Below are 144,179 nucleotides of genomic sequence, written 5' to 3'. Positions count from 1 at the left end.
ACAAGCTTTGCCGGTTTACCAGCAACACAAAGAACAACTTCTAGAACCACATTTTAGAGGATAAGTGCCATTACAGTTTTGAACCAGGAATGAATACCTACTCAGATGAAAATTTCAACAATTTTAGAATGTAGATTAGCCAGAAAACAAAGAAAACTAGAAAAGGTGCCTTTTCTGTTATCAATATATAGAGTGCTCCCAAACCCAAATTCTGTGTGCGCATCCTAACTGCAGGTGGTCACAGTGACAGTGTTCATGTGCCTCTCACACATGAAGCAAGTACACTGTTAGAAACTGGACGATTCCTTCTAAAAGGCCTTTTCCTCTTGTAGCTCATGTCCTCTTAGCTAAATTCAGGTAGGAAAGATAAATCCAGTAGATCTAGTCTGGGCACTTTTAGCTCTTGTTAAATTTTTAGTGTACAACCTCAGAACCTTGGTAGAATTAGGTGTCCAAAGTAGTTTCAAAATAGACAACTGATAAAAGGCAGAAAAACAGGAAGAAATGATAACAGAGCTCACTTCTAAGATGTGATGAAAGAGGCCTTTTATGTAGCCTGATATTTTAGACCAAGCTGTACTTAAATACATTGTAAATGTCAAAAGATATTTTGTATTTATAAATTTCTGTTGTAATCCAGATGTGACTGTATAGAACTTAAAGAATAAGCACCTAACATTTCCCATGCTAGTAAAGGTAATCATCACTGTTTGATATGGAAGATTTTTTGACACAAAATGATTGGGGACAGGGAACAGGATCAGTCATTAAGGAATCAGTTATCATAGTGTTTTACTAGTGTCTAAAATGTTTGGCTTTCTGTGAAGTTCAACATGTAAGAAATCTCAGGAGACTTCTAATTATGTTAGATTAACCTATTTAAGTCTCTACACAGTAAGACTTAGAGCATCCTGGTAAGTTTAGAGCATTTCTTTTTTTGTTGTTAACTCTGTCTATTCACACATATGAAATGAAGTTCACCAAATTATATTTCAGGTGGTTTTTTTTTAACTTTGGGTGTTTTTGTTTGTTTGTTTTTTGGGTTTTTTTGGTACACTGGTTATGACCAGCGTCTTAGAGCTTGCATAATTTCAGGCAGTTTGCCTAGCTCGATCAAATCGACAAAATAGCGATTACATTTACCATTATTGTTAAGCAGAATACCATGCACCAGTTAACAGTACTGGGGAGGACCTTAACTACATAGAGGATAGCAAAGCTCATCACTATGCCAGCCAGCAGGGGTAGAAGTACAAACACTTCTATCCACTGCATCATGGTATTGAAGTCACCAAGGAGAACACAACACAGTCAAGCACTGGATGGAACAACTCTTTTACTCAGAGAAGAGACACACCAAGATCAGCCCCAATAGTGCAGGATGGTCCCCTGCGGCCAACGGGGCCACCAACACCCCCATTCTCAGGCTCAATGGGCAACTGATGCAAAACAAATGGCCTGTGCACACCCATCTTGTGCTGCAGCAGAAGGACCCCGTATAGAGTCAGAAATACTGAATGCTGGGGATGTGTCTGAGGGCCATTGAGCCACCAACTTGGGCAGAACAAAGGAGTATGTATTGAGCCTAAAACAGAGAAATACTTTCCCACACACAAGGATAAGTTCCACATGGTACATGTGGGCTCTTTATCTTGGTAAGGGGGTATTCCAGGCCCAAGACCCATTCTTATGTGGCTGAGTGGGATGGAAGGACTATGGGCATGAGGTTTCCTTTCCTGACAATTATGTATGACATACTACCACTACAGCCTTACCTACTGCTTCTCTTTAGCTAACCCAGTTTAGGTGCTTTACTTTCATTTCTGTTCAATTATTTTGCCCTAATGTATACTATTTTCCTGTTGAAAATTATTGTAAAATTTAATTGTATAGATGTTTGCCTTTAAAAATGAATAGGAGAGGGAGTAAAAGATAATTAAAACATTATAACCTAATAACAATGAATCCAAAGTAGTAAATAAATGCTGGATAGCTATATATTACAAATGTCCTCAAGACCAAAGAAAGGATAAAATCAAAACTTGCAGAACATATGCCATGTTTATGCATTGGAGAATATGTTGTTAGTTTTGGTCATTGTTTCCTCAAGTTATTTTGTGCCTTTTTAGAGCCTCTGTCATGTCCATGAACTATTTGGAATAATGCTGAATAATGCCTGCTTTGGTGCTTACTAAACTAATGACTGACTTCTTACGGATATTATCAAAAAAGAATGTAAGAGGCAAAGAGATCTGCTACAGGAGTAGATTACTTATCATTTCTACATTGGAAGTATTCTTGGTTTGTTTGTTTTTTGTTTTCATTTTTATCTCTTGAAAGAGATAATGGCTACCTGACCCTTTTCATTTGAAAGGAGGGATGCCCTCCTCTCTTGATAGCAACTTTGGTATACTTTGCTATAAGGAAGTCACTTACATATTTCCTTTGTTTTCTGTAAAACTGCTCCAAGTTTTAAGTTCTAGGCAGTATTTTTTAGGAAAATCGGTATTGCTTTGGATTAAATGTCCCAAAAGATAAGAATGGCTGTGGATTCTGAAATGGTATACACTGGAGAGGTGCCTCCTAATTTTTAAGTATATACAAATTCATTCATTTTGCCAGGAATAAAACTTGTAGGTGTTAGGGTACAGATATTGCTACAAGGTAACATCTATAGACCACCTGAAACACGTTAGACAGTATTGTTGCAGTACTATTCTTATTTGGATAATGTGAGTCTTTAATTATACAATCACACATGAAAAATACTTTGTAATTTATAGGGATATGTACAAATATTACTGGAGGTTAGTAAAGTAAAAGAGGAAGAGATGAGAGCAAGGGTAAAAAAAAAAAAACACTTGTAAAAGAGAGGAGGCTACCTAAAACAGAAATATGAGGTCATATGAATATGCAAGGGTGATTTTTTTACATGAGACAATATTTCCATCTTTCAGTGTTGCCCCCTTTTATAAACTGGAACTTTGTTCTTGTACTTTTTTCATCCATATAGGATAGTATGATACACTAACATAATGTCAAAGTATATTAGTCTGTAAATACAGATTTGAATTATATCTGTAATAATTCATAGAATTAAAATAGAATATTTTTAATAGCCTTTATAATCATTTTGAAGATTATAAACCATGTAAATATGTATCTTCTTGTCAGGTTTTTCTTAGTTAAAAATTTGCCTGAGAGTCCTAAGCATCTCATTGTCATGCTCACAATCTCTGTTCACATTTGTTCACTGTGAAAAAAAACAAAACAAAATAGCAAGAGCAGCAAAACTACATCAATATAGAAGTGACTTTATTAGCAGATAATACAGGAAACATGGAAAACTATAAAATGAAAATTAAGTTATCTATAATCCTGCCACCAGGAAAGAGTCCCTATTAACTTTTTGAGATACAGGGTCCAGCAGAAGTAATGTCTGCTTGAGTGTGATTGATAGGGTAATAATATAGGTGTAATAATTTATAGTTTTAATTTGAACATTTCACCTAAAATTTCTTATTGTGTGCTTGAGTGTGATATTGTTGTTACAGAATTACATGCTTGTGATTTTGTAGTAAAAGATTTTGTGATAAAGGGTGTTATTTGTGCTAGACCCCGTATTTCCAGTCCCTTTTTCATGGATTTTACCTAAAAAAATTTTTAATTAAATATGATACTTATGTAGGTTATTTTTAATCATTTAAAATTTAGGTAAAGCAGTAAAGGAGTTCAAACCTTGGATGAAATTTAAAAGCTGTTTAAAATTTTTTTAGTTTTATTCCATATTACTATTTTATTATTTTTTCTTCTTTTAAAATATTTTTTACACAATAGGTGAGCATGGTTTTTGTTTTTTAAAGATTCTTACCTGAGGATATGTTTATTTATTTTAGATAGCGAGGGATGGAGGGAGAAAGGAAGAGGGGAGAGACAGAGAGAGGGACGGGGAGAGAGAAACATTGATGTGTGAGAGAAACATGGATCGGTTGCCTCTCATATTCTCCCTTACTAGGGATCAAACCCACAACCTAGGTATGTGCCCTGACCAGGAATTGAACCCACAACTTCTTAGTGCATAGGATGACACTCCAACCAACTGAGGTAGCTGGTCAGGACTAAAGTAATTTTTAATTTTTCAATTATAGTTTATATACAGTATTATGTTAGCTTCATGTATAGATCATAGTGATTAGACATTTGTATAACTTACAAAGTAGTCCCCCAATAAATCTAGTACCAATTTGATACCATATGTAGTTATTACAATATTACTGACTATATTCCATTCCCATCCTGTACTTTACATCACTATGATGGTTTTCATAGTTGGCAATTTGCACATCTTAATTCCTTCCAGTTTTTTACCTATTCTCCCATGCCCCTCCTGTCTGTCAGCCATCCAAATCTTCTCTCTAGCTATGAGTTTCTGTTTTGTTTGGTTGTCTATTTTTTAGATTCCACACAAAATTGAATTATATAGCTCTCTCTCTGACTTATTTTACTTAGCCCAGTACCCTCTAGGTCCATTTATGTTCTTGCAAATAGCCAGATTTCTTTTTTTTTTTTTTATGGCTGAGTAATAGTGCATTGTATATATGTACGACATCTTATCTATTCATTTGCCTATAAATGCATACTTAGGTTGCTTCTACATCTTGCCTTTTGTAATTAATGCTGCAGTGAGTGTAGGGGTGAATATGTCTTTTCAAACTGGTGTTTTGGATCTCTATGGATAAATACCTGGAAGTGGAATTGCTGGGCCCTTTTTTTGTCTCTTAATATATATAGTCTTTGTTTTAATGTCTGTTTTGTCTAATATAAGTATAGCTACTCCAGCTTCTTTCTTTTTTGTTTCTATTTGCATGAACTCTCATTTTCCATCCCTTTACTTTCAGTCTGCTTGTGTCTTTTGATCTAAAATGTGTCTCTTGTCAACACGGTATGTATGAATCTTGTTTTTTTTTCTTTTTTTCACTTTATCCTTTTAAAAAATATATTTTATTAATTATGCTATTACATTTGTCCCATTCCCCCTTCATTCCCCTCCACCCTGCACACTGTCTCCCACCCACATTCTCTCCCTTTAGTTCATGTCCATGTGTCATAAGTTCTTTCTTTAGCTTCTACATTTCCCATACTATTCTTATTCTCCCCTTGTCTATTTCCTACCTACCATCTATGCTACTTATTCTCTGTACCTTTTTCCTCTCTTTCCCCCTCCCTCTCCCCTATTGATAACCCTCCATGTGATCTCGATGTCTGTGGTTCTGTTCCTGCTCTAGTTGTTTGCTTAGTTTGTTTTGTTTTAGTTCTGGTTGTTAATGATTGTGAGTTTGCTCTCATTTTACTATACATGTTTATTTTTCTTCTTTTTCTTAGATAAGCCCCTTTAACATTTCATATAATCAGGGCTTGGTGATGATGAACTCCTTTAAGTTGACCTTATCTGGGAAGCACTTTATCTGCCCTTCCATTCTAAATGAAAGCTTTGCTGGATAGAGCAATCTTGGATGTAGGTCCTTGCCTTTCATGACTTGGAATAATTCTTTCCAGCCCCTTCTTGCCTATAAGGTCTCTTTTGAGAAATCAGCTGACAGTCTGATGGGAACTCCTTTGTAGGTAACTGTCTCCTTATCTCTTGCTGCTTCTAGGATTCTCTCTTTCATTTTTATCTTGGGCAGTGTAATTATGATGTGCCTTGGTGTGTTCCTCCTTGGGTCCAACTTCTTTGGGATTCTCTGAACTTCCTGGACTGGAAGTCTATTTCCTTTGCCAGATTGGGAAAGTTCTCCTTTATTATTTGTTCAAATAACTTTTCCACTTGTTGCTCTTCCTCTGCCCCTTCTGGTACCCCTATAATTTGTATGTTCCGGAACATTTAACGATGTCCTGGAGGTTCCTAAGCCTCTCCTCATTTTTTTTGAATTCTTGTTTCTTCATTCTTTTCTGTTCTGGTTTTTTCTTTCTTCCTTCTGGTCCACTCCATTGATTTGAGTCCCGGTTTCCTTCCCATCACTATTGGTTCCCTGTACATTTTCCTTTATTTCACTTAGTGTAGCCTTCATTTTTTCATCTAATTTGTGACCAAATTCAACCAATTCTGTGAGCATCCTAATTACCAGTGCTTTGAACTGTGCATCTGATAGGTTGGCTATCTCTTGGTCGCTTAGTTGTATTTTTTCTGGAGCTTTCATCTGTTCTTTGGGCCATTTTGTTTTTTTTGTTTTTTTGTTTTTTGGTCTTGATAGGTCTGTTATGTAGTAAGGGGTGGAGCCTTAGGTGTTCACCATGGTGAGGCAACCCAATCCCTGGGTTGTGACATTGTATGTGGGGACGGGGTCCAAGAGGAAACAATGGTGCTTGCTGTGCTATCTGCCAGATTTCAGTCACTTTTGCCGCTTCCCCCAAACAAACTGGGCCTTTCTGGTGCTAATTCCCGTGTGGGTGGGCTTGTGCACATTCTAGTACCCTGTGGGTCTGTCCAACGAATTCTCCTGTGAAGCTAGGAGTCTCTCCAGCACCTCAACCCCCACAGGTATTTTCAATCAGTGCCCTCAGACTCTATTTCCTGGCCTGGAATCTTGGGATGCATGGTCTGTCTCCTCCCCAATTTTGCCTGGTTTATCTGTGCACAAATGTGGGACCACCCGGTTGGCCAGCCACCTTGTGCGCAGTGCCTCGCTTCACAATTGCCACCTCGCTGTGTCTGCCCATTGCCACCCCGCACCCAGGGTCCATCCACTACAGTCTTATGGGCCCAGTGCCACCGCTTTTTGTGCTGCGACCCCTGTCCGCCCAGCTGCCCGACTCCGCCCAGCTGCCCGACTCCGCCCTTCCTACTGGTCTGGATGAATGTGTCTATTTTAACTCTTTGGTTGTCCGATTTCCATACAGTTCAATTTTCTGTCAGTTCTGGTTGTTATTTTGTTTCTAAATTGTCCTTATTTTAGTTGTAGGAGGAGGCACAGTGTGTCTACCTGTGCCTTCATTTTGGCGAGAAGTCTGAGTCTTGTTTTCTTATCCATTCAGACACACTCTGTCTTTTGATTGGATCATTTATTCCACTTCCATTTAATGTAATATGGATAGGTGATTATTGCCATTTTACTACTTATGTACTTAGATCTTTTTTTCCTTATTAAAGAAATCCCTTTAACATTTCTTGTAATACTAGTTTAGTGGTGATTCACTTTTTTAGCTTTTTCTAGTCTGGGAAGCTCTTTATCTGTCCTTTAATTCTAAATGATAGCCTTGCTGGGTAAAGTAACCTTGGTTGTAGGTCCTTGCTTGTCATCACTTTGAATATTTTGTGCTAATCCCTTCTGGCCTGCTGTATTACTATTTTAAAAATAGAACTTGGATTTAGAAATAGTAGTACAGAATCCCCCAACCCCAACCATATATTTTCTTACCTTTTAACCAGTATATCTTATGAATAGTTCGATTACATCCTGAGATCTATGGAAATGCAGAAAGTCAGACCCTGCTAATTATTTTCCACTTTATTTCTTTTTCAGGCACTCAAACACATTTAATACCATATAATATAAGTCTCTTACAGTCTTTCAGTTGACTTCTTGGCTTTCTTATTACATTCTTCAATGCTTTTTATAAAATGAACTTTTTGTTTGCATTAGTTCCCCTCTCTTTGGAAATTTTTGCATAGAAGGTAGATGGACTCCACCCAGAATTCCATTCCATGTTGAGACAGCTCACATCACAAATACACCAAGTGGATATGGAAATGTTCACTCACATAAAGAGGCTTTCTGAGAAGAGCAGGACTGGCTCCTAACCTGGCCTGCAAACGGCTTAAGAAAGCAGGCAAAGGAGACTGACTTGGGTTTTTCTGGTGGTTAAGAGGTGGGGTTCCCATATCCTGGCTGTGTTTGTGTGGTTTGAACTTGCACCAAAGCTAGAGAGCACTTGGACTTGCCTGTTAGAGTGATCATATGTAAGGCAAGGGGTAATGAGAAAATGGCAGGGGCTGGGGGGACAGGGGGAAGGGTCATGAAAGTTGCCAGTAGTCAAACATCAAAATTGGAATCAAACTCTGATATCCTTCTTAACCCACCTTGTGTACATTTTTTTAAAATCTGTTTTCCCCTAGAACTTTCTAATAGAATAATAATAATGTAATGATGAGGATAGCTACCAACTGAATTTATTCTGCATGAGACACTGTAATGTGTGCTTTATGAATATTACCTTCATTCAATCTTCATAATAAGTCTGTGCAGAAGGCAATATTGTCTTCATTCTACAGATGAAAAATCTGCAGAACAAAGAGGTTAGGCAATTTTTCAAGTTTGCATAGCTATTAAGTGGCATATAGAATTTGAAGACAGATAGTTTCAGACATACTGCCTTTAATGCTCCTTCCTTTTTGGTCCTTTGCAGTGGACTCCAAAATTCCATGTTAACTAAAAGGGTTTTAAGAATAATGAAGAATTTTGAAGAACTTCTAGTTTTTCTGTGCAAGTTAGAGCAACTTTTGGGCCCTAGGAGATGCTTTTCTAAGGAAACCTTTATTTCTACTTATTTAATTTAAAAACTTGGTAGCATACTAAGCACAGGTATAATTTTGTTCATTTTTCACTGTGTTAGGCTATTATACATATCTCTCAATTTTAAAAATATACTTTCAGAATACATGAAAGAGGGAATACAACTGCCTACAACTTTAATTAATTAGTACTGTCATCGAGGTGGTAATTTATGGAAGAGAAAACTGGTATGATCTTTTTATCTTTTTAGTGATGTAATTTTAATACTAATCCTCTTGCTGATCTTCTTTCTGTTCTTTTAAATATTTAGCTAATTGCTGTCTAAATTCTTGGGAGTTTAGACAGCAATTAAAATTTTCCATTCTTAGGAAGTTTGCTACTTTTAGCTCTGTGATTTAAAATAATATTTGGTAAAAAGGTAATTGATAATGGTTTTTAGGTAAATACATATCTAATAGAGATTTTTATATTTAATATATATTTTAATATGTTTATTGATTTGAGAGAGAGATAGACATTGATTGGTTGCCTCCTGTATACACCTTGACTGGGGAGTGAACCTGCAACCTAGGTATATTCCCAGACTGGGAATCTAACCTCTAACTTTTTGGAGTACAGGACAATACTCCAACCACTGATCTACACCATCCAGGGCTATCTAATAGAGATTTTTAAAATAATAATTTACCTTCTCTAAACTTGTTTTAAAGTAAACCTAATTGTGACATTCTTTGAGAATTTAAAAAAGCATTAATGAATACAGTTGACTGCTTTTAGGGGAGCGTCTTATTTAAACTGCTTGAGCTGCCCTGAAGTATGTTTGGTTTCACTGCCCTTCTACAGTTATATTAACTATATGTGACTAATTTTATTTTTATAGAAATCTGTTATAAGACATAGTTTCTTAAACAAAAAATATACAGGATATGGCACAAATAATGTCCCTTCTTTATTACAAAATCTTTTACTACAAAATCATAAGCATGTAATTCTGTAACAATATCACACTCAAGCACACCATATGACATTTTAGGTGAAATGTTCAAATTAAAACTATAAAATATTACACCCATATTATTACCCTACCAGCAACACTAAAGTAGGTGTTACTTCTGCTGGACCCTGTATTTTCAGTAAAGGATACAGTTTTTTCTTTGATGTCTTATTTTATTTATTTTTTAAATGTGTGTATAGCTCACATTTATTTCAGTGTTATTTTTTGTTGTTCTATTACAGTTGTCCCAATTTCCCCCCACTGCTCTCCCCTGCCCCACCCATTCCCCCTCTCCCACAGTCAGTCTGTACACTGTTGTCCATGGCATGGGTCCTTTATACATGTTTCTTGACTAGACCCTTACTTACTAGACGTTACTTATTCTGACCCATGAACACGGTATATGATTCCATTTATTTGTGTCTTCTGTGTTCTGTACTTTTCTTCAGTGTTCTGTACTTTTCTGAGTACAGGTCTTTTACCTCCTTGGTTAAGTTTATTCCTAGGTACTTTATTTCTCTTGTTGCTATAGTAAATGGGATTTTTTCCCTAGTTTCTCTTTCTGATGTTTTGTTGTTGGTGTACAAAAATGCCTTCAATTTCTGAATATTGACTTTGCATCCCATTATTTTGCTGAATTCACTTATTAGGTTCAATAGTTTTTGGGTGGACACTATAAAGTTCTCTGTGTACACTATCATGTCATCTGCAAATACTGACAGTTTTACTTCCTTCTTTCCAAGTTGAATGCCTTTTTTGTCTTTCTGTTTTCTGATCACTGTGACTAGAACTTCCAATACTATGTTGAATAGAAGTGGTGAAAGTGTTGTTCCCTTGTCTTGTTCCTGATCTTAGTGGGAAAGCTTTCAGTTTTTGCCCATTGAGTATAAATGTTGCTGTAGGTTTCTTGTATATGACCTTTATTATGTTGAGGTATGCTATCTGTGTTCCCACTTTGCTGTGTGTTTTTTAATCATAAACAGGTGCTGTACTTTATCAAATGCTTTTTCAGTGTCTGTTGATATGATCATGTAATTTTTGTCTTTCATTTTGTTTAAGTGATATATTACATTTATTGATTTGTGGATATTATATCATCATTGCAACACTGAGATGGATCTTAGTTGATCAGGGCATATGATCTTTTTAATGTGTTGCTGGATCTGGTTTGTCAATATTTTGTTGAGGATTTTAGCATCTTTGCCCATCAGCAATATTGGTGTACAGTATCTTTTCTTTGTTGTGTCTTTACCTGGTTTTGGAATTAGGATAATACTGGCCTCATAAAAAGAGTTTGGGAGTCTTTCCTCTTTTTGAATTTTTTGAAATAGTTTGAGGAAGATAGGAGGTAGCTCTTCCCTAAATGTTTTGTAAAATTCTTCTCTGAAGCCGCCTGGTCCAGAGCTTTTGTGTGTCAGGAGTTTTTTGATTACTGCTTCAATTTCACTCATTGTTATTGGTCAACCTAGGCTTTCTGCATCTTCTTGATTCAGTTTGGGAATATTATGTTTCTAGAAGCTTGTCCATTTCACCCAGGTTGTCAAATTTCTTGTCATATACTTATTCATAGTAATTTCTGATGATCATTTGCATTTTGTGTTATTGGTTATAATTTCTCTTTTTTTCATTTCTGATTTTGTTTATTTGCGTCCTCTTTCTTTTTTTTTCTTGATGAGTCTCATTAAAGACTTGTCAGTTTTGTTTATCTTTTCAAAGAACCAGCTCCTGGATTTATTGATCCCTTGAACTATTCTTTTAGTCACTATTCCATTTAATTCTGCTCTGCCTTTGATTATTTCCTTCCTTTCACTCACTCTGGGCTTTATTGTTGTTCCTCTAGTTCTTGTAGATAAAGGGTTTGGTTATTTATTTGAAATGTTTCTGTCTTTTTTAGGTAGGCCTGTATTGCTATGAACTTCCCTCTCAGGACTGCCTTCATTGAGTCCCATAAGTTTTGGACTGTTGTGAGTTCATTTTCATTTGATTTCTTCCTTGATTTTATTGCTAACTCATTCATTATTTAATAGCATGTTATTTAGATTTCATGAATTTGAATGTTTTTGAGTTTTTTCCTTGAGGTAAGTTTCTAGTTTCAAGCTATTGTGTTCTGAGAAAATGCTTGACATGATTTCAATTTTCTTGAATTTGTTGAGGCTTGTTTTATGTCCTACCATGTGGTCTATCTTTGAAAATGTTCTATGTGCATTTGAAACAAATGTATATTTTGCTTCCTTGGGATGAAAAGTTCTATATATATCAATTAAGTCCACATCATCTAGGGTGTCGTTCAGTGCCACAATAGCCTGGTTGAGTCTTTCCTTGTAAGATCTATCCATGGTTGACAATGTGGTGTTAAAATCCCACATTGTAGGTATTTTTTCCTGAAGTTCTCAAAGGTTTTCTTTACAGTGTCTCACACAAATAATTAATGCCCCTTTTTATTAAAAAATTATTTATTACAAAATCATAAGCATGTAGTTCTGTGGCATAACAATATCATACTCAAAGACACCATATAACATTTTATGTGGCATGTTCGAATTACAGCTATAAATTATCACACCAATATTATTACCCTACCAGCCACACTCAAGCTGGCATTACTTCTGCTGGACCCTGTATATTTGGGTGCTCTTATATTGGGTGCATATATGTTTACCAGGGCTGTATCTTCTTGATGGATTATTCCCTTAATTATTATAAAGTGTCCTTTGTCTCTTTTTATGGTCTTTGTTTTGAAATTTATTTTGTCTGATATAGGTATCACTACCCCAGCTTTTTTTTTTTATGTCTGTTTGGTTGGGTTATTTTTTTCCATCCCTAAACTTTCAGTCTGTTTAGATCTTTTGTTCTGAAATGGGTCTCTTGTAGGCAGCATATATGTGGTTCATGTTTTCTTATCCATTCAACTACCCCATGCCTTTTGATTGGAGCATTTAATCCATTTAAATTTAAGGTCATTATTGATAGGTACTTATTGATTGCCATTTTTGCCCTTTGTACCTGTGTTCCTCTCTCTTTCTCTTTGTTCATCTTTTTAAAGCATTCCCTTTAGTATCTCTTGCAGTGCTCATTTGGTGGAGATGTAGACTTTTATCCTTTTTTGTTTTGGTCCAGGAAACTCCCTATTTTCCCTTCCATTGTATATGAGAGCCTTGCTAGGTGGAGTAGTTTTGGTTGCAGGTATTTGCTTCTCATTACTTGGAATATTTCTTGCCATTTCTTTCTGGCTTGTAGTGTTTCTGTTGAGGAATCAGCTGATAGCCTTACTGGAGCTCCCTTGTGTGTTACTAGCTGTTTCTCTCTTGCTGCCTTTAAGATTCTCTCTTTGTCTCTGAATTTTGCCATTTTATTTATGATGTGTCTTGGAGTACACATCTGTGTACTATTTGGGTTCATCTTTTTAGGAACTTCTGTCCTCCCTGGACTTGCATGTCTTTTTCTCTCGGTAAGTTAGGCAGTTTTCTGTCATTGCTTTTGCAAAAAAGTTTCTATTCCTTGCTCCTCTTCTTCTCCTTCTGCATTCCTATAATAAGGGGAATAAACTGGCTCCTTCTTCTTCATTATCTCAGTATATAAGAGACCTCCAAACATCAGTTCTCAAACTAGTCTACATCTAATCCATCATCAATTTCTGTTCATTTTAACTTCAAACTATATACATTCATCTGTTTTCTTTCTAATTCCCACGTCACCACCTTAATCCAAGCCTCTATCTTGTTGGAACTCCTGCAGTTGCCTCCTTTATGATTTCATTATGATTTCTCTAATTTTGCCTTTGCTGTGCTCCAAAGCTTTCTTTACCCAAAAAGTGTAGTAAGCTTTTAAATACATGAATTACATCATATCACTTTCCTGCTTAACACCATTTAATGTTACCATAGTACTTCCAATGAATGAAATCAGACTTATTAACATGGCCTGTAAAGCCCTGATAATTTAGGTTCTTTTTTCCAGTCTCATTTTTCAGCCACACTGGCCTTATGTTAGTCCTTAAATATGCCATGCCTTCCCTTATCTTAATGCTTAGGGGTTTTTTTGCTATTTCTTCTGCCTTGATTAGTGTAACATTCTTCAGGTTTTGGCTTAATTATCAGTTCCAAAGAGAACTCTTCAAATAACAGCCTTCCCTCTGGTCCAAATATAAATTAGGACCAATCTTTCCTATCACTCTGTCTTAAAAAATTCTGTTATTTTCCCTCAAATCTTATCTGTCAGTATTTTTATTTGTATGTTTCTTTGGTATCTGTTTTCTCTTTTCAGACTGTAAGTTCTGTGAGATCAGGTCATGTCTTTTTTGTTTATCATTCTGTACATAGCTCCTATGACAATACTTGCATATAGTGTTCAAGAAATACTTTATTTGATGAATGAATGTAAGAATATAAGCCTGAACTAGTATGATACCATTGAGAATGGGAAGGCAAATATGAATAACAAAGGTCTTTAAGAACTTGCAGTGGGTTGTTGTGATAGAATTACTAGAGAAATCTGAAAGTATTTTCGGTGAGTACACTAGCAACTGTTTTGTTGGGGGGGGGGGGTGTTTTTGTTTTTGTTTTTGTTTTTTAGTTTGTGGTAGCTACCCAACATGCAGAAATGACTTACACCACACAGTTTAGTGATGTGCATAGCCTTTTCCCAGTACTGGTGAAGAGGACCAGGTGAGGTCTAATTTGAAGGATTGAAACACTTCATTTTGGTAGAAATCCTGGAGAATTTCCCTCATGTAAGATCATCCATGACTTTGGAAGACCATTCATCCATGAATTAGTGAAACAATTACTACTCTTACCACTGAGCTATGGAACTTCCTCACTGTTTTGAAGTCATAAGATTATAGGCTTAAATGTTTAGTATAGTCATTAACTGTCTTAGAAGTTTTAGAAAATGGCTAGGAAGGTAACTATGTATCTACATTAAAACTTCAAGCAATGCTCTTGTTTATACATTTTGTGTTGAGTATTGATCAATCCTGTCTATTGCAGAGTTCTCTTGAGATAGTTTCTCAAGAGATAGATAGATAGATACTTTCTCTTGAGATAGATTCTGGTCACAACCAATAAAGACTAAACAAAGAGCAGAAACTGAGAAGAAACTTGAACCATTCACTTCAACTGTTTTTTAGATTTGGGCTTTTAAAAGAAGTGAAATTGCTTGAAATAAGTGATTCAACTAAAAGTTTTAGTTTATGACTTTTATGACTTAAGATTTTGTATTTTTTATGATTTTATTTACTTATCATGAATAAATTTGCTACATGATGCAGTTTTATAACTTTAAATGAGCATGATATATACCAATCTGTATACCACAAAGATTAAATTAGAAGGTGTTTAGTTATTTAACTAAAAAAATCATTTATCATATTATTCTTATGAAATGAAGCTCCTAGTACATATCAGAGATTCAGTGGTCAAAACTTTCCATTTAATTCTGTGAGGATTCATCAAGTACCTTTTGTGTACTGGCTGCATTGTTCTAGAAACTCATCTGCCACTTAAAACTAGAAACACTGTAGTGGTTAAGTTGCGACAGAGACTGCAGTTATTGGTTTGGGATTTTTGTGTATTTATGTACATTTTCCATAAGAGGGCAGCAAAGGACAAGCATGATTTTGTTCTTATGCCTGTAGTCTTAACCTGAGTTTGGCTCACATTCCAAATTTAATAGAAATCTTGCAAGATTAAGGGAAAATAGAGGGCATGGTTATAGTTTTACATAGTTTCCAGGTTATCTTTTATATTGTTTAGTATGGTTTTTGTACTGCATAGCAGATTATCTCACATGGATTCTGCTCTCAGTGATAGCCTAGTGATTGAATGTTATGCTGGAAGCTCCTTTCTGACCCTCAGTTTCTCCACTTATTAAAAATAGGGGGAGGAGAGACTATCAATACCTGTCTTTGTGGTTTTAATAAATTTCTATATCCTTGGGAGGCTAAGAGTAATTAAAAGATGGAGCTTAGAAAAAAAACTACCCTGATAGCCTATCAGTGTTGAATGTACTGTTTTCTTAAAGAAAATCCTGTTAGGGTCTGATAAAAGGAAAGTAAAGGTCATTACAGAGGTAGTTACTTACTAATTTTTAAATTAATTAAAATACATATTTATATACTGAATAATTATTATTTATATCATTTATTTTTTTAAGATTTTAATTTTTTTTAAGATTTTATTTATTTCTTTTTAGAGAGGGAAGAGAGGGGGATAGAGAGAGAGAGAGAGAAACATCAATGTGCAGTTGCTGGGGGTCATGGCCTGCAACCCAGGCATGTACCCTGACTGGGAATCGAACCTGCGACACTTTGGTTCGCAGCCCGAGCTCAATCCACTGAGCTACGCCAGCCAGGGCTGTTTTTAAAAAGATTTTATTTATTTGTTTTTAGAAAGAGAGGAAGGGAAAGAAAGAGAGAGAGAAACATCAATGCATGGCGGCTTCTCACACACCCCGTACTGGGGACCCAGCTTACAACCCAGACATGTGCCCTGACTTGGAATTGAACCAGAGCCCTTTTGGTTCACAGGCCCACACTCAATCCACTGAGCTATACCAGTCAGGGCTATTTTTATAATTTCTAAAGCCAACTGAATGCATGTGAACTCTGTATTGAAATACTTTATTATCTCAAAACATCTTCATTTGGTCACTTTAGTCTTCTTTTGTTTTTTTGTTTTTTGGAGGGGGAAATGAATCAGTAAAATAATATTTGAGGCATTAGGTTTGTGATAATTATGTTTCTTATTTCTGATGTTTTTTCATGTTTTTCACTTTTTAAGCTTTCTTTTTTTTACAGATTTTATGTATGTATATATGTATGTATGTATGTATGTATGTATTTTTACAGAGAGGGGAAGGGAGGGAAAAAGGGAGGGAGGATAACACTGATCTGCAAGAGAAACATCAATTGGTTGCCTTTCTCATGCCCCTAACTGGGACCTGGCCCTCAGCCCAGACATGTACCCTAACCAGAAATCAAAACTGAGACTTTTTGATTTGTAGGACAGTACGCAACCCATTGAGCCATACCAATCAGGGCAAAGCTTTCATGATTAGTTTTTTTTCCCTTTCCCTTAACCTTCACTGATTATGTCTTTGTTTTTTTATTTTTTGCACTTACATTTTTATTAGACTTACATGAAATATATCTTTCTATTGATGTTTAAAAATTAACCAGTGTTGGGTGAAAAAGGTGAAGAGATTAAGCAAAAAAAAACTCATAAAAAATGAATAAAAATCAATTCGTATCTAACTCCAACTGTCAATATAGTTAGATATTTAGCCAGATTCCTTTTTCCATTCCTCCCTTATGACATGACTGTATTTGGAGAAATAATCTAAAATTTTAGTTTGAAACTATTATTTTCCTTTTGAATTAAATTTTACATTCAATATTATTTTATGTTAGTTTCAGGTATACAGCATAGTGGTTAGATGATTATATACTTTACAAAGTGTTTCTGCTAATATTTACAGTACCCACCTTGTACCATACATAGTTATTACAATATTATTAACTCTATGTCCTACACTGTACTTTACATCCCTGTGACTATTTTGTAGGTACCGATCTGTACTTCTGAATTCCTTCACTTCTCTCACCCAGTCCCCCAATACCCTTCCCTTCTGGCAATCATCAGTCTGTTCTCTGCATCTATGAGTCTGTTTCTGTTTTATTTGTCTATATTGTTCTTTAGATTCCACATATAAGTGAAATCTTATGGTATTTGTCTTTGTCTGACTGACTTATTTTGCTTAGCATAGTACCCTCTAGCTCCATCCATGTGGTTACAAATGGTAAGATTTTATTCTGTTTTATGGCTGAGCAATATTTAATTGTATAGCTGTATCACAGTTTTTTCCATCTACTTGTCCATTGATGGGCATTTAGGTTACTGCCATATCTGGACCATTATAAATAACATTGCAATGAACAAAGGGGTGCATATATTCTTTTGGACTAGCATTTTGGATTTCTTCAAATATATACTCAGAAATGGAATCACTGGGTCATAAGGAAGTTCCATTTTTAACTTTTTGAGTTATCTCCATACTGTTAACCATGGTGGCTGCACCAGTCTGCATTGTCACCAACAGTGCCCAAGGGTTCCCTTTTCTCCACATCCTCGCCAACACTTGTTTGTTCACTTTTTCATGGTAGCCAATCTGACAGGTGTGAGGTAATATCTCATTGTGGTTTTAATTTGCATCTCTCTGATGGCTAGTGATGTTGAGAATTTTTTCTTATGTCTATGGGCCATCTGTATATCCTCTTTGGAGAGTGTCTGTTCAGGTCCTTTGCCCATTTTTAAATTGAGTTGTTTTTCTGGTGTTGAATTCTATTAGTTCTTTGTATATTTTGGAGATTAAACACTTATCAGATATATCATTGGTGATTTGGTTCTCCCACAGACTGGGTTCTATTTTTGTTTTGCTGATGGTTTCTTTAGCTGTGCAGAAGCTTTTTAAATTTGGTGTAGTTCCATTTTTTGTTTTTTCCTTTGTCTCCCTTACCCTATGAGATATATTGGCAAAAATATTGCTATATTAGATATGTGAGATTTTACTTCTAGGATTTTTATGGTTTCACAACTTACATTTAAATCTTACATCCATTTTTTAAAAATATATTTTATTGATTATGCTATTACAGTTGTCTCATTTTCACCCCTTTATTCCCCTTTGCTCTGTGTATCCTCACCCACCGACATTCCCCCCACCCCTTAGTTTATGTCCATGGGTCGTACATATAAGTTCTTTGGCTTCTACATTACCTATACTATTCTTAACCTCCCCCTGTCTATTTTCTACCTACTGTTTATGCTACTTATTCCCTGTACCTTTTCCCCCATACTCCCCCTCCCTACTGATAACCCTCCATGTGATCTCTGCGGATCTGCTCCTGTTGTAGTTGTTTGCTTACCATATTTTTAGGACTATAAGACTCACCTAGGTTTTAGAGGAGGAAAATAGGAGAAAAATTGAAGCAAAAATGTGGTAAAATATTTAATAATCTGTGACCTCACTCCACCACCACCTCCCTACCCCCACACAGCAAGCCAGGTAAGCTACATTTGGACTATAAGATGCACACCCATTTTCCTCCCAAATTTGGGGAAAAGTGCGTCTTACAATCTGAAAAATACAGTAGTTTGTTTTTGGTTTTTAGGTTTCATTGTTGATAGTTGTGAGTTTGTTGTAGTTTTACTGTTCAAATTTTTGATCTTCTTTTTCTTAGATAAGTTCCTTTAACATTTCATATAATGGCTTAGTGATGATGAACTCCTTTAAGTTGACCTTATCTGAGAAGCACTTTACCTGCCCTTCCATTTTAAATCATAGCTTTGCTGGAGAGAGTAATCTTGGATGTAGGTCCTTGCCTTTCATGATTTGAATACTGCTTTCCAGCCCCTTCTTGCCTTCAAGATTTCTTTTAAGAAATCAGCTGATAGTCTTATGGGAACTCCCTTGTAGGTAATTGTCTCCTTTTTTTTTTTTTTGCTGCTGCTTTTAAGATTCTATCTTTATTCTTGGGTAATGTAATGATGATGTGCCTTGGTGTATGCTTCCTTGGGTCCAACTTCTTTGGGACTCTCTGAGCTTCCTGGACTTGCATATACCTCCTTTGCCAGATTGGGGAAGTTCTCCTTTATTATTTGTTCAGATAACTTTTCCACTTGTTGCTCTTCCTCTTCTCCTTCTGGCACTCCTATCATTTGGATGTTGGAACTTTTAAAGTTGTCTTGGAGGTACCCAAGCCTCTCCACATTTTTTGGAATTCTTGTTTCTTCACTCTGTTCTAGTTGAATGTTTATTTCTTCCTTCTGGTCCAAACTGTTGATTTGAGTCCCTGTTTCCTTCCCTTCACTGTTGGTTCCCTGTACTTTTTCCTTTATTTCACTTTGCTTAGCCTTCACTTTTTCCTCTGTTTTATGACCATACTTAACCATTTCTGTGAGCATCCTGATTTGCCAATGTTTTGAACTCTGCACCTGATAGGTTGGCTATCTCTTGGTCATTTAGTTCTATTTTTGGAGCTTTGATTTGTTCTTTCAGTTGGACCATACTTTTTTTGTCTCAGTGAGCCTGTTATGTAGTATGGGGTGGAGACTTAGGTACTGGCCAGGGTGGGGCAACCCATGTTGCTGCATTGTGGTGCTGTTATGTGGGGGGTGGGGGGTGTTCCAAGAGGGAACAGTACCACTTGCTGAGCTCTTGACCCACTTTCAGTCATTTCCCCTGCTACCCACCAGCAAATTGGGCCCTTCTGGTGCTGATTCCCAGGTGGATGGGCTTGTATACATTCTAGGACCCTGTGGGCCTTTCCAACAAACTCTCCTGTGAGGCTGAGAATTTCTCCTGCCACCTCAACCCCCGCCAGAATTTTTCAGTCAGAGGTTCTGAAGCTTTATTTCCCTACACTGGAACCCTGGGTTGCATGGTCTGTCTCACTTCCCAATTGTTCCTCCTGTTTTATCTGTGTGCAGATGTGGGACTGCCGGGTTCACCAGCTACTACCTTGTCACGAGTTCTCTCTGCCCCAGCTGCTCAACTCCACTCCTCCTACCAGTCTGGATGAATGTTTCTTCTTTAACTTCTTGGTTGTCAAATTTCCACACAGTTTGATTTTCTGGCAGTGCTTATTATTTTTTTGTTTTTAAATTTGTTGTCCTCTTGGTTGTGGAAGGAGGCAAAGTGTATCTAGCTATGCTTCTATCTTGGCTGGAAGTCTGATATTGTCTATTTTTGTTGGAAGCTATTTGCCTCATTCTCGACAGTGTTTATTATATGATAGGTGTACAATAAATATTTGTTGAATTAACACATTAATCAATAAACTAATTAATTCATTTGTGTTATTAGTCTATATTCCAGCCTCTTTGGCAAAAGAGTATTTATTGTCTTTATATACTTTGTCCAATTTTTAATTGTTTCCTATTAAGTTTAGACTGAGAAAGATCCATGTCCCCCAAAGGACTACCCCATTTTAACCAGTAGATAAGGTATATCCAGCTTTACTTTAAGATTAAAATTCCACACCACAATTATCTTTAAAAAGTGGCTGAATAATAGTCCTTAGGAAAATTTTAGACAAGTATTTTATTTCTGTAGCTGCTGACAGTGTTTTATTTTAGAGTAAAAGCCGTCTTGCTTGAGGTAAAGGCAAAGGGCCACATTTTTGTAGTGCTTTTCTTTCTGTTTTGGAAAGGATTTCTTTGTAGCCACTCTGTGTAATGGGAATGTTGAATTCTCTGTTGGAAGACTAGCGCTCTTGGTTTCCTTGATGTTCCTAGGTTTGGGGGTTTTGTTTAAAATTTGTGTTTTTGGAAGGAACATTTCCATGGTTACACCCATTCCTTCTGCCCATCTTTGACAAGTAGAGTAATCCAATTCCTGGATTACTACACAGATGTCTTTTGTATCTACCTACATATGAAACTCTTGAGCAAGTTCCATTTCCATGTACTTATTTCCTTGAATGTTTTTCTTAAATTAAACATATTTTAACTATAAGAATAAATGACTTGGATTGGCAAATTAAACATGGGAATGACCTATGTTATGTTAATGGTCTGAACTCCATATAAGATGATTTTAAAAGTACAGTATATAAAAGGAGAGATTGTTTCAGGGCAAAACTAAATAGCAGCTTTGGGCAATAATCACTGTATGTGAAGAATCAATGTATTCAGAAAGACTTGTGCTTAAAAATAGTGTTTAGGTTTTTTAAATATAAAATGTCATGTCAGCCCTGGCTGGTGTAGCTCAGTGGATTGAATGCTGTCCTGGAAACCAGGGGGTCACCAGTTTGATTCCTAGTCAGGGCATATGCCTGTGTTGTGGGCCAGGTCCTAAGTACATGAGAGGCAACCACACATGGATGTTTCTCTCCCTCTCTTCCTCCCTCCATTACCCTCTCTCTAAAAATAAATAAATAAAATCTTTTTGAAAAATGTCATGTCAGTATATTGTAATAAGTATATGCACTTTTACTGACATGGAGCAGCAAAACTCACTTTTCCTTGGAACAATTGTATGCCTATTTCTATACCATTTGCAAAACATTTGCACAGATATATTTGAACTTACACTTATGAGAGAATTTCAAGTAAAACAAGGGAGCCAGAAAAGAAGCTCCATCACAGAATTAACGTAAAGTCTAAGTAATGAAAAAGTAGTGCAGGTTTTATTTTTGAGATAAAGTAATGGTTAATTTGTGGTACGTTTGTCAGTGAGTGTATGAAGATTTTAATTTGAATATTAACTATTGGTATGCAGACACCTTGTCTGAAGGTTTACTTTCAAGTATTTAAAATGACTTTTACAACCTGGTGTCTGCTTCCATTTTGCTTGAGTTTTAGATATTATCTCTGTTCCCTATGAAAGACCACCTCTTATATTTTGGTTATCTCTTCTCTCCCTTGTTTCAGAGATAAATCTTCACTAATAAATAACTACTAAGTTTATAAATGTTTGTGGTTTAAACATAAAAATGACATGAAAAGGTAAAAAAGCTCTATAATCTTAACCTCTAGAGATAGATGTTTTAATAAGTGTATTTGCATATATGCCATCAGGGATCACACTATATAAATTATTATACAGCCTGTTGTGCATATCTTGAATTTTTATGATAGTATCTATAGATATTCTTCATTATTTGTAATTGGTTATCTGTAGCCATCCTTATAGATACTACATGTTTTGTTTTCTTGATTAAGTATTTCAGTAGCTAGGAATCTAGAAATGAGACTGAGGGCAAGCAGGTGTGAACATTTAAATTTTATAAGCACCAATGAATTACCTCAGAAGTATACCAATTTAACTCCAATAAAATGCAAAAGGGTGACTTTTTTTACTACATTCTTACTAGCTCAAGGCATTATCAATTTTTTAAAATGTTAGTGTTTGCCAGACTGATAGGTATTGAAGGGGTTCAGAATACACTACCCCAAGATATAGCACCTTAGTGTATTGAATATTTTAAGCTGAAGGAATTTGAGAAAATGACAGGAGCATGAAAGTCACTCTGAATTCCTCCCTCCCTTTCTCCCCTGAAGCAGTCATACAACTCTCCTGTGAGAGCTGCCCTCCCTCCACCTACATGAAAGGATCATCCTTATCTCTGAAGACAAGGCAACTCCAAGAAGAATCTGAAACAACAGACCTTGCTGAGTTTCCCCCAGTTTACTATACTTGCAGTCTTTGCTTATAATATCTTTCCAAAACTTTCTACTCTTCATCAAATATGGCATAAAAACACACAGGTTTATTATTTCTTTGGGGCTTACTTTCCTTGTGAGGCTTGTATGTCACATTATGTTATATTAAGTAAATTTGTGTGCTTTTCTCCTGTTGATCTGTCTTTTTAAGTTTAATTTTCAGACCCAGCCAGGGATCCTAAGAAGTCAAGGAAAACTTGTTCCTCTCCTACATACAACAAAGTCATGTATCTTACTATTCTTTTATTTTGTATTCCTATTAGTAGGTTATACATTTTTTCATATAATTAACCAGTGTTATTTTGACTTATTCAGGCTTACTGTTCACATACTGTGTCCTTTGGAATACATGCATTGCCTTCTCATAATACTTTATTGTAATTACTTTTGTCAGATATTGCAGATCTTTTCCCCTGCGTTAGTGAATGCCTGCTTCATGCTAGGCCCTGAGCTTTGAACTTTATACACATTATTTCATTTAATCCTCACATCTATTTTGTGTAATATAGGTATTCTCATTTTTCACACAAGGAAGACCGGAGTTCAGAGCGATTAAGGGATTTATCCAAATTAGCTGGTGTTAGAGCTGGCATTCAAACAGGTTTCACTGATGACTAAAAGCACATCACAAACTATGGTAAGACATCACCTCCCAGGCTCTTTTATCTTTAACTTAGTGGAGGATTTTTGGTTTTTGTGCCTTAATTTTAAATTATTAAGTAGTCAAATTCCCTTGTGGCTTCTGGGTTTCCTGCATGCTTATAAAAACTTTCCCTACTCCAACATTTAAAAATATTTTAATAGTTTAATTCTTGTACTACTTTAATATTTCAGGTTTCTAAAAGTCTTCCTATGGTCATCTAATAGACAACAATGAATAACAAATGCTATTGTAGCTGGACCATCATCGCTAGTGCCCAGTGCAGAAAAAAAGCCAGAAAACAGAGTGTAGTGCTGTGGTGTATAGCACATTCTGATTTTAGGGTCTCTTATCTCTACCAGACTTTATATTTTAAGCTAGCATTCTATACATAGGGTGCTTAGAAAATGTCTTATGTACCAGGAGGGAAAAGGACAAATCTCACAAAGGGAGCCACTTGGGTTCCTGAGTTGATTAAAGCATTTAAGATTGTGGAAGGAAGGCAAAGCTAAGCATCCAAGCATAAAGTTCATTACACACATTCTCAAGAGTAAAAACTGGGTAGGATAGACTGACAAATGGGGAGGAGGTGAGATGTGGTAGTCACAGAAGAGAATGATGACTAGCATCAACCTTAGTCAAAGTCAAATTCAAGGACAAGCCAGTTACAAAATAAGTTATTGGGACAACAAGGCTACTTCACCTTCCTCCCAGCCAGACACCAGAACCCAGGACCTAGATTCTGTGTAGATTTACAGGAACCAGAAGACAGCCTGTCCATTTCTAGGCAGGAATACCTTTTTTGAGGATACTCTCCATAGAACAAACTTGCTATCACTTCAGTTTTGTGCCTCACACTTTCAATCAACTTAAATAGCACTAATTCTTTAAATATACAGAAATTATTATTGTTATAGAAATTTGATTCAAAGGAAAAGAGGCCACAGCAGGCTAGCATTATTTCATTTTTTACCCATGGCCCTTTTATGAAAAATAATAATATTTCAAATGGATTACAATGTGGTTAATGATACATTTCCAATGCAGATTATCAGAAGTAGAGAGGCCTAGAATTTACACTAGTTGACTGTCAAGATTAACTTGATGCACTCCGACCCACCTTTTAAGGATAAAAGACCTCTCTAAGTTTCAAAGAAAAAGGTATCATTTATTTGCATATTGAGGGTACCTTTCCATTCAGAACACTGAAATCAGCCATACACACAACGCAGGCCACCATTGGGTAGAGAGTGAAATGGGCCAGATTTTTACAGCCGTATGCCCCATAACGATGCTTTGGTCAATGATGGGCTGGGTATCAGTGGTGGTGCTGGTGTAAACAAACCTGTATTAACAGTTATAGGAAGTATAGCATGTGCAGTTAGATATAGTACATAATATTTGATAATGGTAGTAAATGACCATGTTACTGGTTTATGCATTTATTGTACTTTTATCATTACTTTAGAATGTACTCTATACTTAAAAGTTTGCTGAAAAGTATGCCATGTTACTCCAGCAGCAGGCTCATACATCTTGTGTGTCTTGTATCTCCTGATCACATCATTTTATCTTGTGCTTGATTTAATCTTGTATTGTTTACAAATTTAGCGTAGCCTAAGTGAACAGTGTTTATAAAGCCTGCCGTAGTGCGCAGTGATGTCCTAGGCCTTCACATTCACTCACCACTCCCTCACTGACTCACCCAGAGGAACCTCCAGTCCTGTAAGCTCCATTCATGGAAAGCACCTTGAACATGTGTACACTTTTTAATGTTTCATACCATATTTTTACTGTACTTTTACTATGTTTAGATATGTTTAGAAACAGAAATACTGTTGCGTTACAATTGCCCACAGTAGTACAGTAACATGCTGTACAGTCTTATAGCCTAGGGGCAACAGACTACAATGTAGCCTAGGTGTGTAGCAGGTTGTGTCATCTAGGTCTTCGTAAGTGTATGCTATCATGTTTGCATAATTAAATCACCCATCAAAGCATTTCTCACAATGTATCCCATATATAAATGCACATGGTGTCAGTAAATGGACAAAGATCCACATCGGTGTAGAAGGAGATCTAAACATGCTAAATTTGTAAAATTTTCATTTGAATAAGGAATAAAATTACATCTTCATAATACTGAGTCAACTATCCTTAGAACTCAAGTACTAAGTCTTGCTTCCCTGGTCCAATCAACAGGAGTAGAGGTAAGACATGATTAATTTCATTCAGCAAAATAAGAGAGAAAATGTATCAGAGTGACAGAGATCTGATCAGATCACTGGGGAGAACTAGGGAGGGGCCATAGAAGGAGGCAGTGGTGATCAGTTTAGGATGGGATTTGCTGAGAAAGCTGAATGCCTCCAGAGCGCATGGAATTATGGACAAGCAGATTTGAAATAAAAAAAGCGCTCTTGGGCGGCTGACTTGGACTCTCAGGCTCTTCCTCAGGGATGCCTGGGTGATTGTGCTACAGCTGCCTGCATTTCCCAACGGACAGTATCTTGGATGGGACTCCAGGCACAGCCTAAGATTGGGCCGGCCTGGCAGAGGGTGGCAGGTTTATTCTTTGGGTATTCTAAAGGGAACAGACTCTGAGGCAGAAGCCTGCCATTCTTTGAAGATTGTGTAGCCTTTGTATCTTATGTTGTTTTAGTTTGTAAACTAACCCTAATAAAAATAAAAATTAAAACTAACAGAGAATGATAGAACTCAGGTGTTAAAAAGTTTAGCCTTAATTGATAGGCATAAGTGACTAATGCTTGTGGAAAGCTGCTATTCCAAAATTGTGAGGATTTTGAATAAAGACTCCTTTCCTTTATCACCAAATCTTCGCCTCTGGAATTTTGCCTGGAGGGTGGCAGCGGGCAGCTGGACCCCACTTACTGTTCACTAACAATAGAAATTGTTTTGTTAAAATGCAGTGACAACTGATGGATTGTCTTATACCTTTCAGACAATATTTTGTAAGTTTCAGGACATGAGACATAAAAAGTAAGATTCTGTAGAGTTGTAGAAGAGAATAAGGATGCCGGAAGGGTGGATCTGCGTAACAGAGCTCACACAATGCACTCCTAAACCTTCCCCAATGGCCAATCTTCAAGTTTGTATTACAGTAATCAAGATATGAACCTCTTCTCTCTGTTAACAGTCCTACTGTCTTCTTTCCAGCTTTCCAGTGTGTGTACTGATGATGCCCAAAACAAAGGGTTTATGATGATTGGTGCTCATTTAATTGACTGAAATTGAATGATATGTACTTTCTGAATCCCATTAATTCTTAGGACTAATCTACATATTGGCAACTTGTCATAAAAGACAGGTTACAAATACTGAATCAAACTTTTCTGGGCTTGGCAACAGTAAAATGCCAATATGTTCAATGCTCTCTTAGAAGAAGTAGTGAGGAACTTTTGTATGTGTAATGTAATCACGGTAAAATATTGGATTAAATGACCTTCTTTAAGAAAATGGTTCAGTGTATCTGAAAACAATTTATGTAAAATTCAGATTTTATATGTTTTATTCAGAAATGGCTAACCATTTTCCCTAACACCTTTAAATTGAATAATCTTTTCCTCACAATTTGAGATTCAACCATATACTATAGACTCCATATCTGAGTCAATATATGAACTCTCCTGGTATAAAAAACTGCAGTTGATTTTTATATAACAATCTTGTACCTTCTTAAACTCTTAATATTTTAAACTTCATGTCTGTAGAGCCTTTGTCATTTTCTGTTAAAATGATCATATAATTCTCTAATTAGATCATCTTTAATCCTTGTCAGTCCTTCTAATTCTTTTGATTCAACTTATTTTTCTTATGTGCTGTTAGGTCCTTCAATGAAATATTGTTTATTTTTTGATTTCTAAAAACAAAGAAACAAAAAATAAAATAAAATTCTCTTATATATTGCAACCCTGATACTGAAGTAAATGGAAACTACATGGATGGATCTTTTTATTTTGTTTTGTTTTAATTTTTTATTGTTGTTCAATTACAGTTGTCCCCATTTTCCCCCCATCACTCCCCTGCCCTTCCCACCCCCCACCTCCCACATTCAATTCTTCCCTCTATCCTCTTTCCTGTCTTTGTCCATGGGTCCTTTGTACATGTCCCTTGACTTGATCCTTCCCCTTCTTTTTGCCATTATCCCCTACCCTCTCCCCTCTGGTCACTGTCGGTTTGTTCTTTATTTCCATGTCTCTGGTTCTATTTTGCTCATTTTGTTTGTTTTTTTTATTAGGTTCCACTTATACATGGATGAATCTTAAGAGTACCATGCTAAATGAAATATGTCAGATGGAAGAGAACAAAAACCATATGTTTTCACTTATATGTGGAATATAAAACAAAAAGTAACAGGTGAACTAATAAATCAAACAAAACCAAATCCATAGATAGAACAGAATGGTAGTTACCTTAAGGGAAAGGGAGTGGGGAGAGGGTAAAGTGGGTCGAGTGCATGGTAACAAAAGGAAATCAGATTTCAAGTGGTGAGCATGCAATAGAATACACACATTTCAAATTATAATGTGCACTTGAAAATTATGTTATTAACCAATATTGTCCCAATAAATTTAATAAAAAAAAAGAAAGGTGAAGGACATGCACAGATATAAGCCAGAAATTAAATCTGTAATTCAGAAAGCAAATAAAATAAATTTACAATTTGAAATTTAGGGCTGCTGAATATCTCTAGCAGTTAAAGTCAGCAGGTTATGTAAGTGAAAGTTAGGACACAGAATTAGGAAAAATCATAGCCACAAGCAATGGTATGGTGATTACTGGAGGGAAAGTGGGGTGGGAGAGGTAGTAAATGGAAAGGGAAGTAAAGGGTAAGGGGGCCAAATATAAGGTGACAGAAGGAGATTTAACTTTTGGTGTTGAACACACAATGCAATAGGCAGATGATTTATTATATAATTATACACTTGAAACATACCATTTTATTAACTGATGTCATCCCAATAAATTCAATAAAATTTAAAACATTTAAAAAGACAATTAGAATGGAATATTTAAGTGGATACTGAAGACTGCATGGAGAACTCTGAAATCTAACACAATGAGCCTCCTCTGTCAAAGGAGTCCTTCCTTCTAAACCTGCTGAGGGTTGCCCCCCACCCCCACCCCTGTCCTGACAACAAATACACGGTATCTTTTCAATACTAACCAATTCTCCAGACACCAGTTGGGTATCCAACAATTCCATTTAATTCTGACATGATCTACCTGTAGTTAGCATCAGATTCTACACATTAAAGGCTCACCCCCACAAGACTGCTCCCAGTTCAGATGCCAACTGTGTAACAGGGGAGTCTAGGCTATGCAGAATGCTGCCCAGCTGACAACAAATCCAGGGGTCACTCAATCCCATCCCCTCAGGTTCAATAATTCACAAGCATGACTCGGAATCCAAGGATGTGCTTTACACCCAAATCACCAGTTCATTATAAAGGACAGAACTCAGGAACAGCCAATTAATTGGAAGAGATGCATAAGGCCAGATTAGGAGGAGGGGTATAGACCTTCCATGTCCTTTCTGGACAACACTGCTCTCCCAATATATAGATGCACGTTGAATCTTGTCATTTAGGGGATTTTGCAAAGGTTTCATTGTATCTGATAAAATTGATTACATCATTGACCACTGGTGATTGAACTCAATTTCCAGCCCCTCTCTCCTTCCTGGAGATGTGGGGATAGGGCTAAAAATTCCTACCCTTTGATATGCCTTGGTCTTTCTGGTGACTACCCTCCTGAAACTATCTAGGGACCTCCAGCTACCAGTCATCTTGTTAGCATACCATAGATGTTTGTATTTACTCAGGAGATTCCAAAGATTTTAGGAGCTCTGTGCCAGAAACCAGGGACAAAGACCAAACCATTGTTTTGTTTTTACCATTTTACCTTTGTTTTTAAAAGATGTTGTAACTTCTTGTCTATGAGTTGAACTGTATCCCTCCTATCCCCTAAATTCATATGTTGAAGTCTTACCCCAAGTAGCTTAGTGTGATTTTATTTTCAGATAGGATCTTAAAAGATATTAGGTTAAAATGAGGTTATTTAGGGTGGGCAGTATTCCAATATGACTGGTGTCCTTCTAAAAAGGGAAAATTTGGACACAGAGGTATGCACACAGACATAGGGAGGAAATGACCATTGCCAAGCCAAGGAGAGTTGCCTGGAACAGATCCTTTCCTCATAGTTTCAGAAGAAACTATGCTGGCACCTTACGCCAACACTGCTGGCACCTTAATTTTTTATTTTTAGCCTTTAGAACTATGAGATGATACATTTCTGTTGTTTAATCCACCCATTTTGTTTGGGTAGCCATAGGAAACTAATACACTTCTTTTTTTTTTTATTAAAGTTTAAAATAAGCTTCATTTTTTAATTTATTTTATTTTATTGTTGTTCAAGTACAGTTGTCTGCCTTTTCTCCCCACCACTCCCCACACACCCCAGCCACCCCCACCTTCCTCCCTTGATTCCACCCCCACCTTGGTTTTGTCCATGTATCCTTTATAGTTCCTCAAAACCCTTACCCCTTTCCCCCCATTATCCCCTTCCACCTCCCCTCTGGTTACTGTCAGTTTGTTGTCAATTTCAATGCCTCTGGTTATATTTTGCTTGCTCATTTGTTTTGTTGATCAGGTTCCACTTATAGGTGAGATCATATGGTATTTGTCTTTCATCACCTAGCTTATGTCACTTAGCATAATGCTCTCCATTTCCATTCCTGCTATCGCAAAGGGTAGGAGCTCCTTCTTTCTTTCTGCTGCATGGTATTCCATTGTGTAAATGCACCATAGTTTTTTATCTACCCATTTACTGATGGGCACCTAGGTTGCTTCCAGCACTTAGCTATTGTAAATTGTGCTATATGAACATTGGGGTGCATAGGTTATTTTGGACTGGTGTTTCAGGATTCTTAGGATATAATCCCAGCAGTGGAATTGCTGGGTCAAAAGGCAATTCCATTTTTAGCTTTTTGGGGAAATTCCATACTGTTTTTCACAGTGGCTGCACCAGTCTGCATCCCCATCAACAGTGCACTAGGGTTCCCTTTTCTCCACATCCTCTCCAACACTTGTTCTTAATCTGAGGAAAATACTCCCAACCACTTCCATTGTATATAGACCAATAACTAGCATTAGATCCCAGAATGTCCCAGAGACAAATAAAAATGTAACACAAGAGAAGGCTTGCACACCAAAAGACTTATAACTCTGATAATTTTTATCTTCTCTTTCTTGCAGTACTTCTTCTGAAGCCCAGCACTTATTGGCTTTTTAAAAATACTTTCTTTCATCCCCCTTTTCAATCTACTTAGTTCATGGATCCTTTATTGGGTCTTCTGTGCTCATTATTCATTTGAAACCTCCTTGATTGTGTTAAGGCCATCTATAGATGTTCCTATAGCATCCAGCACTTTTATTTAATATTCTCGTCTAACTTCAATATTCATTTTTTCCAGTAGGACCTGACTTGTGTGAGGATTCCTAGTGCTTAGCACAGTGCCTGGTAATAACTAGGTGTTTAAGAGATAGTTCTTAAAGGAAGAAAGGGAGAAGAAGGGGAAGAATGTTCCATTCAGAACTGCTATCCAGGAAAAATGTGTTTTTTTCTTTCTCCCCATTTGCTTAGGAACTATATTAATGGGAGTCTTAGCACTTGAGTTGGAGAGATAACTACTGTCATTTCTTCACCCTTCAAATACTGTGTGTGCTATCAGGGACTGTGAACAGCCTCATATGTTGTCTCCAAATACTTTCTCACTAAATCTGGGCGTATTCCTTTAAACATTGTCTTTCCCCTTCCCCAGCCCTCAGAATCAGGGCCAGTAATTCTGATGTGTGTTACTGCTTAGAACTCTGGATTAGAAAGTTTAAAGATGATGTGGTCCTGCTTTCTTCTCTCTCTTAATACTTTTACTGTGTAGAAACTTGTGGTTCCTATGATGGGTGCCTTCAACATTTTCCCCAATGTGGTGTGTTGTTGCCCAGCCCTCTCACTTAGTCTTTGAAATTAACATTATACTGGATGTTAGAATACATGGGAACCAATTTACAATTCTTTTGCTTGGCCCAAATCCCCATATATCTCGCCAGTATTTTCAGAATCTTCAAAAGGACATTATGCTCATTCCCTAGCTTCAATTTAAATAGTTATCTTCTTCTTTTAGTTAATTTCCATGCATTTTGTGAAAAGGAGATAGACAAATGTATACTTATTCAACCACTTTTCTGAACAATATTAGTACTTTTACCTCTACTTCTTAATATCCTTTGGACTCTCCTATATTGGAAAAAAGAGGAAGGCTATATAATAATGATATGATTGTTTAATGGAAAACCAAAATGAATCTATAGACAAATTGTTAGAAATAATAAGAGTTTAACAAAATGAATATTGTAACATCTATCTCTTTAACCATATTTCCCCTCTAGATTCTAGCCAGGGGTGTCCAACCCACAGTCCACAGGCTACATGCAGCCCAGGATGGCTATGAATGCAGCCCAACACAAAATTGTAAATTTACTTAAAACCTTTTTTTTTTGCTCATCAGTTTTATTAGTGTTTGTGTATTTAATGTGTGGCCCAAGACAACTCTTCTTCTTCCAGTGTGGTCCAGAGATTCCAAAAGTTTGGACAGCCCTGTACAACATTTCTCTTGTTTTTCTCAATGAATGAGTTTTTATGTCAATCTCTACCATTTCTTTACAATTTTGCTTTTGACTCCCATACTCTGACATATAACCCCACCTCATTGCAGGAGGTGATCTCTTCTCCGAAAAAATCTAGTAATTTGCTTGATAATTACAGCAACCTTGTTTTGTTTTTATTTTTCATGTACCTGGGACCATATTTGATGCTGTTGATTAGCCTTTCCTCAAAACATCATCCTTCCTTTGCTTTCATGACTCTGTACTGTGCTATTTTCTCTAAACTGATGGTTTCTCTCTCAAAAATCCTTTTGTTTTTTTGCCCCTTGTTTTCCTTAAGGAGCATAACTACCTGTCTCAGCTGTTCTTTTTTTTGTGCTGAAGGCTTGAAGATTTGTATCTACAAGTCTCTTAATCCAACCTCTACTTCTCTATTTAAAAGAAAAATTTAATGTTTATTGATTTTAGAGAAAGAGGAAGGGGGAGAAAGAAAAAGAGGGAGAGAGGAACTTTGATGTGAGAGAGAAACATCAACTGGTTGCCTCCCATACATGTTCCTACAGGGATCGAACACACAGCTTAGGTGTGTGGCTTGAGCTGGAATGGAACTGCCCAACCTTTTGGTGTATCAAGTGACGCTCAAACCAACTGAGCCACCCTGGCAAGGGCTACTTTTCTGTTTTTAGAAGCATACCAGATGCAACTGTGGAAGATTAAAAGGCAGAAGGGCTTGGTGATACATGTGAGAAAAAATTCAGACTAATGCCGAGCTTGAATATTGGCAAGGACAGTCATGCTGTTTCATGTATACAAGGACCATAAGGAAGAGAACTCAAGAAGATCATTTCATTTTCAAGAAACAGGAACAATTCAAACCATCTGACACTAATCTGAAACCATTGGTGACATTTGTTCAACAACTTCAATGGATTTTGAATAAAATAGAAAAACAAACTGACAAAGAATTTAGATAAGCAAATTTCATTATCTTTTTATCTGACTCCTGGTATACTCCTGAACATAAGGTTGTGTTGTTGTTGTCTTTAATAAATAACAGTGTTCCTTCTTAAATTGGTAAGAATGATATTTGCTATAAATGCTACCATTGAAGAAGAAAAGTTTTAGTATATTTGGGCCATCATAAAATAATTGCAAAGAAAATAGTGATGGAGAAAACCATTGCTATTTTAAAAATGGAGATTTCTGTGGGAAGGAAAAGTATATAGTTCTCAAAGCAAAGGTAAATATTCTTTAAAATGCCATCTTCTGTTAGAAACTGTATTTTTAAAATGGTTGGATTATAAATATTGTCAAAATCTTTAATACTCTTTTGTTTTGACTTAAGGGTCTCAATAAAACTTAAAATTGTAACTTTATGATGGAAAGATGTCCTGTATTTGCATGGTGGTTAAAACTTGCTTATTATCACAGTACTAGAAACTTGACCATAAATAACAATCCATGTGTTGTACTCTGTACATGGATGGAAACTACACCATAAGCACATAGTTATTTTAAAACCCTAAAGAAGAGAGGGTATAAAAAAATGTGTTCTTATCATTCTTTCTTAGAAAATCTCATATTTTGCCCTTGAACTAGTAATTAGGATGAATATTTAGCTGGAAAGTGATGAGACATTTGGGTTTCAAAATATTTATCTTAATTTATAAATGGAGTTGGGTATGTTTATAAGTCTATGATGTCAATAATGTTAACTTTGTAGTTTTGGGAGTCACATGTGCTTTCGTGAATATAAAACTTTTAACTAGGTTTCTTTGAAAAACACAACAGCACCATTATGGTTAAGCCAAGTAAATTTTACTTCAGCTAAATCAATCAGAAGAAAAATATGGCTTCCTTTTATAAAGGCACCAGTGATAAATTATTGGCTAATAAAATACATCATTCAGCTTCTTACCTGCAAATAGTTTCAAGGTTAGATCATTGGTACATTAGGAAAAACTACTGGTATATAACATGTCCTAATAATACCTTGATGAAGGCATTAAATAATGTAGGTTTCTAAGCTGTGTGCAACTAAATCATATTTGCTTCATGACTAGTAGCTACATCAGTGATGTTATCCAGTAAATGAAATACAAGTCATCTGTGCACAAAGTCCTTCTTTTGTATTCTTGTTTCCTCTTCAGAAGAACTGAAGGAATTCTTCAGTTCTTCTATCCTGTTATTGTGTTCTCTTATAGCTTATTTCTTTTACTTTCAGGAAAGAAGATCTATTCAGGGCTTAACACAACAAAACATAGCACCAGTAGGGATGGCACAAAATCAAGGGAAATTTTGAAAAAAGAAAACTGCCTGGATTGCATATTTAGTGATTTACTCATTGACTGCACCTGAATTCTACAGACTGAGACCCTCCTGCTGACCAAGATGCTTCCTTCACTATTGGGCAATTTCCTTATTGTATAAGCTGAATTACACACCTATTCTCATTTTGGCTTTACTTTAGAACCAGGAGACAAGGGGTATATACCCTTTAAATTTACTTTTAGTCACATTTGCTAAAACTATGAGTCTAATTTTTCAATGAGTGTAATAACATTTATATCTTGTGAATGAGCCATTTGTCTCAGAAAGACATTGGCCAGCAAAATACTTAATAAATGCCAACTGAAGCTTAATTTTTTCTAACAATCTGAAGTCTCTTGAAACACTTAGAACTTCTTTTTAAGAAATGCCTTCAGGGCCTTAGGCATATTTTTACAAATATTGTCAATGGTAATAAGTCTTCATTCACTAGATTTGATTTTTGTGAATAGTCAAAAAAAAGTCATTTAGAGTAAATTTTATTGTATTATGCAAGTGATTAAGCTGGGTAATGCTAAAATTTTATTTTAAGAAAGAGATGGGGCTATAACCTAAGTGACTCATAAATTACTTGTTATCTGCTCTAGTAGAGAAACTATAAAAAATATTTTATGTAGACACATTATCATCATCCTAAGGATTGTTGAACAATGGATATAAGATATTCTGTTGTTATATCTGTTTATAAGTTTTTGAAAGTTTCTTTACTTTGTTGGCTCCTCTCATAGATAGTATATAGCAGACAGTATTTTATTATCAGTATTAGAATTTACTTAGGAACATTGTCTTTTTCCCAGTAATGTTGATTTTAAAGTAATTTTGTAAATTCCAAGCAACATAATAGCATTAGAGCAGTGGGGTGCTAAAGATGCAATATAAATTTTTTAAAATTATTTTTTAAAGATTTTATTTCTTTATTTTTAGAGAGGGAAGGGAGGGAGAGAGAGAGAGAGAGAGAGAGAGAGAGAGAGAAACATCAATGTGCAGTTGCTGGGGGTCATGGCCTGCAACCCAAGCATGTGCCCTGACTAGGAATCGAACCTGCGACACTTTGGTTCGCAGCCTGAGCTCAATCCACTGAGCTACGCCAGCCAGGGCTGCAATATAAATTTAAAATGTCTTATATTTTACTCAAATTCGTAGAAAGATATTGCAATTTTAAATAACAAAGGAAAATATACCCCATACTACCTCTTTAATAAAGTGTATTTTTAAAAAATAACATCTGCTCAGTGCTTTAAATTTTATATAATATTTCTCTTATCTGTTTTGTTGTTGTTGTTTAACAATCAAGGAACCTAGGAATTCTCATTATCCCCACTTGAAGAGAGGAAACTGATTTCACAGAGGTAAATTTGTTGAAACTGGGGGAAGAACCTGGATTCTCTGACTCCAAATTCTGTTTCTATAAGATAATTTCCATGTGCAAAAGAAAATGGAGTGTAAATGAAGAGCATCAGATAAGATCGAGTCCTGACTGTGTCCAAACTAGCTGTGTGGTTTACTTATTGTATCTCTTTGGTCCTCAGCAGTCATTTGTCAAATGAGGACTTGTTTTTTGCTGAATTATAGGCTACCTTCAGAAACTCTGTAAGGATATATCAGTGATGTTATTTAAAAGGGCAGAGTGGGAAGAATATTTAAATAAGTCTTACAAATATTACAAAAAAGTCAGTCTTTGCCCTACCAGGCCAACTTCATATAACCATCACTAATGATTATCACAAATTTTATTGAATAGCAATGAAGAATGTTTAAAAGCTTAATATAAAATATTTGTGATTGTTTTATTAACTTAAATTTGATGAGCACCTTGTATGCATGTTTGCTTATTAGACAAGACTAGCTCAGAGAATATACAAATGTGAAAACATTGGTAATTTAAGGGAAAAACAGAAACACAGCTGAGGAGCAAAACATATTTGCTATTACTGTATCCCAACCTCTGTTTCTCTGGATTCACATTCATGTGACTTAAGGCCAAAGGGTTGAAAAATGATGTGTATGATTGTAAATGAAGTTATAAAATTCAGTTATGTGGTGGCACAGATTGGGTTTTCAAAGACATAAATTCTGAAGGGGAAAATAGTATAGAGGAGGTGTATTAGGGAGTACACTTAAGATTACTGTTTGTGTAAGAGAAAGGAGCACGTAAGGCACAGAGAGAAGTCCAGCTGCAAGGCAGCCTCAAGCCAATCCTGTGGGGAGAATTCTGAATCCAGGATGCCTCTTCAGAGCTGTTGCACTTGGTTACAAAGGCTGGGCCTTCAGACCTCCACTTGGACCAGTCACTAGAGGTGAACCACTGTGGGTGTAAAATAACACATACAAGTCATCGGTCACAAGTTTATTAGTCATGTCATTTATTTTTATTAATAATAGTCATTTTACTTTGATTACAGAAGCCATCACGTACACAGGTTCAGCTTAACCCTGTTATGAATAATAATCATCCTTTAGCTGGGGTTCAAAACTACCACCTAATACTGCATCTGGCTTCCTAACAAAATATAAAACTAAGTAGACCACAAGTTGTGTTACCTTTAGATACCACTCACTTTATCTGCATGTGATTTTTCTGGCTATAATATTATTACCAAAAAATGGAGTCTTCATTGCCAGGACAATGAGGAATTGTGCTCATGAACTTGAGCCTTCACTTTACTTTGTTTTCATGCTCCCAGTCTAAACTCTCTCTGACTCCTGGCTTGTCCTCTTTTTGTGGTGGCAGGAAGACACACATTCTGGAGTTCACAGTTCTGTTGCTCTGTTCTCTCTGTTTCCTCATAAGGTCACGGTAACCTATACACTTTCTTCTAAGTTGACTAACAACTATTTTATTTATTTCAAATAATCTTGACGTCTTTCCTCCTTCAATTCAACAGTTCCCCTTTTGCTAAATACTACCTTCTCAACATAGTCTGTAGTGTGGCTCTACCATAGTTTCTTACCTTCCACTACTATTAACATTTGGTTAATTACTGTTTTTCATTATTTCAACTGCTATTGTATGAAACATTTCTTGTGTACAGTCTTTCTGAAATGCCAGGCTTGAAACTAAACATATGCTTCCATCCAAGATAGAGGTGTAAGTAGATACATTTTGCCTCCTCACACAACCAAAAGGACACCAAAAAATTGAAAAAAAAAAAAAAAAACAACCAGAACTGCCAGAAAATAAAACTGTGTGAAACTCAGAAAACTGTGGAGTTAAAGAAGAAACACTCATTCAGGCTGGTAGGAGGGAGGGAGATGGGTAGACAGGGCAGAGGACATGCTGCAGGGAGACAGCTGGCAATCCCACATTTGCATGTGGAAAAACCAGGAGGAACAACTGGGGAGCGAGACAGACTTTGCAACCTAGGGTTCCAATGCAGAAAAAGAAAACCTCAAAACCTCTGACTGTAAAAACCTGTGGGGGCTGCAGTGGTGGGAGAAACTCCCAGCCTCACAGGAGAGTTCATTGGAGAGACTTATGAGATCCTAGAATGCACACAAAATGACCCACCTGGGCATCAGCACCAGAAGGGCCCACTTTGCTTGTGGGTAGTAGGGGGAGTGACTGAAAACCAGCCAATAGCTGAGAAAGTGGCATTGTTTTCTCTCTGGCCACTCACCCACATACAGTGCCACAATGCAGCAACATGGGTTGCCCTGCCCTGGCCAATACCTAAGACTCTGCCCCTTACTAGGTAACATGCTCACTGAGACAAGAAATATGCCCCATATGAAAGAACAGAACAAAAGTCCAAAAGCACTGTTGAAGAGATAGCCAACCTATCAGATGCAGAGTTCAAAACACTGGTAATCAGTATGCTAACAGAAATTATTTGAGTATGGTCACAAAATAGAGGAAAAAGTGAAGGCTATGAAAAGTGAAATAAAGGAAAATGTGCAGGGAACCAACAGTGAAGGGAAAGAAACAGGGATTCAAATCGACAGTTTGGACCAGAAGGAAGAAATAAGCATTCAATTAGAACAGAGTGAAGAAACAAGAATTTCAAAAAAAATGAGGAGAGGCTTAAGAACCTCCAGGACAACTTTAAATGCCCCAACATCCAAATCACATCATAGGGCTGTCATAGGAGAAGAGGAGGAGCAAGAAATGGAAAACTTATTTGAAAAAATAATCAAGGAGAACTTCCCCAACCTGGTGAAGGAAATAGACTTCCAGGAAGCCCAGGAAGCTCAGAGTGCCAAATAAGTTGAACCCAAGGAAGCACACACCAAAGTATATCATAATCACATCACCAAGGTGAAAGATAAGGAGAGAATCTTAAAAGCAGCAAAGGAAAAAAAGACAGTTCCCTACAAAGGAGTTCCTATAAGACTATCTGCTGATTTCTCAAAAGAAACCTTGCAGGCAAAAGGGGCTGGAAAGCACTATTCAGAGTCATGAAAGGCAAAAACCTACATCCAAAATTATTCTACCCAGCAAAGCTATGATTTAGAATGGAAGGGCAGGTAAAGTGCTTCCCAGATAAGGTCAAGTTAATGGAGTTCATTGTCACCAAGTTCTTATTACATGAAATGTTAAAGGGACTTATCTAAGAAAAAAGATGATCAAAAATACAAACTATAAAATGACAACAAACTCACAACTATCAACAACCAAACCTTAAAAAACAAAAATGAACTAAGCAAACAACTAGAACAGGAACAGAATCACAGAAATTGAAATAATGTGAGTTATCAGTGAGGAGGGGGAGGGAGAGAATGGGGGAAAGGTACAGGGATTAAGAAGCATAAATGGTAGGTAGAAAATAGACAGGGGGAGGTTAAGAATTGTATAGTAAATGGAGAAGCCAAAGAACTTACATGTACGACCCATGGACATAAACTAAGGGAGAGCAGAAGGCTAGTGGGAGGGGCCATTCAGGGTGGAGGGGAATAAGGGGGAGAAAAAAAAAGGGAAAACTGTAATAGCATGATCAGTGAAATATAACAAAAAACATATAATGTTAAATCTCCTTTCAAGAAGACTATTTCCAATTCATATTGTCACTGACAGATCACTTGTTTCCCTATACTCTTACAAACCAAGATATTAATCTTTCAAATATTATCAAGATGGGAAAAGTTGAAATTATAACTTATTAGTTTGCATGTCTGTGACTATTACAGTCTGAGCATCTTTTATATGCTTAGTTATATTTATTTTTCAGTGAGTTAACTATCTTTAGCATGCTTTTTTCTTTTTTCTCTTAACTAAAAATTTTTTAATTAAATTTATTGGGGTGACATTGGTTAACAAAGTTATATTGTGTACAAGTGTACAATTCTATGATATATCATCTGTATATTATGTTGCATGCCTACCACCCAAAGTCAAATTTTCTGTCACCATATATTTGACCCCCTTTTTCCTTTACTATCCCCCACTCCCGTACCCTCTGGTAACCACCATATTGTTGTCTGTGTCGAGTTCTTATTTGTTTTCATTGTGTGTTCACTTGTTGCTTTCAGTTTTATATCCCACATATAAGTGAAATCATATGGTTCTTGACTTTTCTGTCTAACTTATTTTACTTAGCATAGTTTTAATATGTACCCATGTTGTCAGAAATGGCAGTATTTCATCTTTTCTTACAGCTGAGCAGTATTCCATTGTATATGTTGATAGGTACCATATCATCTTTATGTAGTCATCCATTGAAGGACATTTTGGTTGTTTCCATGTCTTGGCCACTGTAAATAATGCTGCAATAAAATAGGGGTGTGCATCTCTTTGTAAATAAATGTTTTCAAATTTTTTAGGTAGATACCCAGAGGGGGTTTTCTGGGTCACATGGTAACTATTCTTAATTCCTTGAGGAACCTCCATACTGTCTTACATAGTGGCTGCACCAGTTTACACTCCCACTAGCAATGAGTGAGGGTTCCTTTATCTCCATGACCTCTCCTACACTTGTTATTACTTTTCTTATTGATAATAGCCATTCTAACAGCTGTGAGATGGTATCTAGTTGTAGTATTGATTTGCATTTCCCTAATAGGCCTGAAACAGTAAATCACATAGAAGATAACATAGGTACTAAGCTTGTGGGCCTTGGTTTTAGAGAGGATTTTATGAATTTTACCCCAAAGGCAAGGGAAGTAAAAGCAAAACTAAATGAATGGGACTATATCAAACTAAAAGCTTCTGCACAGCAAAAGAAACTGCCAACAAAACAAAAAGACAACCAACCAAATGGGAGAAGATATTTGCAAACAATAGCTCCAACAAGGGGTTAATATAAAAAATATATAAAGATCTCATACAACTTAACACCAAACAATCCAATTTAAAAATAGGCAGAGGACCTGAAGACACAAGTTCCCAAGAATGCCTATGAGTGACCTACAGACATATGAAAAGATGCTCAGTGTTAGCATCTTTTAAAACAGGAAAGTACTGGTTCAAGAAAAGATATAGAGCTCAATGAAACACAACTGTTTAGAAACATACATGTGTATATACAGGTATGTAGTATATTACATGTTAGGCCATTGGTGAAAGAGTGGTTTATTTATTCCTGGTATTGAACAATTGGCTATACATTTGTCAAAAAATAAAGTTAGATCTCTATATCGACAACTCACAGACATAAATTTTAAGTGGATTAAGAGCTAAATGTAAAAACAAAATTATAGCCCCAGCCAGTGTGGCTCAGTTGGTTGGAGAATTGTCCTATAAAATGAAAGGGTGTGGGTTTGGTTCCCTATCAGGGCAGATACCTAGGTTGCAGGTTTGGTCCCCAGTTGGGATGTGTTTGAGAGGCAACCAATCCATGTTTCTCTCTCCATTGATGTTTCTCTCCCTCTCTCCCCTTCCCTTCCCCTCTCTGAAATCAATAAGCATGTCCTCCAGTGAAGATAAAAAAATAACAATAATAAATACAAACAAAATTATAAAAAGGAGTCATATATAAAGATAAATATTTTAAAATTTAATTTTATAATTAAAAATTACAATATATTTTACATGTAAGATTGTATAAGTTTAAGGTGTACAAATGTCAATTTTATATAATTATATATTAAAATATGATTGCACTTCTTCTTTTATTTTATTTTAATCATTGTTCAAGTACAGTTTTCTCCCTTTTACTCCCATTCCAGCCCACCCACCTCTCCCTCCCCACTTCCCTCCCATTACCACCCTAATTGCACTCGTATCACATCATATACTTATCATTTCTTTTTGTGGTGGGAATACTTACAATCTAGTTTCTTAGCATGTTTGATGTTTGTAATACAGTATTGTTGTCTATAATCACTCTACTGTATATTATATCTCCCGGTAAGCATCCCTTTGTTCCCTGTTTCTATGAGTTTGTTTGTTATGTTTTGTTTTGTTTTAAAATTTCACATATAAGTGAAACCATATGGCATATTTTTATATCTGCTTTCCATTAAAGCTAGTGAAATATGCTTTTGGGCTAAAACATGAAAACATCTGGCTTCCCCTGGATTCTATAGTTGGAAAGAAAGAGCATTTATTAATAATCTTTTCGGATAACTGGATATTCTTTTCTGATACTACACCAAAATGTGACAAGTGATAACTTCTCAAAAGTTATTTGCAATGTGGAATTTGAAACCATTAATGAACTTTTTCATGCTTTGTAAAATATCTTGGTCTTTCTTGCCCTTAGAATAGACATTTTACCTAAAAAAATATGATGCTTGTTGCTCTGCTTCTAAGGAAGGTGGTCTGATTTTCTTTATCCTTGGGTTCTGAAATTTTAAAATAATGTGACTAAATATATGTCTTTCTCATTTGTTGTGCCAGCACTCCTTGGAATCACTCAATCAGGAGATTTAATTATTTCAGCTCAGGGAAATTGTTTTTTCATCATCTCTGAAAATTTCTTTTCTTTTTCACTCATAGCAATCTCTCTTAGCCAAATTTACTTCCTAGATTGTGTACATATTTTTTTACTCTGTATTTTCTATTTCTTTGTATTTTTGTTTTCTTTTTGGGATGTTTACTCAACTTTTTCTTTCAATTTTCCTGCTTAGAATTGTATTTCATGATGCTTCAAAAATTGTTTTTTAGCTTTTGATTGTAGTTTCACCTCACACCACACTGATGATTATTGCTATTTATAAATAAAGTTCACCAATCTTTTTATGATATTAGAGTTTTATATTTTCATCATTTGCCAAAGAGCTTCCAGGATAATTTCTTCTGCTTATTTGCCATAGTGTCTCTTTTTAATGTTGAATACAGTCCTCAAATGCCTAGTGATTTCCTGAACATCTACTTACATGTAAGGATAAATTACCAATAAGTAGATGATTTGGAACCAGAACCAGGATACTCAAAACATATTGTACTTGCTCAAATTTCTCTGAAAATGATGTCTCCTAGATATAAAACTACAAATGTGGTCTGAAGAAATTGAAGCTGTGGCAAAGAAACCTTCTATCTTCTAGGAGAATTTTCAACTTGTTTATGGAAACACAGGTATAAACTAATCACTAACCTTGACATCAATGTAACAGTTGCCCCACTAGTGTTGCTCTTACCTTTGCCCTAGTTCCAGGCCCTGGAGGCTCTGTGATTTCACAATGACATAGCTCTTTCCCAGACCTTTCACAATCTCTTGTGCTCTTTCCCTTACCTGTGTGGAAGCCACATTGGACTCTGACATTAGTCAAAAATAAACCTTTAGCCCTGGCTGGTGTAGCTCAGTGGACTGAGCATGGGCTGTGAATCAAAGGGTCGCTGATTTGATTCCCAGTCAGCGAAAATGCCTGGGTTGCAGGCCAAGTCCCCAGTGGGGGACACATGATAGGCAACTACACATTGATGTTTCTCTCCCTCTCTTTCTCCCTCTCTTCCCCTCTCTCTAAAAATAAATAAATTAAATTAAAAAATTAAAACTTTATCGTAGTAAGCCACTGAGATCTGGGAGTTGTTTGTTACCATAACACAACCTAATTTATCCTAACTAGTAAGTTGCCCAATTCCTCACAGTAAAGCTAAGCCCTTTCAATAAATTTTGCAGTGCCTCACTTTTAAATATAAAAGCCAAGATCCATCATATATTTGAGGAAAGGGTTCATATGAAAAGTAGAGTCTTAAACAAAGGAACAGATACAATCCAAAAAATAGAGAAAAACATTTATCTTAAATTATCATTTCAATCTGCCAAGACAGAAGAGATACCAAAAAACAAAAAGAAGGTTCTATAAAAACATAATCAAAGAAAAGAGCTTTTGGAAATAAATAATACAGCAGAAACTAAAATAAAAAATAGACACACAAAGGTTCATTGCAGCTTTACTTGCAATATCTTCAAAGTGGAAAATAGCCAAACATCCTTTGTGGATGAATGGTTAAACAAACTGCAGTACACGTGTACCACGGGAATAATGCTCAATAATACAAAGGAAATTACCTATTAATACATACAACAGCTCAGATGAAACTATGCTGAATGAAAAAAAAGCCAATTTTAAAAGAATGCATGTTACATGATTCCCTTTATATAACATTTATGAAATAATATAGAGATGGAGTAGAGATTGACGAGTGGTTGCCACAGGTTGGGGATGGAGAAGGCATGCCTATACAGACTAATGTGAGGGACTATTGTGATGATGGTATATTTGACTACCTTGACTTTGGTGGTTGTCTCTATCTTGGTTGTGATTTGTACTATAGTTGTGTGTGATGTTGACAACGGGGGAGGCTGGGAGCAGGGTGCATGAATCTTCCCAGTACATTTATTTGCAACTTCCTGTGAATCTATAATAATTTAAAAAATAAAAATATTTTTAAAACCTCCAAATAAATAAACTAATAGATACAAGTCTTAGAAGATAAAGTTAAGAAAATATCCCAGAAAGTACAAAAAAGAGAGTTGAGGTGGGAGGGGTGTAGAAAGGGACAGAGAGAGAGCGGGAAAGAAGAGAGGGAAGGGAAAGGAAAAATAGTCACTTTAGAGGACCAAACCTGGAGGTCAGTGATCTAAATGGGAGTTTCAGAAAGAACTGAGTAAACAAAGAAGACCACTCTTCATCAGACTCAGCCCAAGCACATCATAGTGACCTTTCCAAGTGCTGGGAGGCAAAGGGAGGATCTATGTGGGATTGTCTCTTAATAGGTGAGCACCACTGCCACTCTTCTCTGATCTTGGGAACTATGTTTTTCAGAGTATTCCTTCTGTGGTGGCAGGGATGGAGATTGAGTGTAAGCTCAGTAAAAAGGATTTCCACTCCCTGAATCTGATCTGGCTGTGGCCCCTGTTGGGTGCTCAGTCTGCCAACATCACAAACCAACACATATCTCACAGTGTGGCACTATTATTTGGGAGAACCAATTAGCCACCTGGTGGCAATTTAAATATATCAGACCATTTTGGTCCTGTCAGGAACAATGATTTATTTCACTGGATATTGATTTGCTTTTCTTGGCCATAATTCTTCTGCCAAAGTGATCATTCTTGGATTATAGAGTGTGTTATTTATAATCATGGTATTTTTCTTAGCATTAACTTCTGACAAGAAACTAATTTAAAAGCAAATGAAGTGCAACAATTGGCTCATGAATTGTTGGAATTCACTCTCTTACCATGTTTCCCATTATCCTTCAGCTTGATCTAATAGAATGGACTTTGAAAATTCAATTATGGTGCCAGTGGGATGAAATCACTTCGTGGAGCTGGCATAATGCCTGAGATGCAGGACACACTTCAAACAGTGGTTAATTTATAATGTAGTTTTCCCCACAGTAAAGATACACAGTTTCAGGAATCAAGGGGTACAAATGGGAATAGCTTTTTTTCACTACTACATCTAGTGTTCTACTAGCAAAGTTTCAGCTTTCAATCTCCACAGCACTAAGCTCTGCTGGTGTAGAGAAGTCTTGGTTCCCAGGGCAGGGAATGCTTCTATCAGGGAACAAAACAATGATTCCATTAATCAGGAAGCTAAGACTGCCATCTGGCCATTTTGTTACTGTACTGGATGGGAAAACTGGTCTTGAGTATCAAGAGTAAATTGGTTTGCTACTACACAATGGAAACAAGGAAGAATCCTTGGGCCCCAGGAGATTCTCTTAGTAATCTAATAGTATTCTCATGTCCTGTAGTTATAGAAAACTTAGCACTCTTATATTCTATAGTTATAAAAAAAAGTTATAGAAAACTATAGCAATCAGAATAGGCAGGACTGTTTATAGCACAAAAATTTCAAGAGTAAAGATGTAGATCACCCTACCATACCAAAAAATTGATTAGCTGAGACATTTTCTGGGGACAAATAGAATAGGAAATAGCTGGTGGGAGAAGTGAATTATAAATAACAATTATGGCCATGTGACCAGTCACAGAAACAAGCATTGGAGCAGTTAAAGATACTTGTATATCTTTATACAGACATTTATATATATTAACTGATATTTTTCTTTTTCTCCTCTCCCATTCTCATACCACTATCTCATAGTATTAATGTGTAAATCATGGTTATTTCTATATCTCAGTTTTAGGTTATATGGTAGCTAACAGTGATTGTGAGTCAGAAGATAAACACTTATTCCAAGAAGGAAAATGGAACTTTGAATTTCTCCTTCTTTAAGGTCTGGTTGTATGAAGAATAGTTGAATCATATAATGGGAAAGTATAACACTGTTAATATCTCTATTTGGAAGTTAAATGTTGTAAAGGTGGTTTTTGGATGCTGATCTGGCAGAGGTGTAGACTGTGCTGGATTGTCTGTTGTTAACTGAGAACTATCACTCATTTTTAAGGCTAAGCTATATTTTCCAGAATCTCTTTTCCTATACAGTTGTTGGTTAGAGTATGCTGGTAAGAGAAAATTGTATGTGATTTGGAAGATGGAAGTGAATCATTTGCAGCCAAATGTGTGAATAGACAAAAGATTCACCATGGTTTCCCAGCTTACCCTTAAGAACTACCTTTTCATTACCGACTTCTGAGATGATTGGCGGAAGCTTCTCAGAGATTCTTGAGAATTTCAGTAAGCTTTTGAGAGCCACCTACCTCAATGTTCCAGGGTGAGTGAGATCTTTAGCATGAACTCCGATTTTTGGTGATAGCTCCTGTGACTTCCGCTCCTTCAGCTCTTCCAACAGTCATGAAAGTCCCTAATTGTATATTAACTTTCTTTTTTAAAAAAGATTTTATTTATTTATTCCTAGGGGAAGGGAAGGAGAAAGAGAGGGAGAGAAACACCAGTGTGTAATTGCCTCTCTTGAGCCCCCTGCCAGGGACCTGACTCACAACCCAGGCATGTGCCCTGACTGGGAATCAACTGGCTATCCATTGGTTCATAGGTTGACTGGTACTCAATCCACTGAGCCACATCAGCCAGGGCTATATTAACTTTCTTATGTACAGAATACATAAAATAACTTCTTTTTTTCCTGACACACTCTGACTGATACAAGATTCTAAAAGCTTCCAGAAAGAAAAGAGTAGATTGTATACAAAGAATGAGAAATCAGCAAGGCATTCAACATATCAACTGCAATATTGTAAGCTAGAAGAAAATGGAACAAAGCCATCATAATTCTGAGGGAAATAAATTTCCAAGCCAATATTCTATATCCAGCTAAATTATTAATCAATAATGAGGGTAAAATAAAGACATTTTTAGACATGGAAAGTTTATAAAATTTTACCTTTTGTCCTCTTTTCTCAGGATGCTACTAAAAGATATGCAACATTAAAATTAAGAAATGAAGGAGAAAAACTGAGAAACTGATATGGAATCCGAGAAACAAGGAAGACAACACAAGAGAGGAATGAAGAGAATTTACAGGATGATTGTGGACAATTGTACATTAGACTTGAAGAACAGGTAAGCCAGGTTGAACCAAAGGATAAAAACCTATAGGAGATGTGGCCAGGGAGAAAATAAGTAAGATCAATGGATTACCTGGTGACTTTGACTACATTGAAAGGAATTCTTCTGCTCTACCAGAGCATTTAGGAAGAATTAATAATGGTATACAGAAAATGAAGCAACTGAACAAGTGGACCAATTACTAACTTCTGGAAGAAACCAATGTTGTACAAGGTGAAATATAATTGTACTGTACTATAAAGGTCATCAATAAAAACTATTCAGTTATAAATAGTATATTGTTATAATAATATAAATATTAAACATCAATTTAACTAAGAATATGCTACAACTATACTGGGAAAAGCGTTCATGTTGTGGGTGTGGTGAGGGTCTGTTTTATAAGAGTCCTGAATTTTTATGTTTCATCAGAGGGGATAAGTATATAATATTTAAAATAATCAAGGAAGAAGTAGAAACTAAAGAATATTATTTAAAAATTTGGAGATCACTATCAGAAGAAACAGCTAAGAGTTGAAAGGACTGCCTCTGAGAAACAAGAATAGAGTTGGGAGAAATATAGGGCAGGGAACTGCTATTTTTTTCCTACAGTACCTAGAGTACTACTTGACTTTTTAAAATAGATATATTTATTACTCTAATAAAAATAAAAATAAAAATTTAACATCAGAGAAAAGAGTAAGAAAAATGAACACTCAACATCCTAATAAAAAAATGGGTAAGGCCATTAGCATGCAATTCACAAAATACAAAGAATCAACTGCCCTGAAAAAAATGCTTATTTTTCACTTAAACATCACTAAAATGGAAATATGCACATTGGTAATATATTTTCTTATTAGAACATAAAAAAGCTTTACTACTGTGCACATTTTCCTTGTTTAATAAGCTGGAAGTGTAATAACCCTTGCTTTGATTAATTTATTTCAAGGATACAATAAGGTAATGCATGAGAACTCTAAACTCTTATATGACTACAAAGGAATGAAAGATAAGAAAGCTACATCCATGTTGCAGATATAACTAAAAAGATAATGCTAATTTTCTCATTTTACAAAGCATTCTTTTATTTAAATAAGTAGATAATTCCAATTGTAAAAATATTTCCCCATGACTTAATGTGGGAGTATAAGTGAAAAGAAATTTTTTATGTTTCCTGATTTGGCCCTGTGCAAAAACGTTTGCTTTCCCTTAATCTACATAATTACACTGGTGTAAAGGGACTTGGGGAGCATGATTTTATAATATACACATCTTTATCAGATGTTTGAAAGGTGTCGGGCCATGTTTAGGGTAGCTACATACCCTGGTTTGTCTGAAACAGTCCCTGATTATGCCTCTTTTCTGGGAGTATTTATTAATTACACCCACTTATATTCTCAAAGTGTTCTGATTTAGATGATAAATTATATGGTCACAGTTATAATCCCCTACAGTGCAGGTATTAATTATGCTAAAAACACAACAAAATGCTTCAGATACCATATGGGAAAAAGGCAAGTTTGTTATATGGTATGTATTTTAAGACATTGAACCATTTATTTAACTTATTTATCTATTTATTTTAGAAAGAAAGAGACAGACAGACAGACATTGATTTGTTTACTACTTATTTATGATTTCACTGGTTGCTTTTTGTATGTGCCCTGACCAGGACTCAAACCTGCGACTTTGGCATAGTGGAATGATGCTCTGACTGAGCTACCCACGCAGGGCTTAAATTATATTCTTGACAACATGAAAGAGTTTAATATGTGTGTGGCTAATGCAATTAGAATGAGTTTTGGGTTTTTTTTCTCTCTCACAGGACAATCTAAATCTCCTTAAACAGTTGTACAAATTCTTTTTTTAAAATATAATTTATTGCTTATGCTATTATAGTTGTCCCATTCCCCCCTTCAGTCCCCTCCACCTTGCACACTCTTTCCTACCCACATTCCCCCCTTTAGTTCATGCCCATATGTCATACTTATAAGTTCTTTAGCTTCTACATTCCCCATACTATTCTTATTCTTCTCTTGTCTATTTCCTATCTACCATCTATGCTACTTATTCTCTGTACCTTTCTCCCTTCTCTCCCCCTCCCACTCCCCTATTGATAACCCTCCATGTGATCTCCATGTCTGTGGTTCTGTTCCTGCTTGCTTAGTTTGTTTTTGTTTTTGTTTAAGGTGTGGTTGTTAATAATTGTGAGTTTGCTGTCATTTTACTGTACATATTTTTAATCTTCTTTTTCTTAGATAAGCCCCTTTAACATTTCATATAATCAGGGCTTGGTGATGATGAACTCCTTTAACTTGACCTTATCTGAGAAGCATTTTATCTGCCCTTCCATTCTAAATGAAAGCTTTGCTAGATAGAGCAATGGATTTGGTCCTTGCCTTTCATGACTTGGAATACTTCTTTCCAGCCCCTTCTTGCCTATAAGGTCTCTTTTGAGAAATCAGCTGACAGTCTGATGGGAACTCCTTTGTAGGTAACTGTCTCCTTTTCTCTTGCTGCTTCTAGGATTCTCTCTTTCATTTTTATCTTGGGCAGTGTAATTATGATGTGCCTTGGTGTGTTCCTCCCTGGGTCCAACTTCTTTGGGACTCTCTGAGCTTCCTGGACTTCCTGGAAATCTATTTCCTTTACTAGATTGGGAAAATTCTCCTTTATTATTTTTTCAAATAAGTTTTCCACTTGTTGCTCTTCCTCTTCCCCTTCTGGTACCCCTATAATTCAGATGTTGGAACATTTAATGATGTCCTGGAGGTTCCTAAGCCTCTCCTCATTTTTTTGAATTCTTGTTTCCTCATTCTTTTCTCGTTGGATGTTTCTTTCTTCTGGTCCACACCATTGATTTGAGTCCCAGTTTCCTTCCCATCACTATTGGTTCCCTGTACATTTTTCTTTATTTCACCTAGTGTAGCCTTCATTTTTTCATCTAATTTGTGACCAAATTCAACCAATTCTGTGAGTATCCTAATTACCAGTGCTTTGAACTATGCATCTGATAGGTTGGCTATCTCTTGGTTGCTAAGTTGTATTTTTTCTGGAGCTTTGATCTGTTTTTTTGTTTGGGCCATTTTTTTGTCTTGTCACACCTGTTATGTAGTGAGGGGCAGAGCCTAAGGTGTTCACCAGGGCAGGGCAACTCAGTCACTGCATTGTGACGCTGTATATGGGCCAGGGATCTGAGAGGGAACAATAGTGCTTCTTTCACTCTCTGCCAGATTTCAGTCACTTTTGCCGCTTCCCCCAAGCAAACTGGGCCCTTCTGGTGCTGGTTCCCATGTGAGTGGGTTTGTGTACATTCTAGGACCCTATGGGTCTCTCCAACAAACTCTCCTGTAAGGCTGGGAGTCTCTCCCAGCACCTCAACCCCCACAGGTGTTTTCAATTGGTGTTTTGAGGCTTTATTGCCCTGCACTGGAGCCCTGGGTTGTGCGATCTGTCTCGCTCCCTAGTTTTGCCTGGTGTATCTGTATGTAATGTGGGCTCACCTGGTCTGCCAGCTGCCTTGCACACTTTGCGTGTCCATAATCCACAGCCTCACTGGGTCTGCCCACTGCCACCCCACATGTCTAGGGTCTTCCAGCTGCTGCCTTGGGCACCTGGGGTCCACCAGCCACTGATTTTTTTGCCGAGACCCCTCTCTGCTGGCTACCTGACTCCACCCCTCCTACCGGTCTGGATGAATGTGTCTACTCCCTGGTTGTTGGACTTCCATACAATTCAATTTTCTGTCAGTACTCATTGTTTTTTTTGTTTCTACATTTTTGTTGTCTTTATTTTGGTTGTGCCAAGAGGCACAGTGTGTCTACCAATGCCTCCATCTTGGCCAGAAGTCCAGTTGTACAAATTCTTCATAGTGAGATTATATTCTGCAGCATATTGACATGGAGTAAACTGTTTTAATCTGGAAATTACTACAGCCCAATGTTGTAAAGATATCTTGACTGTAAAGGAATGCCAATACAGCTTCTTTGGAGCTTACTATTTTTAGTACAACATTTTCTTGGTGGTGCCACTGATTTTCGGCAGAGTGTACCATATTCTGTAACTGAGCTTTGTAATGATTATTGTGAGGATCTACAGCATTCTTAACTTTTTGTACATCATGAAGGCAAACTTAAATTATGTTTATTATGGCATCTACCTTCCCTATCAGTCAAAATTTCTTGGAATGGCTTTAAATAAAAGTGCACTGGAAATCATAAGCTGAAACTGAGTAATTCCTAGAAAGGGGAAAACAGGGTCATATTTATAGAGAAACAAGTTTAGAGGGAGCCTTTTTCAAAAAAGGGGCAAAATGGAAAGAGCTCCTATGAAAGTATAGGGCATGTTCTAGGGGGATAATCTATGAGGAGAAGCCCTTTGCATAAACATTGCAGTGATTTAGGGAACTGCCCTTGGAAGAGCTTGGTCAGTTTCTGTTGAGACTAAGCCACATACAACAGTGACATTTGCTATTAGGATAAAACAGGTACTGTGGATTCTGAGGTTGGAGAAGCAGGGAATTTCTATGGTAGCTAATGAGCCTCCTAACTGTAAACTACCAACATACTTTTTCTAATGCTGTTAGAGTAACATTACCATCTTCCCTACAGTCACAGCCAGCAAGCTGTATCCACAAACGAATAAGGATACTGAAAAACACAAGAGACAGAATAGAAAATCACCACATGTTTGAGAAAACATGCCACAAAAGAAGAAAGAAATGCAATAAAAAGAAGTAAAACCTAAGGAAACAGTTAATAGCAAGCAGGAAAAGCTTTGAAGTAAGTATAATAATATCTTTAAAGTATTCAAAAGGTCATTTGTGTTTATGAGAAAGAAATAACAAAAATTCTTGGAAATTGAAAGCAGTACCTTCCTCCACCACAACCTTCTGCTGCTGCTTGGGTGCTCACTTGTTGCATATCACCTGGTTTTTGTAATGAAGCAGCTGAGGAGATGCTGGTACACACCATGGCCACCCAAATGCCCCTGGAAGGAGTTAAAAGGCAGAGTGATCTTTTCAAAGTGACATCTCATTGCATTCACCCCCTTATACAAAACTATTCAATGATTTCCTGATACTCTGAAGATAAACAACATTGTTAACCTGGGCTTTATGGTGTTGTGTAATCCAGTCTGTTTCTTCATCTTAGCTTGTTTCCTACTTCTTCTCATCGTGTCTACACCATCCATGACCCCTTTACACTCTGTCTTCGGCCTCTTTGTGTTGTGTCTTCTACATGAAACACTTCCTTCAGACCTCAGATCTGTCATATTTAGGAAAAAACAGTTACCTGACCTCCATATTTGAGTCAAATCTTCCAGTTAGTTACTCCTGCATATGTATTTTTGGAACATTTGTTAAGTTTCACTTTTGCATTTATCTATCTGACTATAAACTCTGGAGGCCAGATATTGGGTCTTCTTTTGTTCATCTTTTATTTTAGCATTCACTAGGGCACCTAGGTATTTGTTGAATGAAGTTAGAAATAACATCCCAAAATTCTTTATGATAAAATACGATAATCTAAATATTCTCAGAATTAAAACATCCCAGGATTTGACATATTCCATAATTTTTAAAAATAGCTTTATTGAAATATAATTCACATACTAAAGTTCATCCATTTAAAGCATACAATTCGATGTTTTTTGTGTATTTACAGAGCTGTGCATATATCATCAGAACCTACTCTTAGATCATTTTTGCCCCCTTCAGAAGAAAACCTATCTCCATTAGCAGTCACTCCCCATTGTTCCCTCCTTGCCCTGATCCTAAGCAACCACTAATGTACATTCCATCTCCATAGGTTTGCCTGTTCTGAATACTTCATATAATCATACATTATATGGTCTTTGGAAAATAGCTTTTTTCACTTAGCATAATGTTTTCAACATTCATGAATACTGTAGCATGTGTCAATATTTCACTACTCTTTCTGGTCAAATAATATTCCATTGTTTGCATTTACTATATTTTCTTTCCTCTGTTAATCAGTTGATAGACATTTCAGTTGTTTTCACTTTGGGGCTATGAACATCTGTGTATAACTTTTTTTGTGTGGCCATGTGTTTCCAGTTCACCTAGGAGCAGAAATGCTAGGTCATATTGTACCTCTATGTTTAACTTTTTTGAGGAACTGTCAAAAACTATTGCATGATTTTACATTCTCACCAGTGATGTGTGAGGTTTCCAATGTCTTCACATTACAGATATTTGTTATTGAATATCATTTTGATTATAGTCATCCTAGTGGTTGTGAAGTGTTATCTTTTGGGTTTTGTTTTTCATTTCCCTAATGACTAAGGATGTTGAGCATCTTTACATGTATTTATAGGCTATTTGTATATCTTCTTTGGAGAAATGCCTATTCAAATTCTATGATGTTTTTAAATTGGAATATTTGCTGTTCTATTCTTGAGTTGTATGAATTCTTTACATATTCTAGGTATAAGTATCTTATCCAATATGTAACTTGCAAACATTTTCTTCCATTCTGTGGGGTGGTTTGTTTTGGGGGATTTGTTTGGTTTTTGTTTTTGTTTTTGTTTTTTTTTGCTTTCTTCATGATAATGTTTGCAGTATAAATTTTTTTTTAATTTTGATGAAGTTCAATTTATCTTTTTTTTTTTCCACTTGTACTTTTGGTGTCATATCTAAGAAACCATTGCCTTATGCAAGGTCTCAAAGGTTTACACCTGTGTTTTCTTCTAACAGTTTTATAGCTTCAGCTTTTATGCTTTAGTCCATGATCTACATTGAATTGTTTCTTGAGACCAGCGTGAAACAAGTGTCTAACTTCATTCTTTCATAAGTGGATATCCAGTGGTTCCATCACTATGTTAAAAAGACTATTCTTTCCCCACTGAATTGCCCTGCTCCCTTCATCAAAAATCAGTTGATCCTGCCCTGGCTGGTGTGGCTCCATTGATTGGAGTGTTGTCCCATAACCAAAAAGTTGCATGTTCTATTCCCCATCTGGGCACATGCCTAGGTGGTGGGTTCCATTGCTGGTCTGGGCAGGTACAACCTTTGTTGTGTACCGGAGACAACCATTCGGTGCTTCTCTCTCACATTGTTTCTCTCTCTCCCTTCCCCTCTCTCTAAAAACAATGAAAAAATATCCTCAGGTGAAGATTAAAAAAATCAATTGATCATAAATTTATGGTTTATTTCAGGTTTATACTTTATAATCAACACTAAGATTGAGACTGAAACAAAAAATAAATCTAATAATAGTACTTAGCCCTTAAGGAGTGAGGTAGGTACTACAGAACTTCTGCTCAAAAAGATTTCCATTTTTCAGCTCCCAGACTACAGCTCAGTGTTCAGCTCCAGTGTAGTTTTCTTTCTACAAGCAATAAATTGGCATTACTTTTCAAAGGTAGCAAAGTGAGCACCAAGAGCTAGATAGAGAAAGTCAGTAGGAGTTATAACACCAAGAAATAAAATAAATAGTTAATAGAAAACTATTACTTACAGGAAATTCTTCTTTGTTCTTTAGTTAATATTGATATGTATATATAAAAGCCAAAGGAAAAGTTTCAAATATTGAAAATTATTTTTTGCAAAGTTGGGACTATATTTGTTATGGGTAGGACATTTGGGAGGGGCCTCTGATGCACACATGTGCAAGGGTAGTGTGTTGCTCTGCTTACTCTGGTCTTGTCTGCCAACACCTTCCCCCACTCCCATCTCTGTTTCTCTCCCCTCTATTGCCCATGAAAGGATATGACTTCTTGCCACCATCAGGGACAAGTCAGCTGTGATAGCAAGCCGCATGCTTACCTGCCTGTCCCTATTTTTCCCTCCCTAGTTTTATAAAATACTATTTTGGAGAAATTCAGAAAATATAGAAAAGTAAAGGATTAATTTGACAAATGCCTATGCTCACACCATTTAGGATTAACAACTCTTAATACTTAGTCATGTTTGTTTTCAGTGTTTTCTATTGTTATTCAAGAAATAAATCTAAAATTAATCATCTCCTTTCTTCATTACCACAGGTCCCAATTACTCCTCTCTTCAAAGATGATTATATCAAGAGTTCAGTAAATGCCTTTCTATTGATGTTTTAATGCATACATAGGTCTATATATATCATTTTCTGTGGAATTTTTAAATATATAAAGTATTTTCATATACATAATATTCAGCATCTGCTTCCTTGTATATATCCTGTCTACATTTATTGTGGCCACTTAAGTTTAGACTTATCTTTGCCATCTTGTTTTGTTCTTTTTATTTATAATTTCCTCTATACTTTTTTCTTTTCCTAATTTTTACATTTTCATTGGATTGATTTAGTTTGTTGTTGTTGTTTAAATTTTCCCACCACCACTTGAAAGGACAAAGCCTGTGCCATTTACTACTGTGGCAACATTTGCCGAGCAGGCCTGTGCCCTTGTTAAACATGACTGCCTTTTACTCTTCTGAGTTTCTGTCCCCAGGACTGGAAATTACGGGAAAGCAAGAACAAAACTAACCGCTCCCTGCAGCCACAGGCAGAAGAAAACATTGCATCAAACTGCAGCCTCTTTCAATGCCTCAACAGCCCAGGGGCCACACAGCAGCAAACCCTCACCCTTTTCTAATCCAATTATAATCCACTAAAAACTCAAGCCCCCACCCCTCAAAGTTGCCAAATATCTCCACACCTAGCCCTTTCCCTCTCTTGGGAAAGTAAAATAAAAACTTTACTCTGCATTTTCTTCTCTTTGAGAATTCTTTCATAGTCTATGTCACCAACCATCCTAACACCTCTGATTTAAACTTAAGCGCCTTATTTCTAAGAGTTAGCATTAAAGTAACCATGCATATGCTTAAAGTTACTTTTTTCTAACATCTAGATTTAGCCATTATCTATGTCTCTATCAAAATAGGATCCCAAGGGCACTTTTATTTTACTTTATTATCCATGGAGCTCCCCCTAAAAACTTCTCTTTGGGGAATATTAATTCTAATTTAAAAACTGCTATCAAATTGATAGGGGATTAAGAGTTGAATTTTTAGTTTAAGTAATAGGTAATAAGCTTAGTAATCAATGTCTGTAAAAGCTTTTGTTCCAGGAACTGAAAGTATGACCCACCCTGACTCCAGGAAACCAGAAGTAGTTCCACCTTTGTTCCCCCAAGGACTGCAAGTAATTCAAGATGATGTCTGAGTCATTGTACTCCAGAGTGAGATGACCACTGCCAAGGACACAGCTAAAGATCACCACCTGGGGCACAGCCTTAAGATCAGGCCCAGGGCAAGAATGCTCAAGTTGTTGTTTTTTAATCCAATTGACTTTTCCCTGAATTCCAAACCCCTCACCTACACTTTGTTCTCCTTATAAAAAGGGCCATTTTAAAATGGAATTTAAGAAGGTCTGTTAGCATATGAACCTGCCATTTTCTCAGATAGCTGGCCATCTGAATAAAGTGCCCACGAAGATTCAGTCGCTATCGTTGATTATTGGGTTTGGTAATGACAGGCAGCCTGAATTCCGGTATCTTTTCCAGTTTCAAACTGGGGAAATGCAGGGGAAGGGGCAAGCAAAGGAACGTGAATAGAGGACCCAGGGGCGCAGACAATGCGGGGGAGGGCTGACTGTGGGAGTGGGGGGACGGGGTAGGGTGAGCAAAGGGGAGAAAAGTGGGGCAATTGTAACTGAATGAAAATAAAAGAAAAGCTGCAATCAGTATTATTTAGATAATACCACATTTTACTAAGCTTTTAAATTCATCACAGATTTTTGTATGTCATTGTTGTCCCCTGGATTAATTGTTCTTCACGCTGGAGTACACCTTTCAGAGAAGGTATTGTCCACATAAGTGTCAGCATAAGAAACGTCCAAACCTGTAAGAATTTTAAGGAGTTTATTGGAGCTAAACTGCCAACAATTGCTGTGAAGCAAAGTCTCAGTGGATTGTGAAAATGCTCTGGAAAATGGCAGAGCATTTGATTACCACTTATTTTTACCACTTATTTCATACATCAGAATCAAAGGGGAAGATGTGGGGGTGGTGACATGAAATTCATAATGATAGATTGAGGAGGCAGGAGAAAGCAAATTGAGGAAATCTCTGGGATTGGGTAAAAAGTAAAACAAATAGACACATAGTTCTTTTCCATAGGTGGGTATAGGATAGTTAACAGTCAACAATTTAAATGATAATAACAATGAGGGGATTTTGTGGTCTCTGGCAGGCTGGTTGTGCTTTGAGGGGTTGGCCGTAGGGGAGAGGAAAGGGAATTTACTTGCATAGTCCAAAGGTTATGTTAGGTGCAAAGATAACAGACATGCCCAGTTAAGGGAATGATTGACCCTTATTAGGAAAAACACCAGAGTAGGACAAGACTATGGGCCACGAATTGCCTTTAGTTAGTTTTAATTTCAGACCATCCTAAGTGGTTTCTTTAGGTCCCTGAGTTTGTAAGGCTGCCACATAGCCATCCCCTGAGACTGTCAGGTTTAGTAGGTCGCCCCTTTTTTGACCACAAAGAAATGTCCAAACCTCTAAAGAATTTTTATGAGTTTGAGCCAAACTGATGACAATTGCCAGGAAGCAAAATCTCAATGGATCAAGAAAATGTTCCAGACAATGGCAGTTTTGCAGCTTTTTTTTCTACATTAGAAACAGGAGGAGAGATAGGGGGTTACAAAACTTAAGGGGGTGGGAGAAAAACAAAGAGGAGAAATTGCAAATTGGATAAAGAGGAAAATAGAGAGACACATACTTCATTTACATTGCTGGGCACAGGAGAGTTAACAAGGAACACTTACAGCACATTGAGATGGTATGAAGGGAACCAGATAGCAAGGAATGAGGGATTCTGTTGTCTCTGGCTCTGGTGCAGCGGGTTGTGCCCTGAGGGTCTGACAAAGATTGCTCTGACATTTCAAAGGTCTGTTATCTTAGATGCAAAAAGGCAATAGATGGGCTCACTTAAGGTAAACACTGACTTTTGTCAAGGAAGCTACATGCCTAGGATGTGACTACCCACCACACCCCGCTTTTTGTTAGGAATTTTTATGTTCAGACCATCCTGTGTGGTTGCTTTCAGGCTCTGAGTTTGTGAGGCAGCCATGCAGGCCTTCCCCGAGCCTGGCAGGTTTAGTGTGTGGCCCCTTTTCCATCCACAGTATGTAGGTGGGAAACTTCCTGAATTCTTGAACACTTAAACATACCTTGATTTTGACCTTAGATTTCACCAATATTTTCCTAACTATAGAATTTTACCTCAAAAGAAGTTGCTGTTTCTTTGAAGCTATTAACATTGTTTTGTTTTAGAGGTTTGAAGCAAGGCAATGTGGAAAGTAGTATTTATTCAGTTGATGCTTACTGAGGGCCTACTATGTGGCAGACATAGTTCTAAGCCCTGGGAATACAGCAATGAACACATGACAGACATGTTCCCTTCTCTCATGGAACTCAAACAGTATGTATTCGATCTGTTGTTTTCAGTCTTTTTTAAAACAATGAAGAGGACGGAAAGGAGTGGAGTGAGGTCAAAAGTCAGTCCTTGAGTCCTGCAATGAAGTTTTCTAATTCAAGTATGAATGAAGGACCTAAGCAACCACATTAGTGCTTTGGAAGCAGGAGACAGCATAGGAAGAACTCTGAGACTGTGCTGCTGTTATTGGCCAGTGTCTAGCATCCTAGTTGCCAGGAAACACCTTTTATCACTTAGGTAGAATGAATAGTAAACCGAGGAAGGGAGGAGGAAGGAGACATGTCTCACATGCTAACTCAGCAGTTCTGAGCCTGGTCTGATAATATTGCCAGGTGTTCCAATATTGCAAGAAATACTATGTTAGCAAGAAAAAAGGGAAGTCCTTGAAACTCTATGTAGCATTTCCACTATCTGGGAAAGAAACCCTTGAAACTGTGCTCTCATCCCAGGGCCTGGAATGTGGGAGAGGGTCCCCGGTGTCCAAAGAAGCAGCCCATTAATAGCTTTGGTTAATTGCCTACCTCTGGTCACCATTTGTTTTATGAGGGAGTCCCTAATGCTTACAGAAAGAGCCCATAAATAACTTTGGGAAGTGCCCCAATTTTAATGAATTGCCTCCTGACATGTATTTGTTTTACAAGAAGATAAAAAAAATGGGATCTGGAACAAGATAAGGATTCGGGCTAACAGAGCCCCACACATACCTAAGTTTGGGTAGTCATGTCCCCCTGAGAAAGCTGGCATTTACCCGTTAATCAATATGTAACTTTTCCTCCTATCCCACCAACTATGTAAGTCCTCAGAACAAGGGACTCGCTCTATCTTGGGGGCTCCGGGTGCTCTTGGTGCTCTTAGCTGTCTGGCCCCCCAGCCTCAGGCCACCCTGGTCTTCAGCGATCTTAACTTTTGTGGCTCTGCTTTGCCCTGAAACTTTGCCTTTCACCCCCAACTCTAGCTAGTCCCATTCTCTGCCATGGGAACGGGCCATTAATAAACTGGTTGCATGCTAATAGATTTGCTGATCTGTAATTCTTTACATGTGTCAGCAAGAACCAGGTCTCTCTCATCAACACTATGAACATTGAAAATGTCAATTTAACTCCAACTTCAAGTGAGCTGTGAGTATGAACCATCCCTTGATAATATTTTTATTTATTTATTTTTGATTAGTAGACATTTTAAAGAAAGTAACTCTTTAGCTGCTGAATTCAGTTCTCACATACGCAAATATGCCTCTATATGTAAAGTTTCTCATGATACATTTCCACTGAGGAACTCAAAACACCTGGAACCCCTCTTGTCCTCCTGATATCTCATCCAAGTAGGCAGGCAGAGGTGGTTTTTCTGTACAACAGATTTGAAAGCTCAGGTTCAGAGCTGCTGAGTGCCCTGCCCATGTCCAGCTCACTGTTGTCCATGATTTCCAGCTACACAGCCAGAAAACAGAGTATGCTGAAAAATCCAAATGACCTAACTTCTTGGCTTCCCCCTTCCTTTGCCAGGAAAGAACAAAGAATCCAGGGGGTAGAATGGGACATTCTGCATTTAAATGGTGAGAGTAGACAGTAGTCAGCAAATTACCAACAAGGTAAAATATATTGTTCCTTCTCCCCTTTTCCCCTTCTTTTTGTAAGACTGGCTACTTGAGTTATGTGTTGTGATAATATTTTTAATAGTTAATGGTCTTGTTTTCCATTAAGTTTTTTCCTTTTCCCTTCTCTCCCATTCTCATTTCCTCTGAGTAAACGGAGTGAGGGGGAACCCCTCAAAGATATATGATGAGACTACAGGCCCCACGGCCCTGCGTGTTACCAGTGACCATCACGAAGGACTCATTATTCCTCAGCCAGCATCCACCTGAGCTCCTCACCCCAGGGCAGCGTGGAAGCCCCATCCTACTTGCAGCTCTCATTGACTTTCTCTGCAGCAGATTCCTCAGTGTTCGCGAAGCAGTTCCTCTAATGGAGGTCCATTAAAACCCCTGAGGCCCACGAATAAGGCACTTTTTCCTGCTGTCACTCTGAGCACAGGGAGGGTGCCGTGTTGGCAGTGGTCTCAGGAGCAGATTTCTGGAAAGCTTGTCACATATAACCTGACATCTACCACTCGTCCCTAGAACTGGCAATGGCTTAGATTCCTAGAGTCGGGGGGACCCTGTTACTCAGTGCGTCGAAGCCCAGATCGGACCAACAGAGGACAGCCCCATCATTTCCCAAACCAAAGGATACCAGCCCCAAATCAAACCTTGGCGTGTGCCTGAACAATTTCCACTCATATTTAACATCACTCTACTTTATAGGCTATAAATTCACCCTCCGAGCTATTGCCTAACTCAGCCTCTGTGTTTGACACTTCGTGTACTCTGCTTCTGCAGCCAAAGTGTCTCCCCTTCCCTGGCCCTCCTGACTATTTCTCCATGTAACTACTGGATGCGCCCCCTTCTCTCTCCCATCCCAACTGCTCCCGATTTAGGCTGCACTGGGGTCCACAACAATGAAGATTAGCATTGGGAATGGAACCAGAGGGCAGTTTCGCTTGAAGGGATACACAGACATCTGACACTTGGACCCGCGGGGCAATGAGCCAGCAGTTGGATTCACCTGGAGGCCATTCTTATGCTCAGTTGCCTGAGGAATAGTTCAGTCTCGAACACTGACTCACAGGCACTGAGTACCATGTCTGGACAGCTTCCTGCCTGCTCCAGTAGAAGGGTTGCTGGAATCTGTCTCAGGATAACATATTTATTATGAAATAAAATGTTTGGCATACTAGTAAATGTAAGACTCAAATAGATTGCCCTAAACATATATTTTAATTTTATTGTGGTAATCTCTACTTGTGCAGTCATGTCTAGGGAACCTGTCCGCGTGGCATGGCAAATGTAGCCCAGCCCCTGATTCGGAAAACCAACAGCAAGTGAGGTCAGCACACAGGACCCACACCCACAGATAGGTTCTCCCGTGGGGAATCAGGCCTGCACTGTACCTATGCTGCTATGAGGCTTACTTTTGCTAAAACTCCCTCACCCTGGGTTGAGGCAGCAAATGTTTACTGCATATCTCTAAAGTAACTTCCTAAAGTCTTTGCTAAACCTCCCAAGTATGGAGTGTAACCAGTCCAACCACTTTTCCCCTTGATCTGCAGCATCCTTCTCTTTGAAGTAATTAGCAACATTTTTTCCTTTGTTATCTATAAAAGGTAATCACCTACAGCGAACCTGTGTGTAGTAAATAAGGACTATCCTCAATGTTGTGTACCCAGAAAAACAATAAAAGCCTGTCCAGGCAGGGGTCCAGGCCCTCTCTCTCACTTGAGAGAGTGGCTGTGCCCTCCCTTTTCTCCACAGGACTTCTGTAGTCCATGTGAATTTGCCACAGCCCCCTCGAGCCAGGGTCCTCATTAGTCATGTGCTGCATAACAACATTTCAGTAAGCAAGGGATCACTATGTAATGGTGGTCCCATAAGATATAACAGAGCTGAAAATTTCCTATCACCTAGTGATGTCATAGCATAATACTTTAATCACATTTGTGGTGATGCTAATGTGAATAATCCTATTGCACTGTCAGTTTTATAAAAGTATAGCACATACAATTATATGCAGTACTAATACTTTATAATGATAATAAATGACTGATACTCATTTGTGCATTTACTGTACTATACTTTTTATTGTTATTTTGTGTATTTACTATACTATACTTTTTATCATTATTGAAGTTTGCTGTAAAACAGTAAACTGTATTATGCTGGTAGTAGCCTCACACATTTAGTTTAGTACATCTATTGATTATGTTATTTTTCTTGCACTTGATTTAATCTCATGCTATTTTGTACAATAATATGGTCTACAGGCTTGTAGCCTAGAAAGCAGTAGGCTCTACCACAGACCCTCAATTGGTAGTAGGCTCTACTCTCTAGGTTTGTATGTGTGCATGCTGTAATGTTCACACAAGGATGAAATCACCTAGCAGCACATTTCTCAGATATATCCCTATTGCTAAGCAGCATGTGACTGTATTTAATAATAGTGACAGAGTCAATAATTATTAAAATTGGCAAGTTATTCTATAGCTTACTAATATATAAAGCACTGGGCAACATAAAGTCTCAAGCAGTAGTTATTTCATATCAAACAAGTGATGTGAAGTTTACAAGTTTTTGGTAAATCTGTGACTCTTAATACTTATGTAAATGAAAATTAAAAATTTTATTGAGATACCACCACACATCTCCATCTTCGTGGGGTGGCCTTCTGTGTTAGAAGTTCTATTAGAGTCAGTGGTGTAGCCTCCTTGATCTCCTGAGCTGTATGCTCTAGGGGTACCCTTTATGCAGTTTATGTGGGCTTTCCTTTTGTATTTGGGTTTTGATTGTTATTGGCTCATTCATTGGTGGGTTATCCTTTCTGCTGGCTGACTGCAAGTCTCAACCCCAACCATGTCTTGCATGCTATTGTACAAGAGCTGACAGAACAAAACAACACAGAAGATAAAACACACACCAGAAAAATTCCCACCCTACAACACCAGCAATGTCAATGGCAAATGAGCAAAGATGAATAAAAGTGGAAAAAGAATAAGAATTTTGTAAGAAAGTAAAAAGGAGTATGAGAGGACTAAAGGAAAGAAAAATGATTTTGAGAGTGTAACAGGAGGACAAATCACAATAGTGTGGAATTGAACCAAGCAGAAAAAAGGGGAAAAAATAAAATTTAAAACATAAAGAAGAAAGAGAAGGAAGAAGTCAAAGAAGTAAGAAAAGGGAAGAGTAAAATATGAGATTTGAAATAAAAAAATAGTGAAAAATTGAAGAAAAACAGCAGTAGCAGCAATATCACTGACAAATGGGCAGATTAATAAAGATGGAAAGAATAAGAATATTATCTGAAAAAAAAAGAATATGAAGTGACTAAAGGGAGGAAATATGATTTTGAGAAGATATAGGGAGGAGAAATAAGAAGAGTAAAGAATAGAAACAAGGCAAAGAAAAGGAAAAATACAATTTAAAATGAAAATAATAAGGGGAAAGAAAAAGACAACATGGAGTAAGAAAAGACAAGTGTAAAACATGAAATTTGAAATGAAAAACTCTTGAGAAAATAGGACAAAATTGAAAAAAAGAAAAATGTTAAAAGCTATGAGAAAGAAAAATTATTGCAAATGGTGAGAAAGAACAAGGGGTAATTCATCTCAGCAGAGTTTCGTGTTTGTCTGCCAGCTTCTCCTGGATATGTCTCTGGTAGTGTCAGATGCTGTTCCTGTTAACTCTAGGTAGCCTGCTCAAGGCTACAAGTGTTCCACAGCCTGTGGCTGTCTCCTTCAGGCATGGATGCATCTGGGATGGACCTTGCTGCTCTGCACTGCTGATTTTTCATCAGCACAAGGGCCAGGGGAGGGTTATCTAATGTCCTAAAGCACTGCCGGTACCACCTCCACCTGACTCTATCTGCATTCCTGCCATTAGTCTTAGACTACCACTCATCCATCTGTTTCTGAGGGGGCTCCTGGTGCAATCAGGAGGATAGGATCCCTGGATCTCCCCTGGGAGGCACTGTTCATACTTCAGGGAAGATGTTGGCTGTGTTCCCCCAACCCTGTCCCACACATCTTGGACTATCCCAGATTATTTCCAATAATGTTTAGTTTCTGATGAGTTATTTCTCTGTTTCATGTGAGGGGCCAATCTGTGTAAAAGGGTCTGCTCTCTCATGCTTAGCACTGATGCAGTTCCATATAAGAGCAAAGATGAGTAGGGCCCTGAATATACCTTGTTGCTCCAATTTTTACTCTCTCTTCCCAGCTTGTTTTAGTGCAATAGGACCTGGGGAACCAGTGTGGCTTATTGGGCTGAGAAAAATTCAGAAGGGCCCTTTTGGAATTTCTCTTACTTTCCCCTGTGGAAATATATCCAGCAAGGGGATCTTGAGCCTGGCAGGACTCTTCTGTGGAGTCTTCCCATTGGATGTGGTGCCTGCAAATTCTGCAGGAAGGTGGTGGGCCTTTCCCTTCTCAGAGATTTGTACTCTGCAGGAGTGTGGGGTTCCTGCCTGGCTGCCAAGAATCTCAGGTGCTCAACTCTTGCCCATCTAACTCTCAGCCCACTGCTTTTGCATGAGACACAGTCCAAACCTCTCTGTTCTCCACAGCCCCTGGTTTGTTTGCTAGCCAAGCTGGGATGGCCCAGTAAACCCCTTGGTGTACAACTTTCTGATCTCCCTGCCCATTTGGATTCCCTGGGAATGGACTCAGAGGTCTAGTGTAGCTTGGTGAGGCTGAGAAAATTCAGAACAGGTCAAAAAGCAATTTTCCCATTCTGCAGGTTTCCTCTCCACAGCCACCTTTGCAGCAGCTGATTAGCTTACACTGGGGGCAGAAGGGTGCGGGGAGGGGGGCACCTGATGCAGACTTGAGACTGGGGAAACTGGTTTTCTTCCCCAATCCCCTGTGTTGCATCAGTCTCTGATCTCTCTGCCTAGCTGGTCTCAGTGGGAAAGAACCCACAGATCCAGTGTGTCTTGGCATGGCTGAAAGAGGTTCAGAATGGGTCTGAGAGAATGGGTGCATGTCTGTGAATAAATGCACAGAATATTGATTTTCGGGTTAAATGCACTTTAGAGAGTAGACATACTGGCCAATATGGAATCTGAATGATGAGGATTGACTATAATGCCAGAGAAGAAGAGACAGAAGCCTGTTGCCAAGTGAAAAAGTTGCTCTTGTATCAATAGGTGCATCATCACTAAAGGATTCTTAGCAAGAGAATGACGTGATGACATGATCTATGTTGTAGAAAAATCTCTTTAAATGTGAAGTGAGGTTTGAAGAGAGGAAGACTGGTGCCCATTTCTTCTATCCCCAGAAAAAGTGCCAGCAGGTTTCTGCCTCTTCAGCAGCTGCTTTAAGTTTAGTAAGTGATTTTTCCTCACTTATGCTGTAGGTGCTTTTCAAACTGCTGCTTTTGCACTGGATCTCAGAGTAAGGGGGTCTGCATATGGGCCCTTTAAAAGTGGGTTCTCCTTACAATTCTGTGGTTCTCTTGGACTTAATCCCCATTGATTTTCAAGACTAGACATTTTGGTTGTCTGTGTTTCTAGTGCCTGACTCCAAGGTTGGTGTAGCTAATGTGACACAGTTCCTTCAATTCTTGAGGGGAAGTTCTGTAATTTTTAAAAATTTTTCTTCCAGTTATGGGACACTGTAGCTGGGGTGGAGTCCCAGGCGAGACAAACTTGCATCTTTTTCCTTTTTTGTTGTGGAGGTACTGTTCTTCCATCTCTCAGGTCCTTTTCAGAGGAAAATTATCCCACATGTAGCTGTAGATTTGTTGTATCATGGAAGGAAGGACATTCACAGTTTTCCTATACCATCATTTGAACTCTCTTCAAAGTTATATTTTTACAGCAAAGTTGGAATGAAACATTATAGCCCATTTAAAAACATATACAAATATATGCATACATATATACACCAATAGAAAAAGCAAGCCACAATTATGAAAGGACAAAGTGGAAAAATATCTCTTTCATGTGAGATTGTTTTGGTTGGTTAATATAGTCAAACAAATTATGACTGATTCCTTTTTTACTTCATATATTGCCATTTGCATTCTGCCCAACTCAGATAAAACTGTATATTATATAAATAGCAGAAAGCTATAACAACTGATATCTTTTTTCCAGTTCATAAAGAAAATCAACTGATGAAATTGTCATAAAGTTAAGCCATTTTATTTATTCAAAGTTTACTTCTGCTTCAGGAATCCAGGAATATACAGTGATTTGTAATTATAGAGGAAACATTACAATACATCAGGCTTTCTCAGGCTCAGCACTATTGAGATTTGAGGCACCTGAATAATTCTTTGTTGTGGGGGCGGGGGGTGGCTCTCCTGTGCATTGTAGGATGTCTAGCTGCATCCCTGGCCTCTACCCACTACGTGCTAATAGCAACCCCCCCCTCCCACCTCGTAATCTGTGACAACGAGAGAGCATCTCCAAACATTGCTGATGTCTCCTTGAGGGCAAAGTCACCCCCACTTGAGAACCACAGCCACAGCAGCATTCCCACTTTCACGTGTCCCGGGACGTGGGTCCCTTCATGGTGGTGAGTCTGTTACAAACTGACATTTCCCAGTAGTTTGGCAGATGCAGCAGCCTCCACCTGCTTGGATGTTCTCCTCCCCGGCCTCCTCCCACCCAGGCAGAAGTAGAGGTGCAGTAGGGGCTGTTTGCAGGCACTTTGGACCATTGGGGTTACAGGCAATTCTTGTCAGCTCATGGCAGACAAGAAATGCAAAGAAAGTGACATTGCAACGGTGGACGAGATCTTAGAGTCAAACTTCCCACACAGTCACAGGAGCCACATTTCAAGGTCTTAGTCACTGCTCATGGCTGGCTGCTGCCATACTGGACAGCACAGCCACAGAAGATTTCTGTCACCACAGGAAGTTCTACAAGGTAGCACTGTCTCAGAAAATATATAGATCACAGGCCTTGTTTTATAGATGAGTAATTAAGTCTCAGAGGATGTATAAAATAACCTAGTTAAAGAGAACCTCTGAGCTCCTGCCAGAACCAACTGGAAATGAGAACAGTGATATTCCACTCCTCTGCTGAACTCTGGTGAACATGTGCCACCTCACACTGTAGGCTCAAACTGGAAATGCCACATGGGGCTTCGGCCACTGTAAGAATGGGGTCAGAGGTAGGGAAACAATTCCAAATGGCTCAGAGGGTGGACCAACTCTAAATATAATTTTAGTTGAGTTCAGGAATCATATATGTGTTGTATGCCTATCATGTACCAGGAACTTAGGTCTGGATAGCATCCCCATCCTAACGGGGTTACAGACTGAAAACCATTCACTTTCAATCCAAGTAGTCATACCAAAGGGAAAAGTAAGTGCAGGGCTGTTTTAGAATATAGGCCAACAGATCAGCAGGTGACTGTCATTTACAAAGAAGTTTATTACACTTCCATATCCTAAGAGAAGGGGTCATGCCACACCATGGCGGGGGCGGGGGGGGGGGGAGGCACACAGGGAAACACCAGAGTTGGTCTGGTGGCAGAGAAAAGGAAGAAACTATGCTAAGAGCCCTTATTATAGTTTCTTTGAGAAGAAATTGGTGAAATAGGGAAAGCAGATTTAGGATTGGCTACATTGAATTATTTCAACAGTTTCTGGGACATAGGGACTATCTGGCATCTATCTAGTTGTCTGGTACCTGGTTCTGGGGAGATTAGGGGAGGTAGATAATGGCCCAAAGTGTGAGAGCCTAATAAAGTGGATGGTTGCAGTGTGGGCTGTGGACTGGTTGGTTTGCATTGGAAAATTATGCTCTTGGAGTAAGTTATTTATTACATCTAGGGATTGGCTAACCTTTGGGAGGGATAGTCCCTTCAGAATCAGCAAGCTTCCAGGTATCAAAGCATCAAAGTACAGAGAATAAAAGACATGATTAACATAGGTGGCTTTGTGATGCTTTGACCTCTTATGGAGACCTTGGTGGAAGCCTGGAGAGGAAGTAGGAGAAGGCACTAGGAAATTAGGAGTTCTTTCTACAAGGGGTCAAGGAGTTGACTGATATGAGGCTCATGCCTCCTGGGGAAAGCAATCATCTCTATTAATTTTAGGATGACACTGATAGTAGTGATTCTACCACATTTCCCTTTAGGTAGGGGAAAATATGGTGTACATTTTAGCAGAGAGCATGGAATATACCAGGACCATGTACTAAGTAGAAAGTAAGCTCAAGAATCATAATGCAATCCTTAGTATCAAAGAAAGAAAGCGATAAATGTCCCATATTCATATTGTCAGCATCTTAGGAGAAGCAGTCCTTGGCCATTGCTGGGTTGAAAATTTTAGTGTTTAGGGTAAAGTCTTCTCGGGCTCAGAGGGCAAAGCTATCTCTGATAATGAGATCTTGGGCTGGGGTGATGTCACTTGAGGTGATGTCATCTCCAGCATCAAGCTCTTGGGCCACAGCTATATCAAGCTCTTGGGCCACAGCTATATCAACTGGGATGTGAGACTAGGGTACCATTTCCAAGTGGATATCGACTTGAGTTGACCTATGTCTTGTTTTTGTGGTTCTTTGTGGTATTATATTGAGACTGATCCACTTACCTTGGGCCTGGGAGTTTAACTTATAAATACATTTTTCTTTCTTTTTTTAAATATATTTTATTGATTATGCTATTACAGTTGTCCCATTTCCCCCCTTAACTCCACTCCACCCTGTACACCCTCTCCCACCCATATCCCCCCCTTTAGTCATGTCCATGTGTCATACTTATAGGTTCTTTAGCTTCTACATTTCCCATACTATTCTTACCCTCCCCCTATATATTTTCAACCTACAGTCTATGCTATTTATTCTCTGTACCTTTTCCCCCTCTCTCCTCCTCCCACTCCCCTGTTGCTAACCCTCCATGTGGTCTCCATTTCTGTGGTTCTGTTCCTGTTCTAGTTGTTTGCTTAGTTTCTTTTGGTTTTGCTTAGCTGTGGTTGTTAATAACTGTGAGTTTGCTGTCCTTTCACTATACTTGTTTTTTCTTTATCTTCTTTTCTTAGATAAGTCCCTTTAACATTTCATAAAATAAGGGCTTGGTGGTGATGAACTCCTTTAACTTGACCTTATCTGAGAAGCACTTGATCTGCCCTTCCACTCTAAATGAAAGCTTTGCTGAATAGAGCAATCTGGGATGTAGGTCCTTGCCTTTCATGACTTGGAATACTTCTTTCCAGCCCCTTCTTGCCTGTAGGGTCTCTTTTGAGAAATCAGCTGATAGTCTGCTGGGAACTCCTTTATAGATTACTGTCCCCTTATCTCTTGCAGCTTCTAGGATTCCCTCCTTCATTTTTACCTTGGTTAATATAATTATGATGTGCCTTGGTGTGTTCCTCCCTGGGTCCAACTTCTTTGGGGTTCTCTAAGCTTCCTGGATTTCCTGGAAGTCTATTTCCTTTGCCAGAATGAGGAAGTTCTCCTTTATTATTTGTTCAAATATGTGCTCAATCTGTTGCTTTTCCTCTTCCCCTTCTGGTACCCCTATAATTCAGATGTTGGAACATTTAAAGATGTCCTGGAGGTTCCTAAGCTTCTCCTCGTTTTTTTGAATTCTTATTTCTTCATTCTTTCCTGTTTGGTTTTTTTTTTTCTTCCTTCTGGTCCACTCTATTGTTTTGAGTTCCAGCTTCCTTCCCTTCACTATTGGTCCTCTGTGCATCTTCTTTCATCTCTTTTATGGTAACCTGCATTTTTTCATGTAATTTGCGCCCAAAATCAACCAATTCTGTGAGCTTCCTGATCACCAGTGTTTTGAACTGTGCATCTGATAGATTGGCTATCTCTTGGTTGCTCAAAAGGATGAGCCCTGGGGCATTGATCTGTTTTTCTGTTTGAGACATATCTTTCTCTCTCTCTCTCTCTCTTTCTTTCTTTTTTTTTTTTTTTTGGTCTGGTCGCTCCCGTTATGGTGAGGGGTGGAGCCTTAGGTATTCACCGGGGCAGGGCACCCCAGTCCTAGATTGTGACATTGTATGTGGGGGCAGGGGTGGGGGTGGGAGGGAACAATGGCAGTAGCTCTGCTCTCCTGGGACCTCAGTCCCTTCCCTGGGATCCTGGTCTGCATACTCTGCCCCAGTCCACAATCACCACCTCACTGGGTCCGCCAGCTGCCGCTGGAGTACTCAGGGTCCACCCACTGCGATCCTGCACACCTCGGATGCCTTACGTGCTCCCAGTTGCCTTATGCACCCACTGCTCTCTGCTCTCTGTGCCACAACCCGTGCTGTGACCTGTGCCTGGTTGCTCCTTTCCACCCCTCCTACCAGTCTGGATGAATGGGTCTACTTCAACTTCTTGGCTGTCCAACTTCCATTCATATAAATTCTCTGTCAGTTCTGGGTGTTATTCTGCCTCTGAATTGTTGTTGTTCTAATCTTGCTTGTGTGTGGAGGTACGGTGCGTCCACCTATGCCTCCATCTTGCTGGTACACTTTTCATTTAAGTGTTTGTGGTGCACAGCTAGCAAAGGTGATATTGGCATCCAAACCAGAGCCCAACTGGAATGATTAAAGCGTCAATCAGAGATGGCTAAAGCTAGAAGTCTCTTGAGACTTCTTTTTTGACCCATATGTTATTTAGAAGTATGTTGTTTAATCTCCATGTTTTGAGATTTTTCCAACAATATTTCTGGTTTTTTTTTTCTGTTCTTCCTACTTTAACTCCACTGTGGTCTGAGCAAAGATTGTATGACTTCTATTATTCTAAATTAAGGTGTGTTATATGGCCCAGAATGTAATATAACTTGTTGAATCTTATCTGTGAGCTTAAGGAGAATGGATACTCTCTTGTTGTTAGATAATGTATTTTATGATATCAATGAGATCCAGTTGATTGAGGTGTTGTTCTGTACATCTGTGTCCTTACTGGTATTCTTCCTCCTGGATTCCTCAATGACTGGTAGAGATGTCGAAATCTCCAGGTATGATAGTGGATTCATCTGTTACTCAGTTCAGTTTTATCAGATTTTGTGACACTTATTTTGATGTTTTATTGTTAGGTTCATGTACAATAAGTACTGTATGTCTTCTTAGAGAACTGTACCTTTTTTACTGTGTGATGCTGCCTTTAACCCAACTTGAGAAATATAGCTTCTTATCTGCACATATAACACTAAGCTAAATGGTGTTGACAATGCAGAAACAGCATAAAATACACTCCTACCTTCATGGGATTTAAACCCTATTTCAAAATATAAAACTAAAAGAAAATAACAGAGAAAGACATTGCCTAATAAAAGGGATTCCAGACATATTCAAAGGAGAAATCACAGAAGGAAAGTGAGATTTTTAATGGCATTTTAACTGTATTTTTTTCCATTGCATTTAGTCTCCTTATACCCCCTTCCCACCCCAATTACCATACTGTTGTCCATGTCCACAAGTTCTTTTTCTTTTTTGTTCAATCCCTTCACCCTGTAACCTCCTCCACCCCTTTGCTGTCATCTTGTTATCTATGAGTCTTTCTCTATCTTGCTTGTTAGTTTAGTTTGTTCATTAGATTCCACATATGAGTGACATCATATATGGTATTTATATTTCTCTGACTGGCTTATTTTACTTAGCATAATGTTCTCCAGGTCCATCCATGCTATTGCAAAGGGTAACATTTTCTTCTTTTTTATGGCCAAGTAGTATTCCATTGTGCAAATGTCTCATAGTTGTTTTATGAGATCTTAATGATAGGATAAGATTTGATAGAGAACACAATGGCCCCTAAACCGTGGCAGGACTAGGAGCACAGTCAGTTCAAAACTATTGGTGGGTTCATTCTAGTTTCACTCATGTTCAACACTTTAAATAATCACTCAAATGTAGAGAGAAACTGAGTTAAGTAGGGCACATGACTTATTTTAAAACTTGGTATGCTATGGTAACTTTAAAATATTGCACCATCAGTCTGCCTCAAATCACAGAATGACCTTCTAACAACTTGTTTCTAAGTTTTTTTGGCAGCCACACATTTCTTTTTTCGTAGAAACATTGTTCATCAGAATGTTTGTAAATCTATAGAAGGCCATACAAGCAGATCAGGCCACAGTGAAACTGAAGCATAACACCCTATTACCCCAGTGCCTATTCACTGTATAGAACGGGACCATTTTGAAAAGGAATGTTCTGACCTTGCAGCTGGGATGGTAGCACTAGAAACTCTCCCCTCCTCTAGCTTCTCAGAGAGGGCACTCCCTCACATCAAGGCTCAAAGAGGCTCAGTTCACCATAGCTGTCTGCACAGCAGAAGTTGGCTGGTGAAGGTTTATAAGATATTGTCTGGGAGCAGTAGTGGGGGACAGAAGAGCTCTTTAGCACCTAACTGGGTCCATCTGCAGTAATTAAACTTCCTTACTGTTGGCATTCAGGTTCACAGAACAAAGCTCTAGGCCTTGGGGCTGCAGTTATAAAGGTGAACACCTTTAAGCAAAATGACTCAGAAGTTGTTTTTACTACAAAAGGATTCCTAACTCAATATATGTCATCTTGAAAGACAACAGAGATACAAGTCACCAAGACACCACAAATACACAGCCATCAGCTATGGTTCAAACTACAAATTAACACTAATAAAAAGATGTAGACTTAATATATTTCAGATGTGTGGTGGACCAGAGGGATCAGTGAAGGAAATGGAGGCAACCTGCTCATTGTCACATGGGAGGTTTTGGGAACAGAGCACAGCCAGAACCTGGGTCTCCTGAACCTCAAGCTGTTAATCTTTCACATGACATTGCCATGTGACAATGGCAAGAGGATAATTCAAGTCTCCTGATGGGTTTTAAAAAAACACAAAACCCTGTCTTTTTATCATTCATTCTCAAAACTCTGCACTGACTACTATTCTTTCAGACCACACCTTTATTCCCTAAAATGTCATTCTCAAATTACTATGTTCACATTGCATTGGAGTTGGGGAGTGGGGTGGAGAGAAAGGGAGACTGTAGCAGTTCCTGCTAATTTTTTTTCTTAATCCTTATTGAAAAAAAGCCAATACAGTAGTCCCTTTTTACCTGCAGGTGATATGTTCCAAGACCTCCACTGGATGCTAGAAACCACCAATAGTACCAAACACTACATATACTATGTTTTTTTCCTATCATAAAGTTTTATTTATAAATTAGACCAGTGAGAGATTAATACTAATTAATAATAAAATAAAACATATAACAACATACTGTTATGAAATTATATGAGTGGCTTTGGGGCCATTATTGAGTGAAATAAGGGCTGCTTGAACACAAACACTGTGACACCTGGACAGTCGATCCAAGTCTGCTACCAAGTGACTTACAGTTGCTGTGTGCAGTGTGGATGCACTGCACAGCACAGAGAGCTGATTCATGTCCAGGGGATGGAGCAGGACAGCACAAAGCTGCATCAACTACTCAGAACAGCACACAGTTTAAAACTTACAGATTGTTCTTTTTGGGTTTTTTAATGTAACATTTTCAGACTGCAGTTGACTGGGGGTAACTGAAAGTGCGGAAAGCAAAGCAACGAATGAGGGGCAGTATTGTCGGTAGACTCTTGCCAACTTTTCTCTTACAATTTGGGAGGGGGGAGATGGCACTTACTAATTTGGCTTAAACTGGAATCTAAAATAAATGGGTATCAGTTTAATGACAACAAAAGTAAAGGTATATATTTACTCACTTCAAGAAATGTTAAGTTCAGTATTTTAATGTAATCTGTGTTTGCACAAATTTCAAGAAGTCTGTCACTGTTTAAGAACAGATGGTTTCTATCACCTGCCTGATCTCTGAAGGGGATAAGATTTCCTAAAGTGTCAGCTGTGTAAACCGGGAGCCAGTATGTTATTTCAATAAAGCCAAGGATAATATCATTGCTCAGAGGGACTCACAAAGTGGGAACCAACACAAGGTGAGGAGCAGTGCAGGTTTAACTGCCTGCTTCCCCTCACCAATGATTCGCTTCTTAAGTGAGGCAGGTTGTGGCATCATCAGTCTCAGGATAAAGGGTCTAGAAGGAGAAAAGGAGGGAAAGGTCAGCTCAGCGTTGTGAAACACAGTGATGCAGGCTGTTAACTGCAGACCATTTGGGCCGTCTTCACAATCCACAGTGGACCTTTTCTGTGTGTGCTCTTCATCAACTCCCTTGACACACTACCTAGATTTCTACCTTTTTCTAAATGATAGAAAAATGTGCATTAGCCTGGTGCCTACTAAATGAAATACTGTAAAGAAATTTTAGGGGTTTTCCTTTTTTGTTTTTTTTTTCTGGGGTCGGGGTGGGGTTGACTCTTAAACGGGCACAATTTCCCTAGAGAGTGTTAAGTGAGTTATCATTCTGGCATAAGAAATCAGGGCTAAGGAACAGCTGCATTTGTGAGCAGCATAACCTGATTGACCATTATCATGACTGTTCTTACAAATCTACTTGGTATATGTGGGTGATGCCCTTAATATGGGGTTTGACTACAACAGTGGTTAGCTTCACTAATTAGTTGAGTTTATAGGAAAGTATTTGGAATTAGTATTTGGAATTTATGTATCAGCGCCTGATACATAAATTAATGCAAAGTATATGTAAATAGGCCTCTAATTCCAAATGCTGCCTCTTGAGAAATCCACACCACAATTATATGGTTCCCACACTTACTACTCCAAGCATCTGCTGACACTTGAACATGGAGACATTTATGATTACAGAGCACTGTGGCTGTGAGTGAGGGCACATTGGGAGCTCCTATGTCACCGATACGACCCAGACTCAGGAGTCTCATGGGACTGGAGTGACAAGGCTGTTGTCTTGGAACTCAAAATTTTAACAAAAATGGTAGAAGAATGAGGGGAGAAAAAGGAGCTTGTTGTTTCCTCAGCAGCTCCAGGCCTGGCCATTCTCTAGTCCCCACTATTGCCAGTCAAGGTGGGACTGACTAAACCTGTTCAGATTAGGACCTCCAGGAGGATCTTAAAGCAGACACTGTGAGCCTGTTGACAGCAACCATGAGGGGGAGGCTTCATCTGCAGAGTTGCCACAAAGGCTCTGTGTATGATGTTAATGATTTGTTTAAGGGAAGTAAAAGTGTTCCTCCTGACAATATGTCAAAGCCACTGCTGTAGAATCCATGATTATTCTGTCCAGAGCAAAAGAAATGTTCTCTCAGTCCTCAGCACAGTAACTTGGGCCTGCAGGGAAGCTGAGCATAAGCCTTGGATTCAGTGAGTTGCACAGCAGAGGAAACAGGGGCAGAGTAAGCTCTCCAATGATGGTCACTTAAAATAAATAATGCCATACTGAACAATCCTGGATGAAAAAGGTAACTGTCAAAAAAATGTGTATGTCTTGCCCTGACTGGTGTGGCTCAGTTGATTAGGATTGTTCCACAAAGCCAAAGGTTGCCTGTCCAATTCCTGGTCAGGGCACATGCCTAGGTTGCAGTTTTTGTCCCCATCAGGGAATGTACAAGGTGCCTGGTCAGGGTGCATATGAGAGGCAGCTGATCTATGTTTCTCTCTCACGTCAATGTTTTTTTTTCCCTCCCTTCCCCTCTCTCTAAAATAAATAAATAAATAAATAAATATTTTTAAAAAATGTGTATGTCTCTTCTAAATCATCATAATACATAGGCAAACAGCCTTATGAAAATATTGTACTTGTGAATTCTCCCACCAATAGTTGGTGAGAAGGTACCTTTCCAATTCCCTGACATTGGGTATTGTTTTTTCCTTTCCTCTAACCTAATACTTAATTTACGCTTTTGACACCAAAATTACAACTAACACCTGAACTATTCAGAAACACCTGAAATCTAGCTGAACAGAAGTCCTATAACTAAGGATATAAAGTATAAGCCATGTGGAAACTGGTAGGAGGAATAGAGATGGAGAACACTGGTCTCACACCATCATGTGCTATTTAAAATTGGGAGGCATAACTAGGCTGTGGAGGTCCCTGCTAAGGAGGGGAGGGCTCTACACAAGGCCCTCCAACCAGAGTTCCAGAAATCCCTATAACTGCTGTTTGTGAAAACCAGTGGGGATGGTAACTGAATGAGATGGTGGGCTACTGGAATCCTAGGTGTTCCTAACACAAGACCCCCAGTGCAGGATTCACCTGCTCTGGGTGCCAGCACTGAGTTAGCTCAAAAGGCACCAGGGGCATATGGGGAAAAACTGAATTGTCTGGATTTGAAGCAAGGTTGTAGAGGCAGCTTTCTCCCAGACAGAAGTGCTGGCAGAGGCCATTGTTCTTTTGCTGAGCCTTTCCCCTTCAGGTCTACCAGGCAGAAGCCATATCTGAGTTTTCATCAATCTGGCTAACACCATTAGTCTTGTGGTGGTGATTCTGTGACACCCTGCCCCACCCAACCTGCAGGCCCACCCAAACCATTTCCAGTGAATTTCCCATGCAAATGGCCTGTCTTGGCTCATGCTGCAGATTCTCCAAAAATCTCTCAAAGGTTCACAAATCCCAGATAAGCAGCATTTGTCATTGGAATGCCCTATACCTCTTTCTAAGTGGTCCCAGGCCCAGCATTAGTGGCAGCCAACCTCAATTTGCAGTTTGGCCTCTCCCAGGCACCCCTGAGCCCAGCACAAATAGCAACCATCTGAAGATGGTTACATAGCCAGGCATCTGATCTTGGGATGTCTCAGAGCCAGTACACCCAGTGGGCAGCTTCAGACCATGCCAGAGCATCACCAACCCCATGTGCAAGTGACATACCCAAAGGGAAAACTCAGTAGGCACCAGAAATCCACTGAAGCGAGTGTTGCTCCATTGGATAGGACCCTGCACAGCAGATACTCCCTTGTAGCCTCAGCCATCACTCAAAGTAGATTAGCCTAGAAGTAAATCCCTCCCACCGATGTGCCAGCAGCAATCAAGGCTCAACTATAACAGGAAGGTATAGACCACCCTCACAGGGGGTGTACCTAGAACACTGAACTTGGATGAATGGAGAGGCTGAGCCACTGGGCCCCATAGGACACTTACTATATAAGACCACTCTACCAAGACCAGGAGGCATAGCAGCTCTACCTCACACATAAAAACAAACACATTGAGGAAGCCAAAATGAGGGGACAAAAATAGCATGCATCAATTGAAAGAACAGAACAAACTCCAGAAAAAGAACTAAATGAAATGAGGCAAGAAATCTAACAGATGCAGAGGTCAAAAGACTGGTTATAAGGATGCTCAATGAATTTAGGGGAAATAGATGAAGTTAATGAGAACTTCAATAAAGGGATGGGAAATGTAAAAATGGAGATAGAAAATATAAAAAAAGAACCAGTCAGAGATAAAGAATGGAACAACTGAAATAAAGAATACAAGGCAGGGAATACAAGGGTTTGATCTCCAAAATATATAAAGAACTCATTGGACTCCACATCAGAAAGACAAACAATCCAATTAAAAAATGGGCAAAGGACCTGAACAGACACTTCTCCAAGGAGGACATACAGAGGGCCCAGAGACATGTGAAAGGATGCTCAGTATCACTAGCCATTAGAGATACGCAAATTAAAACCAAAATGAGATACCACTTCACACTGGTCAGAATGGCCATAATAAACAAATCAACAAACAATAAATGCTGGTGGGGTTGTAGAGAACAGGGAACTCTGGTACACTGTTAGTGGGAATGCAAACTGGTGCAGCCACTGTGGAAAACTGTATGGAATTTCCTCAAGAAACTAAAAATGGAATTGCCTTTTGACCCAGCAATTCCACTGTTGGGTTTATACCCTAAGAATCCTGAAACACTAATTTAAAAGAACCTATGCACCCCAATGTTCATAGCAGCACAATTTATAATAGCCAAGTGCTGGAAGCAGCCTAGGTGCCCATCAGTAAATGAATGGATTAATAAACTATGGTACACTTTCACAATGGGATACTATGCAGTAGAAAGGAAGAAGGAGCTCCTACCCTTCGTGACAGTGTGGATGGAACTGGAAAGCATTATGCTAAGTGAAGTAAGTCAGGCAGTGAAAGATAAATACCATATGATCTCACCTATAAGTGGAACCTAATTAACAAAACAAACTGGCAAACAAAATATAGCCAGAGACATTGAAATTGACAACAAACTGATAGTAACTAGAGGGGAAGAGAGAGGGAAATAACGTGGGAAAGAGGGAAAGGGGCATAAATGAACAAGAATGAGGGACCTATGGACACAGCCAAGCGGGAGGTGGGTGGGATTGAGGATGGGAGGTGGGCGTGGGTAGGGCAGGGAAAAGTGGTGGTGGGAAAATGGAGACAACTGTATTTGAACATCAATTTTAAAAAAGTAAAAAATAAATACATAAAAAACTAAATAAAAACATGTAATCACCATTTAAAAAGAAAAGAATACAAGACAGGGAGTCAACAGTGGAGGAGATGGAACAGAGGCTCAAATTAGGGATTTGGAAGATAACAAAGCAGAAAACATCCCATCAGAAAAGAAAAAAGAAAAAAAATCCAAAAAATGAGGATAGTTTGAGGAATCTGTTGGACAACTTAAAGTGTGCCAATGTTAGCATCATAGAGGTGCTAGAAAGAGGAGAGTGAGAACAAGGAATTGAAAACCTATTTGAAAAACAAATGACTGAAAACATCCCTAATCTAGTGAAGGAAATAGAAGAGTCCAAGAAGCATAGAGAGTCCCAAACAAGACAAACCCAAAGACACTCACCCCAAGATACAGAATTAAAATGCCAAAGATTAAAGACAAAGAGAGAATCTTAAAAGCAGCTGTGGGAGGAGCTCCATCCAATAGAGCTCCTCCTGGCTGCCGGGGATGAGAAATCAGTCATTTTATACACAATCTTGCTGTTCTGGTGGGAAAAAGGGGTGGCAATTCCGTCCAGTGGAGAATGCCCTAGGCCCTTCTCCCAAATACTTTTATTGGGAATGGTATGTGTAGGTGTACACAGCATACGTGGATAGCTCATCAATCCATGACAAAAGGCTATAGTCATACAAAAACAGGTATTATCTACAGATGACAATTGAAGGAACACAGAGATCTGTCATAGGTCAGGGTCAGTAGTCATGCTGACGCCAGAGGGTCTTTAAGATGTGTTTCACAAGATAAGGAGTTTACTCCTTATGCCTTGAACTTAAACATCCAGTTTATATTGACAGGGCTATACCAAGCAAAGCAAGCTTCAAAGGATACAATGGTCTGATTGTATACCAGGTCTGATTCCACAGAAACCCTCAATGTTAGAGTCGGGTCATGTCTGCCACCTGTGTTACCTGGTTTTCCAGGGAGACTTACTAGCCCCTTTCAGAACTTGCTTTCATGGGGCTGCAATCTCAGAAACCTCACAGAGTGGTCCCCAACAGCAGTAAGAGAAAAGCAGTTAGTTACCCTACAAGGGAGCTCCCATAAGACTGCCAGCTGATTTCTCAAAGAAACTTGGCAGTCCAGAAGGGATTGGCTCAAAATATTCAAAGTGATAAAAAGCAAGAACCTACAACCAAGATACTCACCCCAGCAAAGGTATCATTTAGAATTGAAGGACAGATAAAGATCTTCCCAAGCAAGAAAAAGCTGAAGGAATTAATCACCACCAAACCAGTATTACAAGAAATGTTAAAGGGTCATCTTTAAGAAGGAAAAGAAAAATTAAAAACATGAATAACAAAGTAGCAATAAATACATATCTATAAAAATTTACTTTAAATACAAATGGAATAAATGGCCCAATCTAAAGAATAGGGTGGCTGAATGGATAACAAAATGAGACCCTTGCATATGCTATCTATAAGAGACTTACTTCAGATCAAAAGGCACACACGGACTGAAAGTAAAGTGATGGAAAAAATATTATAAAAATCAAAATGGAAAAATAGTATGGAAATTAAAATAAAAAAGCAGGAGTAGCAATACTTGAAATACACAAAATAGACTTTAAAACAAAGGCTATAACAAGAGACAAAGAAGGACCCAGTAATTCTATTTCTTGGTATTTATCAAGAGAAACCCAAAACACTAAATAGTAAAGACATGTGTATCCATATGCTCATTACACCATTATTTACAATAACCAAGATATGAATGCAACCTAAGTATTCATCAGTAGGTGATTGGATAAAGAAATAGTGGTGCATATGGACAATGGAATATGACTCAGCCGTAAGAAAGAATGAAATCTCGGCATCTGCAACAACATGGATGGACCTAGAGGATATTGTGCTGAGTGAAATAAGTCAGACAAAGAAAAAAAATGCCATATGATATCACTCATCTGAGAATTTTAAAAACCCAAATAGCTCTGACTAGTGTTGTTCAGTTGGTTGGAGCATCATCCTGTAAACTGAAATGCTGCAGTTTCAATTCCCCGTCAGGGCACACACGTAGGTTGCGGTTTTGGTCCTGGGAAGGGCATGTACAAGGTATGAAAAGCCACTGATTGATGTTTCCCTCTCACATCAATGTTTCTTTCTCTCTCTCCCATCTGTCCCCTCTCTCTGCAATCAATAAACATGTCCTCAGATTAGAATAAAAAGTATATTAAAAAATAATAACAAAATAAGTGAACAGGCAGAACAGAAACAGACTCATAGATACAAGAGAACATTTTGACGATAGGCAGGTTGGAGGGGGTTGAGGAACTGGGTGAAAAATGTGAAGGGATCAGAATTATAAATCAGTAGTTACAGAATAGTCATGGAGATATAAATTAGAACATAGGGAATATGATCAACAATGTAGTAATTACATATGGTATCATTTGGGCACTAGATTTATTGGGGTGATCACTTCAGAATGTATATGTCTAATCATTGGATTGTACACCTAAAACTAATATAGTATGTCGGCTATAATTTTCAAAATAAAAACATATTAAAAATGAAGTGGTTTTCTTGCAGACAGCATATGATTTGGGTCCTATTTTCTGGTCCACATTGGCAATATGTTTTTTAATTGGTGCATTTAGACCATTGACATGGGCCTGTGGTTTTGATGAAGCTCTGGCAGATCCCAGTAGCAAATAGTCCTGCTTGGATATGTACTGGGTGAGATAAGATAATTAGTGCATCTAGTATGGTGTCTATGACATAATAAGCACTCAATAAATATTAGGCCTCATTAGGATTAGGCAATATTAGGATTATGATTTTAACTTTTCTGTTTCAAGATTTACTCTTTGAATGTCCTTCACGGTGCCTCAGTGTTACTGAAGAGATTGCTACTTATTTGCCCAATCTTGTTCCATTCGTATATTGTCACTTCCAAATTCTGTTTTAAGTCACATCAAAGTAAGCATTCATTTAGCTGACAATCTATAAGAGAGTGTCTTTCCACATAAAACAAACCAATTTATAGCCATTGCCAATAGCTCTTTTTTGAAGGAAAGGCCATTTTCCTTAGTTGATTGCAAAGAACAGTGATTAATTCAGCTCATCAGCCTGCAGCAGCAAATGCTAAATAGGGCTTCATTGTGCAAAGCCCTCTCGGTCTCTTAAAGCCTATATTTCTAAATTTGTCAGAATTTCCTGAGCCTAGACTAGATGTCCAGAGGCCAGTTAGTCCACCTTTTTGCTTCCTACACTATTTTTAAGGACCTCTAATAAAAATAGGGTTTGTTTTTCCTTGGCAATGGGCCATTAGGAGAGGGGAATTTGGTTGAAAGTGAATTGGTCGCCAGTGACCCAAAGGGTACAAAGTCTGAAGCTACAACTATAGGACATGTTTAAGGAGCATATGGGGGGACTTTCCTCCTCCTTGCCTGTGCTGGTGAGAGGAGGCGTGTGGTCAGATGCAATGGAGACAGAAACTTTGTTAGTGTAATACCCAAAGGAGTTTTGCTACAAGAACACCAGTGTGGCAGGAAAACACTGGGCTCCTCTTTCTGATGCTCTACTATGAGGAAATAATTTGAGGCCCATATTCAACATGACCTCCAGGACCTTGCTTTGGACCCCCTGGAGGAGTCAGTACCATTCAGGGGAACTGAGGGGTAGAAAAGACCCGGAAGAATGTAGAGGAAGGAACGAGAGTGAGAGCAGAGAGATAGGGACTTCCAATCACTAATCCCTGTGGAATGGATGTCAACTAGATGGGATGAGACAAATATGGAACTGTGTCCTGGACTCTGTGGTCGTCCGACTTTGAGGGCATTTTCTTTCTAGTAGCAGGCAGACCTGCTCACTGGACCAGACATTGTAGGCATGGCTGAGCAGTTTCCAGGACCTTCCTCTCCCTTTCACAGGTTAAACATAGACTAAAGCATCTGAGCCACTCTGCAAAGCAGGATCCACAAGAAAGGGAGACTGGTTGTCTGAGGGAGACTTTATGCCCTTTCTCAAATGTGCCCTGTAATCTTTTCAGCAACTTGTTATAGAGGCCTGGCTCCTGCTAGCCATGGATTCAGGAACTGGGCCCCGCTGCTGAGAAATGCCTTGCCTTGATTTGTTCTGCAGTTAGGGAGGGAAGGTAAAGACACTGCTGATCCCCTTTATTTTGACCCTGATAAGAATTTGGGAACTGAACTTGTTTTCTGTCATTCATTTTGCAGCCGTTGGTTCTAGTCTGAGTTGTGCTTAATATTTTTGTTATGCTCTTATGTTTGTCTTAAACTCATACATCTTCACTTTTTCCCTCTTTATTTCTCTATAAATTAACAAAACTTTTGCCACTTCTTTTCCCTAGTCCTCTGCACAGCCAATTTTTGTGTATTATATTCTGCAAGCTATTTATTACTTATGGAAACCATATGAACAAATTGGTAAAAACCACAGTGGTCAGTTTGTTAAATTCATCATAACAACAGGTTATGTCTTTTTGGCTGAGTTTTGTAGTTTATTAATATGATAATATTTTGGTTTTGGTGTTTCCAAGGTGGTCCCTCATACCTGTTTTCATATATTTTTTATTCACTGACCTCTCTGAAGAAGGCATGTCTAGGGTCCGAATTTTACAGATATGGACACCATGACTCAGAGAAATCGCCAGCTTCTTCATGGTGAGCCAGGCTAGGAGCAGGGTCTCTGGCCCCACGCCCTGCTCTCATGTGTTTCCTATTAAGCCCACTCTGAAGGTGGAAAGAAGTCCGGTGTCTCAGGGAGACATACTGCATTTGTGTGGGTTAAACATGGATATCCCAAACAGCTGTTGTTTCTGCAAAAATGGTCAAGATGTTGACTTTTAAAGTCTCTGGCTACCTGTGGGGGTGGGAGGATGAGGTTTCAGGCAGACTTGTTTTCTCTTTGGAAGCAGGGACTTCAGCCTGTGCTATGTTGCTCATCTGCACAACCACGGGGGCTGTCAAAGCGTCAGGTTTTCTGAACTGCTGGCAGAATTGCACTTCTTATTTCTCAGAAAACACGCACTGCTGTGAGGGGAAGGAAGAGCTGGTTTTTCTGCAACTGCTTAGCTGTTACGAGCATAAAGCCATATCTCCAAGGCAGCAGCAGTCATCATGGCACCGCAGGACCCTTCCTGACTGCAAATGCCCCTGCCCTGCACCTCAGGGCTGCTCTGCCCCTGGCATGCTGGGCAGTGTTGCCCAGAGAAGCCACAGGCTCCAAGCAATAGATGGCAGCACAGATGAAAAGATGTAGTCTGCACTTAGGATTTGTCCCCAGGAGTGCAGATCAAGCCAAGCAGAGTCAGAGCGGACCCCATAGAACAAAGCTACATCTTCCTATTACTGTTCAATGTACATGTGCTAGGAATGAGCAATTTCACACCTTTCTCTTGGTTTGTTAAGACATTAAAAAGAAAAATGCTAATGTGACTGGAACTAATTTTCTGAAGCCTATGGAGGAGGTAGATGTCAGTAATTGGCTATCAGGTTGTTATTTACGGGCTCTTTGTTGCTACTAGGGTAGTGGCACTTTATAGGCAGCTCCCAGTGGCTCAGGAACCAGGCCGAATACTGCATATAAAGCATCATCCTGCAATTTATCCCTCTAGTATGTGGGAGTTGAACCTTGAATCATTTGCTTGATGGGTTTTTTTTCTCCCCCGGAAACAGGAAAAAGAACCTCAGTTTTCTCCCTAAGCCTCAGGCGACAGGGCTCATGCAGGAAGTCCCTGGCCTTGCCTGGAAAACAAAGATGTATACATGTCCCCTGGCCCTGCAAACACAGCTCAGCTTTCAGCAGCAGTTGGGGCCCGGCATCACCTTCCCCTCCCCTGGGCTGATCCCACTGTAAATCATCCCATCTTGGGGTTCACTTCTTCTTTTCACACAGGCGTCTTTGTGAGTGAGAGAAAGAATCCATAGAACCTTAAACTAAATCCCCACGGGAGCCAGGGGCACTGGTGTGTGTTTGCACACAAACCTGTGTATTTCACAAACCAACCCAGAAAGACGGTGATCTAGCTGATTCACAGATTCTTGCCAGCAATACCGTCAGCTTCATAAAGCTCCCGTTGGTTACCCTGATAGTCTGAAATGTCTTCCTCATGCCTGGGGATATGACAGGACCAGTACAGCTATGCCCTTCACATTTTGTGGGCTGGGTGGGCTCCCTGAAATGCTTTTGTGAACTGCTGGCTGTGCCCAGGACCCCCTGCCTCACAGCTTCCTCAGAGGGTGGACTCGAGGTGCCCATGGCAATCCCTGCATCTGTGACATCGCTGCTGCACCTTCCCCACCGCTTCTTGCATCAGAGGAGAGCTCAGAGGCCACGAGAAAACTACCAGTTGTCTCTGGAAATGGCCATCCTGGTTTTCAGTTTTCCCTTTGATTGTTTGCTAATAGCATCTTAGAAGTGTGCTGAGAACTTCGCCACAATTGCTTTGGTTCAGACAGGGGCACAGATACTGTTTTAAAATAAGGAAGTTGAGCTGGAAATCTGTATGGATATCCTCCCTGACAATGTGATTCCCGGAAGTCCCAGTGGCTCCATTATTGAAGTCACCTCATCTCTTTTCTATATTTTCCACTCCCTTCCTTCCTTTATGAGTCTTTTTCTCATTGGGAGCAATCTCCAAACACCTCAGTTAAGTTTACAGGGTGCTTTGGATGTAGTTTTTTTTTAGGTAAACCTTTTCATTGAGTATAACATTCACACAGAAAAGTGCACAAAGTGAACATGTTAGTGTAGCAAGTGCCCTAACTGGGAACCAGAACATCACTGGCATCCCAGAAGCTCCCTTTGGGCCTCTTCCAGCCACTACACTTGCACAAGGGCAGCTGTCTGCTGCCTTCTGTTTGTAACTTGATTTTGCTTGTTTTTGAACTTGTCTTAAATGGACTCATGCAACAGTATGTCTCTGAGATCCATCCACGTTAAGTGCTGAAGAACACAGAAATTTGTGACTTGTTTTGAAAGAGCACTCAGAAAAGGAGTAAGAGAAAATTACTTTGGAAAGGAATCTTAAAACAAACTTGAGTGTGCATGGGAGATCTTAGAGCCTTGGCCTTCCGAGCTGAACTAAGCCAGAGGTGGAGGTGAAGTGAGACCCCCGCAGCCTCCTGCTCCCAGGACAACCCCGGCTTCAGCTCTCTTCTGATCCCTGATTTAAATTTTGACAAGTTGAATATTACTTGTTTGTTTCAGTGAGTTTACATACCAAGCTACAGACACCTTATTAAAAGACTGCTCGACTGAGATTTGGAATCAAAGTAAAGTGGATCAGTTGAGAATCTACATCCAAGGAGTGTAGGGGCAAACCAGCCGACCATCGAAGCAATCACCAGGCCAAAAGGGCTTCTGTGCTTCTTCTTCACTTACCCATGTCTACAGGCTCTAGACTAGGTCCTTCCTTATTTTTCATTTGCAAATAGGATTACCGTAGTATAGAGTCAAAGGTGCAAGCAATGATTTTACATAGCGTTGTTTTATACACCACTAAGAAAGAAAAGATGTGCAAGATGAGGAGTAGAATAGGAGACCCCCCACATACAGCTGAGACACCAGAATTATTCTCTGTGTGTGAGTAAAGAGAAATAGCTGCCACACACAAAGGGCAACGGGAAAACATGCCTACCTCCACCTGGGCACGAGGGAGAGAAAGGAAAATAAGCCCCCATGAGGATTTGAATCACAAAGCAGTATTCTTATCAGTTAGTGGATGGAATTTACACAGGCATGCACAGAATTGGAAGTAACCTCTGTTTGGTAGCACACCCAGGTTCTGACAGAAGCACATGCAGATCTCTTTGGGAGAATTAGACTTCCATCCAAGCAACTGCAGTTGTAACGTGCCATTAATTGTAAAGATGCTTCAAATTTCAGAGAATGTGAATTCATGACACGTGGTAATAAAACCTCCTACTCAGACTTGTGGCAGAGCTCAAAGTGCTTAGTACATAGTAAGTTCAATAAATTGTAGTCACCACTGAGTAGACTGTCCACTCTTTCTGTATCTATGATAGGCAACCCAGAGAGCACTGGTAACTCTGGACAAAGAACAAAATAGATGTAATAAAATATTTTTAAAATAAAAGGAGAAGCCTAGAATGGTCAGGGAAGGCCTAATGAACAAAAGAGGCTTTGAGTCTGGTAGTGAAAGACTGAACAAGGGGAGAGAATCTTCCAAGCTGTGGAAGCCATTTGAGCACAGCTTCTGAGGTGGGTGTAAACACGGCGTACAAAGGAGAGGAGGGAGCTAGGCCCAAGGGCACGGGTGTAATGGGTACAGGTGTGACCAGGAATGCATTAGGGTAGGTGGTTTGGAGTCCTGTCATAGAACAGATTCACGGCTCCTGGGGAAGGGGAGCTGTGCTGTCAGCTGTCACCCAAGCTGGGCAGTATTAACTTTGATAAGGGGGCCAGCATAGAAAGATGAGACTTGGGGAGGTCCTAAGCTGTGCTGTGATTTGGTAGGAGAGCTGCGCTGGGACACTGTGCTGCCCAACTGGAGGAGACAGCCGGCTAGGGGCTCTGATCAGCTCGAGGAACAGAAGAGCCTGCTGGCCAACCTGGCCACCTGTGATTGACAGGGGAAAGGGTGGGCAGGATTTCAGTCTAACAATCTGATGGGTAAAAGAGATGAAGAAGAGGGAGGAATTAACAGTGAAGAGCCTTCCCCTTCTCCCAGCATGGGACCCTGAGCCCAGGGATAGGGCAGGGGTACTCTGGCTCGGACTGATGTCACTTTATGAGAACCTCTGTGGAGTGGGTTTCAGGTCGGCTTCCCTGTCTCCCGAGCTTCCTCAGACTCCCTGACTGCTCATGGTCTTACTTTCTACCTTCCCTGAGCCCCAAATGAATTCATTTTATCACTTTCTGCATTTTCTCACTTCCAAAGTCAGCTGGGACCTCACTCACCCAGATGATACCTTGGCTGAGTCTTTGACAAAACTGGCACAGAGTCCCCCAACGGAAGACTGGTTCCCTTTATCTTCCCTTTTCATTGTCACTGTTGAGTCCAGCCTCTCCAAAGCTTTTCTCCATTTCGGGACAGTTTGGGATGGTGGGAATTGGCAGGGACACACCCTCCAGATGAAAACAACTGAAAGCGCAGGTCCCCCACTGGTGTGCCAGGAGGGCAGCAGCCACCACAGAGAACAGAAGAGGCTTTGATCATTTCTAGAACTCTCCAAACTCCTCCTCAGTACCCCTACAAATAATCAACTGTGAGACAAGCAATACAATGGAAATTAAAACGAAGCTGAAGGAATGGAAGCTGAAGGGCCAATAAACACAAAAAAAGACACACAGCTTTATCATAATTGGAAAAATGAATGTCTGATATTAGCAAGTGCCAGAGAGAATAAGGGGAAACAAGATTTCTAAAAATGGGAGTGTGTATCATACAAAAACTGGGGAGAAATCTCATCTTTTTCTATGGGTGAAGATGTACATACTGTAGGACCCAGTAACTCATCTATAGAAAAGGAGTCACAAGAACCTGTGCACAATGTTTCTAACAGCAACAAAGTGGCAACAAGCTAACTGTCCTTTAGCTGGGGAATGAATAGACTATTCAGTCAATACAGCAGTAAAAATGTGCGAATGGGGTCTGCACGAGTTTCAATAGTGTAAGGCTGAAAGGAAAAATAAAGAGCAAAAAGATACAGTAGGTTAACATTTATGTACATTTTAGAAACTCTCAAAACAATAGTAGATGTTTCGTATGCAGTAAAAAATACAAAATCAGGCCTAGAACCAGAGCACACGGCCTCAGCACAACGGTGGCCTCAGCATGTGGGTATGTGTGGGTGGATGTGATCCCAGTGTGGGGGCTTTCTTCTCTCTCAGGGTTTTTTTTTTTTTTTTAAGAGAAAGATATCTGCAATTGAACAGTAAAATGCTGGCATGTTTTTTGTTTTAGTGGTGAGTATATAGGTGTCCGTTGTGTTGTTTTCTATATGTTTGAAAGGGTTCATAATTTTCTTTAAAAATAAACAATAAAAGGTTGCAAAGAAATGTATCAAAATATTTATAGAAATGTATTACAATGTTCACAACTGCTTGTGCCAGCATGGGAGGGTTGTGTGATTCTTTTCTCCCCTTGATTGTGCAAGTTTTGTGATTGTAGTATGTTTATCATGAAAAAAATTATAGATGATTTTTTTTAACTTTAAAAAATATAATTATATGGAAAAATGAATAGCAAACTATGGTATAATTCTTGAGGTTTGCATCTTTCTACCAGCCTCTTATCAAATAGGGGTTCCTTTGTCAGGTGTGATTAATACAGTCCGCTGGGGAGGGGATTAGCAGGCATCTGTTGGAGGGCTCCTGGCCTACAAAGAGCACAGTGTTGCTAATTCTGACACCAATATTTCCACAGGACTGAATTGATGGGATCTTTCTGAATGTGTTATTTGTGGCACGCAATGAAAAAGATCTTGTTCGCCAGCCAGACTCTAGGCCGGAAAAGGACAGATTTCTATTCAGGTTCTTATTGCTCAACTTAAAACTGGCATTTTCGTAGTAACCAAAATGAATTCAGCAGTAATTTTGTCGAGTGAGGCCTTGGGTCTACAGGAGAGATTGGCCCTGTCCTCTAGCTGCTGGGGTGACTGCTCCCTGTGAAATCCAAGCAAAGTTCCCCAAGTCCCCAGTTCACAATGCTGGGAGAGGCGGCATCCCAGCCACATTTGCAAGGTGGTGGGGCTGTTTTAAGATTCCTCCCAGCTGCCTCTAGCTTCTTGTTTTGAAATCCTTTCCCCAAATTCCTGATGGCCTCACTGCATTGCCCCTCCTGTACTCGCAGTGGCCCCACTGCGGGGCGGTGTGGGGGAGTACCTGTCTCCTCAAAGTCTCAGGAGTTGGGTGTGTGATGGGGTGAATGCACCAGTTTCCTCCAAATGAACACATATCCCTGATGTTTCAAGTCCTTGTTACAAGAAGCGCCTCTGCTCTCTTTGCCATCTGGAACTTCTCAGCGGCTCTTCCTTCAAGCAGGACCCTTCCTACCGCTTCGTTGCTTTGCTCCTCTCCACCTACCTTTTCGTTTTTCCTGGTCTAGGGTCTCCTGGCCTTTAACTCTTGGGCTACTCTGAGGAAAATTTTTAAACAGAACAATTTTGTTCTAACAGCATCACTGCCACCTCTCTTGGCTTTGCCCCAGGGGCTATTTTTTTTTTCACAACAAAATGGTAACCCAACGGGTATTGTTGGAATGAGTTTGCCACACTAAGTGAAATTCTGCCTGCGGAAGGTAAACTATCATTGCCCCCATCCCACAGGCTTGCCCTGCCTCATCCCTGATAGTACAGTTTTGGAATCCGGACACACCAGGAATTGAACAGCACTGTGCTAAGTGTCAAAACTAAGCCATTATATGACCTGGTAAGAGATTATTTAAATGATTGAAATGGTGGAAACTGAAGAAGAATTTTCAGCAACATCTCTGTAACTGGCTGTTCCTATCGGCAGGCTAACTACACAGCCCGGGGCAGCTCCTCTTGTGTGGAAGAAGCATCAGCCCAGAGTGATCAGCCATTGCCGCTGCCAGGGCAAGTGGAAGGAGGGTCTCGACTCTGCCTCAGTCCTGTTGCCCAGGACAGAGGGAGGGCTGTATTTTCTGCCTGCAGATAGGAATAAAGAACACTCCAACTAGGAAAAACCTTGGAGCCCTAGTCCAGGGGAGCCGAGAGTTAATTTCTGAAAGTGGCCACACCAAGAGCCACCTGTGCCATAAATGGCCTCCTGTATTAAGAAAAAGTTGAAAAACCAGAACTGAAAGAAGCAGAGAACTTTCTACAATGCCAGTGCAGCCTTAAGTATGTTTTGGAAGTAAGTAGCATCACATGGAACCAGCTACAAGCAAATACATTGCCTAGCAAGGAGCTTGGCCCATAGCAATTACTCAGTTAAAGTTTCTTGAGTGGAAAAAAGGATAACCAAACTCAGCAATCTATGGAATCAGTCATGGTAGCCTTGATTGTGGCTCTCAGCCCAAGATTTCCCTGGGCTTCACCCATGCCTGAGGTGGCCCTTAGCCCCCACATGAACCAAGAGGCATCATCCGGGGCTGCAGCTGAGACTCCCTATTACTGCCTGGAGTCCTGACCTGAGCCAGGACCCATCTCCAGGGTGTCAGGGTAAGAGGGGGCTTTGGTTGAGGATGAGTGAACTCATACAGCTAGTGGGAGAAAGGGAACATGAGCATACTCATTCCACTGGGGGTAGTGTGGGGCTGGAGCCTCTTTGCTCCTGTTTTCTCTCTGTGCATTTGCCTTATTATGACAAGGAACAAGTTTTTCTTCAAGGCTTCCCTCCACCCCTAGGTTCAAGTCAACCCTGGGTGGCCAGTGCATCTGATGGGGAACAAGGGACACCTTGGGGGAATCTGGGGCTTCTAATATTTGAAATGCTCCCTTGACAGTGTCATATGAGCCGCCACTCTGGAAGGGCTATCCTAAGAGAGGAAACAAATGAGGGTGGGAGTAAAAAATGATTAAGTACTCAGATTGTGGTCCCACCAGAGGACCCAAACCCAGTACAGAAGTGACCCTCTGTATAGCAGCTATTTTCAAAATGGCAGCAGTGGGGGCCTGACGCTCCACATCTGGTTGAATGTCACTCCCGTACTCATTACCCAGGATATGGAAATAGAGTGAGCATTTGAGAAGAAAAAATGTGTTCAAGGACACAGATTTTCCATTTGTTTTTACTTCTGAGAACCCTTCAACGGTGCATTTCCACTACTACTTTTCTTCTGTAGCTATTATTTTAGTTCTTATTTGAATCTTTGGCCATAAAGCAAGGTGAAATAGATGTGGGACTTAAAGAATTAATCATTTGGCACTGGGCATACCAGTTTCCAGCAAAGGTGCCGCTACCAGCATATCTGGTGCTGACACAATTGTTGGAGAAAGCACTCTGCACTGTCCATCAAGTCCTTCCAGAGTGGCGTCTGTGTTCACGTCATTTGTGCTGACTCCTGAAGGAGACAGAGCAGCGGAATAACCGCTGATGGGGATGAGGTGGGTAACCAACATCCTGGTTGGAGTGGTAGTCAACCTACAATGAAATTTAACCTAAAACGAGCCTGCTATCGAATCAACTAGATAGAAAGGGAATGTTTAACAGGGGAGATGACCCATTTTATCAAGAGAGCTTCTTGTTACCTGCTTATGATAATAAAAGTGTGTGTCATCCCAAGTGGTATTTTGTAAAATTAATAGGTGATATTATGTGGGTGAATATCATCATTCACATATATGCATACCTGTTGTCTCTTGCCTACAAACTGGATGGCAAGATCCCTATGGTTAAAAATCACCTTTTTCATGCCTAACAGACCATTGAATTAAACTTTACTTACTTTGTGGACACTTGCCACATCTACCCTAGCAGGAGCCAGTGAATCATTGACCCAGGATGGGAACAGAGCTCAGGCACATTACCAGTCTCATCCATGTTACTGTATAGGTTTGCACTAAATTATTTACTGAGTGGAATATATACCCTAATTATCCTAGGGATAAAAATTTTAAGAGCTAAACTTTATTATGGAAAATTTCATAAAATTTTTATAAATATTGAGACATAGTATAGTAAATCCTCATATACCCATTACCCAACTTAATAATTATCCACTCATGCCCAATCTTTTTATCAAATGAACTGACTTCCTCTGAATTATTTTGAAGCAAACCTCAGATACCACATTTTTTGATCTATAAATATTTCAGTATGGTTTTGTAAAATAGTAAAACTCTTTTTTAAAAACCAAATCAATATCAGATCTATAATAATAATTACTTAATATCATCAAATACCCATTTATTTAAAAATTCTAATGATTATATCATAAATCTTTCATAGTTTAAATAAAGATTAAAAAAGGATCAAATCATTACAATTGATTGATATGTCTCTTATGTCTCTTCTGATTTCTAATTGCTCCCCCCCTACACCCTGCCTTTGGAATGTATATGTTGAAAAAACCAAATTATTTGTCCTTTGAGACCTGGATTTTGTTAATTACATTCATTTGGTATCTTTTAGCACGTGTCTCTGTTTTCTGAATTTCTGGTCATTAAATATTAGGCTCAATTTTACTTTTTTTATTAAGAATACTTCACAGATAGTGTTGTGTACTTCAACCAGAAACCACAGAATTTCTGGTTATTTATGAGCATTGAATAGATTATTTCATTTCAGGTGGCAAAATCATAATTTTCTAATTTTTAAATGTTTTATCCTTCATTTTGTTTGCTGGAATGCTTCTATAAAGAGAAACTATTCCTCAACAACTATTTGATTATCTACGGTACAATTTATAACAGAAAAACCCAGATAAATGCTTCATTATTTTCCTTTACCAGTTTTCAAAATATTAAGTTGGTTTCCTGGTATATAACAATCAGTAAATTGTTGTAGCTGTTGCTATTGTTTCTGGGTGTCAGAATGAACAAATGAATTTGAATGTGGAGGTGCATTTCAGCCCATCGCTGTTTTTATTCTCACTGATGCTCGAACAATCACATCTTCAGCCATGGCAGCCTTGGAGACATAGCAAAGATGATGCCTTCCTTCCATCATGGAACTTACATTTCTAACTGGAAAGACTGTCAGTAAACCATAAGCAAGATAAATAAAGCAGATGGTGTTAAAAGATGATATAATACCATGGCATGCTGGGGAAAACAGAAAGAGTTGAATCTGGCAAGAATTGTATATGTGAGGCACTGCATTGTTACATAGAAGGGTCGGTGGTGTCATTTCAGCAAAGATCTAAAGGAGGTGGGGGAGTTAGGCCTGCAAAACTCTGGGAGATGAATGTTCAGGTAAAGGAAGTGACCAGAGTCAAACTCTAAGGCGGGACTGTGCCTGTTTTGAGTGTTAGTTAAAATCGTGTCATATTGTGTCTGTATCACAGTTTGTGACTCATTTTAAAAACTCAACACTGTGCTCCTAAAGTTCAACCATATTTGGGGGTATATCTGTTTATTAATTCTCGCGGCTGTATAACAGTCCATTATATGATATATCACAATTTAATTAATCAATTAACATTTGGGTGGTTTCTATTTTTTGCCATTATATATAATACTGCTATGAACATCTATCTTTTCTCCCAGGGTGTGTGAGCAAGAGGTTCTCTAGGACAGTGTACCCAAGCTATTTCATACCATGGTACATATAGAAAGTGATAATCTATGTCATGCGTTGGGGTAAACTGAGGTGATGTGGGACTATTTATAGGGATCTGGTGAAAAAATTATTATGTTTTCCCTGTATTATGTAATTACAGTACATAATGATCTCTCTTCTCTTCTAAAGTTTTCCTTTTTCTTTTCACTCTTTCCACCAAAAAATTATCTTCACCAAAAATATCTTCACCAAAAAATTCCCATTCCCAGAATATCTGACCATAGGTAGAATATAGGTACAAATCAATCTAAACCAGTATTTCTTAAAATGTAGTCTGTCAGTATCAGGTAATACTACGTTCATGTTCACCAGCTAACCGGAAAGAAAAAATGTAAACTCACTATGCCAGCTGTAAGCTGAGGCACATCACAGTTTCAAAGGATGAACAAAGCTCCAAGTAGTGCGAATGAAGGAACAGTGGAGAGAGAATCAAGTCATCCTATAAAACATACTTCTGTAGCAGGTGCAGTAGCAACTTACTCATGTTGGAAGTAGTTGCTGGTTTTAGCAAAATAATGCCATCTGTCACCTTAATTTAATTCTTATAAGTAAATCTCACTGCTTTTATAACTTTGTCTTCATTTTATAAATTGGTTTTACCTATCTACCATTATGCATGTATGTATTTATTTATTTATCCATAGATGTGGGTAGGGGAGAAAGAAAGGGAGAGAAACACTGATGAAAGAGAGAAACACCAATTCGTTATCTTCTGTACACGCCCTGACTGGGGACTGAACCCACAACCCAGGCATGTGACCCATCTGGAAATGGAACTGGCAAACTTTCAGTTTGCGGAATGATGCTCGACCAACTGAGCCACACAGGCTGGGGCTGGTTTTAGTTTTATAGCTATAGAAGTATACACAGAAAACTCTAATAAGAATAAAAATGAAGTGCAAACCCATTTAAGAATTTTTTCCATTTATTTATTTTCTTTAAAAAACTTTTATTATGTTTTTTTCCATTACCATTTAGTCCCCTTATACTCTTCCCCCTGTAATCATCACACTGTTGTTCAGAGTCCTTTTCCTTTTTGCTCAATCCCTCCAGCCCCTAACCTCCCCCACCCTAGCTATCCTCCTGCTCTCTATCTATGAGTCTGTCTCTATTTTGCTTGTTAGTTCAGTTGTTCATTAGATTCCACATGTGAGTGAGATTATATAGTATTTGTCATTCTCTGACTGGCTTATTTCACTTAGCATAATGTTCTCCAGGTCCATCCATACCATTGCAAAGGGTAACATTTTCTTCTCTTTTTTTTTTATAGCCAAGTAGTATTCCATTGTGTAAATGTCCTGTAGTTGTTTTATCTACTCATCTACTGATGGACACGTGGGTTGCTTCCATATCTTGGTGATTGTAAATAATGCTGCAGTGAACATAGGGGTGCTTATGTTCTTTCAAATTAGTGTTTTGGGTTCCTTCAGATAAATTCCCAGAAGTGGGATTGCTGAGTCAAAATGCAGGTCCATTTTTAATTTTTGGAGTTATCTCCATACTGCTTTCCACAGTGGCTGCATCAATCTAGTCATACCAACAGTGCAAAAGGGTTCCCCTTTCTCCACATCCTCACCAGCACTTGTTTGATTTGTTGGTGATAGCCATTCTGACAGGTGTAAGATGATACCTCATTGTGGTTTTACTTTGCATGTCTCTGATGATTAGTGACATTGAGAATCTTTTCATATGTTTATTGGCCATCTGTATGTCTTTATTCACTTTTTAATTTGGTTATTTGTTTTTTTGGTGTTGAGTTTTGTAAGTTCTTTATAAATTTTGGATATTAAACTCTTATCAGATGCATCGGCAAATATGTTCTCTCATTTGTAGGACATGTTTTTATTTTGTTAATGTTTTTCTTTGCTGTGCAAAAACTTTTAGTTTGATGTAATCTCATTTGTTTATTTTTTCTTTTGTTTCCCTTGTCTGGGGAGGTATATCTGATAAAATATTGCTACAAGCAATGTCCAAGATTTTGCTGCCTGTGTTTTCTTCTACAATTTTCATGGTTTTGGGTCTAACATTAAAGTCTTTGATCCATTTTGAATTTATTCTTGTGTGTGGTGTAAGACAGTGGTCTAGTTTCATTTTTCTGCACTTATCTGTCCAATTTTCCCAACACCATTTATTGCATAAACTATCTTTAGCCCATTGCATGTGCTTGCTTCCTCTGTTAAATATTAATTGACTATAAAGTTGTCGGTTTATTTCTGGGCTCTCTATTCCATTCTATTTATTTACATGTCTGTTTTTATGCCAGTACCATGCTTTTTGATTACTATGGCCTTGTAGCATAGTTTGATATGAGGTAGCATGATTCCTCCAACTTTGTTCTTCTTTTCAGGATCACTGCTGCTATTTAGGGCCTTTTATGGTTCCATATAAATTTTTGACCTCCAATGCTTATGTCTTTTACATCCTTAGTTAGGTTTATTCCTAGGTATTTTATTCTTTTTTTTCATTATTGAACTTTTATTATAATTTCCTTATAGACATTGTACACAAAACCCTGGATATCCATAATCGCTCTATGCCTACTATATGAAAAGGGACATGAATTATGAGCTGTGCAAAGGACACCAGACTATGACTTCCTTGTCCTACTCTCCCACTCTCCTCCTCCAGTTCCAGAAGGATTCTTTTTTTAAAAATCATTGTTGAAGTACTGTTTTCTCCCTTTTACTCCCAATCCAGCCCACCCACCCAACCCTTCCCACTTCCCTCCCATTACCATCCTCCCCCTAGTTTTTGTCCATGTGTCCTTTAAATTTGTTCCTGTAAACCCTTCCCATTCTCCCCTGAAATTCCCTCTTCTCTCCCCTCTGGTCACTGTTGACCCTATGTATTTTATTCTTGTTGAAGCAATTGTGAATGGGATTCTCTTCTTAATTTCCTTTTTTGTTAGTTCATTATTGCCATATAAAAATGCAATTGATTTCTGGATATTATTTTGTATCCTGCTATTTTGCTGAATTCATTTATCAGTTCTAGTAATTTGTTAGTGGAATATTTGGGGTTCTGTAGGTACAGTGTCATGTCATCTGCAAATAAAGACAGTTTTACTTTTTCTTTCCAATTTGGATGCCTTATATTTCTTCTTGTGATTGCTGTGGCTAGGACTTCTAGTACTTTGTTGAATGAGAGAGGTGAAAGCAGACATTCCTGTCTTGTTCCCAATATTAAGGAGAACATTTGTCATTTTTGCCCATGGAGTATGATGCTGGCAGTGGGTTTGTCATACATGGCCTTTATTATGTTCAGGCATGTTCCCTCTAATCTCACTTTGCTGAGTTTTTTTTTTATCATAAATGAGTGTTAGATATTATCAAATGCTTTTTCTGCCTCTATTGATACAATCATGTGGTTTTTATCCTTCATATTGTTTATGTGGTAAATCACATTTATTGATTTGTGAATGTTGTACCAACCTTGTATTCCTGGAATAAATCACACTTGATCATGTGTATGATCTTTTTGATGCATTGTTGTAATTGGTTTGCTAATATTTTGTGAAGAGTTTTAGCATCTACATTCATCAGGGATATTGGCCTATAATTTTCTTTTTTGGTAGTGTCTTTATCTGGTTTTGAAATTAGGATAATGTTGGCATCATAAAATGTGTTTGGGAGCCTTCTTTCCTCTTGAATTTTATGAAACAGTTTCAGAAAGAAAAGTGTTAGTTCTTCCCAGAATGTTTGGTAAAATTCACCTGTGAAGCCATCCAGTCCAGGGCCTTTGTTTGTTGGGAGTTTTTTGATTACTGCTTCACTTTCACTAGCTATAATGTGTCTATTCAGCTTCTCTGATTCTTCTTGATTTAGTTTGGAAGATTGTATGTTTCTATGACTTTATTTGCTTTGTCCAGGTTGTCCCACTTGTTGGTATATAGTTGTTCATAATATTTTCTTATAATCTTTTGTATTTCTTTAGTGTCAGTTGTTATTTTTTCTCTTTTATTTCTGATTTTGAGTCCTCTCTCTTTTTTCCTTGATGAGTCTGGTTAAAGTTTTGTTAATCATGTTTATCTTTTCAAAGAACCAGCTCTCGGATTTGTTGATGTTTTGCATTGTTGTTATAGACTCGATTTCATTTATTTCTACTCTAATCTTAATTATCTCCTTCCTTCTACTCACTTAGGGCTTTGTTTGTTGTTCCTTTTCAACTTCCTGTACCTGTGAAGTTATAGGGTTTATTTGAACGTTTTTTAAGGTAGGCCTATAATGCTATGAATTTCCCTTAGGATTGTGTTCTCAGCATCCCAGTGTCCCACAGATTTTGGATTTTGTGTCCTCATTTTCATTTGTATCTTTTGATTTCTTCCTTGACCTCATTGTTGACCCATTCATTGTTTGTTTGTTTTTTTTTTTTTAAAGATTTTATTTATTTATTTTTAGGGAGGGAAGGGAGGGAGAGAGGGAGAGGGGGAGAGAGAGAGAGAGAGAGAGAGAAACATCAATGTGCGGTTGCTGGGGGTTATGGCCTGCAACCCAGGAATGTACCCTGGCTGGGAATCGAACCTGGGACACTTTGGTTCCCAGCCCGCGCTCAATCCACTGAGCTATGCCAGCCAGGGCGACCCATTCATTGTTTGATACCATGTTATTAGCTTCCATGTTTTTGTGAGTTTTTCCGTTTTTTTCTTGTGATTGATTTCTAGTTTCATACCATTATGGTCAGAGAAGATGCTTGATATTTCAGTCTTCCTAAATGTATTGAGACTTGCTTTGTGTCCTAACACGTGGTATATTCTAGAAAATGTTTCATGTGCACTTGAAAAGTATGTATATTCTGCTGCTTTGTGGTGAAATGCTCTGAAGATATGAATTAAATCCATTTGATGTAGTGTGTCATTTAAGGCTGCTGTCTCCTTGTTGATTTTCTGTTTGGAAGATCTATCCATTGAAATCAAAGGGGTGTTAAAATTCCCAACTATGACTGTATTTCTATCAATTTCTCTCTTTATACCCATCAAGATTTGCTTCACATATTTAGGTGCTCCTGTGTTTGGTGCATAAATGTTTAGTAGAGTTATATCCTCTGTTGGATTGTTCCCTGTATCATTATTTAGTGTCGTCTTTGTCTCTTACTATAGCCTTTGTTTTAAAGTCTATTTTGTTGGATATAAATATTGCTACCCCAGCTTTTTTTTTCTCTCCACATGCATGAAATACCTTTTTCTATCCCTTTACTTCTAGTCTGTGTGCATCTTTCTATGTGAAGTGGGTCTCTTGGAGGCAGCATATATGCGGGTCTTATGTTCTTATCCATTCAGCTACCCTATGTCTTTTGGATGGAGCATTTAAACCACAAGTATTTATTACCATTCTATTTTTAAACTAGTTTCCTCACTTTTTTTTCCCTTTTTCTTCTTATTCTTAAAGCAAGCCCTTAACATTTGTTGCAGCACTGGTTTGGTATTAACAAACTTCTTTTGAGTTTTCTTATGTGGGAAGCTCTTTATTTCTCCTTCAATTTTAAATGATAATAACCTTGCTCAATAAAGTAGCTTTTGTTGGAGATCCTTGATTCTCATCACCTTGAATATCTCATGCCACCTCCTTCTGGCCTGAAATGTTTCTGTTGAGAAATTGGATGACAGTCTAATTGGAGCTCCACTATATGTAACTACTTGTTTTTCTCTTGTAGGTTTTAGGATTGTCTTGTCTCCTTGTCTTTAAGCCTTGTCTTTTTAATTATGATGTGTCTCAGTGTGGGCCTCTTTGGCTCCAAATTTTTTGGGACTCTTTGAACTTTTTAGACTTGTGTGTCTTTTTCCTTCACCAGATTAGGGAGATTTTCAGTCATTATTTCTTCAAATATGTTCTCAATCCCTTGCTCTCTCTCTTCTTCTCTGGTTCCCATGATGTGGATATTTTTATGGTTCATGTTGTCCAAAATGTTTCTTAAGTTCTCCTCATTTTTTAAAATTCTTTTTCCTCTCGCTGCTCTGCTTGGGTGTTTTATTCTATCCTGTCTTCCAAATCACTGATTGGGTCCTCTGCTTCACCTAACCTACTGTTTTTCCTCCAGTATATTATTTATTTCAGATATTGCATTAGTTATTTCTGACTGGTCCTCTTTTATGGTTTCTACATCTTTTTTGATGTTGTTGAGTATCCTTAGAATCATTACTCCAAACTCTGTATCTGATATTTTGCTTCCATTTCATCTAGTTCTTCCAGAGAATTCTCTTGTTCTTTCATTTGGGGTCTGTTTCTTTGTCTTCTCATTTCAGCTGCTTGTTTGCATTTGTTCCTGTGTATTAGGTCAGTCTGCAAAGACTCTGATGCAGGCCTTTGTTGGATTCTGCTTGTGGCAACCTGTTTTGAGCTACTAATGATCCACAGCTTGTAGCCTCCACTGCTGGGTCTGGGTGTGTGCAGAAAGAACCAGGATGTTCACCAATGCTTTTACCAGCTCTGTGCCTAGGGAAAGTTCAGCTAAAGTCTCAGAGCTCCCAGAGATCCACTTTAGTTCTTAAAGTTAATCAATGATAGAGCCATGAGATGTACTCAGCAGCCAGGCTTAAGCTCCACAGGGTGGGGAAGAGTAGTACGTGTGTGTGCATGTACGCGTGTGTGTGGTGGGGGGCTATTGCTTCCCTTTAGGCTGACTTCATTTGGAGGGGATTGCTGCACCTTAGAAAGATGGCTTCTGCAATATTGGTTGATGCAGACACTGGCCCGCAGTGTCCGAGTCATTATGGATGAAATGAGACATTTACACAGACTACCGAGTCCAGTGCAGGAAAAGAGACAGCATGGCTTTTCTCTCAAGGGGAGCAAAAGCCTTGGCCCTTGCCCTGACTGGCCTTTATTGGATTTCTCCGCACATTACATGATGGTCCTCATTTACTATGCATAGGTTCACTTTAGGTGATTACCTTTTACAGAAAACAAAGGAGCCAATGTCACTAATCACATCATAGAAGAGGGATATTTGCAAATGAAACGGCAAAAGTGGTTGAACTGGTTACACTCATCCTCGGAAGGTTTAGCATGAATTTTAGGAAGTTACTTTGCAGTAAATGTCCTCAATTCAGGATGACAGGGGTTTTAGCAAGAGCAAGACTCAAAGTGGCCTAGGCACATAGCAGGCCTGATTCGCCACAGGAGAACCTATCCATGGGCATGGATCCTGTGCATCTCCAAGTGGGAGCTGGGCCCATGCTATGCAGGATGGTCTCCTACACTGGTAATGACTCAGCATAGGAATCCTGGCTGCTGTTCCTTCAGTTCTCTCCTCAGAGCTACCAGTTCCAGTCCCTCCTCATGTGTCTCTAGTCCATTCTTCCCTACCTTTGCTGGAACCCAGGGCAAGTGGCTGCACATGAAATTTTGTGTGTTGGCCGTTTAAGAGGTTCTCTGCATCCTGATGCCTCTCCCTGGCAGAAACCCCACTGTTTTTCACTGCTGGATGTTATCTGGTTTCCTTTCCAGGCTCTAGTGCTGTAGGTAGGTGATCCCAGCTTGGGATATAGGTCCCATAATCCTCAGGGAGAACCCCCCAGCTGCCGAAATATCCCTCCAGAACTTCAGCTGCTGCCCAAGGGAGCCCAGCCAACCCTCTCACGCCTACTTAGCACTTCCTACCAGTCATGTTGTGGTGAAGTGGTTTCTTCAGTTTGTCCTTGGTTATAAGGCTTTTCTTCAGCTTGTGTTCAGTTGGTTATTCAGGATTATTTCTCTACAATTTACGTGTAATTCCAGATTGGTCCTAGGAGGAGGTTAGTGTAGCTTCCACTTATTCCTATGACATCTTGGGTCTGTTTTTCTCTTTTTTCCATTTAGAAATTTCCCATTACTCAAGTTTGAGAAAGTGATCACAGTAGCTACCCAACATCCATTATCTATTCCTTTCTACTTCCTACAGAGCCTTGATTTTAAAAAAAAATGACTATTTATTTTTTTATGTTTAGGGAGAGGGAGGAAGAAACAGAGGGAGAGAAAACATCAGTGAGTGGTTGCCTCTCACATGCCCCCTACTGGGGACCTGGCCTGCAACCCAGGTATGTGCCCGGACTGGGAATCAAACCAGTGACCCTTTGGTTCTCTAGCTGGCAATCAATCCACTGAGCCACAACAGCCAGAGTGAGCCTCGATTTCATTAGACAGTCTACCTCTCTTATGCAGCCATGTGTTCAGGGAAGACTAGCACCTTCACCACCCCAAGGTCCTGATTGGTTTGAGCCAGTCAGGGGGATCTCATTACTTTGCTAGTGATTGGTTTAAACATGAGCATGAGATGCAATTTTACCCAACTGAGACCCAAGGGGTAGTTTGGGGGAGGGCTTCCAGGAAAGATTTCTTCACTTTTAACAAGAAACAAAAGGAAGGGAGAGCCCCTGTCTTATTCTTGTGAAATAGTCATGTTTGGACATCTCACCTGAAGCTGCCTCAGCTGTCTCATGAGCACATGGGGATAGTCAGCCTCAGGAGGAAACCAGGTGGGGAGCAGAAAAATGAACATGACCAAGTCCTTAGCCACTCTCCTAAACTTTTGTATCATGAGCCCCATCCCCAGACTTCTTGTTTTAGGAGATGATCTGCATTCCCTGCTATTGATCCATTGAGGGTAGGATTCTGTTACCTGTATCTGAAAGTGTTCTAATTAGTACAGTGACCTAAGGGGATCACAGGGGGATGGGCGCCTGGGCCTTGGCAAGGCTTGCTGTGGTCAGTTGCTTTCTTGACCCACTGTCACTATCAGGCTGCAAACCTGGCAGCCAGTGGGTATTCAGTAAATAGTTGCATGATGAGGGAATGAATAATGATTACAGGAGAAGGAATCTAACCTGCAGGATCACCTAGGATATAAGCACATGAGGCCAGTGCTGTGCCCCCTGCAGCAGCAGAAGAGACATTGGGAATCTGAGCTGTCTCACACTGCAGCAGCCTGAAGAAAGCTGTATCTAGACATAAAGTACTAATTGCCAGAAATCAGCTGAGTAGAGACCCAGAACTGAATGGAAAGTAGCTGGCATAATGAGGGGGAAATTAGGACGATTAATAAGAATGCAATCAGAAATTCTTCAGGAATGATGGGGAATAGACCATAAATGAGGGATGCGATTGGCTCTCTGGGTGTATTTCCAGCCCAGCAGACAGCATGCCATATTCGTGCTTCACATCAGCAATAGTCACAGAAAATAGATGTGATTTTACAAAAACAATAGACCTAACTAAACAGGCATATTTAGTTCTCTTCAAAGAGGAAGGAGGAAGCCACAGCTGACAAAAACAACTTGACTTCTCCATTTCCAGCTGAAGATTTTATAACGAAGCAAAAACAAATTTTCATCATTTTCATGTTAACTTGGTAAAACTTGCTTTTATTTCCTAAGTTGGATAAGAATTATAGTAGAAAGTTTTGCAACTGCAACTAAAGATGTGTAAGGAGGCATTTTAAGAACCGCTTAATAAGTTTCATAAAGTATTAAGCAGGCAATTGATATTTTCTTTTCAGATAACATATGCAAAGAGAATGTGCAAAAGTCCAATTATAGGCCTATAGCTTTGCAACCATAAATAAAACTTTAGTAGGATACAGAGATAAAATAACCAAACACATAGTCTGGTCTCCGCCTTCATGTGGGCTATGGAACAAAGCAAGCCAAAAAAAAAAAAAATCAAGCACTTCCTCTTCAAAATACTGGGTCTTTCTTATTTTAAAAATAAATGATGTAAGCAAGTTTGTACAAGGCACATTTTGAGACTTGCAGACAAGACTTTGGCAGGAAACCTGAATGGGGGGGGGGGGGGGCCTGGAGCCTGTTGGGGATCATCTGTCTGGTTCTGACTAGTTCCCCCAGGCTCACAGGAGGCAGAGCCTGCCCTCGTCTCTGAGCGAGCCCAGCTGGCTGAAGAATGGAGGTGGAACAGCACCAAATCCCCAGGTGTTCAGAATTTTGGAGCCTGAGTCCCCGATGTTTGAAAACTGTACCCCACAAAGTCACTGATTTTGAGAGTTGTCTTGTAGGCTGGAAAAAATTACTTGACTCTGGTTAACAGAGAGCATTATGATTAAGAGATCAGGGTCTGGAGCTGTCAGCCTGGGCCTGAACCTGGCTCTACCAGTGACCATCCGTGTGCCTTTACACAAGTTGCTTAAACTCTCTGTGCCTCAGATTCCTCATCTGTAAACCAGGATTAATAAAAATACTCATTAGGGATGTTGTAAGGATCAAATGAGTCAATAACTACACAGAGTTAAAACAGTGCTTGGGACATAATGAGTTCTTATACTGCCACCTGCAATGCAAGAAGTGTTCTAGTTTAGGAGTGTCAGATCTGTGCGGTATGTCTCTTACAGACCCCTGTCAGGGTGGAAGTCGTCACTGCATCGCCCATCAGCATAGGAACTTATGGAAGAGCCTGCCTGCTGTCACCTCCCCCTTCAAGATCTATCATTTTACTGCATAGAGAAAAAGTGAGATACACGAAGATGGAAAATGTCAACCATTGTTTGTCGGTTGGGAAAATATGTGACTACAAATAACAGAAGCCCTCCCAAGACCAGCTGAAGCAGGCAAGTTTGTTTCTCTAAAGAAAAGAGTCTGAGGCAGGCACCCAGCACTTGCACGGAGGCCTCCAGGACTGAGCCTCGCCCTGTGCTGTCTCTTCCCACCCTGAGCTCCCTGGATTCCTCTCCATACTTTTCACCTCATTGTAACAACATAGCTGCTGCTCTTCCAATTGTTGCCATTTTATTTCTGGCAGGAAGAGTGTAGAGGTTCCAGGGGTAAAGAAAGTGCTTTCTTTGAGGGTGGATTGTCTTGGCTTTGGGAGGGACAGCCTCTCCAGGGATTTCCATCTGTATCTCATTGCCTACAATTATATGGCACATGCCTCATCCCCACCCCACTTCCCACCACACAACCCAAGTCCCTCCTGCCAGAGAGACTGAGAAATGGACAATTTTGTTTTTTCTACCTCTAGAGTAGAGAAAGGCAAGGGGGAAGGGGTCTGAGTCCCTTTTAGGGATCTCTTCCACAGAACTGACCACATACGACAATGCTATGGGGGAAATACCAGCCTATGTTTGCTTAGGCTTTTATTGTTAAGGATTTTCTGGTTGGAAAAGGTTTTTATCCTGGAAAAAGGGCTTACAGAGTTATCTTTGTGAGCCATCATGGAATACTTCTGTTAGAAAATATTAATTCTTGTCATTTTATTCCACAGTGAAAGATTAGACTTAAAATGCAAATTCCTCTGAAACAGGCAATATAAACACAAATTTAGACATCACGAAATGGAAAATATCCTGATACCGGATGTTTGGTGACAGGACCTGCTCTCCGTGGGGGTAGGGACACCTCTCTACAGTTTTGCCCAAGCCGAGACATTTTTCATGGGCTTGGCTCTAATAATGTGAATTTATTTTAGTAAATTAAGATGAGTGCATATAGGTGTTTTGAAGGATTTTTCCTGGCCATTTGTCACAATAATTGTGTTTTTATTGTTTACACAGATGAAGCAGTGAGCAATTTGTGTTTTCCTGGGATCACAGGCCCGAAGGTGACGCCCTGCAGGATTCAGACATCACAAGTTGCAAAGCTGTTGCTTTCCTTCTGACGCCCAAACTTTGGGGCCTGCAAGAATTAGCTGAGTGCTCATTCAAAGTGCAGAATTCAGTCCTCACCCCTGCAATTCTGGCTTAACAATTGTTTAAAAAATTTTTTTAATTGATTTGAGAGAGAGAGAGGAAAGGAGAAAGGAAAGAGAGAGATTGAGATTTATTGTTCTACCCATTTATGCATTCATTGGTTGGGTCCTGTATGTGCCCTGACTGGGGTTGAGCCTGCAATCTTGGTGCACTGGGGCTATGCACTCACCGTATGAGCTACCCGACCAAGGCCTGGCTTAATAATTCTTGTATGGGACCTGGAAATCTATAATTTTCACCAGGAGCCCAGGTGATTTTTCAATTAGCTTGTGCAGGAATCAGAGTTTTAAGAAATGTTCTCTAGCTAGGTAATTCCAGTTGTTTCATCTCCCCAACATGTGATCACAATCATCATTAACAAAATGTGTTGTCTCTCTCTGTTACTCTCTGTATTAGTTGGCTTGGGCTGCCATAACAAAGGCCCACAGACTGGGTGGTTTACATAACAGAATTTAGCCCCTCATAGTTCCGGTGGCTGGAACTATGTTGCTGGCAGGGGTGCTTCTTCCTCTAAACTAGTTGCAAGCAGGGCAGTAGCCTAGGCTTTGGGCTTCTGGTAATGGCAGCTAGATAACTGGGACCGCCTCTCCTGAAAAAGCAAGACAAAAATATTATCTGTTCAAGACCTCAGAGAGCTAAGAGGGCATTGAAGAACCGGGAGAAAGAAACCTAGAACAGTGAGCCTGGTTTGGGGGCTTCTCTCTAGAGGCATCTCCTATTTCTGCAACGGGGACCAAGGGGACTCTGGGTACAGGTAACGCTCCACTTCTTGACCTTTTGCTGGTCACACAGTGTTTACTTTGTGGTGATTCCTTGAGCTAGACACTTATGATCTGAATGCCTCTATGTTTTATGCCTCAAAAAGAGAAGTCATTTGAAGAAGACTTGGCAATGAACAGACTAGCATTTGAGGTCGAACTCTGCTATTTAGAAATGTGACCTCATGAAAAGTTTATTTTTTTCGAAACTCAGTATCTTTATACTGAATGTAGAGTGTAAGTCTATTTCATAGGATTGTCCTGAGATGTAAATGAGAATGTTTCAAGTGCCTGGAAGTGAGTAGGTTCCCAGTTAACAGCAGCAGTAATCAAGTATTGCCATTTATTGAGAAACTATTATGTGCCAGGCACTGTACTATGCTCTTATGCAGTCTGTGCCATTTCATAACAGGATCATTACAGAAAACACTCCCCATGCCCCTGGGGGTCTTGTTACTCTGTGGGTCTTTTTGCCCACCGTTGGTAAGAGTTGCGGCTCTCAGTGCCAGAGTTTGGTAAAAAGGAAAGGAACTGTTTATTCCAAAGTTACACAGGTTCAGAATAATGGTCAATGTCACCGTTAAATCCCAAAGTCCCTTTAAAAAAACACCCACAAACTCACACACGCACATACAATCCTTCCTCTCCTTGCCAAACCAGTCCAGTCAGGGGTACCGTATCTCAGGAAAAGAAAGAAGTCTGCAGCTCAGCGAGGCCCCTGTTCTTAATCCAGAACTGTGTGGCACTTCCTCACTGTGGGCCAGTGGGAGTCCTTCTGCATTTGTTCAAACCATGTGGCCAAGAGAGAGCTCTGCAGGCTACTACATCCTGCTTTCCTGCTTCCTAAGCCACGTGGTCAAGAGAGCCATCTCTCTGCTCCCAAACCATGTGGTTAAGCCCCAGCATGGGCTTCCCTGCCTGGGTTTTAAATCCCCACTTGGATCTTCCTTCGAAACCTCACTTCTGACTCCTCCCACACTGGATTACATCTGCCAGGAGCCTGGTTTCTTTGTCAGGTGTGGCCCTGTGAGGCAGAAGCAGCCTCCACGCCGCCGCTCTCACAGGCTCAGGAAGCCCCTCTGGCTACCTCACATCACGGGTTTGAGTCACACCCCTCTCCCTGGCTCCCCAGTTCAGGCTCAGTTTTTTAACCTTATTAAAACATTGGCCAAGTTCTTCAGATATGCAAAGGAGCTCTCAATGGCCCTGCTTCACTTTCCTCATCCCCCAAGTGATCGCTATGGGGTTTTTCTGCATTTTGGGGGGCTTTCAGCTCAACACCCCATTACAGGATCACCAAAGCTCCATATGGGCCCTGCTTCAGGAAGGCACACCTGGTACACATAGCAGAGCTGGACTTCATGCTCAGGCCTGGTCCAAAACCAGGGCTGGGAATCTGTTTGGCCTGCCGATTGTTCATGACCTGGACAGTACCACTTCACTTCCAGATCTGGTCCTGTGTTCCTACTAAGTGAATACAATCTCAAGATTAACTTCTCGAATTCAGCATTGCTGAATTTCCAGTTTCCCCAGAATAAACTGACTTGTTCCAATGAACTCTATTTAAAAGGAAAGCATTTGGACTTTTCCTCATCTCAAGGTGAGATTAAGACATACACTGAATTAGAAAACAGATTCTATCCCAGAGTAACCAAAATTAATCTCTACCAAACTCAGATGTAACTCAAATGTTCATTAATCTAAAAAAAAAAAGAGGGGGAAGAAAGAGCTTCATTTTTCAGGGCCAGGAGGGAAGGGGGCTGAGGAGCTGCAGTGGGAGCGGGGGAAGTAGAAGTCATGCACCCATCCCAGAGCAGAGTGTAGAAAGAAGGTTCCAGAATGTACTGCAGATATCAGCAAGCCCAGGAGTGACATGAGCCCCAGTCTGCCTCACCTTGGACTTGCACCCCTCGAGACACAAGGGAGGCGAAGGAGCTTGTGCACTGAGTAGCTGCTTTTGCCAAGCCGCCTGCAGTGGGGCCCGATCCTGTCACATTAGATAAGGCTCCTTCTCTGGGCGAGCTGGTCTTTATATACCCTGTTTCATTTTTTGCTTTTGTTTTTTCCTTCAGTTGCCTACTAAACATTTCTACTGAAAAATTACAACCTTGCCACAGAGGAAAAGCAATGTGTCCACCTATGCCAGCCTCCTGAGCGAGAGCCGAGAGCCCCAGGACAGGGGCTTTCTCAATGGGGCCACAGCTGCAGCTGCAGCAGAAACTCTGAGGGGTCTGGAGAGGGGTGCTGAGTGAAGTGGGCACTGGGGTGTTGACAGTGACCATAGACTTCTTCCTTCAACTTTTTGCACTTGTTGCTTTTTGTACATAATCATAGTGTTAGATAGAACAAAGGTCTTAAGGTCTCCGAAGTTCTTACTAAATGTTATCTTGCTAAATGTTAAAATGTAGCACAGTATTTTGCAGGTAGAACTGTAAACAGGATGAACGGGTAAGGAACTCAAAGGATAAATGTAGCCAATTGCAAAGAAGAAATCAACATGTAATTGACCAAATAAATAAGCAATGGCCAAGCCTCCCTTCCAGGAAACAGAGCTTTGGATATGAATCCCCTGTCTCCTTTACTTGTGGCAAGTAAATAAAACTACCTTGTTGATGACCTGCAACAACCATGGCTTGTCTCATTCTGGAACAGAGCACCCCAAGCAGAAAACCTCTTGAGTTCCATAACAATAGCATTTACCACTTAGAGGTATGTCTGCTGACTCCTTGCTGGACAGGGGTCTCAAAGCTAAAGGTTGTGCCTATTTGGGTATCTCCAGTGCCTACATGGTGCTTAATACTTAATAAATGTTTCTTGCATGGAAATAAATGGTGTAACATTGAAGTGTGGGAGGGGCTGCATGAGCAAAAGAACTGTCACTCCCTCCCCAACAACTGGGAATTCCAGCAAACTTGTTTCATTGTTCTATGAACTTCCGGGATGACATTCTTGTTTGGGGGTTTTTGAATCAGCAAACTGAGCAGAAATGCCTCTGTGGTAAGACAAATGTGTCATAATGCAACTTCCCTGGAGGATAAATAGGCACACAGCAACTGCTAGACCCCAGCACGGGGAAGTTGAAAGTAATTAGCCTTTAAATTATTACTACTTTGAAAAAGTTAAAAGGATGTTGTCAAATATATGCTTACAATGCACTTGAGTCATATGATAGTGAAGACTGGGTGACTTTGCAGATGATTCCAGAAGGGAGAGCGAGATGGTGGTGGTGGGCACAATAGCACGAGTACCTGTGGGTCTCTCCACAAGAGGGCGCTCATCTCTTGTTCTTACTTTCTAGCAATGAAAAATTCGTAATTTTTAAATTGCTGGAGAACAATTAGGATGGCAAGTTATTTTTCCTGTATCTGGTTTCATCCACCATTGTATCACCTGTTGAATAACATTTTAGACACCCAGGTGTTGTTTTATTTCCCTGGGAACCTGGGACATTGAGAGGGAAGCTGCATTTGATACCGAAGTCTGGTATGCCCTCAGAGGCCACGACTGTTCCGACAACCACACAGAACCCAGCCCCCAGTTAGCTCAAGCACGGGTGTTTGGGGTGGTAACAGGGGTGACTGGTTATAGGACCTTGATTTATTCAACACTGTGGCCTCAGCTAGCGGGACCACTGTCACTGTTCTATAGTACTGCTGAGGTGACCTCTCACTGACCTGGTCACTAAAATATACCTGGGCTTTTACTGCTCAAGAGTTTCACTGTATACAAGAGAAGGATCCATGGGCATCATGAGAGAATTTTTTTTAAATGCAAACTGAACAACTGAGTATAAACAATGAGGAGAATCCTCTTACCACTTTTATACCATCCATTTGAACGCAACATGCACTTAAAGAACTGTTCTATTATCAGAGGCAATGAACTTTTTTTCATTGAGTTTCTTCTTTTCATACAGTTTTTCGAAACCCCCCAACAAGAATGTTGTCCAGGAAGTTCATAGAACAATGAAACAAATTTCAGATACATTAATCTGGCCTCTGTGACAGAGGTCCAGAAGCTCCAGGCCTGCCTTGGCATTCACCTGTTCTGAGAAAGCACAGTGGACCACCCTTGCTCACGGCATGCCACAGGACTGAGCACTTTGTGTGCCAGAGATGTAAGTCATACGTGATGTAGCAAACTGTTTTCGTGGAAGGCTGCAGAGGAGACAATCCCAATCTGAAATAATTTCATACGGTGTGGGCGTGGGCAATCCTTCCACATGTCACCAACTAATGACAATAATCGGCCCTGTTTCTGCACAGCCTTGCAGTTCACATGCCCTCACACTCATTCATCCTGCAGCCACCCTGTAAAGCGCCAGCTGCCCAACCATGTGGAGAAGAGGAAATGAAGATTTGGGAAGGTCAAGCGGTTTGTACAAGGTCACAAAGCAGAGCTGGGATGAAACCTCCACAGTCGAGTCCTGGCCCACTCTTTGATTCATGCCTTTTGCTTTTTTCCAGGGGCCAGGAGCTGTCCTAGGTGTTAGGTACACAGCAGCAAACAAAATCAACAAATTTCTGCTTCCACCTGCATTCTAGTAGAGGAATGTGAATACAGAGATGAGTGGTGAAGTAGGTATTTCAGTAAAGAGGAAGAAAGCAGGGAAGTGGGACATCCAGGTTGGCTATGGCTGGATGCAGTTTTAAAGAGTCTCAGGTGACATTTGACATGAAAGGAAAAGCTTCCAGGCAGACCAAACAACAGACCCAAAAGCCTGCCAGGGAAGTGGCCGGAGCTGCCCCAGGAACAGCTCCCGTGGGGACTGAGGGAGTGACGGGCCATGGAGGCAGCCTGCAGGGTTGCTGGGCAGCCTGAGCCCTGCCTTGGCTCTTCCTTTGACATCGACGGTTTGGAGCTGACAGGGGACACATTACTTTCATTTTAACAGGGTCACTCTGGAATTTTGTCTTACAACGTAAATTTCCAATAAAATCTAAGAAAACAGTGAGATGAGAAGGAATATTACATTTATTCTTATTATTGTTGGCCTTCAAATGAGATAACAGTAACAAACACTGTCATTAGGTGCCTGCCATAGGTAGACGCTTGGCAGGGGGCTTCTTTACCTACACCATTTCGTTCTGTCCTTGAAGCTGGCTGCACAGTGAAACCATTGTTATGCTGTCTTCCTGATGGAAAAATGAGGCTGCGAGAGGTGAGCTAAGGGCCCAAGGTCACAGGCTAATTAGAGATACCCCTTGAACCTAAACTATTCCCTCACTGCTGTTGTGAACATGGGCTCATCATTAGTGACTGAAACCATCCTTTCAAAAAAATTTTATTGATTGCTTTTAGAGAGAGGAAGGGGAAGAGAAAAAAAAAGAAACATTGATCTGTTGCTCCATTTATTTACATATTCTCTGGTCGATTCTGATATATGCCCTGACTGGGCATTGAACCTGTAAACTTGGCACATTGGGCCAACCCTCTCCCCAACTGGCTAGGGTCAAAATAATCTTTTTAATGAAAGAAAATGTGATCCTTGCCAAAGTGCCTCATAAAAATACTCTTATACATAATAAAAATTGCCAAATATTTTAAATGTTTAGTTAACACAATAGCAGTGTCTTTTCATGCCATTCAACCTGCCAATCGTTGTTTTTTAAGGATTAATCTAGTAACATTTAATACTTTTTATAGGGGCCTTTGATTAATCTTTAGTCCTTTTAACTAAATAATATTTAAATAGCATTTATAAATGTAATCATTTGACTTCCTTAATTGTCTGATTAACAAACGTATCTTCCTAAACTCTTTCTTCTGGAAAGATAATGAAATCTGGACATATAATGAATTTTACAACCTCTTAAAAAGTCAACATAAAATCATTATCCAAGTCAGCTATTTAACAGCACATTTTAAGTTAGAATTACAAGTTTGACCTGACACATCAGCACACAAAATCCTCTTAAATATAACAAACAAGAAAAATGCCAAATATACACAAATTATTTTTAACCTCAATGTATCAGAAACAGGCTTGACGTACCCTTGTCATTTTTACACTTAAATCTGTATCTTTTCAGAATGAAAAGCCATGTGCCCACTAAGGAAACAATTGTATCATTACAAATGAATTTGGGATTGAGTTCCCACGAGAATTTCTGGGGGCCCCCTACCAGCTGGCTGAGGTTGCACCGTGTGCAGGCATATTTCCTGCCCTGCAGGCAGGAAGTGTGAGCCAGAGGAAGAGACGTCCAGCATGATTTTCTCAGGCTGCCACGCTGGGCCTGGTTCTATACTTGCTATGTCAACGTCCTGCAAATATACTGGCTCACAGTCCTGGTCCCCACATTCGGTTACGGGATACCCACTTCTTCCTGCCCAATGTCTGTACCCCATGACGGGACTTTACAATACTATTTTGAGCTTAATTTTATTCCAAATTCTTTTCATATTTTACAAATTTGCTGCAGCCCTAACTCACAATTATTTAAGTAGTGCTGCATTAGATTTCCTGTCTCTCCACAGCTTTGTCTAACTCTCATCACAGCTTTGAAGTCAGGTCAGTGGTGAGACCCAGGTCCTTGTGGGAGAAAGAAGACAGCAAACCTGAAAGACCTTGTGAGAGCGGAGGGGAGGCGTGGAGACTGTGGCACTGTGGGAAAAAAGGCCTAAGCAACAACTAAGTAAAGACTCCAGACCCGAGACAAATCCATCCGCTACAGCTGGGATCACTGATGCAGACAGCACAGGACTTTGAAACGAAGTGTGAACAGAGCAGCCAGTCCCAGGTGGGTGAGGGTGAAGCTTCTCTGAGACCCAGCTCCTTGGCACTTGAGAGGAGTAAGGTTGAAGCTGGGTAACCTGGAGAAGAACCAGTGAGAGGAAAGGACAGTGGGAGAGTACGGAGCTTGGGCATGTCTGCACACAATCATGAGGCTTAGGCAGGTTTTCAAACAGGGTGCAGGGAACCAAGAGGGAGCTCCTGGAGGGAGGCCAGGCAGGGTCAGAACTGCAAAACTGACTTTTCGTGTGTGTGAGAAAGAGTTGTGGGCCAGGCATAGCTTGCTGAATGTTGCCATGGCTCGTCCTCCTTATTTGCCTTTGGGACACACATGAAGAAATTGTATAAACAGGACATGTGGGAATCTCAGTAGCTGCCTCCTCAGGAAGATCTGGCTAATGCAGTGACATCATGAAACTGAAGTTTCTTTCTCTCTGGAGATGGAAATAGCTGCAAAGGAGTCTTTAGGATGGTTATAATCTCTAAGTTTATGGATTTTCTTTCACCTTAAAAATACATTAAAATATTGGGATGGCAGCATAAACTACTCCTGTTCTTAGAAAAACAAAACAAAACAAAACAAAAACAAGAAGTCTCCTGAATTTGTATTTGTTTTGCTATTTAAAATAAAATATCTGAGAAAAACCTATGCAAATACAAGTGCCTCAGTACTGAACAAAGACATGTTTCCATCCAGGGTTCCCATGCAGGGTGCCAGCCATCCACTGACCTCTCCTGTCTTCAGGGGGCTGGGGATGTGGAAATGCATTGCCAAAGCTCTTCAGTGTGTCCAGACCTGAAACTGCTCGTGCTTCACTGTATTGGACCCTCACCTGCAGGGCTGACCACCTGTGGGTCACTGAATGTTCTCCCAATTGCCTCTGGACACAGGAACATTTCAAAAGCAGAAGCAATTCACACAATCTCTTAGTCTGTAGAAGAGAGTTTCCATCCACATAGAAAATTATAGCTTTTACATATGTGGGTTTGGAACTTGAGCAAGGTATTTTATTCTGGAAATACTTTATCATAGTTTAAAAGTATGACGTCTTGTGTAGTTATGATTTCTCCCTGCCACGTTACCAGGATGTACAGAAGGCACAGGGAGAGGAAAGTGTGGAGTTTGTTGTTTGTGAAACTCAGAAGCTACATTAGCAATGGGGCCACCATCTCAGCCAGCATCTTGTCTGGAAATAATTATGCCTAGCGAACGAAGCTATGGAAACTGCAGTGCACAGAACACGACATCCATACCCAAATGAAGGAAACAAAATTCTCTTATGTTTGGTCACAGCTGTGCCAAAGACTCCCAAGGTATAAAAAGCAGTTTTTACCCACAATCCACTGCTTCAATTAGAAACCTCAGAATCAAAGTGACATTTATTACCCTGTTAAATAATGACACATTTATGAGTGGAGAAGCTTCCCCCAAAACTAAAGAGTTATCTTTTATTGTGCAGTTTGAGACCAGAGTTCTCATAACATTAAAACCATTCCAACTCTTCTAGTATGCCAGGTCTGTCTATACAAGGAGCATGTGACTTAAAAACAAATGTTGACTTTGCAGCCACCATTTATTAGTTGAGAAATTGAGACAAGAAAAGAAGAATGAGGTTCCTCATTTGGTCTGGATTCAGTCCCTTTCCCAAAGGAAAGAAAATGTCCCACATTGCTGACTTGGTGAGCAGTTTCGCAATGTTTGAGGTGGTGGGAAGTGTGAAATCAGGCAGTGTGTCTTATTTTCATCATGAGACTCTTCTCTCTCTCTATTCTGCCCAGCAAAGGAACCAAACAAAGTTCATTCCCAGCCCAGTGGGGATGAGCTATATAAGTCTTTTAAAGAACAAGTCCAGATGCATATTTCATTTGGAGTGGCACAAGAAACTAGGCCTTAATAAAACTGCAGGCCTTAGTAGTGAGATAGGAAAATTTTTAGTTTTACTTTATTCTGCTGCTGCTATCACTTGTGTTCAAGAACGAAAATTCAAAGCTGGGGCTGGGCATGGGGCTGAAGGTGGTGGTTGCCAGGGGTTGGGGGAGGGGCGGAGGATGGGAAGTTCGTGTTTAATGAGCTCAGGTTTCAATTTTGTAAAATCAGAAGAGTTCTGGAGATGGGTGGAGGGGAAGGGACTTAACCCCACTGAAAGAATTATATACTTAAAATGGTTAAAGTGGTCAGTTTTATATTATTTTACCACAATTAAAAATAATTTTTTAAAAAACTAGGGGGAGAGTCTAACTCAAGCAATCCATTCTAAGTGGTGGGCCACTTACACATGGTCCTTGGCACTCTCCCGGTGACTGTGCCAGGGTTGTGAGAATGATGGTGTTCCACTCCTGTGATCAAGTCGCTTATGTGGTAAAGGGAAAGGACCTTCACAGATGTAATTACGGTCCCTAATCCATTGACTTTGAGTTCATTAAGAGGAAGATCGTGGTAAGTGGGCCTGGCCTAGCCAGTGGAGCCTTTTAAAAAAGGCTTCCTGAGAAGAGACATTGCAGCTCCCAACCTGCGTTTCAGCCTGGAGAGAAACTGCAGGGGACCCTGCTACCTAGTGATTGGACTTCTGACTTACAGGAAGTGTAGTAATAAGTTTGTGTCATTGTAAGTAGCTAAATTTGTGGTAATTTGCGGGAAGCAGCAGATGAATACCACGCTTGCCGTGCGAGCGTGGCTGGGGTATTTCCAGCAGGCGTCTGCTGCCGTGCACGCTTCAGGTGTGGGCTCTCGCTTGCTGACCCCCAGGTGTCATGGCGGCTTCTCCACTCCGGGGAAACAGTCCGAAGGTAGCCACCCAGTGACGGGGAGGCATCACATGGGAGACAAGGTACAGATGACCTTTTATTTTGATTAAAGGAACATAAAGCTGAGAGGACCCAGCGGGAAGGATCCAGGGAAAGCAGAGCTTGTATTCTACAAAACACATTAACTTCTCCAATGAGACAAAGGCACAGGTGTTAATAAATATACTTTAATATATTACATTAACTCTTCTAAGTGTGGATCCTCAGGGATGTAGATCTTTTTTTCTGCCTGCGGCCAGGTGTGCAGTTTTAATTTTACGTCTGCATAAAGATGCATGTCAAGGACGGGAGAGAACTGGGTTGGAAGGGGTTGGAGCTAGGATGCATTGAGGATATGGGTGATGTCCAGGACCACAGGCAAGTCACTGGTTTCTCCATTTCTGCACTTGGGGGAAGAAGGATCACACCAAAGCATCAGCTGAGTTTCCATCCAGACTGTAGGGGAAGAGGTACATCCAGGAAGCCGTGGTTCTCTTATCAGAGACCAGAGGCGGTGGCAGCAATGCCCTCCTATGGATTTTGTCCCAGATCCAAACTCAAAGGGCCAAATGTCTCTGAGTTGCTCACAGTTGTTTATGACTAATTAGCACCTACTGGATAAGAAGCCAGGAGATGGATGCTGGACATGGAGTCCCCGTGAGGTCAAGTCCCTCGTGTCTCCTGACAGTGTCTCATACACAATAGAAGGCACATGAGTGGACAAGTGGGTTAACGGGCACTATTAGTTCAATCAGGCATCCCAATTTCAGAAATAAACAAAGGGCGTGGTGGTCACTGGTCCATGACTCACTGGGTGAGTGCAAGGTGTGCTGCCCTCCTGTCTGCTTCCACTCCAGCCCTGTCACAGTCCGTGATACAGCAGCCGGAGTGACGATTTAGACCCGTCTATCAAATCACATCATGCCCTACTTAAGATCCTCCCATACCTTCCCTTCTCACCAAGCACAACCCAGAAACTCCTTACCTCGTCCGTAGTGGCAACCGCACCAGCCTCTTCACTTTGGTTCCTGATTATACTGACCTGCTTGTTCCTGAGGAGTTTCCCCTGCTCCCCAGTCTACCTGGGATCTTCTTTTACAGTTTCTTGTCATCCAAGCTCACCTCTGCAGACAGGCCTCCCATGACCTAATGCCCTAAAGTGGTCTCCCCACTTCCCCAGGATTCTCCATCATGTATAGCTGAGGAGGGTTTTTATCTACAAGGAAACAAGGAAAGCTAGAGGGAACCTTGAGGAATTGAATTGAAATTAGAAATATTGGTATAAACTCATGTGTATGTGTGTGTATGGGTATGTGTGTGTGCATGCACACAAATTTACACACATGTGTTTTCAACCTCTATGGGCCCTAAGGGCTGAGAATCAATGACACCCCAGAAGGAATGTGCACAGTGCACACAACTAGGACTCAGATCTTGGCTGGAGAAATAAGGCTGATTCCAGGGCTGGTTGGGGAGAAGTACATGATGATCTGGGAACATCTTTTTGTGCCAGAAAGTGAGGAAGCACCCAAGAATTATGGGAACATGTCAAAAAGACACAAGAAAGAGCTTGAATGAGGCTCTCGCTGGCTGATTTTAGAATAATTTAAGCACCTGGAAAGCTAATGAACATTCTTCTGAAATCTTCCTCTACGATTCTCACCCACAGCAGAGAGGTAAAAACCCTTAAGACAAAGACCTGGTGCAGGCTCGCTCTAGAGCAGCCCCTACCCCTTCCTAGGTATGAACCTTTTAATTCCTGCTAAACTCTAAGGGTCCCCACAAGATTCGCAACCAGAGCAGCAACAGGCAGTGGTGGGCAGTGCCAACTCCTCCCAGGCTTACCCCGGATCCCCTTTCCAAGGCCCCCATCTCTCTGACTTCCCAGTGAGCTAACATATCTCTCAGAGAGAGATGAGGGAGAGAAGATGATGAAACAATATAGTAATATTAACAATCATTATTAGTTAATTACATAATTGATAGCAGTATTAAAAACTGGGAAATCTCCAGTTGGGGTACACACCTGGTTTGCAGGCCAGGTCCCCGGTAGGGGCTGTATGAGAGGCAACCACACATTAATGTTTCTCTCCCTCTTTTTCTCCCTCCTTTCCCCTCTCTCTAAAAAAATTAATAAACAAAATCTTTAAAAGAACCCAAAAGCAAAAAAAAAAATGGGGGGGAATCTTACCTTTCTGTACATTGAAAAATACTTCAAAATAAAACTTTCAAAAGTGCATATGGTAATCCCTTCATCCATCTTCCAGAGTTTTTGAAAGTACCAGGTGAAATAACATTAAAGCTCTATTAAAGGATGTTTTAATGCAAAATTTATATAATTATCTTGATAACATGTCTGCTTATTTGCTTATTACCCATCTTTCTAAGTAAGAATGGAAGCTCCATGAGAGCAGGGACCTTCTCCTCTTATTTCCTGCTGTAATCCCCATGCCTAGAACACCATATAAATCTGCTGAATAAAAAAGTGAGTCACAGAAGTTAGGCCAACTTTACACTGTCATTATTATAGTATCATGATGTACATGTTAACAAAGAGAAATGTTTTCTCTTAGAAACCTTTATAATCTAATACTCAATTTATTACTCAAATTGTTATTGATACATAACTAAGTCTATATAGATATGTAATTAAGTGTATTCATCTGCATGTAGAGTTTGATCAATTCCTTAACATAGGGGTTGAATATAACTGCCATTTAAACAGAGCAGATAAAACCTGAGAAATGAGCATGTGTTTTCTGTTATAGACACATACTCGAAAGAGCACTTACGAGGACCTAGGATGACAGGGCATTGCCCTGCTCAGAACTAGGACTTGTGTTCTGTGTTGTCACATGAACCTCCACTCTCTATCTCAGAGAGAAGAAGTGGTCTACAAAGACTATGTTCTAGCAGATAGAATCCCTTCTTTGTTAGCAGTTTGCATGAATTTTCAAGGCTGGGGCAAAGTAACAGCAAGACCAGTGAAAGGAGGAAAGAAAAGTCAAAAAACATTTGTTCATATCAGAGCCAAATCAATGTGAATGATTTTCCAGTTTGTCACTCCAACTGCTAAAACAAAACATCCCAGGGAGATGAAATTTGCCTGCTTAACTGGGAAGAGTGTGGGCTGGGACGAGAATCTGTTTTTTACAAAGGGATAACTTCAGATCCTCAAGACCCAAGACATAGTCTCAACACTTAAGGGAGTGTGTCCGATACAGGGGTAAATCACATTATATATCTTTCATTCTCTCTTAATAAAAATATACCCCACAGAATAGTTCTTTCCTTTTTTTCTGTTTCTCTTCAAGATACCCTCATAAATTTCCATCATCCATAAGCCAAAATTCACCCCTGGGATTCCTCTATTTTCTTTTTTTCTAACTGGAAAAATTGCCTTAATTCACCACTTTCCATTTCTGCATTTTACTCCAAAAATTGTTTCTTTAATCTTGGCATATGAATTTAAAATAATCTCAGGGAGAATCTAAGAAAGGATTTAGCAGTTTGGGGACATAACACCTGAAGAACACGTTCAAACACCAGTGCATAAAAATTAAATACAATCATGGGTTCAAGAAACTCCTGGAGCATAAAAATTCTAACATGTCACTGAGTTACGTGAGTCAAAATCTTTATCTATCTGGCTCCACTTTATATTTGTATGCTTATTTGGCTTTTTCCCTCTCACCTACATCTAATTTATGCCATCCTGTTGAATCTCATGTATGCCCCTTACATTTTACTTACTGCAGAATCATCATGAGGTGTACTGTCACATCAGAATCACTTTCATAAGCCCCCTGTAGACAATATTCTAGATCTTCTCAGAAGTCGTACCTTGTTAAAGGTCTAATTCATACAAAGCAGATGTCCAACAACAAGGAAATGGCTTAATAAATTATGGTACATCAAGATCATGGAATGTTATGTTGCCATTAAAATTATAATTACATAGTCTATTTTGATAACATAAAACAGTATAATATTTCCTTTAAAAATAATACATTATAGATATGTATATTGTGATTATAACTAGGTTGAATATTTCTATACTGGAGAAAGTTTAAGATGGTACACAAAATGGTGAGGATATGCACTGAATGTTTTAAAAAATTATTTAATCTTGATGATATATTTAAACAAAATTTTAAAAACATGATTTTTGAAAATTTTGAAGAAAAGGGTACCCCATAAAGTTGATCCTGAGTTTTACTACTTATGCACTGAATGGTATTTGGTCTTAATATTGCCTGAGAGTACAAGAGAGTTTTCATTCTCATTGACTATAATATTTTAAGTACATAAAGACCGTTAAGTTTATCTGATTTTGTCCGGAACTATAAATGTGATGCCTGTGAATGAAGTAATGGGAGAAACTGTGGGCAAAATTCACTCGTTCATTGAATATCTCTCAACACACTCATCAGGTGCCAGACTCAGAGGGACACCATGACAGATGCAGTCCCTGCCCTCACAGAGTGTATGTTCCAACCAGGAAGACACACTAGTCCCAGGTAGATTTGTCACATTTACATTGTAACTCCCAGTATTTTCATAAGAAAAGACATTTAGGTTTGAAGAGCTTGGTGGACATTTGACATGCTTAACTGTCCAGCGCCCATGACTTCACTTGCACCCTACCTACCATAGGAGGACTTGGTGGAGGGTAAATTTGGGAGTCTTTCACTACAGAAGCTGAAGGGGTTGGATCATATTTCTTCCTGTTGGGATGTATCCACAGAGGTGAGCATGAGCCCTAAGCTTGGCCAATCACATGTGCTCTCTGGGAATCTGACACCTGAGTGGAGATGAGGAGAGAGGGCTGGGTCATTTTCAGAAACAGGCAGCAGGCCTGGCTACTGGTTTTTGCAGGGAGGCTGTTGCTGTGTCATAGGGTTTCAAAGATCCTTTGTTTCTGTTGGCTCCCTGATTTCTTCTGCCTTTCCTGTGAGCCACATTCATATCATCCCACCAACAGTGTACAAGGGTTCCCTTTGCTCCACATCATCTCCAGTATTTGTTGTCTCTTGTCTTTTTCAGAGTTATTTTATGTTGTCTGCAGTTAAGAACTTTAATAGATATGAAGAGAAGTATTGTCCATATGTTTTAACATACTGGTTAGGAATAAGGTAGACCTAGGGTCAAATCCTGCTTCAGCTACTTAGAAATTTGAAGAAGTTGCTAAAGCTATGAATACCTCAGTTTCCTCATCTTCAGTTGGAGAGAATGGTACCTGCTTCCTTGGTGAAAGCTAAATGAGAAAATACAAACCAGGAATCTGGCAGAGTGCCTGGCTCATTCTAGGGTCTACACAGTTTTATTTCCCTTTGTTTCCTTTCTGTCATTTTTTCTCAAATAAATACTTCATGATCTGTTGGCTTGTAGAACTTTAAAACCAAAATAAAGAGATAGAATCTGTACTTCTTTGCTCCCTAGTTTCCAGTTTCCTACCCAATAATAAATTTGCAGAATGATCACTGAATGACATTTACATTTCTAGAACTGGATAACTGGATTTAGTTATCATTAGTAGTTTGCTAATGGAAGAATATATGTATTTTTTGACTTTAGTAAAAAATGGAATAATGTATATTTATTGACAATAGTGAAAAATGGAATAGTACTTTTATTTTTCTTCCTGCCTCAGGTTTATTTGTACAAATAGCACAGGAGGACATCAACCCTATGCAGACAGCACCCCTGGGGTCATACCAGTCCTTCTGTCCTCATGTCAGCAGACAGAAGCCTCTGCTCTGGAGTCTGCGTTGGGGTCTGGGCACCTTTGGGAGCCTGAGCCAGAGCTGGAGTTCCAACTGCACATGGGCCTTGGTTTGAGCCTTGGCCTTGGCATTTGGCCAACAGAGCCTGACACCCTTGGTTCTGTAGGCACGAACACGTTTCTCAAACTTGGAATGAGTGATGTAGGCAAGTCAATTGAGCTGTGGCTGCTACCCTTTGGGATCTTGACTGTGACCTCCTTGGGCTTTACAGGGGCCTTGATAGCCCTGGCACATGAACTGATGGCCTTGGCATTGTTGGTCTGCATCTTCTTCAGGCGCTTCTTATTGTGCTTGGTAAAGTTGATGTTCCTCAGGAACTGGGGTCCACACCCTTAAGAGATTTGTATCTTTGTGATTTTGTAAAGATTATTTTTTTATTTTATTAAATTTATTGGGATGACACTGGTTAATAGAGTCATATGTTTCAAGTGTGCATTTCTATAACACATGATCTGTGTATTGTGCTGTGTGTCCACCACCCAAAGTCAAATATCCTCTGTCACCATATATAGGTTCCCTTTACCCTTTACTCTCCCAACCTCTCTTCCTTCTGATAATCGCCATATTGATGTGAGGTACCTACCCAAAAACTTGAAAACATTTATTCACAATATTGAGGTTTCTTTTTTCTCTTTTTAGGTATGTAGTTTTATTTTTTATAAATTTCAACTCACTAAATTTATTTTTCACAAAGTGACTTTTTTCTATCATCATCCATTTTCTTTATTTTATTTTTTAAGTATATTTTATTGACTATGCCATTACAGTTGTCTCAATTTTTCTACCCTTGCCCTTCTCTACCCGGTACCCCCTTTCCCTCCAGCAGTCCCCCCTCTTAGTTCATGTCCATGGATCATGAATATAAGTTCTTTGGCTTCTCCATTTCCAACACTCTTCTTATTTTTTAAATATGTAATTTATTATCTTTCAAAATAATCACTTAGTCAACTATTATTGAACTAAAGCTTGTTCTCATCCTCAGACTCTAATTAGAATGCTCCATTTCACTTTAAATATTTAGTTTTTAATCAAATTCCTTCTTTTTAAAAAATTTATTTATTTTTTCTTTTTTTCCATTGTTGTTCAAGTACAGTTGTCTACATCTTTCCACCACCACTTTTCACCTCCCCACCCACCCCCACCTCCTACCTTCAATACTACCATGCTTTGGCTTGGTCCATGGGTCCTTTATACTGAGGTTTCTTGTTGCCATTTCCACACCACTTTGAGGACTGGCCGTGGCATTCCTGCATCTGTAGGATGAGAGTGGAGATTGGGGCTAGGGCTCGCCGGGCTGGGCCTAGCTCTGCTGCCCAAATCCAAGCCTGTGGCTCCCAAAGCACCTGGGACTGGATAAGAAAGAGGAAAAATGCAATAATACATTTTTGTTGATGGTATTAAAAACCAAAGCTGAATAACAGTTTCAGCCCATTGTAACCAAAAAAAGGAAGATAATTTAATCCATTGTCAAATTATAATAGTATTGAAAACACACAATAACAAAAACAAAACCCCAGGAACTTCTGGCCAAGATGGAGGCATAGGTAGACACACTGTGCTTCCTCACACAACCAAAATAAGGACAACAAAATTTTAGAAACAAAATAACAACCAGTACTGACAGAAAATTGAACTGTATGGAAGTCCAACAACCAAGGAGGTAAAGTGGACACATTCATCCAGATGGGTAGGAGGGGCGGAGTTGGGCAGCCGGGTGGTGAGGGGTCACAGCAAAAAATAAGAAGTGGTGGCTGGCAGAGGCCAGCAGGCATGCGAGGCAGCAGAGGGTGAATCCAGCAGGACCGAGGATTGTGCAGGGGCTTGGTGCATGAGGTGGCTTGCAGAACTGGGCAGTCCCACATTCGCACACAGTTAAACCAGGAGAAACTAGGGAGTGAGACAGACCACGCAACCCAGGGTTCCAGCCCAGGGAAATAAAGCCTCAAATCACCAACTGAAAACACCTGTGGGGGTTGAGGTGACGGGAGAGACTCCCAGCCTCACAGGAGAGTTCGTTGGAGAGACCCACAAGGTTCTAGAATGTACACAAGCTCACCCACACAGGAATCAGCACCAGAAGGGCCCAGTTTGCTTGGGGGAAGTGGCAGAAGTGACTGAAATCTGGCAGAGAGCAGAGCAAGCACCATTGTTCCCTCTTGGACCCCTGCCCCACATACAGCATCACCACACAGTGACTGGGTTGCCCTGCCCTGGTGAACACCTAAGGCTCTACCCCTCATACATAACAGGCATGTCAAGAAAAAAAATGTCCCAGATGAAATACAGATCAAAGACCCTCCCCCCAAAAAAACACAGCTAAGCAACAAAGAGATAGCCAACCTGTCAGATGTACAGTTGAAAGCACTGGTGATCAGGATGCTCACAGAATTGGTTGAATTTGGTCACAAATTAGATGAAAAAATGAAGGCTATGCTAAGTGAAATAAAGGAAAATGTACAAAGTACCAATAGTGATAGGAAGGAAACTGGGACTCAAATCAATGGAGTGGACCAGAAGAAAGAAAGAAACAATCAAACAGAAAAGAATGAAGAAATAAGAATTCAAAAAATGAGGAGAGGTTTAGGAACCTCTAGGACATCTTTAAACATTTCAGCATCCAAATTATAGGGGTACCAGAAGAAGAGGAAGAGCAACAAGTGGGAAAGTTATTTGAACAAATAATAAAGGGGAACTTTTCCAATCTGGCAAAGGAAATACACTTCCAGGAAGTCCAGGAAGCTCAGAGAGTCCCAAAGAAGTTGGACCCAGGGAGGAACACACCAAGGCACATCATAATTACATTACCCAAGATTCAAATGAAGGAGAAAAGCCTAGAAGCAGCAAGAGAAAAGGAGACAGTTACCTACAAAGGAGTTCCCATCAGACTGTCAGCTGATTTCTCAAAAGAGATCTTACAGGCAAGAAGGGCCTTGGAAGAAGGATTCCAAGTCATGAAAGGCAAGGACCTATATCCCAGATTGCTCTATCCAGCAAAGCTTTTATTTAGAATGGAAGGGCAGATAAAGTGCTTCTCAGATAAGGTCAAGTTCAAGGAGTACATCATCATAATATTATATGAAATATTAAAGGGACTTATATAAGAAAAAGAAGATAGAAAACATGCAAATAAAATGACAGCAAACTCACAGTTATTAACAACCACACCTAAAAAAAACCCCAAAAGAAACTAAGCAAACAACTAGAACAGGAACAGAACCACAGAAATGGAGATCACATGGAGGGTTATCAATAGGGGAGTGGGAGGAGGAGAGAGGGGGAAAAGGTATAGAGAATAAGTAGCATAGATGGCAGGTAGAAAATAGACAGGGGGAGAGTAAGAATAGGATGGGAAATGTAGAAGCCAAAGAACTTATGACACATGGACATGAACTAAAGGGGGGGATATGGGTGGGAGGGGGTGTTCAGGGTAAAGGGGAGTGAAGGGGGAAAATGGGACAACAGTAATAGCATAATCAATAAAATATATTTTAAAAAACCAAACCCCAAAGCTATCTTGCTAAAATCTCAAATCAAAAAAATAAATAAATAAAAGTTAAAAAAAAAAAAAACAAAACTGGCTCCACATCTTACTATCCAAGAGCAGGGACCTCAGATTCGTTGTTCTAGAGACTTACACATTTGATTTCCCCCATCAATAGGTGCCTCACTGTAGGAGCAGTGTACTCAGGACTGTTTAGGGAAAAAACCCCTAGATTTGGTTTTGTAAAGGGTAAATGATATTCACATTTTTCTTAAACCCAAGGAGGTAGTTTAGACCCAAATATAATTAGACTGAATTAACATAATTTCCTGGGGTGCTATTACTCTTCTGTTTACTTTGTATGTGACCTATTACTGAGCAAGAAACTGAAACCCTCTAAACTACATTATTGCTTCTTCTATGGACCTGGCCAGGTAAAGAATAGCAAATTCTTAAAGGTTATAATCTTATTGCTTTGGAAACAAGAGGTTAGTTCACAAAAATTAGAACGTGGCAGCTTAGCCAGCATCTATTTCCACCTCAGGGATTAATTTCACACTATACCTCAGGCTAGTGTTTTAATATGTTTTCATTCCACTAATGAAAATATTATGAATGATTTAATTTCACAAGATAATTTCATGCAATAAGTAAACAATCAAGCTGATCTTCATTTTTTGCTCTTTGACCTGGACTCTTCTTAAGGAAAGAAAAAGGATTTACCTGTCTACTCCAAATGTACTCAGTATTCAAGCATCAAGATTAATTACTAAACAAAGAAATCAACTAAGCAATTCACCCCTAAACATTGTGGTTTTGAAAACATTATTATTTATTGTGCTGGCTGGTGTTGCTCAGTGGATTGAACTCAGGCTGTGAACCAAAGGGTTGCCAGTTCAATTCCCAGTCAGGGCACATGCCTGGGTTGTGGGCCAGGTCCCCAGTGGGGACCATGTGAGAGGCAGCCACACGTTGCTGTTTCTCTCCCTCTCTTTCTCCCTCCCTTTCCCGCTCTCTAAAAATAAATAAAAAAAATATTTTTTAAAAAACATTATTATTTATCATTTTTCATGGTTTCCACGGACTTGGAATTTGGGAGTGGCCAGCCTAGGCAGTTCTGGCTCCCATGAAGCTTGTTATCAGGTTTTCGCCAGATCCACAGTCATCTGGTGGCTTGATCCACTCTGCATGTGGCTCCCTCAAAATTCATGGAAAGTTGGTGTCGGTTGTTGGCCGGGGTTGGGGGTATGTGGTCAGTTTCTCTCCACCTGCTCCTCTCCACAGAGCTGTTGTCACACTGAGTGTGTCCCATGGCTTAGTGGTTGGCTTCCCACACAGCTAGCAAGTCAAGAGTCTAGGATGATGGCCTTCCACTGGGAACAGTTTTGCTGCCTCATCCCAAGGAAATTTAGTAAATTTTGGAGACATTTTGATCTTTATATTTGAGCAGGAGATGGTACTGGGCAGAGGTAATGGGTAGAGGCCAGGGATGCTGCTAAATATCTTCCAATGCAGAGAACATCCCACAACGGATAATTATTTGGTCTAAAGTTTTAATAGTGCTGCAGTTAAAAAAGCCTGGTGATAGGTGGAAGCTGTAATGTCTTTACAACCAAACCCGTATAGTTACATATTGCCATTTTCACCATGTTCTGTTGGTCATTCAGGGCCAGCTCTGAATCCTGGTGGTAGGGGGCTACATAGGGTGTGAACACTGGGTGGAAAGGATTATTGGGGATCATCTTGGAGGTTAGTTAACACAGCACCCAAATCTTAAAAGTGGTTAACTTTCTGTGATAGGACTATGAGTGACTTTTCCCCCCTTTCTGCTTGTTTGTATTTTATGAATTTTCTGGAATAAGAATGCACATCTATATCATAATATATACACATAACCTCTACATAATGCAAAATACATTTTTAAAACAATGTACTAAATTCATTCAATATTGTCTAATGCTTTGTGAAGTATTATGCACTAAGATTGTTGGGTCATTGGCCTCAAATAAATTACAATCTAACTAGAGAACATTTGAGCTCTAATAGCTAGAGCTTTACTTGGTATACACTTTCTCTCTAAATCCTATTTTCCTATTTCGACACTTTAAGTAAGACCAAACTACCAAGCAAAACTGTTATAGAAACTTAGATAACACCATCCATCTATTTCCTCTTATCTCAAAAGGTTATTGTTAAGATTGTCTTCCTGATGCCCATAGAGACTGTTGGGACTGCTGTGAGCAGAAAGGAGGAGCCACTCAGAGATGGAACTAGCAGCCACTTCTGCACCAAGCCATGCTCCTCAGGGCACTGATGGCATGGTGTGCGGCCAGACAATCCCTTCGCAAACTGCCTGGGGCCATGACAAGGACATTGAGTTTCACAAAATTTCCACATGACCATGAGGCTGTGTTGCTCCTGCCTTGTGGTTGCTCTGTTCCATTCCTAGTCAGGGCACATGCCACCACTGGTGCTGAGGTCCTGCTCAAATGCCCTGCCCCTCCCAAAGGGCTGTTCTTGGCAGTGCCTGGGAGGCCAGGCAGGGTTTCCAGGGTCCCTTTACTTTGTCAGTGGGCTCTGAGCATGAACAGCTCACTCTATGCGGGAACTAGGGCATGGGGGTGCCGAGTTAACAGAAAGCCATAGGAGTCTCCCCTGCCCCTGGACAAGATGGTAGCAGGAGGAAGTATTACACTGAGCACACACAAGGCTAGCAAGATGATTGGAAAGGAGAGAAGCCCACCTATACCTTTCTGGTACTTGATAGGGGGTGGGCCAGGGGAAGGCAGGCACATGTGCCATAGAGGGCAGAATGGTGGCAGGGAGGCCATGCTGGACCAAAGAGGCCTGTTAGTTGAGCCTGGGAAAAGAAAGGATTGGTCAGGAGGTGAACACACCTGGAGTATATGGAAGTTGAGAATTTAATTGAGCATTCTGAGAGCACCTGGTCTGTCCTCTACCCAAAACTAATATAAACGCAGGGGAAGGGAGGAGCACTCTCTTGCCTATCTGGTGAATGCACTGGCCATTGCATTTGCAGGACCTTGTGGCCCTAGAAGCTGTGTGGCTAATGGCAGCACCGGCCCCACATGCAGTTTCCAGGAAGGAACCTGAAGCAGACAGCAGCCAGGAACAAGCTAAGCTACCTGGATGACCACTCAGCAGCCACCTGTGGTTCCCAAAGGATGGTAATGTTAAATGGGAACAGGAACTCTGGACACTGCCTTTTGTTTTGGTCTGGCTGAGGATGACTGCACTTTCCCTAGGTTTTCTGGAGGGGTTGGCTTCCCTTCTCTCAGATCATGCAGCATCTGAATAAAAAACCTCTTTCCTTCTTCACCAGCCTCTGCCTCTAGAGTCTGCCAGTTACTGGTGGCAGGCAGCCAAACTCCATTTTGGTTCTGTAACATTCTGAAGGATAAATTACCTTCCTCCTCTGCAAAGCTGGTTGGTCATCCAATGGGGTCATCCATTGGGGGTGCATTGGATCTTAAATCTTCTTACCATCTCTGGGACCTAGCCTCATTAGTCATCTTTATTCTCTCATTAACTTCAGTCTCTCCCTAACTATTGGTCCTTTCATTTCAGCATATACACTTAAACATCTCCATTTTTTAAAACTAAAAAAAAAAGAAGTATGTAATATTGTCCTTCTCTCCTATATACACCATTAGCTATTGTTCAATTTCTTGTCTTCCTTTACCAAACTTCTTAAAAATAATGTCTGTACCTACAGTCTGTACTTCTTGACCTCACAATACCCTGATCCTCAGCAAGGTCAACAGTCTGCTAAAGAAAAGATTTTCTGCTCAGTGTGTCTCAAAGGCTAGAATCTGCATTAGAATTTCCATTTATAGCACTAAATCTTGGGGTGGGGACCTGGAAGGATCTTACAGTTGTGAGGAGCTTCCTGTAACTGTTGCTCACAGAGCCCCAGGCTCATCCATCAGTGAGATTCCTCTCCTTCCCACAAATAGTATTTTGGTGCTTTTTTCAAAGGCAGAGCTGAGTTCGACTTATAGCAGATTCTCATGATGTGAAATCATATACAATGAGAAACCAAAAAGGGAATACAAACACACATATTGTCCTGGAGGAAAATTTTAAAATTTGATCTCATTTCCTTTTTCTTTTTTTGCTAGTTCCTTACAATTGAAATTGAGATTAATCTTGGCTTTTTCAGACTTTTGTATAAAGGTAGTAGTGGAGAAGACTTGAATCTCTACCAAATAACACAGATCAGAATGACCCATCTAATATTTGTCACAGGAGGTTGTGGAGGGAGGGAAACAATTATTTCAAGAAGGAAGTACGTTTTGAAGATCAAAGTGTTTATCTCCAACTCTGTCACTCCACACTCTATAGCTTCAGATTTCATCAGTGACATTAGATAGCTGATATAGTTTATTTGTTGTCCTGAAAACCATAACTTCCTTAAAAAGACAAAACTACACTAACGTGTTAAACCGAAGCAATACCGTTACCTTCTCGTTAAATATTTGCATTTCTCAAATCTGGAAGGTTGTAGACCTGTGGCTGACAGAGCCCTGGTCTGCAGTTAGGGTGGACATGCATTGTGTGGAGGAGCTGGTGGGGCAGCACTGGCCCTGAGGTCATCTCAGCAGGAAAACATAGACTGCTGGGTGGCCATTCTCCAGGAAGGAATTCTAAGTAACCCTGTGTCCTCGTCAGAGTCCCTGTGACTCTGGGCAGCAGAATGGTGGTGGTTTTGGCCTCTTTTTCCTCTTCCAAACAACCTTTTCCAATTCATCCCCTTCTCTCCCACAGGCCCCAGAGCTGACCCCATGCCAGGTCCTCTGGAAGGAAAACCGGAAAGAGGAAAACTCCCCATCTTGCAGCCTCAATCAGATAGGAACATCCCTTCTAGGGGAGGGTTCTGCTTTGTGCTGGGTCTCAAAGGCAGACCTGGCCCTAGACATCTACAGAAATGTGGAGGGAATTTATCCCAAGTCACCTTATTTTGTCCAGGTAAAAACCCCAAAGCAGCCCACTTGCTGCCGCCTTGAACACACCCATTCAAAGTCACACAAAGGCCCAGTTTGAATGGCATTTTACTCTTCCCTGTCAGCCTTCTGATGGGGGCCATAAAATGACTCAGAGGACCTTCCTGTCCTTATTTCCTCCTGTTTAAATGATGCCTCACGGTGGAGAGACAGGGTAAAACTGCCTTCATATTTGGAGGTGGCATTTAGAGGCATTTAAAGGGGACTGGACTGATAGGGAGAAGGGAGGGATGCTATATCAGAGAAATTTGCAGTTTATTGTGTCAGTAACAGGAAGAAATGGAGTAATGGAACTTCTGAGCAGGGAGGTGCTCTGTCCTTTGCCAGAGGACTGGGATCAAGCCTCAGTCACCACACCAGGCTCTTGGAAAAGGCAAAGGAGTTGTAGCAAGGTAGGAGTGGCTTTTAAGCCCCCTTTTTAAAAACCAGAACAATATTGTATGTGCACAAGGGGGAATTAATGGGGAGGAGCAGTATTCCAGGAGCAGTGTCATAATTTAAAAGAAAATGTCTTCCTTTCTCCATCTTTCCACCCCCAAATTGAAATTAAATTCTTCTCCCCACAATAAAATCAGTTCAGTCTAGAAGAACTTTCTTTTCATAGTTATTAGGGAGGGTTCCAGAGCCTTCTATATGCAAGTTTGGGAAGGCTGTGTGCCTTGGGGTTAAGTGTACTGTGACTACAAATGGTGTTTTAATGTTCTTGGAAAGAAAAACTTACCCCACAATTACTGTATTTGCAAAGATACTTGCTACTTTCCCCCATTCTAAAAAAAAATTAGTGTTTAGATTAGTAGACCTTCAACTTTTTTGAAAAGTAGGAAAGGATTGTAGGTCTCTTTCCCAGGATATGCAAATGAATGTCTAAATTACCACATACAGATCTGTGGGAGATGCAGCCACCAAGGAGAGAGGCCTAATTTCAGAGCCATTGTGGAAAAATAAAAGAGAGGCATGTGTTTTCTTTACTTTGTCCTTTCATTACTGAGGACACTAATTCAAAAAATCTAGTCCACTGAAAATTGGATCTTTTAAATCTTTATAATAATATATTTTGAAGACATATATGAAGTATACATATAATTTTAAGTAAATAAAAGGGAAGAAATTAAGATAAAAGTACTTTGTGAGATGTTTTTGAAGACAACATGGGGAAAATGCTTCAATATAATGGTAATTTAAAAACGGATCACAAAATTACAAACTATAATATATGATAAAAATATATATCAAGTATATACACACATGCATATCTTTGGTAAAAATGACTAGAAGGAAAAAATGTCAAAATACGTATAGTAGTCTCTTCTTAGTATGATTATGAGGAATTTGTTTCCTTTTATGTATTTAAAAAATTCTGTATAATAAGTATGTGTTCCATTTATAATATAAAATAATAAATATCATTTAAAATTATATACAAGCTCTAGAGAAGGCAAATTAATCCAGGTTAAATGATATTTCAGGACCGTTATGTTGATTTTATTTTTCTTAAGTACTAATGGCTTCACTAATTTTTCTTGCTTTGTGAATTGACCTAATTCACATTCCAGTAATGCCCCTGCTTTTCCCTGTCCCATAGGGTGCGGCAGGTACCCAGTAGTTTTGAAGTTATTCAGTCTCCATAAACCCACAAATGAGCATGCCCCTGTGTGCCCTATTTTTTAAATTTTTATTTATTGATTTCAGAGAGAGAGTAAGTGGGGGAGAGAGAGAGAGAGATCAAGAGATCAACATCAATTTGTTGTTTCACCCATTCACACATTCACTGGTTGACTCCTGCATGTGTCCTGACTGGGGATCAAACCTACAACCTTGGCATATTGGGACGATGTTCTAATTAACTGAGTCATCCTGCCAGGGCTGTTTTAAAATAAAAGTTTTTAAAAATTTTGACTGGTTTGAGAGAGAGAGAAAGAAAGAAAGAGAAGCATCAACTTGTTGTTCCACTTACTTATGCACTCATTGGTTGATTTGTGTATATGCCCTGACCAGGGATTGAACCCACAACCTTGGTAAATTGGGACAATGCTCTAGCCAACTGAGCTACCCAGCCAGGGCTGAACACACCTTGCTGTAACTGTATAGATGTTAGATATGGCCCACTAGGAGAAATAAGATCATGCCATAGCATTTTAACCCAGGGAAGACTACAGAAAGTATAAAAGCTCTATGCTTTTCTATAATAACAAAGAACATCTGTCTTCAAACTCACAAAGCTGGGTATGACATCTAAGAACAAAGCCCTTTGCCATCCTTTCTGGAACATATTTGTTTTTTCTAGACAGAATCCCTTTTCCAGCATTCGAATAGGAGACTCTTTTCTGACTATGTTCATAATTCTGGACAGAGATCTATGTAGTGGTCAACCTGCCAGCTATTGGTGTTGGGTGTTGAGGCCATCCAGACTCTGTGAAGTTGGACTTCTCAGGATGAGCAGTGGAGGACACAGGGACTTAAATACTGACCTGAGGGCAGGTATTAGTCCTCTATGGGACTAATAGAGTCCTGGGACAGCATTCTGGGTCCCTTAAACAAGTGACTTCCTAAAAACCTGTTGGTAGTTCTGCAAGGGGAGAGCTGTCTGAAAGGGCTGTAGTCTTTCCTCTGCCATAACCTGTTCTCATTCTGCTTCATATCTGGATGGTTGACAATCACTAAGCTCTGTTCTCTTACTTTGCATGTTTGTATCTCTACTTGCTAGTCTAGGAGGCAACTCTGCCTTGCAGAGGGTCTTTTCATGTCTCTTCCTTACTTATAAACTCTCATATAATGAGTCTTGGCTATTGCTTAATTATGGTACACCTTACCATATTATCTAAAAATGATACTGTAAAAATAATATTTAGAGCAAAGCATGTCAACACTCATTATTCTAGATAAATAGTGTGTTAGGGTTTTTTGTGGGTGGGGTGGGGGGAGCTTGGCATAGGTGACTCTACTCGTATTCCTCACTGTGGAATTTGAACTGTGCTGGGGAGCATGTCGGCATATTTACATAGAGGTTAGAGAGCTTTATAAAAAAAAAAAGAAAGGGATTGAAATGCTTACCTTGTCATCTTCACAATATGTTTATTTTGAATTTCGATCTCTTAAAATTCAATCAAGTATGAATCATCTAAGTTTAGGCAATTCACTGGTACCTAAAGAAAGTTTACAGCCATGCTAATTTGGGTACTTTTCTTTCTCTTTTTCATGTAGCAAGAGTGTCACCTCTCTCAAGGAGGGTAAATTGTAGAGTAGAGAGGTGACCTGATGGATAGGAAGGTCTTTTTTTGAACACAAATGTCCTGGTTCCATTTTATTTTATTAATTGCTCTTCAGTTTGCCTATTTAAAATACAGTCACCCCTTGTTATCTATAGGGGATTGGTCCCAGGACCCTTGTGGATACAAAAATCGAAGGATGCTTAAGTCTCATAAAACTTACATATAACCTAAACACATCCTGCTGTATACTTTATATCATCTCTAGATTACTTATAATACCCAATAGAGTGTAAAGGTTAAGTAACAGTTGTTATATTGTGTTGTTTAGGGAATAGTGATAAGAAAGAAAAGTGTATACGTGTTCAGTACAGGCACAACCATGTAGGTTTAGCTATGTAATACACATGTGCAACATTGTTTTTCAAATATTTTCCATCCTCAGTTGATTGAATCCACAGATGGAATCCATGAATATAGAAAGCCAACTATAACCAAACTCTGATGATGTATCAAAGTTTTCAAAATCCTCCTTGAAAATCAGGTTCTTGCCACTTAGGATATTTCTGAAGTGTTAAAAAAATCAGTTTAAATTTAATGTTTTATTCTTTAATATAAAATACACCTGCACTGTTCAAAATTCAAAAGGTGCAATTGGATAATCAATGAAAATTCTTTTTCCCACTCTCATCTCCTAGTCATTCTATTCCCCTCCCCAGAGGCAAAGAATGCTTTCTAGAATCTTCTGTATCCTCTCAGAGATATTCCAAGTGCAACATATATGAGCAAATACATGTAATTGCTTGTCCTTTCTTACACAAACAGTGGCTTACAATACATATTGTTTTTCAAGTTGGGTTGATTTTTTCCCACTTAAAAACATATCTTAGCCCTGGCTGGCGTAGCTCAGTGGATTGAGCACGAGCTGGAAACCAAAGTGTCCCAGGTTCAATTCCCAGCCAGGGTACATGCCTGGGTTGCAGGCCATAACCCCCAGCAACCACACATTGATGTCTCTCTCTCTCTCTCTCTCTCTCTCTCTCTATCTCCCTCCCTTCCCTCTCTAAAAATAAATAAATAAAATCTTAAAAAAACAAACAAAAACAAAACATATCTTAGAGTACAATAACAGTGTGAGGAGCTTGGAAAATAACTCTCCTCCAAGGAGACATCTATTAAACTGGACAAAATTAGCAAAAAAAATCATTCAAATTCTCAAAAAAAATTAATCAAAGTGCTTACAACAAATTGAGAAGCACATATTCACAAAATCTACAGAGACATAATAAGAACAGTGGGAGACTCTAGAATTTAGGTTCGGGGCTGCAGCTATTTCCCGTGGCTCTGTGTGGTCAACAAGCTGTCTCAGCAGGTTAGGCAGCTGAATGGCAGCTCCCATCTCCATCAGCTACTTGGGGTAGAAGAGCTATTCCCAGTGAATGCGACAGCCAGTAGATATCAACAGATCCCACTTCCCACAGCTCAATGCTGCAGAAGTCCGATAGTGAATGGGTGATGGGTGGTGGGTGGTGGCAGCTAGATGGAAGTGCTTGTTTTCCTACCGCCAACATAGAAAGAATGTGGGTGGAACTGACGAGAAATGCAAAACCCCCATTTTCTCGCAGCACTAGTTTGTGACAGAACACAAATAGGTGGGCTGGACAGCTGAGAGGCAAGTCCCATCTCCTTCAGCTTCCTGCAGTAGAAGAGCTATTCCAAGTGATTTGACAGCTGGTGAACATTTGCAAACCCCATCTTCTAACCCAGCCTGGAACCCCCAAATTTCTGTTGTAGGCTGTGGAAAACCTATACTGGTCAATTGTGGAGCTACTCAGTGTCACCAGTCCATGCCCCCTCACCCCTCCATATACACAGTTTTTGCTCAGTAAGAAGGACCTAGGTGGTAAAGCTGGTAAAAAGCGAGTTTCCCCATCCCTTCACCCCCTTGACTCCTGATTCAAAGCACAGAGATTATCCCCAGGAAATAGTTGGAGTAAACTTCAAGACTAGCAATAGGATGCACTTGCTAAGGGGTTTTACTTTCATTGGATCAAACTGTAGAGATATTTATGCAAGAGAGCATTATTGAAAATGATGGAGCAATCAACTAGAAATTAGTATAGGTTAACACTGGGTATAATAGTAATAGAGACAGACTAGCCAGAAGCTTAATGATGAAATCAAGAAAAAAGGCAAAGAGAGCCCAGTGAAACCCACGGTGATTCCTGGAGGTCAGAAACATTATGTGCACACCCAAGGCTGAGCCATCCAAAGACTGAATGGAGACGGCATTTCTGAGCTACATACTGTTTTTCAACTCAAAATTTCCCCTCACAAAATATCTTGATTCACAGGGTCTTTTCTTTTTCCCATCATATTAAATATGACCTCCAGGTCATATTCATCCAGGCCTTGGATGAATATAGGGGAAATTCTTAAACTCATGGAACAGTGAAAGCAGTCTTCAATTCACACACAGATCCAACAGTAAAGGTGAAAAACCATACTGTTTCAGGGGCCTTAATCACAACCTCTGACCAATTGGAGGCTGACACAACTCAATACTGACCTGTAGAAAATCAGGCTTAATGACAAAACTGAGGGGAAAAGTTTGAGCAGTGACATCAGAGACTGCACAATGCAAGGAAAATAGATTTCACTAAGGTAGTCAAGCCAAGTCACTAAATGAATAAAAAAACAACAATGACAATCACCAGGAGGAGAAAAATTAGTATTCACCATTGCTACAATATGTTATCTAAAATATCAAGTTCACAACAAAAATGATGAGATGTGCAAAAGACAAACAAACAGGAAAGTGTTGTCCGTGCTCAGGAAAAAGAGTAGGCAAAAAAATTGACTTTAGGGGGTCAGCTGTTGGACATTACAAAAAAATTTTAAATAGTTATTATAAATATGTTCAAAGAACTAAAAGATACTATGTTTAAAGAACTAAAGTAAGGTATGATGACAATGTCTCATCAAATAGAACAAATAAATAAGGAGATAGAAAAGACAAAATAGAACCAGATAGAAATTTGGGGTTGAAAGTATAACTAAAAAACCCCCAAAACATTCACTAGAGGGACTCAACAACAGATTTAGGATGGCAGAAGAAGGAATAAGAAAGCTGGAAGATAAATAAAGATTATGCCATGGGAAAAACAAAAAGAAAAGGAAATGAAAAAGAAATAAATTGAGTCTCAGAGAAATGTGGGACACCATTAAGAACATAAATATATGCATAATGGGTGTACCAGAAGGAGAGGAGAGCAACGAAGAAATAACAACAACAAAAATATTAAAAACTAATCACTGAAAACTCCCCAAATTTCTTTAAAAAAGAGTTAATCTACACATTCAAACACCTCAATTAATGTTAAATAGGATTAAAGATTAAAATAGAGAGCAACAGCTAGACACATGATAGTTAAATATTTTGAAAGCCCAAAATAAACAGACAATCTTGAAAAACACAAGTGTGAACTGATGTTGTGCAAGGGTACCTTAATGATATTAATTGACTTATTCTTCAATTAATAGACTTCAAAAACAATGGAGTCAAATTCAGTATTATGGGGGGAAAAACCTCTGTGAATCAAGAGTCTTATGTTCAGCAAAAAAATTTTTAAAAATGAAAGTAAAATAAAGACTTTCACAGACAAACTAAAAACTGAGGGAATTAATTGCTTTGACAAAGAACAAAGGTTGGAGGAGACATATTTCATTATTTTAACACTTAACTACAAAGCAATAGTAATGAAGACAATGTAGCACTGAAATCAAATAGCATTTAGATCAATGGAATAGAATGGAGAGTCCAGAAATAAACCTATGTATCTATTTTTAAATGATTTCTGTCACTTGGGTTCCAGGACTGTCCAATGGAGAAAGAATAGTCTTTTCAACAAATGGTGCTGGGACAACTAGACAGACACATACAAAAAAGAATAAAGTTAGGCCTTTACCTCACACCATATATAAAAATTAACTCAATCAGACTGAGGGACTTCTGGTCAAGCTGGTGGTATAGGCAAACATGGCTCGCCATTTTGCACAGCAACATCAAAATTACAACTAAAATATAGAACAACCATCACTCAGAACCATTAGAAATCAAGTTGAATGGAAATCTGACAACTATGGAATTAAAGAAACCACATCCATCCAGACTGGTAGGAGAGGTGCAGCTGCACAATGGGTTGATCCCACACTGACATGTGCTGGATAAAAATTGGGGAGGGATATCTCAGGAGCAAGGAGTCCGAACCCCATAGAAGGCCCCTCAGCCCAGTGTTCCAGGGCCAGGAAGATAAGTCCCCACAACTTTTGGCTGCAAAAACCAGCAGGGATTGAGCCGGTGGAAGAAACTGTTGGAGCCCCAAGCACTTCCTCTAAAAGAGTCTACACACAGACTCACCCACTCAGACTCACCCTCTCTGAGTTCCAGCACTGGGGTAGCAGCTTGAAAGGCACGAATAACACAGAGGGGAAAACTGAAGTGTCTGGCATCAAGGTGACTAGAGGCCATTGTCCATTTTATAAACCCTTCCCCCACAGAGCCAGCAAGCTGGTACCACATATGAGACTCCATCAACCTGGCTAACACTGTTTGACTTGCTTTGGAGATCCCCTGAGACTCTGCTCCACCCAGTTTACCAGCCTACCCAAGCTCCTTTTCCATATGAATGGTTGGTCTTGGCTCGTGCTTCACATTTTCCTGAATCCTCTCAAACAAGCAACAGCTGGGGACAAGCAACAGCTAGTCCCCAGGCCAGGCACTAGCAGCATCCAGCCTAGATTCACAGATTGTCTTTGCTTGGGAATCTCCAAGCTTAGCACAAATAGCAACCACCTCAGATTGCCTTATAGTTCAGGCAGGGTGGCTGAGGGCAAAACAGAGGTGGGTGCTGACCTTGGCCTGCACCACCTGGGAAACCCCAGGGCCAGCACACCCAGTGGACAGCTACAGACCATGTCAGAACATCACCACCCTGCCCCTGCACAGCTGATCCTCCATGGAAAGCAGAAGTTAGTGGTAAGAGGTCACAGCCAATCCTTGCAGCTGGCCTGGGTAAATCCCACACCCCCCATTGATCTACCAACAGTAACCAAGGCTCAAGTGTAAGAGGAGGTTGTACTCAACCCACACAAACGACATACCTTGAGCAGCTTGGGGGATAGGGGAGACTGTGCCACTGGACCCTACAGGACCTGTACTACACAAGGCCATACTACCAAGACACAGAGTCAAAGCAGCTCTACCCAATACATATAAACAACACAGGGAGGCTGCCAACACAAGGAGACAAAGAAACATGGGCCAAATGAAAGAACAGATCAAGACTCCAGAAAAAGAGCTAAACAAAATGGAGATAAGTAATCTCTCAGATGCAGAGTTCAAAACACTGGTTATAAGGATGCTCAAGTAACTTAGTGAAGACATTAGCAGCATAAAAACAAAATCCAGTCAGGCCCTGGCTAATGTGGCTCAATGGATTGAGTGCTGGCCTACAAACCAAAGGGTTGCCAGTTCGATTCCCAGTCAGGGAACATGCCTGGATTGCCAGCCAGGTCCCCAGTAAGGGACATACAAAAGGCAACCACACAATGATGTTTCTCTTCCTCTCTTTCCCCTTCCATTCCCCTCTCTCTAAAAGTAAATAAATCTTAAAAAAATATGTTTTATAAAAGTATCCACTCAGAAATGAAGAATACACTAGTTGAAGTAAAGAACAATTTGTAGGGTAACAACAGTAGAGTAGATGAAGCCAAGAACCAAATCAATGATTTGGAACATAAGGAAGCAAAAAACAACTAATCAGAACAACAAGAAAAAAGAATCCAATACAATGAGGATAATATAGCAGTCTGTGGGACAACTCCTGGAGGTCCAACATTCACATCACAGGGATGCCAGAGGAGAAAAGAAAGAGCAAGACACTGGAAATCTATTTGAAAAAATAATGAACAAAAACTTCCCTAATTTGGTGAAGGAAATAGACATGTCAGTCCAGAAAGCACAGAGAGTCTTAAACAAGATGGATGCAAAGAGGTCCACTCCAAGTCACATCATAATTAAAATGCCAAAGGTTAAAGATAAAGAATTGTGAAAACAGCAAGAGAAAAGAAGTTAGTTACCTACAGGGAGTCCTCATACGTCTGTTGGCTGATTTCTCAAAAGAAACTCTGCAGGCTGGGAGGGATACCAAGACATACTCAAAGTCATGAATAGCAGGGACCTACAGTAATGATTGCTCTACCCAGCAAAGCTATTATTTATTATTCAAGGGCAGATAAAGAGCTTTGTAGACAAGAAAACACTAAAGGAGTTCATCATCACCAAACCATTATTATACGAAATGTTAAAGGGACTAATTTAAGGAAGATAAAAACTATGAACAATAAAATGGCAAAAATATATATCTATCAACAATTGAATCTAAAAAACAAACTAAGCAAACAAGAAGAACAGAGGCAGGATCATGGATACAGAGAGTGGTCACAGATGGTTGCTAGATGGGAGAGGGGTATGGGGGAATGGGTGAAAAGGGGAGGGGATTAGAAGTACAAATAGGTAGTTACATAATAGCCATGGTGATGTAAAGGACAGTGTAGGAAATGGAGTAGCCTAAGAACTTATATGCATGACCCATGGACATGAACAATGGTGGGCGGATCGCCTGAGGGAATTGGCGATGCTGGGTGGAGGGGGTAAAGTAGGAACAATCAGGACAACTGTAATAGTATAATCAATGAAATATAATAAAAAATTAACTCAAAATGGATCTAGACATAAATGTATGGGGTAAAACTATAAAACTCTTAAAGGAAAATAGTAGTAAAACTTTGTGACCTAGGTTTGCACTATAGTTTCTTAGATATGATACCAACAGAGCTGGCGTCAAAAGAAAAAAAAATAAATTTAAAAACCCTTAGTATTAAATAATGCTATCCAGAAAATGAGAGGTAACCCACAGAATGGGAGAATATACCTGGAAATCATATATATGATTTAGCACTGATATAAAGAAGCCTTAAAGCATCAATTAAAAACAAAGACAAGTTACCCAATTAAAAAATGGGCAAAGACTCTTACAGACATTTTACAAGGAAGATTTTTACAAGTGTCCAATAAGCATATGAAAAAATGTGCAACATAAATAATCATCAGGGAAATGCAAATTTTAACCACAATGAGATAGTACTTCACACCTACAAGGAAGATTATAATAAAAAAGACAAATAAAAATATGTATTGATGAGGATGTGGAGAATTTGAAACCTTCATACACTACTGGTGGGAATATAAGATGGTGCAGCTGCTTTGGGAAACAGCCTACAAGTTCCTCAAATGTTTACACACATAGTTACCATATGACCCAGCAATTCCACTCAAGAGAAAACATATGTCCACATAAAAATTCATACACAAATGTTCACTGCAGTATTATTCATAAAAGCCAAAAAAATGGAAATAACTCAAATGTTCATCAACTAATGAATGGAGAAATAAAACTTTGGCATATCTGTACATTAAAATATTATTTGGCCATAAAAGGGAATGAAATATGATACATGCTACCACATAAGCAAATCTTGGAAAAATTATGCTAAGGAGCAGAAAGAGTCACATATTGTGATTCTGTTGATATGAAATGTCCAGAATAAACAAACCTACAGAAATAGAAAGTGTTGAATAATTAGTGGTTGCCCAGGACTGGAGAGGAGGGGGAATGGGAAGTGTTTGGTGATGAGTAGAGGCTGTGTTTTGGAATAATAAAAATGTTCCAGAATTAAACTGTGGTAATGTTTGCAAAAATCTGTGAATATACCAAAAATTATTGACTTGGATACTCTAAATGAATGCATTTTATGTTATATGAAATATGCCTCAATTTGTTGGTTATATGTGGGTTGGGATTTCTCATGAGAACAGCCGTGTTTGCAGAGGAGATGGGTCATGCAGGGCTGGGGCTGTGTCATCTGAAAGCTGGACTGGCAGGAGGACCTGATTCCAAGATGGCTGTCCCACTTTTACCAGCCGTGAGCAGAAGATTTTAGTTCGTTGTCAGGTTGTTCTTTCCCTTTGGTGGCCTGAGTGTTCTCACAAACTGTTAGCTGGCTCCCCGCAGAGGGTGTGATTCAAGAGAACAAGGTGGAAAAGAGGTTTGGTGCTTTCATAACTTACTCTTAAGTGTTACACATGGTTGTCTTATCAAAAGTCTGTTGGTTACACAAGGGGGTGAAACCAAGAAGAAAAAGCATGGGGCCTCTCCTGGAGGCCGGCTTCCCCGAGTGGAGATTATAATCTTGCTGTCTTCCACTGACATCAGCTTCCCCAGCTACTCAACACTGCCCTAATTAAATACACTTAGTACCGTGTGGTTCCTGAGGCCTGTGAAGGAGCATTTCAGGTTTCTGAATGAGTAAACATACACACCATGCAGGTGCATGGTGTGTATGCACGCACACTCATATACACATATAAAAATATAAATGTATGAATATAAATATATAAAAATATACACAAATAAATAGTATATTACTTTTCAAAAGGCCTATGAATTTTCGGGATTGATTTTTCTTCATCTGGTTTTTCTTCCAAATACCATTTATTCTTGCATTCACTTGGCAGAATATATGAATCCATAAGAAGTTCTTTTCCTTGCTGTAGTCCTGTAGCTAAGAGTGCAGAAATTCTGTCCTTCACACTGAGGAATCATGAAAGTACAAATGAGACCCTGATCCAGAGACCATCCTGTGATGGTTTTCAGGTCAATGTAGTGGCATCTGCTTGTGTTAGGCTAGCTGAAGTTCTATTCTGTTTGTCTATCGATATTTTCCTAAGTAACTCAGTTAATTAGGGTTTTTTAAGAAAAGAGGAGACCTTGTGACAATCCCCAAAAGCTCAACTGTACACAGGTTTTCTCCCATGTGATTTTATAGGGAGATGTTCAAGGTTGGGTTGTCTTCACCCTGATCCCATGTAAGATCATTTATTTGCCCTCTTTACCTGAGGATTGTTTTGTCCATCCCCAAAACAACTGAAAATAAATCAGGAGCTTTCTATCTGGCAAAGAAGGAACACAGCAGCACCCAATGAGTGAATGCAGGAGGTAGGGGAGGGAAAATAGATCTCTCTAAGTGTTACAACTTCAGGACTAAAATTGGTGGAACCCCCTGAGGGTCTGATGTCAACATGAGACCTTTATTCTTTTCAGGTGTTTTCATGAGTCATCAGAGATTTCAGCCAATAATTGTTGGTAAATCCAGTGGTCTGTATATCACACCAGCCCCCTGATGATGGTAGGAGGGAACCCAGGCATCAGTTCTTAGGTTCCAGTGCTGGTTTGCTACTAACTTGGTGACCTTGGGCATATCACTTCCCCTGATGTAAGCCTCATTCCTTCTCTATAAAACTAGAGTTGGACTAGCTCCAAAATTCTCAGACATTGAGATCCAGTGACAACAGGAACTTCCATGGGGTAATCATTTTCTTTTGTGGCCAAATAAAGCTATTAAAGAAAAAAGCTTAGCATCTCTAATGACTATAATTTCATTATAAAGAACATTTGACAGCCCCCACTCAAAAAATAGAAAAAGCAAAATCTCACTGTAAATATATTTCTTAAAAAAAATAAACTAGCCCTGGCTGGCGTAGCTCAGTGGATTGAGCGCGGGCTGGGAACCAAAGTGTCCCAGGTTCGATTCCCAGCCAGGGTACACTGGGTTGCAGGCCATAACCCCCAGCAACCTCACATTGATGTTTCTCTCTCTCTCTCTCTCTCTCTCTCTCTCTCTCTCTCTCTCTCCCTCCATTCCCTCTCTAAAAATAAATAAATAAATAAATAAATCTTAAAAAAAATAAATAAACTTAGTTTTGTGGCCCTGGCTGGTGTGGCTCAGTGGATTGAATGCCATCCTCCAAGCCAAAGAGTCACCACTGGTTTGATTCCCAGTCAGGGCACAACCTGGGTTGTGGGCTAGGTCCCCAGTAGGGGGTGTGCAAAAGGCAACCACACATTGATGTTTCTCTCTCTCTTTTTCTCCCTCCCTTCCCCTCTCTAAAAATAAATAAATAAGTTCTGTTAAAAAATAAAATAAAAATATAATAATTTAAACAAAATGAAACAAAAAACTTAGTTTTGTAAAATGTTATTGTTTCATTTCTTTACAGACTTTGGAAAAATTCATGGAGCAGCATTTGGAAACCCAGGCATGACTCTCAAGGGCCCCTTCCATTACGGTACAGGAAACTGGGCCCTGAGCAGGTCTGCCTAGAGCCTGCCTGCAGTGTGTGGGTTCTTGACTTCATGCAGGGAAGATTTCACAACACGAGTCCAGGTGATTTTGAAAGTACATTTTTAAAAGGAGGGGACAGTGAAACAAGAATGAGCTTAGGGTAGAAGAAGCATCAGGAGATAGACTAGGTGAGGCTCCTTTTGCTCTTTATAAATGTTATAGGAAAGACATGAGCCAAGGTAGAGCTCCTATCAGCTCACTGAAAAGTCAGAGAAAAGGGGCCTTGGAATCAGGTTCAGAGCATTAGCTTGGGAACAGCTGCCACTGTCCATTGCTCCTCTGGTAGTAATTTTCCTGAGGACCCTTAAAGTTCAAGAGTGCGTGCCTGTGAGAGAAGAAGAAGGGAAGGGAAAGGCAGGGGTATGCTCCTGGGAAGGAAAGCACACACTGGGTCCTTCCTCTTGAGGTTTTTTTTTTTGTATATTTTCTTGATAATGCTATTACAGTTGTCCCAGTTATTCTCCCCTTTATCCCCCTCCGCCCTGCTCCTCTCTCCCACCAGCATTGCTCTCATTTAGTTCATGTCCCTGGATCTTACATTTAAGTTCTGTGGCTTCTCCATTTACTATAATATTCATAACCTCCCCCTGTCAATTTTGTACCTACCAATTACACTTCTTATTCCTTGTATCTTCCCCCCATTCTCCCCCTCCCACTCCCTCACTCCCTGCTGATAACCTTCCATGTGATCTCCATTTCTGTGATTCTGTTCTTGTTCTTGTTTGCTTAGTTTGTTTTCATTTTTGCATTTCAGGTTCAATTGTTCATAGT

The 144,179-nt window shown here is 39.5% G+C and overlaps 1 long non-coding RNA gene across 2 annotated transcripts; it reads left to right on the top strand.

Annotated features, from left to right (window-relative positions):
* Positions 1–42,323: 42,323 nt before the first annotated feature.
* Positions 42,324–108,898, top strand: LOC118500733. 2 transcript variants are annotated; one of them, XR_004903310.1, is made up of 4 exons: positions 42,324–42,828; positions 47,031–47,189; positions 89,746–89,848; positions 108,162–108,898. It is a non-coding gene; the product is annotated as an uncharacterized LOC118500733 (long non-coding RNA). The 2 variants fall into 2 exon arrangements; XR_004903309.1 differs by lacking the exon at positions 108,162–108,898 and having other exon boundaries at positions 89,746–89,875.
* The last annotated feature ends 35,281 nt before the right edge of the window (positions 108,899–144,179 follow it).

This window comes from Phyllostomus discolor, chromosome 5, assembly GCF_004126475.2.
Source record: "Phyllostomus discolor isolate MPI-MPIP mPhyDis1 chromosome 5, mPhyDis1.pri.v3, whole genome shotgun sequence".
In the NCBI taxonomy this organism is placed as follows: domain Eukaryota; kingdom Metazoa; phylum Chordata; class Mammalia; order Chiroptera; family Phyllostomidae; genus Phyllostomus; species Phyllostomus discolor.
Note: the sequence above shows the minus strand (reverse complement) of the source record. Positions and strands in the feature narration are given on the sequence as shown.